Source organism: Xenopus laevis, chromosome 7L (genome assembly GCF_017654675.1).
Source record: "Xenopus laevis strain J_2021 chromosome 7L, Xenopus_laevis_v10.1, whole genome shotgun sequence".
NCBI classification, from domain to species: Eukaryota; Metazoa; Chordata; class Amphibia; order Anura; family Pipidae; genus Xenopus; species Xenopus laevis.
In genome coordinates this window covers 101,006,637-101,150,815 of record NC_054383.1, presented here as the reverse complement: position 1 = coordinate 101,150,815, position 144,179 = coordinate 101,006,637, and the positions used below count along the sequence as shown (strand labels likewise).

The 144,179-nt window shown below is 38.8% G+C and overlaps 4 protein-coding genes, 4 long non-coding RNA genes and 1 pseudogene across 8 annotated transcripts in view; all 9 read left to right on the top strand.

The window, feature by feature from the left end:
* The window catches only part of LOC121395484 (traf2 and NCK-interacting protein kinase-like), a 54,549-nt gene extending 36,490 nt beyond the window's left edge, over window positions 1–18,059 (top strand). The window contains exons 11-14 of the mRNA XM_041569055.1: window positions 16,222–16,276; window positions 16,584–16,662; window positions 17,356–17,507; window positions 17,873–18,059. Of these exons, the coding sequence (XP_041424989.1) occupies window positions 16,222–16,276; window positions 16,584–16,662; window positions 17,356–17,507; window positions 17,873–17,886 (300 nt within the window). The 3' untranslated portion in view covers window positions 17,887–18,059. The remainder of the gene's footprint in view (window positions 1–16,221; window positions 16,277–16,583; window positions 16,663–17,355; window positions 17,508–17,872) is intronic.
* Window positions 110–4,387, top strand: LOC121395586. The gene is made up of 3 exons (XR_005962572.1): window positions 110–248; window positions 2,943–3,080; window positions 4,218–4,387. It is a non-coding gene; the product is annotated as an uncharacterized LOC121395586 (long non-coding RNA).
* LOC121395585 (serine/threonine-protein kinase mig-15-like) lies at window positions 14,173–15,538 on the top strand. The gene is made up of 4 exons (XM_041569398.1): window positions 14,173–14,436; window positions 14,658–14,714; window positions 15,025–15,264; window positions 15,362–15,538. Exons 2-4 carry the CDS (start codon window positions 14,700–14,702, stop codon window positions 15,458–15,460), a joined length of 354 nt encoding a protein of 117 aa, XP_041425332.1. The 5' UTR covers window positions 14,173–14,436; window positions 14,658–14,699; the 3' UTR covers window positions 15,461–15,538.
* A 9,225-nt stretch (window positions 18,060–27,284) lies between the features above and the next one.
* LOC121395583 lies at window positions 27,285–34,175 on the top strand. Its single transcript, XR_005962571.1, has 3 exons — window positions 27,285–27,808; window positions 30,465–30,586; window positions 34,121–34,175. It is a non-coding gene; the product is annotated as an uncharacterized LOC121395583 (long non-coding RNA).
* Window positions 34,176–43,391: 9,216 nt separating this feature from the next.
* Window positions 43,392–53,960, top strand: LOC121395581 (UPF0688 protein C1orf174 homolog). Its single transcript, XM_041569393.1, has 2 exons — window positions 43,392–44,347; window positions 53,607–53,960. Exons 1-2 carry the CDS (start codon window positions 44,153–44,155, stop codon window positions 53,958–53,960), a joined length of 549 nt encoding a protein of 182 aa, XP_041425327.1. The 5' UTR covers window positions 43,392–44,152.
* A 2,639-nt stretch (window positions 53,961–56,599) lies between these two features.
* LOC121395582 lies at window positions 56,600–58,801 on the top strand. Its single transcript, XR_005962570.1, has 2 exons — window positions 56,600–56,679; window positions 57,915–58,801. It is a non-coding gene; the product is annotated as an uncharacterized LOC121395582 (long non-coding RNA).
* A 7,286-nt stretch (window positions 58,802–66,087) lies between these two features.
* Window positions 66,088–75,413, top strand: LOC121395483 (traf2 and NCK-interacting protein kinase-like). Its single transcript, XM_041569054.1, has 16 exons — window positions 66,088–66,293; window positions 67,235–67,273; window positions 68,746–68,829; window positions 69,242–69,388; window positions 69,682–69,795; window positions 70,433–70,516; window positions 71,164–71,196; window positions 71,422–71,487; window positions 71,709–71,765; window positions 72,075–72,314; window positions 72,412–72,502; window positions 72,610–72,728; window positions 73,271–73,325; window positions 73,633–73,711; window positions 74,419–74,570; window positions 74,943–75,413. Exons 1-16 carry the CDS (start codon window positions 66,255–66,257, stop codon window positions 74,954–74,956), a joined length of 1,413 nt encoding a protein of 470 aa, XP_041424988.1. The 5' UTR covers window positions 66,088–66,254; the 3' UTR covers window positions 74,957–75,413.
* A 9,168-nt stretch (window positions 75,414–84,581) lies between these two features.
* Window positions 84,582–95,165, top strand: LOC121395580. Its single transcript, XR_005962569.1, has 3 exons — window positions 84,582–85,555; window positions 88,299–88,420; window positions 94,813–95,165. It is a non-coding gene; the product is annotated as an uncharacterized LOC121395580 (long non-coding RNA).
* A 36,807-nt stretch (window positions 95,166–131,972) lies between these two features.
* LOC121395482 overlaps window positions 131,973–144,179 on the top strand; it is a 12,630-nt pseudogene continuing 423 nt past the window's right edge.

The following is a 144,179-nucleotide window of genomic DNA, read 5'->3' as shown; positions in this document are numbered from 1 at the left end:
GTCTAATGAAAGCAATGCTGGAAACGTTAATACATGTCCTTCTGCATCCCCCTTTTCTGATTTGAATGAGGTTTCACGTAATGGCCTTAACAGATGACAGTGAGGATGGAGTAGGGTTTAGTCACAAAACGTCCTCTGAGCCCTCTAAAGTAAGAGAGGTTTATCTGAATGGCAGTCCATTTGTAGATGAAGACAGCAATCAGCCGATGCCTCTGGGACTCTGTTTTGAAAATGCAGATCTAATGCAGGTGAGTTTTCCTTGATGTCTATCAAACTTAATTTATCATCCATCCTAATATATATTAATATTGCATTAGCACACTTGTGTAGTTATCTGTGGAGGTTCTGAGCATTATCAAATGTCATATGAACCACCAAGCTAATTGACAGGGTCATACGTGTGCAGTTCTACATAAACACACAGATTGACACACTTGATAAACGCACGCACTTGCACATCTTATCCCGAAAGAAGCTCACCTGCAAGTATGGCGTAGTACTGATGCTTTAAAGGGGTCGTTCACCTTTGAGTTAAAGGGGAAGAAAACCTAGTCGCGCAAACCCCCACCCCCCCTCCCGTTTGTTGCTCCCTCCTCCCTCCCTGGCCTACCCATCCCGCTGGGCAAATGCCCCTAACTTGTTACTTACCCTTCTGCGCAGGTCCAGTCCAGGGAGTTCACCGACGACATCTTCTTCCACCCGATCTTCTTCCTGCTGTGAACAGCGGCATGCGCAGTAGGATCAGTTCGCCGGCACGATCTACTGCGCATGCGCGTGACTTTTGGCGCAATGCGCAGTAGATCCGTTACCGACGAAATGCTCCTACTGCGCATGCGCCAAAACGCAGTTCACAGCAGGAAGAAGATCGCGTGGAAGAAGATGTCGTCGGTGAACTCCCTGGACTGGACCTGCGCAGAAGGGTAAGTAACAAGTTACGGGCATTTGCCCAGCGGGACGGGTAGGCCAGGGGGGAGGAGTCAGGGTGGGCAACAAAGGGGGGTGGGGTGTTTGTGCCGACTAGGTTTCCTTCCCCTTTAACTTTTAGCATGATGTAGAGAGTGATATTCTGTGACAATTTGCAATTGGTATTCTTGTTTATTATTTGTGGGTTTCTTTGGAGTTATTTAGCTTTTTATTTAGCAGCTCTCCTGTTTGCAATTTCAGCAATCTGGTTGCTATTGGCCAAATTTCCCTAGCAACCGTGCATTGATTTGAATAAGAGACTGCAATATGAATGGAGGTCTGAATAGAAAGATGAGGAATAGTGGAGAAAAGCAAATAAGACATAAGGAAACAAGAAAACAAAAGCAGAGAGCATGGAACAAAAAGAGGTTAGAAGTATTTTGCACTTCACATTTTATATACACCTGCAATGTATATGGATGTGGGCCTGTGCCCTGAGGCACTTGTGTAATTTAGCAACAGCCTTGTACACATATCCCAATGCTCATGCAAATAATGGTGGAACACATGCACACTAACCCTCTATGGAGGATTCTAATCTGCTCTATCATTGTGTGCTAAGCCGTACATAATGCATGTACTGACTCAGTTTTAATATATGTAGAGAAGTGTTATTATACAATTTATTTAAATAACATAGGGCACTGCCTTTCCCGATAGTTATTTTAGATTAGTGTTTAATGTTCTCCTGCAAGCTGTGCTAACGGAAGGCATTCGAATTGTGCTGCTGTTCTTCCCACAGCCAACAGCCCCATGGTATATAAGATAGAGGCTTCTGAGTAGTCCTCCTCTTGGTCCTAATCCTGAATTTAGACTTGATGCACACCTTAAGTGTAAGTTGTTTAGGGGCTTAGTTTGAAGTGGCTTAGGAAAGTTGGGTGTTAGAAGTAACACAGAAGGACGTTTTTAGTAAGAGTAAATTATTTTCCAACTTTAAATGAGGTGTCCAAATAAGATTTTATCTCCGACCTAAAAAGGTATTTCTGTAGAACCAACATGAAAGTAAACACAAAATGTCATTGTCCCTTGTATCTGGGGGTGGTTCTAGTATGTTCTAGAATGGCCAATTGGTCTTCATTATTTATTTTTAATAGTTTATTCATTATTTGCCTTTTTCTTCTGACTCTTTCCAGCTTTCAAAAGGGGGTCACTGACCACATCTAAAAACATATGCTCTGCAAGGCTACAATTGTATTGTTATTGCTATTTTTGTATATGGATTTTTATTATTCATCTATCTATTCGGGCCTCTCCTGTTCATATTCCAGTCTCTTATTCAAATCAATGCATGGTTGCTAAGGTTATTTGGACCCTAGTAAAACCCTAGCAACCAGATTCCGGGAAGAGAAAACTGGAAAGCTGCTGAATAAAAAGCTAAAAACTCAAAAACCACAAATAATAAAAAATCAAAACCAAATGCAAATTGTCTCAGAATATCACTCTCTCTATTCAAAAATGAACAACCCCTTTAAAGTTGGAAAATCCCCCGAAACTGGTGGCTCAAATGTATTGGTTTATTGTTACACAAGCCAGGCTATATTCCTCATAATTGGTGTTCTGCCACTTTTGACAATAAAACCAGGTATAATGTTAATGAATGAGTTGCTGTAATAGCAAACCAATAAGACTCCTTGTTTAAATAAAAAAAAAAAAAAGCATGCAGTCCTAGCGGCTTCTGTAAATTGTGTTCTATGATGGCAAGTGAGGTTGGGGTTGGCACAGAGCCAAAAAAAAAAGCTAGAAGATGAGCCTGGCCAAAATGGACTTGAAAGAACACTGCATGACTGGATCCATTTTTGCCATGTCCTGCGAAGTTTTAAAATCCGTACACATACTAAGGGCTACTTTGGATTCCATATCCATTTAAATGCAATAATATATTATTATATATATTTTTTTAATATTTTTCCCAGTAGTCACTATTTCTTTCCACATTTCATGCACATTCATATGATTAAAATGTTTGTGGTTTCTGTTAGGACCTGCCACCTGCTGTGCCTTGTTGTGCTTCGATGAGCAGAAGAGTTCAGAAACCTGCATTTTAGAGCAAAGGAAGAGGAGGAAGATGATGATGACTATGCTGACAGCTTGGTTAATGAAGGAAATATTTAAATAAGGTATGGGTTTTGTTACATATTTTTGTTGGGCAGCTGGCACTGCAGGCACTTCTTATTCATGTAAATGGGAGAGGTGTTTCCTATAGCTGCCACTGGTGTGTTGGTTGGTATCAACCTGAAACACACCTGAAATGAGTGGAAAGTGACTGCAGGAGTCCAGAGCATTTGACGTGATCACAGTGGTGCATTGGGCCACACATTTTTATTTATAGGTCACAAACAAAGATGTGAAAAACACTGCCCCTGATACATATACAGTATTAATTTGCAGTACACATGTGTTAGGATGACACACAAAGCACTAAGTTCAAAAGGAGGGGGGTCCTTGCTGCAGGGGGCTACTTGAAAGCCTCCATACTTGCTATAAATAAATCCAAAAAAACACTCCTTAAAAAAGTCAAAATGTATTCATAGCACTTAAAAGAACAGGTTCTTTTTATAAGTCATATGAATACATGAAGTACCTTTTTTTTTTTTATTGGATTTGCATATATTAATTTGAGCAGGACAGGGGAAGCAGGTGGGCTATTCTTGTTCACCTACCTTGGGGCTTGAGCTGAGATTTAATTGATGTATATACTGGACTGCAGGGCCAGACTTCCAATCTGTGAGTTCTGGCAGGCTGCTGTAAGATGCTGGAGACAGTCCATTGTTTCTTGGGCAGGTGGAAAGCTGTATGGGCTTCTCTGTACTGGGAATGCCAGGGCATGTTCTGAATCCCAGTCTGGATTTGCTGGCCTGTAGCAAGAAAGGCAGCATTACTGTACTTTGTATGTACCAGATGTATTCACCAGATATGAAATCAAGCTGCCCATTAGCTGCCGACCTGCCAACTCCAGATTGAGTCGGTAGCTTATTGGCCTATGTATGAGCCATAACCGGTCTGCCCAGGACCCTTATTGTGATCTGACTGTTGGCCCAGAGGTTAGATGTTTGACTGATTTGGCTTCCCAAGTAGTAGGCCAAATTAGGTTGATCCAACACAAACACCCACTTGTTTGGCAACCTAACCAATCAAAGCAAATCATCTAATGCCTGGTTAACTTAATTGGTGTGAAAGTGCTTGTGAAATTGTGTTAAACCACACGTCAAACATATTAATGCAATTAAAATGATCATTTTCTTTTTCTGTTCTAGGATTCTGCAGAGCCAAGCTTGAATGTGTGTGTCCGGGGGAAACCAGAAGTATAAATATTATACTATAATAATATTATAGTACATTTCATTTCTTGTAGAGGCCCAAAGGGCACATGTAATTTATGTTGACAACACGCTTTGTGACCAAAATAAATATTGATTGTTCTGTACATGTTTGTTACGTTATTTTAATACTTGGCTCATAATCAAATTCTGAATGTAACCAACTTTAAAACATTCATTCAGGTTCTCTAGGATAGCAGCTGCCATATTAGCTTGGTGTGACATCAATTCCTGCCTGAGTCTCTCCCTGCTTGCTCTGAGTTCAGATTACAGCAGGGAGGGAGGGGGAGAGGAGCAAACTGAGCATGCTCAAGCCCAAGCCCTGGAGGTTTAAAGTTGAAAACAGGAAGTCTGATACAGAAGCCCATGTAAACACGATATAAGGAAAGAAATGCAGTGTTTCTTTTGACAGAGGACTCAGAGCAGCATTAATTTAAGGGTTTGCTAGTGTATTTATATAGACCTGTCTGATAAAGCTTATTTAGTTTTTACCTTTCCTTCTCCTTTAACTGATAGGTCTGCTGTATTCAGAGCAGATTCAAAAGTCTGCTTGTTTCGAAGGGATAAGCCTCGGTTGTGGACTATGCTTACTGCGCTTTGCATTTCCAAGTCCAGAAACCGATGGCTTTCCCCTTTGATATAGGGTTGCCTGCATTGGGCAGCACTTTATATAAGATGGAAGGGCAGGGGTGGCATGTAGGCTTACACTCACCTCCTAACTTGTGTGTCATTCAGACGTGAAAATTAAGAAGCGCGAGGAGGAGGAGCCTACTGCCTGCTCTGAGGCAAGCGGTAAGTACAGGGCTCTGCGGGCTCCTCCTGGCACAGCTTCTGATACAGTAGTTATACGTAAAATATCACTAACAGCATATATGTAACGGGCAAAGATCTATACCATGTTGCAAAAAATCCACGGGTAGATTCATTTTAGATATTTGAAAAAGAAAAACACAAAAAGGAGAATGTAATTAAAGGGGTTGTTCACCTTTTGAGAACTTTTAGTATGATGTAGAGAGTGATATTCTGAGATAATTTGCCATTTGTTTTAATTTTTATTATTTGTGGTTTTTGAGTTATTTAGCTTTTTATTCTACAGCTCTTCAATTTGCATTTTAAGCAATCTGGTTGCTAGGGTTCAAATTACCCTAGCAACCATGCATTGATTTGAATAGGCTAGAATATGAATAGGAGGGGCCTGAGTAGAAGAATTAGTAATAAAAAGTAGCAATAACAATACATTTGTAGCCTTACAGACCATTTGCTTTTTAGAAGGGGGTCAGCGACGCCCATTTGAAAGCTGCAAAGTGTCTAAAGAAAAAGGCAAATAACTATAAAAAAAATAATGAAAACCAATTAAAAAGTTAATTCGAATTGGCCATTCTATAACATAAAAAAAGTTACCTTAAAGGTGAACTACTCCTTTGATGAGCTTTTCTGGCTTCATGATGGTTTTATAGAGAGGCACTTTGCAGCATTAACCTAGAAATTTGTTATTTTTTTCCATGGTCAACTATCAGCCATATGTGCTAAATTCAAGAGCAACTGGAAAAATTTGCCTCTGAATTAAAAGGAAAAAATTTTGTCAATGTGCATTTGATGAAATTAAAACCATAAATATAGTGTGCTATTTCTGTATGTATTCAAGGCCAGACTTCACTCAATTGTTGTGGGATAGGAATTCATTAAATACTCCCAAGCAGTTACTGTCTTGTGTTTCTGCTTATAAATATATAAAGCCCAGTACCTATTGGAATGTAGGTGACCCTGCATTTTGTCACCTGTGTCACCTACAGCATGCCAATGGCACCCAGCACAAAAGGAAGACCTCGGCCTTCAGCCCTGTGCCGTTATATGGTCATTGAACTCCTTGGTGACTTTTAAATATCCTGTTTTACTATAGGGGAGTAGATGATTCCCTATATAAACAATGTATCGCCACCAAGGCACCTTCTTTTAAAAGACAGCTCAAAAGTTTCATGACCAGTATAAAACAACTCGGTCGGCTGAGGCATAATTTCGGGGACTCTTCCTGTATTTTTGGCACACGACAGCAGATCTGTCTCATACTGCAAAAATGAATGTCAGGGAATTGAAATGTTGTTTTTATTTATAATACATACAAATATTATTTCATAATAAAGCACCATTTTTTGTGTTATTTTCCTTTCAGAAACTCCCAGCTGTAATTGAGCACTTTGCACTAGATCGACTAGTGACAATGATCAAGGTACAATTCGTAATTCGATGAACTACTTTAAATTAGGGATGCACCGAATCCACTATTTTGAACCCCCGAATCCTTCAAGAAAGCTTCGGCAGAATACTGAACCGAATCCTAATTTACATCTACAAATTAGGAATGGGACAAAAAGTCACTAGATTTACTTCCCATTCCCTAATTTGCATATGCAAATTAAGATTCGGTTTGGCCTGGCAGAGGGATTCGGCTGAATCCGAATCCTGCTGAAAGAGGCCGATCCCTAGATTTGGTGCATCCCTAATGTTTCCATAGTAGACAGAAATTAATATTTTTTATAAATAAATATTTAAATATTTTGAATCATTTAAAAAACACAATTAATAATTGAACAGGGTCGGCCTGGGACACAGAGAAAAAACCCGACGGACCCCGGTTCTTGTGGGCCCCGTCGGCCCAGACCCGCTCTCTGGATCATCAGCAACCAAAAAAAAATGCACATTAAAAAACCTGCTCATGTGCATAAAAAGAAACCGTCAGACCCTGTATTTGAATACCAATCCAGCTTACACTGTTACAATAAGGTTGTAGTTATGGTAGCGTGGCAAAATACATAAAAGGAACAACCTTGTGATGTGCATTTAAATGAAAGAAGTGCATTTAAATGAAAGCATTGTATGAAAAATAAAATTTAGACTTTTGTTTGCTAAATACATAACATGAATTTATTAACATGATTAAATCTAAGGCCAAAAAGCTCTTTGCACTGATATCCAGTTGTGACAAGATGCGCTATGCTGCCCCAGTTCAATAAAATACATTTAAACACTAAAAAATGACAGGACTGTTTTGCAATTTCAGGTACAAGCCAACACTGCGTTCCCTATGCTCATATACATTATATATAATAATGGGGCAGTCTTTGTAATATATTAATTGTACCATTTCTTATACAAATAATACACAATAATATACATGTTGTAATGGTATCATTCCCTATATTGAGAATGGCTACTGAATAAACAGGCTCTCATCATGGCAACAAAACCCACTGCACTTTATTCTTCAACTTAATTGAATTTAACTGAACTCCGCAACCATGATTTAACTTGCTGTTATAACTGCCCTGCCTGGGCTGCATGCGTGATGTCACAATGCTCTGAATCTCACAGCTGTTCAAACAAACAGTTGTCATTATGATGTCATAATGGACAAAGTCAAGGTGTACAGCTGCAGCCCAGAGATTTCTCATTCTTGATCAGGAGACTGAGGTGAGTAGATCTCTGTATATTTGGGAGAAAACTTTATTAAAAATAACCGTTTTACTGGTACAGTGGGAGCTTTCAGACTACTAGTGGTATCATGAATATGGTAGAATTTTAATTAATTGACTAAAATGGAGTCTGTGGGTGATAGCCTTCCTGTATTATGGAGCATTCTCAAAAACAGGTTTCTGGGTAATGGATCCCATAGCTGTAAATGTATCTATACACACACACTCACAGACATATATACAGTATATATATATATATATATATATATATATATATATATATATATATATATATATATATATATATATCACAGTCCAGTGAGTATCCTCATTCCAAGGCAAACTCTATTGTGGCCTATATAGCCGGGGTGCATGGTTAAAATATATATAACCTTCAATTCAAGAAAACCGGCACTCCCATGTAAAAATTCTCAATCATTTATTCCGTTGTACCATTATCCAACGTCCTTGTTAGGACCTTTCTCAAGGATGATACAAAAATACATTGACCAATCTTAAATAGTCTAACACATTCAAATTCTCCAATGGGTGCTTGTTATCCAAACCTGTTAATGAAGTGATTTAACCCTTGTGACCATCTTCATATATGTGACATAAAAATAATTTTTACCCAGATAGTGTTATCATCATGAACACTCATCGCATATACATCATAAATACCATAAATTAGTGTATAAAAACGTGTAAAAAAATTGACAAAACATTTCGTGATATCAAACAGTGTATAAGTTATGTGTACTTGTAAAATTCATTTTGTCCACAAGATGTCACCGGTGTGTTTCATAAGCTCGTGTTACAGTGCTCAATTAAAATCCATATGTTACTAAAGTGTCCTAAAAGGAAAAGAGAAACAAAGTTGTAGCTAAATTGTATCCATAATTTATAAAACATTTCCTTTCACTGTAAAAGCCACAGAATAAATAGAAAGTTTGTAAAAGAACTACCAGACTCTATTTATCCATTTAGATCAACTCTACAACTTACAACTTGATCTGCCCATTCATACCTTTTGGTGAGACGCAATTGAGTTCATAAATCCAAAAGGCTTCCCTTTTCAAAAGCGCTTTTCCTACATCACCACCTCCTGGATGCATTTGTATCTGCTCTATCGGCAGGTATCTAAAGGAGGAGGCACTATGTTTGGCCTCCGCCCAATGCTTGGCCACCGGCTGTTGGGCTTTGTCCTGTTTCAGGTCGTCTTTATTCTTATTTTTGACTCTCTCTGGGTCTAACGCTGCCCTAATACTCGCTCGATGCCTATCCTTTCCTTTAGCTGCCTCACCTTCTTGCCACAGTACAATAAACCACAAGGGCATTTGATTATATATACCACTAGTGTGGAGGTGGGGGCTGTTTGGGCCTCATATATATATATATATATATATATATATATATATATATATATATATATATATATATATATATATATATCGGGATATTACATAGAACAAAGTATTGGGATTACTAAACTGTTTCTTTACTAAATGGTTTTCTTTTTTTCTCTCCACAGAAGAATATTTTATCGTATCAAAACAACAAAAAAAAAATCTAACATCTAACAAAAAAACAACTAACATCAAAATGTGGAAAACTATTTTCAAATGTTTTTGTTTTCGCAAGGTAAGGACGTTGTTTTTTCTACTATAACATGACATAATTCATTTAGTGAATAACTTCATGGGGGAGAAACTTGTCCTCAAACTCTGTTACTGGATTATCTCTGAACATTGTTCTGTTTGTGACAGTTGCTAATACTATAACTAGTGATGAGCGAATTTGCGCCGTTTCGCTTCGCCGGAAAATTTGCGAAACGGCGATAAATTGGCGAAACGGCACCGGCGTCTTTTTGACGCCGGCGTCCGTTTTTTCCCGACGCTGTGAAATTTTTTTTTTGACGCCGGCGAATTTTTGCGGGCGTTTTGCATTTTTCAATTATTCACTGGCGGCGAATAGCGCAAATTCGCCTCAAATTCGTGCCTGGCAAATAAATTCGCCCATCACTACTAATAACATGATGATGAGATAGAGACAGACTGACTGTTCCTCAATATATCTGTATTGTGCTACAGTCACTAGTGCTGTTTCCATTCATTTTTGTTATATGATTTGGCTTTAGTATAGGGGATACAATACGTTCTACTTGTGTTTGCACCAACTATGTCATTTACAGGGATGGGCGAATTTTTTCGCCTTGTTTCGCCACGGAAATTACGCCCATAGACTTGCATGGTGGGAAAAAAACAAATGACGCCCATAGACTGTAATGGGAGTCGTGACATTTCGCCGGCGGCAAATTTTTGGCGAAACTAAACGGGTCAAATTTGCCCATCCCTAGTCATTTAATACCAAATCAGTCACTACAGATTACTGACCCAATAATCAAATCCTTATTACCATATTTAGATTGCTGATAACTCCCAATATCTTGTGATTTGAATTCAGCTTCACCAAATCCAAAAACTGAAATTGTATTTAATATGTGATTTTATTACAATCAAATACATTTATGTGTTTTCTATTAACTAAGGGAAGTTGGATTTATATCATTTATATAATTATAGTTTTCCTATTTGCTCATTTCTTTTTTTGTAATAATTCTTTTTTGTCTTCTTAGAAAAGAAAAGTTAATCATCCAACCAAAGAATCTGTTGTGGTAAGTGATGAAGAATTGGACAACATTAAAAGAAGTGACACAATTTTCCTATTAGTACTATCAAAACCAGATTATTTCCTTTCTATAGATTTATACCTTGATGAAGCTGCACCATCAATTCTTACTGGTCCAAAAGAAAAACACTGGGTAAACTGGATTTAGCCCGTTTATTCACAATTGGCAACATTTCCCAATTATTTCTCATCTGAATAATAATGTCCATGACTTGATAAACATGGGCACCTTCCTTACTTTTAATGTCATTTAATAGTGACATTCAGCTACAGAATAATCCATTACCATTTCCATAGATGGCACATTTCATAACGGCATGGACTTTATTGTTAAAACCGTTTTCTTTGTTGATGAAACCTCATTCTCTCCTGTCAAAAGGAAAATACATTGATTTTATATTATTATCAAAATAAATCCCTATACTGACCATGCATTTATTTAGACATTATTATTATATCATATTTACTCATATTAGTTATATCTAATTAAAAGCATATTTTTCCAAAACAAGCCACACTCCTTTAGTCATAACTAAGCATATATGATAGGCCTTTAATTGCATAAAGTAACACCACCATTTTTTCACTCAACTGTTTTTATATGTTGTGCTTACTATTATTAGTATCATTACCAAAGTTCATTTTTCTGATTAGATTCCTGGGTCTGCCCCCTCCCCAGCCAAGTTCCAAGCCTTTTCTAGTGGGCCCAGCTCCAAAAGTTTAACCACATTTTGACATGAGAGCTGTTAGCTCAGTGCTCCCCATTGGAACATCACAATATTCCTAGAGGAGAACACTGATCTAACAGTCTCATATCATTGCTCTTAACCAGGGTAACCTGGTGATACTCTGCAGGAAAGCAGAAAAGAAGTGGTATAAAGCCATGGGGCTGACCTCGGCATAGTTGATTGGGCAAAATGGTTGCTATTAATGTAAACAGAAGAATTTACCATTTAATATGATGTTTTTTGAACAGCTAACTATAACTAATGAACTCCAAATATGTGATATAAATAAGACTAGCATCTACGTTTGGATCATTACATGTACTAAACTCCGAATGCAATACCCCAAAGTTTACAGAGTTTTCAGGAGAAAATTTCAGAAAAATCTTAAAATTAGTGAAATTCTGACTTTTTAGCGCAAAGCAAATTTTCGAGTAAATGTAAAAATAAATAAGCATAAAATAACCCGAGCGGACTTTGATAAATAACCCCCTTATACACCTGCCCCCCAACACATACCAGAGATGTGTGGCTCTAATCTACTTTCCTCTCTTAATTATGTACAACCTGTTGGCAATGCCACTTGTCAAGTAAATTGTACAGAAACATAAAATTGATTGATTTTATGAAGTTGAGTGAATGCTTTATACAAATAACATGCTAGATATTGAACTACAGCATTATAAGAAGTTCATCAGCTAACTAACTTTATTCCTCTTAGGAATTAAAACCAGAGGAAGAACTGGAGCCGGCTATAACCATCTGCCAGGTGGCTCCAGAAACCCCTGATATTGACATCTGTCAGGTAAGAAAAAATGATATGGTTGTAATATATAAAATATGTAATATATAAAATATAAAAATATTTTAAAGGAATATTAAACCCAGATTCACTCTGGGGAGCAAATTTGTTAGGCACCACCAAGTTTGGGACAGGGGAGCCTGTCCCACCTCCCATTCTGAATTGGCTGCAAGTGCAATTTACTTGTGGCCTCATATATAGGGGTTTGGGTGTTGCAATTCTTCTTTAATCAAGTGGGTTCAGTTCACATATCTACAAATTTTATCTACAGGAGACAACACAGAAATCAGGCAATGACACCTGCCAGCCTGAACTCGAAAACCAGCAAGAGAGTGCTGAAATAAACGAGGAAAACCAGCAAGAGAGTGCTGAAATAAATGAGGAAAAACAGCAAGAGAGTGCTGAAATAATTGAGGAAAACCAGCAAGAGAGTGCTGAAATAAATGAGGAAAAACAGCAAGAGAGTGCTGAAATAATTGAGGAAAAACAGCAAGAGAGTGCTGAAATAATTGAGGAAAACCAGCAAGAGAGTGCTGAAATAAACGAGGAAAACCAGCAAGAGAGTGCTGAAATAAATGAGGAAAAACAGCAAGAGAGTGCTGAAATAATTGAGGAAAACCAGCAAGAGAGTGCTGAAACAAACGAGGAAAACCAGCAAGAGAGTGCTGAAATAAATGAGGAAAACCAGCAAGAGAGTGCTGAAATAATTGAGGAAAACCAGCAAGAGAGTGCTGAAATAAATGAGGAAAACCAGCAAGAGAGTGCTGAAACAAACGAGGAAAACCTCAGAATCATCGATGAGGTATGAGCAGAAAGATCTAATTAAACCTTTATATTCATTTGTTAATGATATCTCCTGAGACAATATTTTCACACCGAGACTTGTAGGATAAAAATCCCACATTCAAAATAAAAACACAGGGCATGTATTACACAATGCATTAACATTATCTCACCCCTACGGGGTAGGGTCCTCCATCCTTTTGTCTCCTTGTCACTGAGCATTTCATTTGTATTGTAATTATATTTTATATTTATGTGAATTGTATTTCTAATACTGCACTTACTGTCACTTATTATTGCAGTGACCACTTGTTTGTTACTACTAATTTATTGTTTTGCTGTACAGTGCTTTGCCCTCAAGGAGTGGTATACAAATAAAAATATACATACATACATCTCACTTGCTTATATATAAGGCTTGATTCAGAATATTCATTAAGCTGAATTGATACAATAAGAGAAATTATGGTTTTTAAAAAAGGACACAGCCAAACATAACAATCATTCACCCTGCACCACAACTCTGCTTTCTTTACTTATTTATGGACATGAAGTTTGGGTGTTGCAGTTCTTTTTTAAAATCAAGGGTTCAGATCAGTCATCTAAAAATACATTTTCTTTGTCCTAAATAGGAGATAGCAGAGGAATCAGGCACCAACACCTGCCAGCCTGAAATCTCCAAAATCTCTGAGGAGCAAGTGGGCGACAACAACCAGGTAAGTCTTAAAGCCTTTAAAAGGGTTTGAGCAGAATTATTTAATTAAATCTTTCATTAGTCTATATTTAAATGGTCTGCTCTTCTGTTTAATGAGCTGCTGCTCAGAGACTGATGTAGCTGCTTGTAATTTGAATTTAGACAAGTCTAAATGGCTTCTCAAAACCAATCACCAGTTAACTGAGAAGTCTTCTGTTTTAAAAAAAAAACAAAGCTCTTCTCAAAGCTAAGTATAGTTCAGCACAAACCCTGATTAATGAAATGATCTCGAAACAAAAAAAATGTAAACGAGAAAAATGTGCATTTTTATTTTTCAAAGTTTTTCTCAAGTTTTTAGAGAAAGCTACCCCTGAAAACCCAATTTTGGAAAAACACAACTCGATCTTTAATAATGTACCCCCATAATGTCCGTTGAAGCACCTGCACTCCAGGGTTCAGTTCGTCTAACAAAAATAAGTTCTCTCTTTGAACCAAGATGTACCAGTAAATATAAACCATAGTATACTTTATATGTGTGAGCCTAGCTATGTTACCGAACATATTGACAACCCCTCTCCAGTAAATAAACCTTTCCTTTTCCTTCAAATTATAATTTTAGCAGCTCCCCAAGAATAGTTGATCTAAAAATATGTTTTTTGTCTTCCCCAGGCATATCAACATCTACTTGCAACTAAATACCCGGTAAGCAGCTGTAGAACTGTATTTTGGAACGCTAAGTGACTCAAAAGCTCTACTTTAATGGTTTGACTTAAATATTCCAGTCCTCAGCCTTCTCCCCTAATACACTAGTTCCCAGTTCCCCCTACACCCCCTGTGCTTCTTTCATGTTGGAAAGGTTATTTGTCCAACTGCCTTAAATTCAGTTTTGTATTTATCATGTTTTTTTTATACAATGCTATTTTTTTAGAAGCCACGGAGTTATGTACAAGTCCTGGAGCCCATCGGAGAGGACAGCTACGGTGTCATTTATAATGTAAGATATTTCAGTTAGTGGGTTATTTTTGTCATATTTTGGGTGATTCTGTAAATACAGCCAATTAGTTGTACCCTCTAGAGTTTTGTCCCTTCTTTGTTTTCTTGTGCTTCTGAAGCTGCCAATAAACCTTCCCATATCCACACAATATATGCGTTTGCTTTTCCATAATGTTCCAAACAGTAATGATCACAGAGATTCTTTTGCTTCTTTTGTTGTAGGGATGGCACCGTAAAGAACAAAAGGAAGTGGCAGTTACCATCATGAAAGATGAAGAGGTAATGTGTCTTGATACGATTACTATAATTAAGGACTAATAAGCTTTTTTGTAACACCTACATTATGATTTGTAGTAGTAGGGTAATTTGCTAAACTAATAACTATGTAACTGTAAAAATAAGTGAATACCATTTGAAAAATGTATGGGATTTAAGAAATAAAAGAACTGAGAGTGTTAATCATATTATGCAATTCTCGTGTAGAGATATTACAATGTTGATGTTTTTTTAGAACTACAAGTTAGGTCGGGGTATTTGAAATAGTCATTTTATTGTATTGACTTTACTTTTTTTTTTTTTTTTAAACTAGAAGCAGAAAGAAGTCCTCAATGAACTGCAGGTTCTAGAAACCATTTCTGGCCATGGAAACATCATTGGCTATTACGGGGCATATTTCCAACCTGCCTCTGTAAAAATGCCAGAATATGAGGGACTGTGGATTTCAATGGAGCGTTACAGTGGGACATCGGTAAAACAGCTCTTTAACAGCAACATATCCCACTCCTTGAAAGAGGGCTGGATTGCTTATACCTGCAAGGAGGTATTAAAGGTATGTCTCAAGTGAAACTCCTTGGTACTATTCTGGATAAATCGAATTCATTAAACGGCAAGAAAAATATTTATATTTTCACTTTTCCTTTATTCAGGGCCTGTGCCACCTTGATAAGCACAAGGTGATTCATCATGACTTAAGGCCAAACAACATCATGATAACATCTGATGCAGAAGTGAAGATCAGTAAGTGATACCAAAAACCTGAACAAACGGATATTTATTTCTATCGTCATGGTGGGTTGCATTTATAAATGAAAATTAAAATTCCTGCTTTTGTTATACAATTTCAGGTGATGTCAGTTATGCCACCATTGGTGAAAGAAGTAATAGTACTGCAGGTGCACTTCCATACATGGCACCAGAAGTACTGGCCAACACTGACTATAAGGTCATAGAATACACCTCTAAGGTATTGTGATGTCTTCTCTCTCGTTTTATATATAATGTATGTAACTTGTACAAGGTGCACTGTGTGATCTTTTTAACTCACTTCACATACCCCTCTCATAACAGTGAATACAAAGCTGTAATATGGTTTCTGTGATATGAGAGGGAGAATATGAAGTGAAGGAGAGAACTGCAGGGCACAGGAATGTTAGAAACCAACTTCACTTGACTCTTTACGGGATTTTCCAACTCTGTGTGACACACTCAGCCTGGGGTGTTTGGGGTCATTTTTTAAAGATCGCATCACTTCAATACTTGGAATTAAAATTTTACATCCTCTGATTTTACATTTGGTCCCACCAATATATCATGCTGAATGAATTTTCCTGATTTTCCAACACATAATATGGGGGTTTTACTATATTTTCTTACAAAATAGAATTATTGTGAGGTTGCAGATGCATAGATAACAAAAGAATCTGAATGATCTGTAATTGTTTTTTTCATGTGACCTGTGTATATTCTTTTCTAATAGTTGCCTTTTCTTCCATATTTCAATATGTAGGCTGATGTATGGTCACTGGGAATCTCCGCCCTTGAAATGGCAGAAGGATACTACCGTAAGTAAACCCCAGTGTGTGTGCTATAGTGCATAAAGAACTGTTTGTAAAAAAGTTAGAGGACATTTAGGTGTCACGCTTTAACACAGGATATTATTAAATATTGAAAACTATGGGGCTGGTTAGTAAGGGGCTGATTTACTAAAATTTGAATTTGCCAGTTCCAATACCGTTATTTTGTCAGTATGCTGGCAATCAAGTAACAAATATACAATTAAGTTAATTAGATTTTTTCAAGATTTGTTGTTTTTCAAGTAATGTTGTGATTGTCAATCATATTCTCATCTTCTATTTTCTTCCAACCTAGCATTCAGCAGATTTCCCAGCCATGCACGCATCAAAAGAATAATGCATGGTCCCGCTCCAGTATTGCTATGGGACTCATGGTGAGTGATTTCCACTGAAACAGGAAAAGAGGGTGTGGTGGAGAGGGTGGGGAATGAAAAGGAAATGAGGAGAATGTAGGGATATTGATAATGTGGTAAAGGGGTGTACAAATGTGAGAGTCAAGGAAACATTTGGGGAAATAGGCAAGGGAGAAGTTATGGCAAGGGGGACATTGGGAATTGGGGTGAAGTAAGGATGGGGAAGAGATAAATGGGAAAGAAGTGAGGGTGAAGATAAAGTGTTATATATGTGTAGCTCTTGAATGCTCAGGTGCAGGAGCTCATGCTTAGCTTAAGATCTTGGGGTTATTATCTGGCAGCCAATACAAGCCAGGCCAAGATGTTGGCAAAACCAGAGACATCATATTATGGTAGAAGGTAAATGTACTCTAATAATTTAGGGTTAGAAAGAAAGCAAAATAGACCCCCCTAATCAGGCAGATCAGTTGAACCATTGGAAGGGAAGGGTCTCGCTGTCTACTACCTTCTTGAACAGCTTTTGTCTTGTTATGCTTTGTCTGTGTTGTTTATTAGGCACAGAGTAACATGATCAAGATCACAATGTTTAACAAAAGGACTTTCCATAAAATAGAAGCTTATGGGGTATATAGGGCACATGGGAATTTAGCTCTGGGACTTTAGTTTTTATACAACATGAACAATTATAATTTTGCATCTGTTTCTTTTTTCCAGGAGTGACAACTTCCATGATTTTATAAAGAAATGCCTCCAGAAAAATCCGGATTGGAGGCCATCTGCAGAGCAGCTACTGTCACACCCCTTCGTTCGTAACATCTGGAATGAAAGGGGTGTGAAAAGTAATATCAAGTGGCACCTGCAGAGAGGTAAGGGAACTGTTAATTCTCATTATAGTTCACTTGATGTATAGACCATATCCATCTACTGCTCTTATTCATACAATATTCTCTGGCTTTCATAAATATACTATAATTCTGTAACTAAAGCGCCCATAATAAAGGGTGAGATTGTACTAGGGCAGAGGTCACTGAACTAGGCCAAATCTATGAGAGAGATAAATATGATGAGATGGGAGAAAATGTTATTAGTTGTAGTAGTTATAGTTGACCTTTAAATTAGCAGCAAAGGGAATGAGATATAAATAATAGTAAATAAATATTTAAAAAAATAACAAATTTCAGAATTATACACATACCGTCTCCATGGCTAACACTGAGCAATCTCTCCTTAGAAATGAAGCACTGAAGTAAGAAAACATCATGGCAGCCATCGGGGGAGGGACGGGGGCACATGTACAGGGGCCCTATGTCATCTTTGGGCCCCGCAGAAAAACTTGGTCCCGATGGCAGCTAGAAGATTGACAACAGCGATTCACAAGATTGACATCAATATGATATTTTAAATAATAAACATCTTAATAATACATTGGCCCCTATTGTATTTTTTTAATTGGGAGACATTGTTAATAACCTCCAAGCCCCCTCATATCCATCTTCCTTTTAATATTAGTTCTAATGACCTGGACAAAATCCCATAAACAGTCTTATGTGCTTGTTTTATCCACCCTGGTCCTGCTGGTAATTCCTGTGTTCTATTAATGGGTTCCATCAATATCTTTTCTTGCAGCAAGTGAGATGGCTAGTGCCATTTTTAACATGGTGCAGTGTGCCAGGGAAAATGTCTGCAATATTGTATTCCCTCTAGTGCTCCAGAAGAGCTGTTCATTTCAATATAGATCTTAATAATAATAAATCATAATAATAATAAATCATACTAATAAGAAATAATAATAGTAAGAAATAGTAACATAATAGATAAGGTTGACAAAAGTACATTGAATTCAACCTTTTATAAAAAAAAAACCAATTGAACCTCTCCAATATACCTTGATGGAAAGTAAGCCCAGTCTCTGGATCAATTTTGTACTAAGAGTTCATTTTAGGAACTTATTTTCTCACTTTCCCACCCAACCCTTTCTTGAAGCTTTCTAGTGTATCTGCCAGTAGAACTGATTCAGGGAGAAAAATCCAAAACTCTTCCTGTAATAAAAATAGTTTTTGCAGCTAAGATGAAACCTCCTAATTCAAATAGATATTCTCATGCTTATCATGTCTCTGTGGAAAGGATATATTGGAGTGGCATTTGGTTCACTGTGGCTAGTACGGTATGAGTTATTTTAAGGAAATATAATTGTGCCAGTGTCCTAATTGAAGCAAGAAACCCTTGAACTGTGAGGATGGACTCAGGATCTCTAACAGTCCTACTACATTCCTGGGCCACCCAGCAGTTGGAGATCCTGTTGTTACACCCGTTTGCTTTGAATGCCTATTACTTCTGAAACTATAGCATGGCACTATGATAGGATTGCCAGGTTGTCCGTATTATACCTCCTAGTAAAAGTGATTATTTATATCTAAAGTTATTAGATGAAAAACAATAATAGGATGGCTGGCAGCTTTTACTAAACTGTTTCTTATGACCGTTGTGGTTTTTCCAATTTGGCTATTGAGTTTCTACATCTGACAGTCTTTTTTTTCCCTTCTACTCCTGTTTTCCCATTGATTCCTTTAAAAATAAACTGTCAATTGATTGACTGGACCAAATCGTTTTATAACCTGATACAAATTTCTTAGAGAATATCTTTAATATCTCCAGTTCAACTGTATGAAAAGAATATACTGGAATTTGTTGTACTTAGTTGTTCATGTCATAATTGTGACATTCCCCATGCTGGTATTTTATACATGTAATAGTGGAGCTTTGTCTTTGCAGATTTAATATGCATGCTATAATGGCAGAAATTCCATTATTTACATAAATGACAGCACATTCCCTATGCTAACTTTAGATGGGTATTTGCGGTTACTAAATTTATGAGTAATTTCAGTCAAATTATTTCTTGCACTTGTTTATACTATTCTGGTATTAATAGCCATTAATGGGCCTTTTAATATTCAAATGCAATGAGAAATCATGGCCTGGAATAAGTCCATGATTAATCAGAGATTTCACTTTCAACCCCTGTTACAGGGCAACCCTTTTGGTATATATACAACATTCAGCTCATAGGTCAAAGGACCAACAAAAAGGAATATCAATCTATGTGTAAGGTGTCAGTCATTTACGAGGGGACCTGCAGATAAGGTACAAGATAATGTGGGTCAAAGAGGCAGAGTATAAATTAGGGCTGAATTATTGGAGTGTAGAATCAAAGGAATTCCATATGATCTCTTAGTCCATATCTAGGCATGTTGGTATTTCGAACCTGGTGCAGTCCTGATAAGTTTCTAATAAATAACTATTGTATGTGATGATGTACTAGTTGCCCTTTAGAACTGTCCACTTTAAAATCTTAATCCAGTTATGATTTACCGCTTGCAAATTTTCCAAGACCCTTGGGGCATATTTAAATACAAAGCTTCTTGGTCCAAAAATGTATTCATCTAGCCAAAGAGTCGTTTAGATACTGTACATTGAATAGCATATACTGTTTCCAGTTATTTTAGCTACATGAATTACTATATTAGCTGTTACATTTGCTCCATAACTACAAATCAGATCACTATGAGTAGGGATGTCGCGGACTGTTCGCCTGCGAACTTGTTCGCGCGAACATCGACTGTTCGCGTTCGCCGAATGTTCGCGAACGTCGCGCGACGTTCGCCAATTTGGGTTCGCCTTAGCTGGCGCTTTTTTTTGCCATTTCTCCCCCAGACCAGCAGATACATGGCAGCCAATCAGGAAGCTCTCCCTCCTGGACCACCCCCACACCCCCTGGACCACTCCCCTTCCATATATAAACTGAAGCCCTGCAGCGTTTTTTCATTCTGCCTGTGTGTGCTTGGAAGAGCTAGTGTAGGGAGAGAGCTGTTTAGTGATTTGAGGGACAGTTGATAATAAGTTTGCTGGCTAGTAATCTACTTGATACTGCTCTGTATTGTAGGGACAGAACTCTGCAGGGATTTGAGGGACATTTTAGGTTAGGTAGCTTTGCTGGCTAGTAATCTACCTTCTACTGCAGTGCTCTGTATGTAGCTGCTGTGGGCAGCTGTCCTGCTGCTGATCTCTCATCTGCTGACTGCTGCCTGTAACCCAATAGTCCTTGTAAGGACTGCTTTTATTTTATTTTTTGTTGTTTTTTACTTTGCTACTGTAAGAGCCCAGTGCTATTAGTCTAGCTGTGTTGGGGAGTGGGACTGGTGTGCTGCTCCTCCTAGTAGTTCACCACTACCAGCACCAACCAGAGTCAAAATTGTTACAAAGTATCTTATTTGCACCTGTTAGCTGTTCTGAGCTCTCTGCCAAAAGCTAATTAAGTTAGAAACTGTTTTTTTTCTGGCTGTTCAGTGCAGAGAAAAGAGGGACTGGTGTGCTGCTCCTCCTAGTAGTTCACCACCACCAGCACCAACCAGAGTCAAAATTGTTACAAAGTATCTTATTTGCACCTGTTAGCTGTTCTGAGCTCTCTGCCAAAAGCCAATTAAGTTAGAAACTGTTTTTTTTCTGGCTGTTCAGTGCAGAGAAAAGATGGACTTTCCAGCACAAAAGAGGGACAGGGGGTTGAGTGTTCAAAAGAGGGACAGTTGGGAGGTATGCAAGTGCCACCTAGCTGTGTGAGCTTTTTCACATTCTGTCTAAATAACAATAATAATTCCGTGTCCGTAAACATCACCTGAGTGATGTTTTTACAGCAGCAATAATATATTCCGTATCCACTACTGTATACGTTGCCCTTGCAGGCATTGTTTGCCCAGTCTTTAACCAAGTGCCACCTAGCTGTGTGAGCTTTTCACATTCCGTGTCCAGAAACATCACCTGAGTGACGTAGTGTGATTTCTGCCCTTTACAGCACAAAACGCAGCGCTGTGTCAACAATGTATTTTTCAGATACATTTTTGCCCTTGATCCCCCTCTGGCATGCCACTGTCCAGGTCGTTGCACCCTTTAAACAACTTTAAAATCATTTTTCTGGCCAGAAATGTCTTTTCTAGCTTTTAAAATTCGCCTTCCCATTGAAGTCTATGGGGTTCGCGAAGTTCGCGAACCGTTCGCATTTTTGACGCAAGTTCGCGAATATGTTCGCGAACTTTATTTCCGACGTTCGCTACATCCCTAACTATGAGCTATAAGCAGGCCCAGTGCATGAAAAAAAGAGAGAGAAAATCCAGTATTTTAGACCGTGCAGAAGTATACAGGGAGCCTGGTTTGGTTAATTGCTGCAGGTCAGTGCTGACCAACTTCTGTGGTACCGAGGGCCGAAATTGTTCTGGCCTGCATGGTAAAGAGTCGATAATGGAAGTCAGTGTTGACCACTCCCCCTTTTAAAGCACATCCACTGTAAACCACACCCACATTACCACAAGAACTTTTAAGATCATATCCACATTAATGGTGATAGCACACCAAAAAAACAGATGGTTGGTGCTGACTATAGGGATATCCCTCATCATTCATATGTGAAAAATGTAAGTTGTGTTAAATCCATATGCCTCCTCCTCTTCCCCTGTGGATTATACAACCCAGTCCCAATCACTTGCACAAAACCAGTGCAGTGCAACTTTTCACATAGTAGGGGAAAAAAATCTAATATAAGGTTTAAGTGTCCATATTACTGCATACTACAACTGTACAATGATGACACCATAAAAGGGACTACAGATTTATCGGTATGCCGGGGGGGGGGCATAAAAACATTTGGAGAGTTATCAGAAATGTCTGTAATCTGGACATGATACCTTAAGTGAGCAAACATTTAAGTTGTCAGTCCATAAGAAGGGGCAGGCTGAGCCCAATACTCTCATTAGGTTGTTTTCATTAGGTTGGATTTTATCCCGTTAGGAAACTCTAACTTAACTAACTATACCCCCCAGACAATGTAGGTCTCTATAAAAAGATATTGCATAAAACAGCCCATATGTAAAAACCTGCTTTATGTAAATAAACCATTTTCATAATAATATACTTTTTTAGTAGTATGTGCTATTGGGTAATCATAAATAGAAAATTGCCATTTTAAAAAATAAGGGCCGCCCCCTGGGATCATAGGATTCACGGTGCACTCAAACAAAGCAAACAACCCATATATGTTCGGTCACATGAGCCAATTAAAAAACAGAGTTCAGTCTTTTGCTTCCCACACTTCTTTCTGTTACACTTAGAGCTGCGGTATTTCTTGTCTGGTGATCTCTGAGGCAGCACAGAGACCATCATAAAATGGGGGTTCAAGGTACGAGATGTAAAAGGGCAATATTTACTTTAATATATACAGTAGAACCCCCATTTTACATCCCCTGATTTTAAGTTTACCCTCATTTTACATTGTTGTTTTGTGGTCCCACCTATATTTATGCATAATACGTTTCCCTGATTTTACATTTTCCTGGATTTTATATAATTTTTTTCTGGTCCCCTGAAAAACGTATAATGGGGGTTCTACTGTATACCAGTTTGGTAAGATTCTTTAATATGCCACTTAATATGATATAAACTATCTGTTGCTTAAATATTCATTTTGGGGGTAAAGTTTTCCTTTGTGAGTTGTAGCTCGACATCCCAGTCAAAAATACTAAATATCAAGTAAGTACAGAATGTGCATTTTCTGGCATTACAACCTAGGCATCCCAGACAAAAATACTAAATATCAAATAAGTACAGGATGTTAATCTTCTGATATTAGAGCACCTCCTCTAAAGGAAACCGCTCAATATTCACTGGCATAGTTATTAAAAGGGTGCTAATAGATTTGATAGAAATTTGATAAATATCCCTATTAGATTAGGCAATCTACACCCACCTGGCCCCACTCCCTATACAAACAAACTCAGCCGACCAACTGCTGCCAAAACCCCACCACTTTTTGCAGCAGCTTAGCCCACTCTCCATCAATGTGGCTCCAGATGGGAGTCCTGTTAGTACAAGAACAAAAGAATCACCAGACACTCGACAGCAGGTGAAGCGGGGCGAACCCCTGAGTGTTTAATTCAAGTCTTGTGATGTAACGTTTTGGGGGTGGACCCCTTCGTCAGACATGCAAAGTAGCGTGCACACGCCTCATAAATAGCCCTCATAATTAAGAACAATTACAACATGTTAACAATTCAGATTTCCTGATGCAAAGCACAACATGCTTGCCAAAAACAATAATTTACTAGTAACCACTTGTGTATTACATAATATGATAAAAGATAGCATTATGAATAAAAAAAATTGTGAAAAGACATTATGAATAAAAAACGGTGGATAAAACCATCCTGTGATCCGCATATATGTGAAAGTATCCAGTGTTTTCTTCTTTTCCATTATCAGTTAATCCAACATGTAAATGCAAGATACAATATTGCCTAAAAACCAGTGATAATAAAGTTAAAAACATTTACACATATCAAAAAGAGTACAAAGTTTAAGAACAACAATACTAATAATAAAGGAAAAGGAACTACTTCACCCTGAGTGAAAACTTTCCCTGGTCTTAGTCTCGTTCACTGAAGGGGATAAATGAAACATTGTAACTACAACAAATTAGGTACAGGAACATAATAGATACAAATAGATTTATAAGTAACAATTCAAGTTAATCTCCTCGTTTAACCCTTGTGGCTGTTTTGCCTGTAGCAGCCATATCCAGAAGCACTCCTTTTGTAATAGTCTCTTTTTTATTTCCTTCTGGTTGCTGCCATTTACTTTTTCTAAGATTTGCCATCTCAATTGATAAACCCTGTGTCCCTGTTGGTGAAAATGTCGTGCCAGAGTAGTTTCTTTTCTTTTTTTTTTCCCTCTGACCCTGTTCTTTCCTCCTCTTTGGGGGGTACATGGTTGCGAATAACTGATTTGTGTTCGTTTAAATGTATTTTTATACTTCTGGCCTGTCTGCCCTATATCCGCCAACCCACACGGGCAATTAATACAGTACACAATGTTAGTACTGTCACAAGTAAAAAAAACTTTGACGTTATGTTTCTTTCTTGTTACAGTGTAAAATATGAGTGTTCACAAATGAATCCATAAATGCATTGGCATATGCCGGTGCTTTGCATCAGAAAATCTGAATTGTTAACATGTTGTAATTGTTCTTAATTATGAGGGCTATTTCTGAGGCGTGTGCACGCTACTTTGCATGTCTGATGAAGGGGTCCGCCCCCAAAACATTACATCACAAGACTTTAATTAAACATGCAGGGGTTCGCCCCGCTTCACCTGCTGTCGAGTGTCTGGTGATTCTTTGGTTCTTATACATATTGGAGAGGTGCCGACCTCTCTTCCGGACACCAATCTTAGAAATTGGAGAGGCTGGGGAATCAGGAATCTTTGTTGTAAGCTACAAGACCTGCCAGTACCCCACTGTTGGAGGCTTGGAACTGGGGGCCACCAAAAGTGTATGGTTTGCCTTGTGTAATACAAAACATAAGTTAGCGGAGAGTTAAAACTGAACACTTATGGGTGAGAGTTGGGGTCCCTGAGCTTTGCAAAGGTGTAAAATTATGTATAAAAATAAAGAAAAACAAAACTATGGATTGAGATGTATATATTTGGATCTATAGCTGTAATGGGACAGTTTGGCTGAAGACGCTGTGTACAAAGCACCAATACAAAGTGACACTTGCATGTGGTCCAGGTTCCAGGTACTGAAATAATTCGGCTTTCTCTATTACTGTAATCATTGATGGAATGTTTAGAAGTGCAGGCATCTGCATCAAAGGAAAGTATTTAGTATTGTTGAAAAGGAGGAATAGTAGGGAGCCTATGCAGTATCTAGTAGAGTGAAGTCTAAGGGTCTGGCCACACAGGCAGATTCGGGGAGATTAGTCGCCAGGCGACAAATCTCTTCTTCGTGGCGACTAATCTCCTCGATCTGCCTTCCGCCAGCTAAAATGTAAATTGCCTGGGGGCAGGCACATGGAGCGCTTTGTTTTCCGAAGTCGCCCAAAGTTTCCTCGTGAGGCAATTACGGACAACTTCGGAAAACAAAGCGATCCGTGTGCCTGCTCCCAGGAGTTTAGTAAATAACCCCCTTAATGTCATGTAACAAAGGTGGGTGTGGTTTATGACATGACCAACGTGGATTTTGCTTCTCTTCCAATAAATATGTCTGACAGGGGGGGGGGGATATTATGGGGTTTTTTCCAATGAAGGTTCCCAGATGACTGAGGGGCAGATTCATGAAGGATCAAGTTGTTTTTTTCCACAATAATTCATGTTTTCAAGGTTAATTTTTTGGTCAAAAATCCATTGTTCCGGTGAAAAAACACAACAACAAATTTTTCACGTTTTTAAAAAACATAAAAAAAAAATCAAATTTTTCGAGATTTATTATAACCCTACCCTAAAAATAGCTAGAATGACAGAGGTCCTTAAATCAGTTTTAAATAGTTTTCATGATGTCGAGTTTTTTCAGAGGGTATTGCCCGAAAGTTCAAGGTTTTTTCCGCCAAAAACTCGATCAATTAGAGTTTTTGGGTCGTCAACCCCCGACCTTGCTGATTCATATTTTTCCATTCAAGTTCTTAAAGGGATACTGTCATGAAAAAACAAGTTTTTTTTCTAAAACACATCAGTTAATAGTGCTGCTTCAGCAGAATTCTGCACTGACATTCATTTCTCAAAAGAGCAAACAGATTTTTTTATATTCAATTTTGAAATCAGACATGGGGTAAGATATATTGTCAGTTTCCCAGCTGCCCCAGTCATGTGACTTGTGCCTGCACTTTAGGATAGAACTACTTTCTGGCAGGCTGTTATTTCTCCTACTTAATGTAACTGGAGCAGTCTCAGTGGGAGCTGTTATCTTGTTTTAGGGAGCTGCTATCTGGTTACCTTCCCATTGTTCTGTTGTTAGGCTGCTGGGGGGAAAGGGAGGGGGTGATATCACTCCAACTTGCAGTACAGCAGTAAAGAGTGGCTGAAGTCCATCAGAGCACAAGTCACATGACTGGGGGCAGCTGGGAAATTGACAATATGCCTAGCCCCATCTCAGATTTCAAAATTGAATATAACCAAATTTGTTTGCCCTTTTGAAAAATGGATTTCAGTGCAGAATTCTGCTGGAGCAGCACTATTAACTGATGTGTTTTGAGAAAAAAAACATGTTTTCCCATGACAGTATCCCTTTAGATAAGAAACCATTTAAGGTATAAAAAAAACTCTAAAATTCATGACATCTATATATAAAGGTAAATATAAAGGTAAAGAAACTTAGTGTTGTAGTGGTTTTTAAAGTTATAACTAAATGCAATTGTCACTGAAAGCAGTTTATATTGTCTACATTGCTTGTTCTGAGTGTAAGTAGCACAATAGCAGCTGATGAACAAACGTGGAGGAAACTGATGTGTTCTACATTGTTTCACCAGTCACAACCAGGGAAAAGAAATAATAACTCATTCTGCTTTCCAGTGCAAATACAGTTACAAATGTATAAATGCTGCTTCCATTGCGCAATAAAAATGTTTTGGGGTAAGATTCCCTTTAAGCAGCTAAACTGGAGCAGAATAAGCAGCACAGCAAAAGTAGTCCCTTAGCAACGAACCGCTATGGTAACATGGCACAACGGCAAAGCTACTTGTACCCTCAGAGCGAGTGTTCGGGCAGCTGAGCTCATATCCCAGTCCCTTCTATCTTCTACTACACACAGACACACGTGACATTTCCTGCATGCCTTCTGCTTCAGTTCCGCCAGGTTCTTGCAGGCAATCCTTCTGCTCGCTGAGTAATGTCCTGGTTTGTAACACCGGATCTTTTTTCTCGGCGGAGGTTCAGCTACTATACCATTCTTATCTCCTGACACGCATGCTCACTCCTTCCCTGCGCTCTGCCGCATAACCAAGCGCTCCGGTTCGCAGCCGAACTCCATCTCCCAGAATGCTTTGCTTCAAGTCATTTCGCGCTTGCGCAGTACTTGGGTTTTTGTCAAGCGGTGGTTATGGAGATGGGAGAGAAGGAGCGGTGGAACGGGGGCCGGTTCTGTGTATCGCCTCTGGGACTCGGCCGCTGATATTTTGTGCAGCGATTAAAACTCAGGCCTTGCGACAGAAAGTTCGTCAGGCCTTAGGAGCGGTGAGGTTTGTTTTCTGCTGTGAATAACTCTGCTTGAACCGGGGGGATTATTGCGTGACCTGAAGGAGTTCCCGGCATTCGCCGCTTCCTGTCTCGTAGCGTCAAGGGCTTTAGAGTCCGGGTAAGTGATTTGGGCTGAGGGCGCGCACAGTTGCCTTTATGTCGGTTCCAGCAGGTTCCATGGGGCTGTGGGGCGTTACCTGCTGCTGCTGCTGCCCATCACTTTTCATGCCTTAATACATAGCGAACAGTTCCCTTTGCCGGAACACTGGGCTCCTCCACTTCCACACAGGCCATTGATAGGGGAACTAGCGGTACATGAACATTTTATAGAAGCTTCAACATCACACAAATAAGATGTTTTTAAAAAAAATATCATCAATTAGAAATTCTAAACCATTTCTGAAATATTCGAATTCCTTTTCAGTCTCCTCAGCATCTGCCTCTTCATTGTTTCTTCATGCAGGAGTTGTGAGTGTGAGTGTGAAGGACATCTCAATCCAACATCTCTTATAGGAGGCTCCTTTTGTCTAGAACATGTGTTACAGCTCACACTATTTGTTTGAAGTGGAATTAGTGATTTGAATCAATTCTAACACATCTGATCACAAAGGGAACCCCCCTATAAGATCTATTGGATGTAACTGTCAGTGATTATCTGACACCCAACTGCTGCACGAAGAGAGAATGAAGAGAAACAGATGCTGAGAGAGGGATAGTGAGGATAAACTTTATTTCAGAAATGATATAGAATTTTTAATTGATTGTATTTACAAAGTTTCAGTACGATGAAGCTTATATTAATATTCATTTTCGCGATAGTTCCCCTTTAAGATCTTCATTCTCTTTATTTGTACGTGACAATGTTAATTTTTCATGTTCATTTTGATAAAACCTGAATACCCCTGCCTCTATATATATATAGTATATATATATATATATATATATATATATTAGGAATGCACCAAATCCACTATTTGGGATTCGTCACAAACTAAGTTTTTTTTTCCTTGGAAAAAAAAACTTCTTTTGTGATGAAAAGTCACATGATTTCCCTACCCACCCCTAATTTACATATGCAAATTTGCTAGGCCCAAGGATTTTGGGGAATCCAAATCCTGCTGAAAAAGGCTGAATCACAAACCGAATCCTGGATTCGGTGCATCCCTAACATATATATACAATACTCGTAAGCCATCAATGTCCTGCAAACTTTGACTTTATAAAGTGAGCTGTGTGATGTCATCAGTGTCGGACTGGCCCGGCGGGAAACCGGGAAAAAACCCGGTGGGCCCCGACCCTCATGGGCCCTGCCGGGCCAGACCCATCTTCTGATATAGGAATTCTAAAAAAAAAAAAGTTTTCTTTCGGCGCCGTCTGCGCATGTGCCCGCTGTTCCCGCATGCGCGCTGTGTGCGCATTCATGCGTGTGGCCCGATCGGCACCTCACAGTAGGGGGGCCAGAGGGGGCCCTGGACAGAGGTCCCGGTGGGCCCAGGGCCCCTCAGTCCAAGCCTGGATGTCATCAGTCATGCTTAGTGAAGTCATTTGCATCAAGTGACTCTCCATAACTTGTTTATTAAGAAATAATTCTGCCTTCAGCCTCATACTTTTGTAAAGTGGTGGAATTATTCTGTGACTTCCAGTACCCTAATTGTGTTTAATAGGGATGCACCGAATCCAGGATTTGGTCAGGATTGGGCCTTTTTTAGCAGGATTCGGTCAAAATCCTTGTGCATGGCGCAACCAAATCCTAATTTGCATATGTAAATTAGATGTGGGAAGGGAAATCATGTGAATTTTTGTCACAAAACAAGGAAGTAAAAAAACATTTCCCCCACCTTTTCCTTACCCTCCCCTAATTTGAATATGCAGATTCGGTTCAGTATTCGGCCAAATCTTTCATGAAGGATTCCGGGTGGATTCGGTGCATCCCTAGTGTTTAGTGATGTCACCCCTAATAAAATAGGATCAGTACAGTTTTCTGCTGATAGGAGCACCGGCCCGGGGTGTCAGGTAAGTAAATATAACCACTTGGTCGATGCCTAACTTGTGGCACCCCCAAGGTAAAATGACTTTACTTCTCCTTTAAGTAGTGACTGTCTATGCCTGTCCTCTTTCAGCAGCCCTACAATATAGCTAATAGTTTAACTCCTAGTCACTTGAGTAGTTTAATCCATAGGACAATTTCATATGCTTCGATTCGTCAGTTACATTTTCATTTATACACAGACAGCGGCCCTGTAGTAAGTGATAAATACCAGTGTACCATCTCCATTGCACATTTTAATACATATCTGGTTTGGCGCATCAGTGTAAACTGCAGTCGTTTCTATATCTGGCACTGCTACTGCATTTACCCACCTCTGCCTTTAAGCACTAGCATGACCGGTGCTTATATGATGGGAATGGCAGGTAATTTTAGACATTTTGGGACAACCTTCTGAACTAATAAAAGTTGCATCGCCAAACGGCAATAAAACAGAAGAGATTTAGGTCTAATACCCCAACAAAGATTATGATAGACTAGTGGTACAGTACCCTCTGTTTTTTGCTGACCAGTGAAAGCCGATTAAGATAAGAAAAGATATGGAGCCGTTAAGGTCATGTTTGAGGGCAGTGATATTAATGAGCCCATTATATGGCTACTGTTCTACTGAGGTAACACAGTAAACCATAGGCATATAGTACATTTCTAGATTTATCTGTTTTCAAGCTTTAGCTGAGATGGTTTAAATGCTGTGCTTTGAGTGACATGTGATTGTTTTTACCTACAGACCTGCATAATGCCCCACAAGCTTGGATTTGTTGTTGTAAATTCATCTGGGCATAAAGATGGATTTAGTGCCAAAGAGTTGATGGTCCATGCTCCCACTGTCCGTGGCTGGAGATCTCCAAGGTACAGTCATGTCGTTTTTGCAGTAACTCTTTTCTGTATCCTATTTTTAGTAGGGATGCGCTGAATCCAGGATTTGGTTCGGTTTTCGGCCAGGAGATTTCCTTTTTCAGCAGGATTCGCCCAAATCCTCGTACCTGGATGAACCAAATCCTTAAAGGAGACATGCGATATATGAAACCCCCCTAATTTTGTAGGCAATAATGTATACTATATGGGTAAGGATGCACCGAATCCAGGATTCGGTTCGGGATTCGTCCAGGATTTGCCTTTTTCAGCAGGATTCGGATTCTGCTGAATCCTTCTGCCCGGCCGAACTGAATCCGGACCTTAATTTGCTGCAAATTAGGAGTAGGGAGGGAAATCGCGTGACTTTTTGTCACAAAACAAGGAAGTAAATTCTTTCCACCCTTAATTTGCATATGCAAATTAGGGTTCGGTATTGGCCGATTCTTTCACAATAGGGACTTTGGTGCATCCCTATATATGGGTCTGGTTTTACTTTTAGTTGTAAATTCATATTGTCTTCAAAATTAGCCCCTTTATTTGAAATCCCCATAGATGTTCTCCTTTTTCAAATAAAGGGTGGGTGTGTCTGTGTCCTAAAGGTCCCTGCCAGAGGCACAGTAGAAGTAGGAGTGGGATAGCCAATCACAGCCCTGCAGTCACACAAGCAAAGGCATGCTTCAGTTCCCTATCAGGTCAGCCTAGCTGCTGATTGGTTCCTATCCTACAGTGCAGTGTACAGAGTGCCGCAGGCTCCCCTGCACAGCCTGGGAAAGGAGGCAGCAGGAAGTGGAACAGATGGGCAGGACTAGGAGGGTTATTGCAGAAGTAACCAAAAACACAACTTTTTAAAGAACATTCCTTCTATATCTAAAAGAGTTTAATACACTGGTACATTCTTGTTTTTTACATAATATGTTTCCTTTAAAATCATGTGACTTTTCGTCACAAAACAAGGAAGTAAAAACATTTTTAAGTGAACTCGCCGATCCTGATTTTTATATGCAAATTAGGATTTGGATTTGGTTCTGTATTCAGCCGAATCTATCACAAAGGATTCGGGGGTTTGGCCGAATCCCAAAGTAGTAGATTCAGTGCATCCTTAATTTTTAGCTGCCAGAAAAACACTTATTTCCCTCTACCCTTAGCATATCTGTAAGTGCTCTTCAGCATCTTGTTTTACTTGCTTATTCTGTATAAGTATCTGGAAAAACAGTCCTTGCAGCGCCATTCATAGTTTAGTTGCAATCAGTTCAAATGAATGCAAATTTATAAATGATTATAGTCCTGACTTTTGCTCACACACATATATCTGTTTGCATATTGTACAGTGTGGCTGAAACTGAGGCAAACATCCCATTGTACTAGGGTACATTGAAAATCTACTTATAGTTGCTTAGGCAGCATCAATCTGAAAACAGAATTACGTATGGATTAACCTCATCTGATACAGAGTGTCATCAAAATGTATTAATTCTGTTGTGAGATGATTCCATTGGTTAACTGGATGACCCTGCACCCCCCCCAATACACATGATCAGATCTGTCTAGATGTCTCCTATTTCTTCTAATAAATGGTTATGGCCTTCATATAGCTGCTTCAAGGCCATATGTATCTATATATATTTCAAGAGGACTAATTGCAAGTAAAAACATCCACCAAGGAGATTTAAAGGGAAGTCAACCGAAAAAATTATTTTGCATACTAAAAGAAAACATAATTCTAAGCAACTTTACAATATACATTCATGACATTTTTTCGATGGTTTTTAAGTTCTTTGTATATGTATTGCTACTGAAAGCAGTGTTTGTCCCTTTCTATTCTCTGCCCTGATGGCTCAGACTGTTGATACAATGTAAGACAAGGCAGCTGATTAGCAGACCTGTCTTTGATGGGGATCCAAGACTTTTGCAACATTATTTTAAAAGTAACACCCAGGAGTTATGCAAATGCTGCTTTCAATAACCATTATTTTTACAAATAGCTTTAAAAGCACTGAACATTTTTGATATATATATATTGGAAAGTTGCTTAGAATCATGTTTTCTTTTATTAGGCAAATTTTTATTTTGGGGTTGACTTGTCCTTTACCTATATAGCTGTGACTTGAATAGTTGGATTGGCAGCTGATGGTGCTCATGTGGGTATTGGTTCTCTCTTTACTCTGTCACAGCAGGCACCTATCTTATCGAGCAGATATTAATGTGATTCTGTAAATCACATTAATCAGGGGTTGCCTTCACCTTTGAAGTTAAACTATGGTATGATGTAGAAGAGTGATATTCTGAGACAAAATTTGCAATTTGTTTTTCATTTTCTAATGTAGTTTTTCAGTCATTTAGCTTTTTGTTCGGCCAGCTTCCAGATTGCAATTTCAGCAAACTGGTTTGCTACGGGTCCAAATTTACCCTAGCAACCATGCATTGATTTCGGAATAGTAGACAGGCATATGAAAAGGAGCAGCGGCCCTGAATTGACGAGCATTTCTCTTTTAGTTACACCCATTTTGAAAACTGGAAAGAGACAGTAAAAAGGTCAAATGAAATTAAACAAACATACTATTAAAAAAAAACTGTGAAGACCAATTAAAAAGTTGCTTAGAATTAAAGCCCAGTCTATACATACTGAAAAGTGGTAGAATTAAAGGTGATGACCCTTTAGTAAGCATATGGGAACTGTGGGTTTAATAAGAGTAGCAGCAGACTTAGGGGTGATGGGTGCCTTAGTAAGAGACCTGCATTTGGTCAAAGCACTGTCTTGCTGGCGTTGCACTTTGTTGCCAACGCATGGTGCATAAGTTGAGGGTCTGGCGATACTTAGAACATGGCAGGTGTTCATACTGGGTCTGCTAATTGTTCCATGCAGGGTCTGTCCTTTTTTCTGGCTTGCTTGTTGCCTACTCTTGTGTTGTGTTAGCATTTAATGTGCCTGACTATTGGTAATGGGAGGGTAGCATAAGCCAGTCGCAGTAGAGTGTTTTGAACAACGGGGTTCATCACCTTTTAAAATTATCTTTTAGTATGAATGTAGAGAGGGATATTCTGAGACAATTTGCAATCTGGTTTTCATTTTATATTATTAGTGGTTTTTGATTTATTTAGCTTTTTATTTTGCAATTTTTGCCATCTGGTTGTTAGGGTCCAAATTACCCTAGCAACCATGCACTGATTTGAATAAGAGACTGGAATAGGAGAGGTCTTGAATAGAAAGATGAGTAATAAAAAGTAGCAATAACAATACAATTTGTAGCCTTACAGGGCATTTGTTTTTTTAGATGGGGTCAGTGACCCCCATTTGAAACTGAATAGAGTCAAAGAAGGCAAATAATAAAAAAATGCGGGAAAAAAGGCCAAATGAAAAGATGCTTAGAATAAGCCCATGCTATAACTTGCTAAAAGTTAGCTTTAAAGGGGTGGTTCACCTTTTAGTATGTAATAGAATGACCAATTCCAAGCAAACTTTTCCATTGGTTTTCATTATTTATTTTTATAGTTTTATAATTATTTGCCTTTTTCTCCTTCTCTTTTCAGCTTTGAAATGATCGTCGCTGACCCCATCTATAAAGCAAATGTTCTGTAAGGCTACCAAATGTATTGTTACTGCTAATTTTTATTTCTCCTATTTCTAGTAAGGTCCTCTCCTCTCACATGTGCAGTTGCATAGAAAAAATGTCACAAACAAATAAAGCATAAGAATTCCAATCACCACTTTAGTTAATGTAAATAAAACTATTCTGTAAGTGTTCCTTACAAATGTAAGCGCCTATTTTGTACATAAGTTGGTTTGCAGCCACCCAATCGCGGGATACTTGGAGGCGAGGCAGTGATTAAAGACCTGTCTTGCTGGGGGGATCAAGACTTTTGCAACATTATTTTAAAAGTAACAACAGGAGTTATTCAAATGCTGCTTTCGATAACGCATTAATTTTTTCAAATAGCTTTAAAAAAGCACTGAACATTTTTTATATGGTATAAGTCGGAAGAGTGTCTTAAGAATCATGTTTTCCTTTACTTGGACAAATGTATTATTTTGGGAGTTTGAACTTGTCCTTTAACTATATAGCTGTGATTGATAGTTGGATTGGCCAGCTGTTGGTGCTCATGGCGGGTATTGGTTCTCTTTACCTGTCACAGCAGGGCACCTATTATCGAGCAGAATATTAATGTGATTCTGTAAATCACAATTAAAGGGGGTTGTTGACCTTTGGGTTAATCATGGTATGATGTTGAGAGTGATAGTTGCTGAGACCAATTTGCAATTGTTTTTTTCATTTTCTAATAGTTTTTCAGTCATTGAGGCTTTTGTTCGGACAGTCCAGGATTGCAAATTTCAAGCAGCTGGTTGCTAGGTGTTAACAAAGTTACGGTCTAGGCAACCATCATTGATTGAATAGGAGGAACCAGGGGACATTGAAAGAAGAGGGCCTGAATTGAGAGCATTTATTTTTAGATAAACATCAGTTACCGAGCCATTTTGAAAACTGGAAAAGAGACAGAAGAAAAAGGCAAATAAATTCAAAAACTATACAAAAAAAATAACGTGTGAAGAACCAATTAATAAGGTTACTATAGTTACCATTCTAAGTCGCCATACTGAAAATTAATTTAAGAGGTGATGACCCTTTGTAAAGCATAATGGGACACTGGTGTTTAATAAGAGTACAGCAGCACGCAATGTGACGTAAGGTGGCTAGTAAGGGTACCTGCTTTGTCCAGCACTTCCTTGTGCCTGCACTTGTGCCAACATCGAGCATAATGAGGGTCGCCTCTGGCGAGTAACGCAATTGACATGGGCAGGGTTCTACTGCCTGCTATTGTTCATTTGAAGGGGCGGTCCTCCTTTTTTTCTGCTGCTTTGCCCTACTCTTTGTGTTTTGTAACATTGGTAGAAATGTGTCCTGACTAGGTTGGGAAGGGTTGATAATCCAATGCGTATGGTTTTATAAGGGGTGTGCTCACCTTTAAATGAACTTATTAGGTTGATGTAGAAGAGATATTGGTGGAGGTACTAATTTGCAATTGGTTTTGCCTTTTTTTATTGGTGGTGATTGAGTTAAATTTAGCTTTTTATTTGCAAATTTTTTGGCGATCTGGTTGTTAGGGGGTTCAAATACCGCTAGCAACATGCACTGAGTGTTGACGAAATAGAGGAGACTGGATAAGAAGAGTGCTGAATAGAAAGAGTAGTAAAAAAAGTAGCAAACAATTAATTTGTGACCTTACGGGCATTTGGTTTTTTTTTTTAGATGGGTCAGTGACACCATGGTTGAAACTAAATAGAGTCAGAAGAAGAAGGCAATTTAATAAAAGAGATAAGAGATGCTTAGGAATTAGCCATTCTATATACTTGTAAAAGTTAGCTTAAAGGGGGTGGTTCACCTTTAGTATGTAATCAGAATGACCAATTCTAAGCAACTTTCCATTGGTTTTCATATTTATTTTTATTAGTTTATAATATGATTTGCCTTTTTCATTCTTTCTCTTCCGAGCTGGGTCAAATTGGGCATACGGGTGCACCCATCTATATAGCAAATTTCGTCCATATTTTCTAGTAAGGTACCCTCAGGGCTGAACTAGGGTTAGGTAGAGTAGGCACGTGCGGTGGGCGCAAAGCTGGGAGGGCGCCAGGCAGTACCTAATCTGTCGACTAAGTTCGTTCCCTTCTTTGGCCGCGACTCTATGCTTTTTCGCGCTGTGTGCGCACAAGGGGTAGATTCGCACATGCGCCGTGCACACTACACAGGCGCGCTGGAGCTGCTAGGGTCTGCCGCGTGGCCTGGCACTGGGTCGTCTCCTATTAAATTCCGGTTTCCTTATTCAAATAAAGTGCATGTGCTACAGAAATTTGGATCCTAGTTACCAGATTATTATAAGAATGAGAATGTGGAGAATAAAGAGCTGCTAAGTAAAAAAGCTAAATAATCAAAAAACAAATATAAAAAAATGAAAACAATTGCAAATTTGTCCTTCTGAATATCACTCTCTACATCATAATAAAGTTCACTCAAAGGTGAACAACCCTTTAAAGTTTGAATCACCATGTGCACAGTTGAAACAGATGCCATTCATATTCAAGCTAAAGTGACAGGAATTGCATTAGTGTATATAATGTTTTTTCGTGCCACTGTAAACAATGCTTCTCTGGTGTTCGCCTCAATTCCATCTTTAAAGGAGAACAAACCCCTTATACCATAAAGTCCACCTGGCCCCCTCCTGCCTACCCCTGCACAGTCTTACGCAGAATTGTGTCCTCTAGAAATACTGGACGCACATGCGCAAGTCTTCGGTCTTCTCCCTCAGCAATTTCCGTTACTGGGTCGGCGCATGCGCAGTTGCCGAGAACGGAAGATTTTCTCCATGCGCATAGGCCACTATGGCACGACATTATGAATAGTGCAGAAGAGCACAGATGTTGCTGTGAAGCTCCATGCTAATGACTCTGATATGTCTGTCAGTATTCTAGGGGCACACAATTCGGGTAAGACTGTGTAAGGGCAGGCAGGGAGTGGGGCAGCGGGAACGGGGCCAGTGGGACTTTGGCTAAAGGGGGTTTATTTCTCTATTTTTTTTATTTTTTTTTTATTTTTGAATTTTTTTTTTTTTTTTTTTTTTTTTTATTCTCGTTATCCTTGTTTCATTGCTTATCAGTAAACAGATCATCATGCAGCAATGTGATAAATGTTTATGAGGAAAGGTGAAAGCAGATGGACACTCTAATACCTTCACAGAGAACGAGCCTTGGTGCACAGGGGTAGAGTGTACGGCAACGCCCCAATATATAGTAGAATAAGAAAGAGACTCGGGCACTCGAGGCAAAGTTAAATCAGGGTTTCCCTTGCTTTATTTCTGTGCAGACGTGCAACGTTTCGGGGTGACCCCCTTCAAGCATAACATACTACCATAGTGGCAAACAATATAAAGAGTGACCACTAAATTAATTAGCATACACAATTACAACATTCAGTTTGAAAGGCAAAGTCTCGACAATCACTTAATAGCATGTGAGGAAAAGTTGTTTTTTAAAAAAAAACTTTAAAAAACATTTCACAACAATATACATAAACAACAGTTTGTTTGAACAGCAAAAATTCTGTGAAAAAGTCCACTCTTTATCTTGGTTGCACTATGGTCAGGCTATGTATGCTGGATAAAGGGGTCCCCCGAAACGATTGCCAAACGTAATCTAGAGAGAAATACTACACAGAGGGGAACTTGTTTATACTATTCTGGTATTAATAGCCATTAATGGGCCTTTTAATATTCAAATGCAATGAGAAATCATGACCTGGAATAAGTCCATGATTAATCAGAGATTTCACTTTCAACCCCTGTTACAGGGCAACCCTTTTGGTATATATACAACATTCAGCTCATAAAAAAGGCAACAAAAAGGAATATCAATCTATGTGTCAGTCATTTACCAGGGGATCTGCAGATAAGGTACAAGATAATGTGGGTCAAAGAGGCAGAGTATAAATTAGGGCTGAATTATTGGAGTGTAGAATCAAAGGAATTCCTTATGATCTCTTAGTCCATATCTAGGCATGTTGGTATTTCAAACCTGGTGCAGTCCTGATAAGTTTCTAATAAATAACTATTGTATGTGATGATGTACTAGTTGCCCTTTAGAACTGTCCACTTTAAAATCTTAATCCAGTTATGATTTACCGCTTGCAAATTTTCCAAGGCCCTTGGGGCATATTTAAATACAAAGCTTCTTGGTCCAAACATGTATTCATCTAGCCAAAGAGTCGTTTAGATACTGTACATTGAATAGCATATACTGTTTCCAGTTATTTTAGCTACATGAATTACTATATTAGCTGTTAAATTTCCTCCATAACTACAAATCAGATCACTATGAGCTATAAGCAGGCCCAGTGCATGAAAATAGAGAGAGAAAATCCAGTATTTTAGACCGTGCAGAAGTATACAGGGAGCCTGGTTTGGTTAATTGCTGCAGGTCAGTGCTGACCAACTTCTGTGGTACCGAGGGCCGAAATTGTTCTGGCCTACGTGGTAAAGAGTCGATAATGGAAGTCAGTGTTGACCACTCCCCCCTTTTAAAGCACATCCACTGTAAACCACACCCGCACATTACCACAAGAACTTTTAAGATCATATCCACATTAATGGTGATAGCACACCAAAAAACAGATGGTTGGTGCTGACTATAGGATATCCCTCATCATTCCATATGTGAAAAAATGTAAGTTGTGTTAAATCCCATATGCCCTCCTCCTCTTCCCCTGTGGATTATACAACCCAGTCCCAATCACTTGCACAAAACCAGTGCAGTGAACTTTTCACATAGTAGGGGAAAAAAATCTAATATAAGTTTAAGTGTCCATATTACTGCATATCAACTGTACAATGATGACACCATAAAAGGGACTACAGATTATCGGTATGCCGGGGGGGGGGCATAAACAACACTTTGAGAGTTATCAGAAATGTCTGTAATCTGGACATGATACTTTTAAGTGAGGCAAAACATTTTAAGTTGTCAGTCCATAAGAAGGGCAGGCTGAGCCCCATTACTCTCATTAGGTTATTTTCATTAGGTTGGATTTTATCCCTGTTAGGAACTCTAACTTAACTAACTATACCCCCCAGACAATGTAGTCTCTATAAAAAGATATTGCATAAAACAGCCCATATGTAAAAACCTGCTTCATGTAAATAAACCATTTTCATAATAATATACTTTTTTAGTAGTATGTGCTATTGGGTAACCATAAATAGAAAATTGCCATTTTAAAAAAATAAGGGGCCGCCCCTGGGATCATAGGATTCACGGTGCACACAAACAAAGCAAACAACCCATATATGTTCGGTCACATGAGCCAATTAAAAAACAGAGTTCAGTCTTTTGCTTCCCACACTTCTTTCTGTTACACTTAGAGCTGCGGTATTTCTTGTCTGGTGATCTCTGAGGCAGCCACAGAGACCATCATAAAATGGGGGGTTCAAGGTACGAGATGTAAAAGGGCAATATTTACTTTAATATATACAGTAGAACCCCCATTTTACATCCCCTGATTTTAAGTTTCCCCTCATTTTACATTGTTGTTTTGTGGTCCCACCTATATTTATGCATAATACGTTTCCCTGATTTTACATTTTCCTGGATTTTATATTAATTTTTTCTGGTCCCCTGAAAAACGTATAATGGGGGTTCTACTGTATACCAGTTTGGTAAGATTCTTTAATATGCCACTTAATATGATATAAACTATCTCTTGCTTAAATATTCATTTTGGGGGCAAAGTTTTCCTTTGTGAGTTTGTAGCTCGACATCCCAGTCAAAAAATACTAATATCAAGTAAGTACAGAATGTGCATTTTTCTGGCATTACAACCTAGGCATTCCCAGACAAAAATACTAAAATATCAAAATAAGTACAGGATGTTAATCTTCTGATATTAGAGCAACCTCCTCTAAAGGAAACCGCTCAATATTCACTGGCATAGTTATTAAAAGGGTGCTAATAGATTTGATAGAAATTTGATAAATATCCTATTAGATTAGGCAATCTACACCCACCTGGCTCCACTCCCTATACAAACAAACCTCAGCCGACCAAACTGCTGCCAAAACCCCACCACTTTTTTGGCAGCAGCTTAGCCCACTCTCCATGAATGTGGCTCCGGGTGGGAGTCCTGCTAGTACAAGAACAAAAGAATCACCAGACACTCGACAGCAGGTGAAGCGGGGCGAACCCCTGAGTGTTTATTTCAAGTCTTGTGATGTAACGTTTTGGGGGTGGACCCCTTCGTCAGACATGCAAAGTAGCGTGCACACGCCTCATAAATAGCCCTCATAATTAAGAACAATTACAACATGTTAACAATTCAGATTTCCTGATGCAAAGCCACAACATGCTTGCCAAAAACAATAATTTACTAGTAACCACTTGTGTATTACATAATATGATAAAAGATAGCATTATGAATAAAAAAAATTGTGAAAAGACATTATGAATAAAAATCGGTGGATAAAACCATCCTGTGATCCGCATATATGTGAAAGTATCCAGTGTTTTCTTCTGTTCCATTAATCAGTTTATCCAACATGTTAATGCAAGATACAATATTGCCTAAAAACCAGTGATAATAAAGTTAAAAACATTTACACATATCAAAAAGAGTACAAAGTTTAAGAACAACAATACTAATAATAAAGGAAAAGGAACTACTTCACCCTGAGTGAAAACTTTCCTGGTCTTAGTCTCGTTCACTGAGGGGATAAATGAAACATTGTAACTACAACAAATTAGGTACAGGAACATAATAGATACAAATAGATTTATAAGTAACAATTCAAGTTAATCTCCTCGTTTAAACCCTTGTGGCTGTTTTGCCTGTAGCAGCCATATCCAGAAGCACTCCTTTTGTAATAGTCTCTTTTTTATTTCCTTCTGGTTGCTGCCATTTACTTTTTCTAAGATTTGCCATCTCAATTGACAAGCCTACGTCCCTGTTGGTGAAAATGTCGTGCCAGATTAGTTTCTTTTCTTTTTTTTCCTCTGACCCTGTTCTTTCCTCCTCTTTGGGGGTACATGGTTGCGGATAACTGATTTGTGTTCGTTTAAATGTATTTTTATACTTCTGCCTGTCTGCCCTATATCCGCCAACCCACACGGGCATTTAATACAGTACACAATGTTAGTACTGTCACAAGTAAAAAAAACTTTGACGTTATGTTTCTTTCTTGTTGTAAAATATGAGTGTTCACAAATGAATCCATAAATGCATTGGCATATGCCGGTGCTTTGCATCAGGAAATCTGAATTGTTAACATGTTGTAATTGTTCTTAATTATGAGGGCTATTTCTGAGGCGTGTGCACGCTACTTTGCATGTCTGATGAAGGGGTCCGCCCCCAAAACATTACATCACAAGACTTTAATTAAACACTCAGGGGTTCGCCCCGCTTCACCTGCTGTCGAGTGTCTGGTGATTCTTTTGTTCTTATCCATATTGGAGAGGTGCCGACCTCTCTTCCGGACACCAAGCTTAGAAATTGGAGAGGCTGGGGAATCAGGAATCTTTGTTGTAAGCTACAAGACCTGCCAGTACCCCACTGTTGGAGGCTTGGAACTGGGGGCCACCAAAAGTGTATGGTTTGCCTTGTGTAATACAAAACATAAGTTAGCGGAGAGTTAAAACTGAACACTTATGGGTGAGAGTTGGGGTCCCTAAGCTTTGCATAGGTGTAAAATTATGTATAAAAATAAAGAAAAACAAAACTATGGATTGAGATGTATATATTTGGATCTATAGCTGTAATGGGACAGTTTGGCTGAAGACGCTGTGTACAAAGCACCAATACAAAGTGACACTTGCATGTGGTCCAGGTTCTGAAATAATTCTGCTTTCTCTATTACTGTAATGATTGATGGAATGTTTAGAAGTGCAGGCATCTGCATCAAAGGAAAGTATTTAGTATTGTTGAAAAGGAGGAATAGTAGGGAGCCTATGCAGTATCTAGTAGAGTGAAGTCTAAGGGTCTGGCCACACAGGCAGATTCGGGGAGATTAGTCGCCAGGCGACAAATCTCTTCTTCGTGGCGACTAATCTCCTCGATCTGCCTTCCGCCAGCTAAAATGTAAATTGCCTGGGGGCAGGCACATGGAGCGCTTTGTTTTCCGAAGTCGCCCAAAGTTTCCTCGTGAGGAAACTACGGACAACTTCGGAAAACAAAGCGATCCGTGTGCCTGCTCCCAGGAGTTTAGTAAATAACCCCCTTAACGTCATGTAACAAAGATGGGTGTGGTTATGACATGACCAACGTGGATTTTGCTTCTCTTCCAATAAATATGTCTGACAGGGGGGGGGGATATTGTGGGGTTTTTTCCAATGAAGGTTCCCAGATGACTGAGGGGCAGATTCATGAAGGATCAAGTTGTTTTTTTCCACAATAATTCATGTTTTCAAGGTTAATTTTTTGGTCAAAAATCCATTGTTCCGGTGAAAAAACACAACAAATTTTTCACGTTTTTAAAAAAAAAAGAGATTTATTATAACCCTACTCTAAAAATAGCTAGAATGACAGAGGTCCCTTAAATCAGTTTTAAATAGTTTTCATGATGTCGAGTTTTTTCAGAGGGTATTGCCCGAAAGTTCAAGGTTTTTTCCGCCAAAAACTCGATCAATTAGAGTTTTTGGGTCGTCAACCCCCGACCTTGCTGATTCATATTTTTCCATTCAAGTTCTTAAAGGGATACTGTCATGAAAAAACAAGTTTTTTTCTAAAACACATCAGTTAATAGTGCTGCTTCAGCAGAATTCTGCACTGACATTCATTTCTCAAAAGAGCAAACAGATTTTTTTATATTCAATTTTGAAATCAGACATGGGGTAAGATATATTGTCAGTTTCCCAGCTGCCCCAGTCATGTGACATGTGCCTGCACTTTAGGATAGAACTACTTTCTGGCAGGCTGTTATTTCTCCTACTTAATGTAACTGGAGCAGTCTCAGTGGGAGCTGTTATCTTGTTTTAGGGAGCTGCTATCTGGTTACCTTCCCATTGTTCTGTTGTTAGGCTGCTGGGGGGAAAGGGAGGGGGTGATATCACTCCAACTTGCAGTACAGCAGTAACGAGTGGCTGAAGTTCATCAGAGCACAAGTCACATGACTGGGGGCAGCTGGGAAATTGACAATATGCCTAGCCCCATCTCAGATTTCAAAACTGAATATAACAAAATTTGTTTGCCCTTTTGAAAAATGGATTTCAGTGCAGAATTCTGCTGGAGCAGCACTATAAACTGATGTGTTTTGAGAAAAAAAACATGTTTTCCCATGACAGTATCCCTTTAGATAAGAAACCATTTAAGGTATAAAAAAAACTCTAAAATTCATGACATCTATATATAAAGGTAAATATAAAGGTAAAGAAACTTACAGTGTTGTAGTGGTTTTTAAAGTTATAACTAAATGCAATTGTCACTGAAAGCAGCTTATATTGTCTACATTGCTTGTTCTGAGTGTAAGTAGCACAATAGCAGCTGATGAACAAACGTGGAGGAAACTGATGTTGTGCTACATTGTTTCACCAGTCACAACCAGGGAAAAGAAATAATAACTCATTCTGCTTTCCAGTGCAAATACAGTTACAAATGTATAAATGCTGCTTCCATTGCGCAATAAAAATGTTTTGGGGTAAGATTCCCTTTAAGCAGCTAAACTGGAGCAGAATAAGTAGCCAAAGTAGTCCCTTATCAACGAACCGCTATGGTAACATGGCACAATGGCAAAGCTACTTGTACCCTCAGAGCGAGTGTTCGGGCAGCTGAACTCATATCCCAGTCCCTTCTATCTACACACAGACACACGTGACATTTCCTGCATGCCTTCTGCTTCAGTTCCGCCAGGTTCTTGCAGGCAATCCCGTACTTCTGCTCGATGTGTAATGTCCTGGTTTGTAACACCGGATCTTTTTTCTCGGCGGAGGTACAGCTACTATACCATTCTTATCTCCTGACACGCATGCTCACTCCTTCCCTGCGCTCTGCCGCATAACCAAGCGCTCCGGTTCGCAGCCGAACTCCATCTCCCAGAATGCTTTGCTTCAAGTCATTTCGCGCTTGCGCAGTACTTGGGTTGTTGTCAAGCGGTGGTTATGGAGATGGGAGAGAAGGAGCGGTGGAACGCGGGCCGGTTCTGTGTATCGCCCCTGGGACTCGGCTACTGATATTTTGTGCAGCGATTAAAACTCAGGCCTTGCGACAGAAAGTCCGTCAGGCCTTAGGAGCGGTGAAGTTTGTTTTGTGCTGTGAATAATTCTGCTTGAATCGGGGGGATTATTGCGTGACCTGAAGGAGTTCCCGGCATTCGCCGCTTCCTGTCTCGTAGCGTCAAGGGCTTTAGAGTCCGGGTAAGTGATTTGGGCTGAGGGCGCGCACAGTTGCCTTTATGTCGGTTCCAGCAGGTTCCATGGGGCTGTGGGGCGTTACCTGCTGCTGCTGCTGCTGCCCATCACTTTTCATGCCTTAATACATAGCGAACAGTTCCCTTTGCCGGAACACTGGGCTCCTCCACTTCCACACAGGCCATTGATAGGGGAACTAGCGGTACATGAACATTTCATAGAAGCTTCATCATCACACAAATAAGATGTTATTTTAATATCAATTAAAAATTCGAAACCATTTCTGAAATATTCGAATTCCTTTTGTCTCCTCCTCTCAGCATCTGCCTCTTCATTGTTTCTTCATGCAGGAGTTGTGAGTGTGAGTGTGAAGGACATCTCAATCCAACATCTCTTATAGGAGGCTCCTTTTGTCTAGAACATGTGTTACAGCTCACACTATTTGTTTGAAGTGGAATTAGTGATTTGAATCAATTCTAATACATCTGATCACAAAGGGAACCCCCCTATAAGATCTATTGGATGTAACTGTCAGTGATTATCTGACACCCAACTGCTGCATGAAGAGAGAATGAAGAGAAACAGATGCTGAGAGAGGGATAGTGAGGATAAACTTTATTTCAGAAACGATATAGAATTTTTAATTGATTGTATTTACCAAGTTTCAGTACGATGAAGCTTATATTAATAATTAATTTATATTCATTTTCGCGATAGTTCCCCTTTAAGATCTTCATTGTCTTTATTTGTACGTGACAATGTTAAGATTGGAGAAACGTCTTCATTTTGATAAAACCTGAATACCCCTGCCTATATATATATATATATATATATATATATATATATATATATATATATATATATATATATATATATATTAGGAATGCACCAAATCCACTATTTGGGATTCGTCACAAACTAAGTTTTTTTTTCCTTGGAAATGAAAAGTCACGTGATATCCCTACCCGCCCCTAATTTACATATGCAAATTTGGTTCGGCTAGGCCCAAGGATTTTGGGGAATCCAAATCCTGCTGAAAAAGGCTGAATGACAAACCGCATCCTGGATTCGGTGCATCCCTAATATATATATACAATACTCGTAAGCCATCAATGTCCTGTAAACTTTGACTTTATAAAGTGAGCTGTGTGATGTCATCAGTGTCGGACTGGCCCCGCGGGAAACCGGGAAAAAACCCCGTGGGCCCCGACCCTCATGGGCCCTGCCGGGCCAGACCCCTCTTCTGATATAGGAATTCTAAAAAAAAAAAAAAGTTTTCTTTCGGCGCAGCGCATGTGCCTGCTGTTCGCGCATGCGCGCTGTGTGCGCATTCATGCGTGTGGCCCGATCGGCACCTCACAGTAGGGGGGCCAGAGGGGGCCCTGGACAGAGGTCCCGGTGGCCCCAGGGCCCCCCAGTCCGACCCTGGATGTCATCAGTCATGCTTAGTGAAGTCATTTGCATCAAGTGACTCTCCATAACTTGTTTATTAAGAAATAATTCTGCCTTCAGCCTCATACTTTTGTAAAGTGGTGGAATTATTCTGTGACTTCCAGTACCCTAATTGTGTTTAGTAGGGATGCACCGAATCCGGATTTGGTCAGGATTGGGCCTTTTTAAGCAGGATTCGGATTCGGTCGAAATCCTTGTGCATGGCCCAACCAAATCCTAATTTGCATATGTAAATTAGATGTGGGAAGGGAAATCACGTGAATTTTTGTCACAAAACAAGGAAGTAAAAAAACATTTCCCCCACCTTTTCCTTACCCTCCCCTAATTTGAATATGCAGATTCGGTTCAGTATTCGGCCGAATCTTTCATGAAGGATTCAGGGATTCGGCCGAATCCCAAAAAGTGGATTCGGTGCATCCCTAGTGTTTAGTGATGTCACCCCTAATAAAATAGGATCAGTACAGTTTTCTGCTGATAGGAGCACCGGCTCGGGGTGTCAGGTAAGCAAATATAACCACTTGGTCGATGCCTAACTTGTTGCACCCCAAGGTAAAATGACTTTACTTCTCCTTGAAGTAGTGACTGTCTATGCCTGTCATCTTTCAGCAGCCCTACAATATAGCTAATAGTTTAACTCCTAGTGACTTAAGTAGTTTAATCCATAGGACAATTTCATTTGCTTTGATTCGTCGGTTACATTTTCATTTATACACAGACAGCGGCCCTGTAGTAAGTGGTAAATACCAGTGTACCATCTCCATTGCACATTTTAATACATATCTGGTTTGGCGCATCAGTATAAAGTACATTCGTTTCTATATCTGGCACTGCTACTGCATTTACCCACCTCTGCCTTTAAGCACTAGCATGACAGGTGCTTATATGATGGGAATGGCAGGCAATTTTAGACATTTTGGGACAACCTTCTAAACTAATAAAGTTGTATCGCCAAACTGCAATAAAACAGAAGAGATTTAGGTCTAATACCCCAACAAAGATTATGATAGACTAGTGGTACAGTACCCTCTGTTTTTTGCTGACCAGTGAAAGCCGCTTAAGATAAGAAAAGATATGGAGCCGTTAAGGTCATGTTTGAGGGCAGTGATATTAATGAGCCCATTATATGGCTACTGCTCTACTGAGGTAACACAGTAAACCATAGGCATATAGTACATTTCTAGATTTATCTGTTTTCAAGCTTTAGCTGAGATGGTTTAAATGCTGTGCTTTGAGTGACATGTGATTGTTTTACCTATAGACCTGCATAATGCCCCACAAGCTTGGATTTGTTGTTGTAAGTTCATCTGGGCATGAAGATGGATTTAGTGCCAAAGAGTTGATGGTCCATGCTCCCACTGTCAGTGGCTGGAGATCTCCAAGGTACAGTCATGTCGTTTTTGCAGTAACTCTTTTCTGTATCCTATTTTTAGTAGGGATGCGCTGAATCCAGGATTTGGTTCGGTTTTCGGCCCGGATATTTCCTTTTTCACCAGGATTCGCCCAAATCCTCGTGCCTGGATGAACCAAATCCTTAAAGGAGACATGCGATATATGAAACCCCTCTAATTTTGTAGGCAATAATGTATACTATATGGGTAAGGATGCACCGAATCCAGGATTCGGTTCGGGATTCGTCCAGGATTTGCCTTTTTCAGCAGGATTCGGATTCTGCTGAATCCTTCTGCCCGGCCGAACTGAATCCGGACCTTAATTTGCTGCAAATTAGGAGTGGGGAGGGAAATCACGTGACTTTTTGTCACAAAACAAGGAAGTAAATTCTTTCCACCCTTAATTTGCATATGCAAATTAGGGTTCGGTTCGGTATTCGGCCGATTCTTTCACAATAGGGACTTTGGTGCATCCCTATATATGGGGCTGGTTTTACTTTTAGTTGTAAATTAATATTGTCTTCAAAATTAGCCCCTTTATTTGAAATCCCCATAGATGTTCTCCTTTTTCAAATAAAGGGTGGGTGTGTCTGTGTCCTAAAGGTCCCTGCCAGAGGCACAGTAAAAGTAGGAGTGGGATAACCAATCACAGCCCTGCAGTCACACAAGCAAAGGCATGCTTCAGTTCCCTATCAGGTCAGCCTAGCTGCTGATTGGTTCCTATCCTACAGTGCAGTGTACAGAGTGCCACAAGCTCCCCTGCACAGCCTGGGAAAGGAGGCAGCAGGAAGTAGAACAGATGGGCAGGACTAGGAGGGTTATTGCAGAATTTTTCAATAAAGTAACCAAAAAACACAACTTTTTAAAGAACATTCCTTCTATATCTAAAAGAGTTTAATACACTGGTACATTCTTGTTTTTTTACATAATATGTTTCCTTTAAAATCATGTGACTTTTCGTCACAAAACAAGGAAGTAAAAACATTTTTAAGTGAACTCGCCGATCCTGATTTTTATATGCAAATTAGGATTTGGTTCTGTATTCAGCCGAATCTATCACAAAGGATTCAGGGGGTTTGGCCGAATCCCAAAGTAGTAGATTCAGTGCATCCCTAATTTTTAGCTTCCAGAAAAACACTTATTTCCCTCTACCCTTAGCATATCTGTAAGTGCTCTTCAGCACCTTGTTTTACTTGCTTATTCTGTATAAGTATCTGGAAAAACATTCCTTGCAGCGCCATTCATAGTTTAGTTGCAATCAGTTCAAATGAATGCAAATTTATAAATGATTATAGCCCTGACTTTTGCTCACACACATATATCTGTACCATATTGTACAGTGTGGCTGAAACTGAGGCAAACATCCCATTGTACTAGGGTACATTGAAAATCTACTTATAGTTGCTTAGGCAGCATCAATCTGAAAACAGAATTACGTATGGATTAACCTCATCTGATACAGAGTGTCATCAAAATGTATTAATTCTGTTGTGAGATGATTCCATTGGTTAACTGGATGACCTTGCACCCCCCCCCCCAAATACACATGATCAGATCTGTCTAGATGTCTCCTATTTCTTCTAATAAATGGTTATGCCCTTCATATAGCTGCTTCAAGGCCATATGTATCTATATATATTTCAAGAGGACTAACTGCAAGTAAAATCTGTGGTTAGCCACATCACCCAAGGAGATTTAAAGGGAATGTCAACCAAAACAATTATTTTGCATACTAAAAGAAAACATAATTCTAAGCAACTTTGCAATATACATTCTTGACATTTTTTCTATGGTTTTTAAGTTCTTTGTATATGTATTGCTACTGAAAGCAGTGTTTGTCCCTTTCTATTCTCTGCCCTGATGGCTCAGACTGTTGATACAATGTAAGACAAGACAATCGGAAAGTTGCTTAGAATCATGTTTTCTTTTATTAGGCAAATATTTATTTTGGGTTGACTTGTCCTTTAACTATATAGCTGTGACTTGAATAGTTGGATTGGCAGCTGATGGTGCTCATGGGGGTATTGGTTCTCTCTTTACTCTGTCACAGCAGGCACCTATCTTATCGAGCAGATATTAATGTGATTCTGTAAATCGCATTAAAGGGGTTGTTGACCTTTAAGTTAACTCATGGTATGATGTAGAGATTGATATTCTGAGACAATTTGCAATTGGTTTTCATTTTCTATTAGTTGTTGTTTTTCAGTCATTTAGCTTTTTGTTCGGCAGCTTCCACATTGTAATTTCAGCAAACTGGTTGCTAGGGTCCAAATAACCCTAGCAACCATGCATTGATTTGAATAGGAGACAGGCATATGAAAAGGAGAGGGCCTGAATTGAGAACATTTCTTTTTAGATAACATCAGTTACCCCATTTGAAAACTGGAAAGAGACAGAAGAAAAAGGCAAATAATTCAAAAACTATAAAAAAAAATAAACTGTGAAGACCAATTAAAAAGTTGCTTAGAATTAGCCATTCTATACCATACTGAAAATAAATTTAAAGGTGAACGACCCCTTTAGTAAAGCATAATGGGAAACTGTGGTTTAATAAGAGTACAGCAGACCATGTGACTAAGGGTGCCTAGTAAGGACCTGCATTTGTCCAGCACTGTCCTTGCTGCCTGCACTTGTGCCAACCATCTGCATAATGAGGGCTCTGGCGAGTAACATTGACATGGCCAGGTTCATACTGTCTGCTATTGTTCCATACAGGGCTCCTCCTTTTTCTGCTTGCTTTGCCTACTCTTGTGTTTTGTAACATTTAATGTGCCCTGACTATTGGTACTGGAAGGGTTGATAATCCAATCGCAGTATGTTTTAAAGGGGTTCTTCGCCTTTAAATTAACTTTTAGTATGATGTAGAGAGAGAGAGAGAGATATTCTGAGACAATTTGCAATTGGTTTTCATTTTTTATTATTGGTGGTTTTTGAGTTATTTAGCTTTTTATTTTGCAATTTTTGCCATCTGGTTGTTAGGGTCCAAATTACCCTAGCAACCATGCACTGATTTGAATAAGAGACTGGAATAGAAGAGGCCTCAATAGAAAGAGGAGTAATAAAAAGTAGCAATAACAATACATTTGTAGCCTTACAGGGCATTTGTTTTTTTTGATGGGGTCAGTGACCCCCATTTGAAAACTAAATAGAGTCAGAAGAAGAAGGCAAATAATAAAAGAGATAAAAGATGCCTAGAATTTGCCATTCTATAACTTGCTAAAAGTTAGCTTAAAGGGGTGGTTCACCTTTTAGTAAACTTTTAGTATGTAATAGAATGACCAATTCTAAGCAACTTTTCCATTGGGTTTCATTCTTTATTTTTTATACTTTCATAATTATTTGCCTTTTTCTCCTTCTCTTTCCAGCTTTCAAATGGGCGCCGCTGACCCCATCTATAAAGCAAATTTCTCATATTTTCTAGTAAGGTCCCCTCAGGTCTGGAACTAGGGGTAGGTAGAGTAGGCACGTGCCTAGAGCGCAAAGCTGGGAGGGCGCCAGGCACGTACCTCCTCTGTTGACTAAGTCCGTTTCCCTTACTTGCCCGACTCTATGCCTTTTTCGCGCTTTGTGCGCACGCGAGCGTAGATTCGCACATGCGCGCGCACACTACACAGGTGCCGAGCCTGCCTAGGGCGTCTGCCCAGCGTGGCCCGGCACTGGGTCCTCTCCTATTAACATTCCCGTTTCTTATTCAAATAAATGCATGGTTGCTACAGAAATTTGGATCCTAGTTACCAGATTATTTATAAGAATGAGAATGATGGAGAATGAAGAGCTGCTAAGTAAAAAAGCTAAATAACTCAAAAACTACAAATAATAAAAAATGAAAACCAATTGCAAATTGTCTCTGAATATCACTCTCTACATCATACTAAAAGTTAACTCAAAGGTGAACAACCCCTTTAAGTTGAAATCCACCCATGTGCACAGTGACAGATGCCATTCATATCCAAGCTAAGAGTGACAGGAATTGCATTAAGTATTATCATTGTTTTTCTGCCACTGTAGAAAATGCTTCCTCTGGTGTTCGCCTCATTCCATCTTTAAAGGAGAACTAAACCCCCTTTAGCCAAAAGTCCCCACTGGCCCCCCTCCCTGCCTACCCTCTGCACAGTCTTACCCCCGAATTGTGTCCCCTCTAGAAATACTGACCGCACATGCAGAGTCTTCGGGTTTCTTCCCTTCAGCAATTTCCGTTACTGTCGGCGCATGCACAGTTGTCGAGAACCGGAAGATTGCTCCATTTGCGCATGCGCCACTATGGCACTGACATTATGAATAGTGCAGAAGAGCCAAAGATGTTGCCCGTGAGCTCCGCTGCTCTGACTCTGTATGTGCTGTCAGTATTTCTAGAGGGGACACAATTCGGGTAAGACTGTGTAAGGGGCAGGCAGGGAGGGGGGCCAGCGAACGGGGGCCAGTGGGGACTTTTGGCTAAAGGGGGGTTGAGTTCTCCTTATCTCTTGTTTTCATTGCTTATCAATAAACAGATCTTCCATGCAGCAATGTGATAAATGTTTATGAGGAACAAGGTGAAGCAGAGCACACTCTAATATCTTCACAGAGAACGCCTGGTGCACAGGGTAGAGGTACGGCAACCCCCAATATAGTAGAATAAGAAAAACTCTGGCACTCAAGGCAAGTGAAATGCAGGGTTTTCTCTTGCTTTTATTTCTTGTGCAGACGTGCAACGTTTCGGGGTGACCCCCCTTCAAGCATACATACTGACCATAGTGCAAACAATATAAAGAGTGACCAATTAAATTAATTAGCATACACAATTACCAACATCAGTTTGAAAGGCAAAGCTCTCGACCTTATAGCATGTGACAAAGTTGTTTTTTTAAAAAAAACTTTAAAAAACATCACACAATATTACATAAAAACATGTTGTTTAAAACAGCAAAATTCTGTGAAAAAGTCCCACTCTTTATATTGTTTGCACTATGGTCAGTATGTATGCTTGATAAAGGGGGTCACCCCGAAACGTTGCACGTAATTCTGGAGAAAAATACTTCACAGGGGACAGTTCTCCAGCTTCTCCTCAAAAAATATTGAAACTCAGAAACACCTATTTTCCTTCCTTTCACCCTCCCCTAATGAATGTTGATACATAAATGTGAACACTTTGGGGCATATGTATAAAGGTGAAAAAACATCAGCCATCACCACTTTAATGCCATCAATACTCAGTGTAAAATCACATGTATTTATCAATCTATGTAATGAGTTACATGAATGTATAGCAGAGGATAGAATTCTAATGTGAAACAAGTTATTATTTTGCAGACGAAAAAAAAGCTTAGCAGTGCAGCTTTTCATATAATCTTTTACACTGCTTTTAGTAGCGGTATAGGATTCGTTATCACAAAACCCATTATCCAGAATGCTCCTAATTACGAAAAAAGGCTGTCTCCCATAGACTCCATTTTATCCAAATAATCCAAGTTTTTAAAAATGATTTCCTTTTTCTCTGTAATAATAATACAGTACCTTGTACTTGATCCAAACGAAGATCCTTATTGGAAGCAAAATCAACCTATTGGGTTTATTCAATGTTTTACATGATTTTATAGTAGACTTAAGGTATAAAGTTCCAAATTACGGAAAGATCTGTTATCCAGAAAACCCCATATCCTTAGTATTCTGGATAATAGGTCCATACCTATACCATACATTCTTTTCCCCCTGGAATTTGTCCTGTTATGACAGGTGTGTTGAGAGGTACAATGAAATGGCATCATTTTCAGCGCTAGTGTTTTTATTTTGTGTTCTATTTACACACTGATATAAAAGTACTCTTAGACATCTATGCTCAAATTCTGATGAATTATTCATTACAGTGATGCTCATGTCACCCTATAGCTGTAGTAGAATAACAATGGATACACTGGGTGCTGTGGGATTGCAAAGTTCTTAACCTCCTGGTCTTGCCTCAGGTTTGAACCTGATTAATTATTCCTCCATTCACTAAAGTTGGTTCTATAAAAATGAATATCATCTGATCCTTACAGCAGAAAAGGCCAGATGTAATTGTGAATATTGGTTGCAGGGCAGTTATCAAATGGAGTGGTATTACAAACAGATTATGTTTAATTAATTACCTGGTATGTTAGATTTGCATGCACTTGATTGCAGGTTGAACCGAAACATGTATTAGTGCAAGTAACTTTGTGAACTAACATGTAAATGTATACAATTTTGCACCTGTGTAAATGACCTCTATTCTCTTTAACTGTGTGTGTGTATGTACATACACATATGCATATGACTAACTCTAAATTTCCACCCTTTTTCTTTGCAGGCAGTTTCTAGCAAAAACACAGACAAAAAGTCTCCAAAGAAGTTGGAAAATGATGAAAAGGGTCTGATGGAATCTGATGAACAGGAACTCATAAGCAAAACCGACAACATAGCGTCTAATGAAAGCAATGCTGGAAACGTTAATACATGTCCTTCTGCATCCCCCTTTTCTGATTTGAATGAGGTTTCACGTAATGGCTTAACAGATGACCGTGAGGATGGAGTAGGGTTTAGTCACAAAACATCCTCTGAGCCCTCTAAAGTAAGAGAGGTTTATCTGAATGGCAGTCCATTTGTAGATGAAGACAGCAATCAACCGATGCCTCTGGGGCTCTTTTTGAAAATGCAGATCTAATGCAGGTGAGTTTTCCTTGATGTCTATCAAACATAATTTTATCATCCATCCTAATATATATTAATATTGCATCAGCACATTTGTGTAGTTATCTGTGGAGGTTGAGCATTACCAAATGTCCTATGAACCACCAAGCAAATTGACTGGGTCGTACGTGTGCAGTTCTACATAAACACACAGACTGACACACTTAATATGCACTTGCACATCTTATCCAGAAAGAAGCTCACCTGCAAGTATGGCATAGTGCTGATGCTTTAAAGGGGTCGTTCACTTTTGAGTTAACTTTTAGCATGATGTAGAGAGTGATATTCTGAGTCAATTTGCAATTGGTTTTCATGTTTTATTATTTGTGGGTTTCTTTGGAGTTATTTAGCAGCTCTCCTGTTTGCAATTTCAGCAATCTGGTTGCTATGGTCCAAATTACCCTAGCAACCATGCATTGATTTGAATAAGAGACTGGAATATGAATAGAGGTCTGAACAGAAAGATGAGGAATACAAAGTAGCAATAGCAATAAATGTGTAGCCTTATGGAACATTTGTTTGGATGGGATGGGGTCAATGCCCCCCCATTTGAAAGCTGGAAAGAGTCAGAAGAAAAAGGCAAATAATTAAAAAACTATAAGAAATAAATAATAAAGACAAATTGTGTTGTCCAATTGTCCATCCTATAGCATACTAAAAGTTAACTTCAAGGTGAACAACAAGATAATCAGTGCCACTGCAAAAAGAAACCAGAAGATAGTAATAAGAAGTATATAGGGACAGAAGTGAGACTATGGTGAGTAGCAGAATGTATAAATGGGAAGAAAAGCAAAATGATTAAAACAAAAGGAGGCTGCAGAAGCTGGAGATTTAGAGAACCACAAGGTGAACCACAGGAAGAGGTAAGAGGTATAGAAATATGGGGGGAAAATGTAAAAATGCATGAAAGGAAAGGATATCTGGGATGAAAAATGATGTAAGAGAAGCACATAATAGAAATGCTGGAATTGCAAAGGGATAGTGGAGTGTAGGACAATTGGTCGGAACTCACCCAGACCTTTAGAACTCTCAAGTAGCAGGTGCACGTGCAAAGTTGTCCACTCCAACTGGCTTGAATACTTAAAGTGATACTGACAAAATGTTCTACATTAAAAGTTACCTATAGGTCATGTTGATCATTTTTTGCTGATAGTTCTGCTTAATTGTCACTTGAAGTTTCTAAACCTGACTGTTTTGGCAACCTGACTGTCCACTTAAAGGACATGTCAACCCTTAAAACGAGATTTTATTCAGTAAAAAGCCTAATTGAATTAGTCACATACCTAGCATTCCAGTCCTCTTTACGTTAACAACAAAGGAGCTTTGTTGATTTAAGTGTCCTGCAGGTTTCCTCCACGATCTGCCACTCTCCCCCCTTCCTTCAGAATCAGCGCTCTTGCTTGGCATTCTGAACATGCGCAGTTCCTCATTCACAATCTAGCACATGCGCAGTGCAGGGGAATCAGCGTCGGAAAAAAACTTTGTGCCGCGGAGCAACACTGAGCTCTGATGACACGCCTATCCATGCTATCCACCAATCTCGCAATAGCATTGGTGGTTGCTATGGCAACTTTAGAATTGTCAGCGTTAACTCTGTTCCCCCAGCTCCTTGCTCATATTTCTGCTGCTGACTGCAGGGAGCTTGGAAGAGAGCCAAAGTCTTTAACTACTTCACTGCTTCAGAGGGATAAAAGATCACTGATCTTCAGAGGGATAAAAATCTATTGGTGTACAGAACGCATGCGCATGCGCAATAAATCAAGGAAGTGAATAGCATGGACAAAATGGCCGCGGGGTAAAAGCTTAGATCTATGAAGATAGAACGCGATGGTGCAGGGAACAGGAGCAGAATTTCCGTGCGCTAACAATGCGGTTCGGGTTGGGCAGAGTAAACGTTTGCATTCGTACAAAAAAGTATAAAAATGGTTGACATGTCCTTTAACCTGTCAGTTTCTAATGCTAACGGACTCCTACTGCACAATTATAGCAGCCCCCTCATAGAAGAACAGGGTATATGGATTTTTATTATTATTCTATCTATTCAGGCCTCTCCTGTTCATATTCCAGTCTCTTATTTCAAATCAATGCATTGTTGCTAAGGTATTTGGTACCCTAGCATAAACCCTAGCAACCAGGAAAGCTTGGCTGAATAAAAAGCTAAATAACTCAAAACCACAATAATAAAAAATCAAACCAATTTTCTCAGAATATCACTCTCGATATCATACTAAAGTAGCATGCAGTCCTAGCGGCTTCTGTAAATTGTGTTCTATGATGGCAAGTGAGGTTGGGGTTGGCACAGAGCCAATAAAAAAAGCTACAAGATGAGCCTGGCCAAAATGGACTTGAAAGAACGCTGCATGACTGGATCCATTTTTGCCGTGTCCTGTGAAGTTTTAAAATTCGTACAGATGCCAAGGGCTACTTTGGATTCCTTATCCATTTAAATGCAATAATCTATTATTATATATTTTTTTAATTATTTTTCCCAGTAGTCACTATTTATTTTCACATTTCATGCACATTCATATGATTAAAATGTTTGTGGTTTCTGTTAGGACCTGCTGTGCCTTGTTGTGCTTCGATGCGCAGAAGAGAGTTCAGAAACCTGCATTTAGAGCAAAGGAAGAGGAGGAAGATGATGATGATGACTATGCTGACGGCTTGGTTAATGAAGGAAATATTTAAATAAGGTATGGGTTTTGTTTCATATTTTTGTTGAGGCAGCTGGCACTGCAGGCACCTTCTTAATTCATGTAAATGGGAAGGTGTTTCCTATAGCTGCCACTGGTGTGTTGGTTGGGATCAACCTGAAACACACCTGAAATGAGTGGAAAGTGACTGGCAGGAGTCCAGAGCATTTGACGTGATCACAGTGGTGCATTGGGCCACACATTTTTATTTATAGGTCACAAACAAAGATGTGAAAACACTGTGCTCCTGATACATATACAGTATTAATTTGCAGTACACATGTGTTAGGATGACACACAAAGCACTAAGTTCAAAAGGAGGGGGGTCCTTGCTGCAGGGGGCTACTTGAAAGCCTCCATATTTTGCTATAAATGAATCCAAAAAAACACTCCTTAAAAAAAGTAAAAAATGAATACATGAAGTGCCCATTTTTTCTATATGATATATATATATATATATATATATAATATATATATATATATATATAATATTATATATATTATATATATTAATATATATGCAAATCCAAAAAAAAAAAAAATATATATATTATATATATATATAATATATATATATTTTTTTTTTTTTTGGATTTGCATATATTAATTTGAGCAGGACAGGGGAAACAGGTGGACTATTCTTGTTCACCTACCTTGAGGCTTGAGCTGAGATTTAATTGATGTATATACTGGACTGCAGGACCCAGACTTCCAATCTGTGAGTTCTGGCAGGCTGCTGTAAGATGCTGGAGACAGGTGCAGGTGGGATGCTGTATGGGCTTCTCTGTACTGGGAATTCCAGGGCCTGTTCTGAATCCCAGTCTGGATTTGCTGGCCTGTAGCAAGAAAGACAGCATTACTGTACTTTGTATGTATCAGATGTATTCACCAGACATGAAATCAAGCTGGCCATTGGCTGACGACCTGGCCACTCCAGATTGAGTTGGTAGCTTATTGACCTATGTATGGGCCATAACCGATCTGCCCAGGACCCTTATTGTGATCTGACTAAGGGCCCAGAGGTAAGATGTTTGATTGATTTGGCCTCCCAATTAGTAGGCCAAATTAGGTTGATCCAACACAAACACCCACTTGTTTGGCAACCTAACCAATCAAAGCAAATCATCTAGTGCCTGGTTAACTTAATTGGTGTGAAAGTGCTTGTGTAATTGTGTTTAACCATACATCAAACATATTAAGGCAATTAAAATGATCATTTTCTTTTTCTGTTCTAGGATTCTGCAGAGCCAAGCTTGAATGTGTGTGTCCGGGGGAATCCAGAAGTATAAATATTTGTCCCAATCTAAATGTTTTAACTTCAGCATCATGTAATAAGACATGAAGAACAATGTTGATTCATTAGAGTCTTTATTAACGTAATATTTTATATTAAACTCAAAATGAAGTAGGCTGTTTAAGCCTATTCCACCCCCCCCTTAGACTCAATACACTCCCTAGCTAAACCTGACAACTTGCAATGGTTTGTTTCCACAAGGTATTTAGCTGTAAATGTAAGTTGTACAAATCAAAAAAAAGTTTCTGGAGCTGGGAATGGATTTGTGGTATTTTGATATATAGTAATTTACATTTAATAGGATACATCTAGATCTTCTACAAGTGGTTCATATGCAGTAGATCCTAAACATATCTTAGTGCAGCTTTTTTTCTCTCCTTCGATTGCTTGTGTAAATTGTTTTTATTAAATAATTTGAATTTTAAAAAGCTTTATTCTGAACTGACACCAAATAAAACGGTAAGGCATAGATGTAAAATTAAATTTTAAGACAGCACTGTAGAAACACTGGTGCCAAATGAGGTTACATCTAAACGGTTTATTAGTGCATCAAACATGAACTCTCACGTTCCCCTGGACTCACAAGTAACGTAGCAGCTGCATGGACAATGTTTGTATAGAATCTCTTTTCTTCTGAGTATGTTTATAAAACACCAGAAAATATAAGTGCAATTATTCTTACTTGTATCATAACCAAAGATATACAAACTGTTAAGCAAGGAATAAGAGATAAAATTTGAATTTCCCAAAACTTCAGCATTTCTAAAAGAAATCGTACACTTCTAAAAAAAATGGCAATGACAAAATCCAGGAACTCAAGACAGTTCTTAATATCTAAAATGTCAAATATTATAACGCCAGAAATGAATGTGTTAATTTGTAATAGTTTGAAAGTGCCTGAAAATCATTTGTATGTCACTGGCCCTGACAAAAATCAATTACTTAAAGGGGTTGTTCACCTTTAAATTTACTTCTAGTATGATGATATTCTGATACAATTTACTCTTGGTTTACTTTTTTTTTATTATGTTTATAATTTTTAAGTTATTTAGCTTTTTATTCAGCAGTTCTCTATTTTCTGTTTCAGCAATCTGGTTGCTATTGTCTCAATTACCCTAACAACCATTCATTGATTTGAACATGAGACTGCAGTATGAATTGGAGAAGGCCTGCATAGAAAGATGAGTAATAAAAGTAGCAATGACAATAAATGTGTAGCCTTACAGAGCATTTGATTTTTACATGGGGTCAGTGACCCCCATTTGAAAATTGTAAAGAGTTAGAGGAAGAGGCCATAATCAAAAAAATACAGAAAAATAACCCAGAAAAAATGAAGGCCAATTCAAATGTTGCTTAGAATTCACCATTCTATACAATACTAAAATATGATTTAAAGATAATTCACCTTTAAGTTAAGACCCCTCCCAAACGTCACTGCTGTCTCCAGTACAGTCCTGTTTGCTCTACCTGTTCCCAAATAGCAGAGTAGCACAGCAGGGGTTGAGGGTGTAGGCAATCATTTGAAGAGAAGATTGAGTGATGCAAGATGGAGCCAACAACCCCTGCTGTATTCCTCTGTCGTTTGGAAACAGGTAGGGCACAATAGGTAGGGTCCTTACCTAATGAAATGACATTCATATTCCATTCATATTTCCATTTTTCTTTTTAATGGGATATTTTACACACATTTATTTACATGCTTGGTTCATAAACCAGTTTATATACAGGTCCTTTTCAACTTAGGCCTCCAGTTTTGCTTTCTGTAATAATATAAACTATTCTATTATCTACTTACACAATTAGAATATTCTGATTAATGCAAACAGAATGGGGGACTCCTTTCCCAGTCTTGAGATACACTGGAATATAAGGGAAGCGATTAGAAAGATTTATAACAAATCTTTAATGTTGAGTTTATTTGCTGATCAGAATTATAAATATGCACAAAATCTGTTAAGGATCCGTCCTGTGTATTGACAAATAACGTCAGGTAACTTGTAATTGGTATATAAGGGTGTTTTTTGTTAAAGACTGTACTAGTGATTTGGGCTTGTCCTGCATTTCTGGTACATTTCATTTCTTGTAGAGGCCCAAAGGGCACATGTAATTTATGTTGACAACACGCTTTATGACCAAAATAAATATTGATTGTTCTGTACATGTTTCTTACGTTATTTTGATACTTGGCTCATAATCAAATTCTGAATGTAACCGACTTTAAAACATTCATTCAGGAGTGTGTGTGTTTGTGTTTGTGTGCGCGCAGTACTGCATAGCCACATGGATTAAAGGAGAAGGAAAGCTACAAAGGCAGTTTATTACCAATAGATTAGCCACAACAGTGCAAGCTAGAACACCATTTTTATTCTTTAGAATGATTTTCCATACCTGAGTAAACAGCTCTAGACACTCTGTTCTCTAGGATAGCAGCTGCCAAATTAGCTTGGTGTGACATCACTTCCTGCCTGAGTCTCTCCCTGCTTGCTCTGAGTTCAGATTACAGCAGGGAGGGAGGGGGAGAGGAGCAAACTGAGCATGCTCAAGCCCTGGAGGTTTAAGTTGAAAACAGGAAGTCTGATACAGAAGTCCATGTAAACACGATATAAGGAAAGAAATGCAGTGTTTCTTTTGACAGAGGACTCAGAGCAGCATTACTTTAAGAGTTTGCTAGTGTATTTATATAGACCTTTCTGATAAAGCTTACTTAGTTTTTACCTTTCCTTCTCCTTTAACTGATAGGTCTGCTGTATTTAGAGCAGATTCAAAAGTCTGCTTGTTTCGAAGTGATAAGCCTCGGTTTTGGACTATGCTCACTGCGTTTTGCATTTCCAAGTCCAGAAACCGATGGCTTTCCCTTCGATATAGGGTTGCCTGCATTGGGCAGCACTTTATATAAGATGGAAGGGCAGGGGTGGCATGTAGGCATACACTCACCTCCTAACTTGTGTGTCATTCAGACGTGAAAATTAAGAAGCGCGAGGAGGAGCAGCCTACTGCCTGCTCTGAGGCAAGCGGTAAGTACAGGGCTCTGCGGGCTCCTCCTGGCACAGCTTCTGGTACAGTAACTATACGTAAAATATCTCAACAGCATATAGGTAACACAAAAAACTTCACGGGTAGATTCATTTTAGATATTTGAAAAAGAAACACAAAAAGGAGAATGTAATTAAAGGGGTTGTGATATTCTGAGACAATTTGCCATATGTTTAAATTTTTTATTATTTGTGGTTTTTGAGTTATTTAGCTTTTTATTCAACAGCTCTTCAATTTGCATTTTAAGCAATCTGGTAACTAGGGTTCAAATTACCCTGGCAACCATGCATTGATTTGAATAGGAGGCTAGAATATGAATAGGAGAGGCCTGGCTTGAAGAATTAGTAATAAAAAGTAGCAATAACAATACATTTGTAGCTTTACAGAGCTTTTGCTTTTTAGAAGGGGTCAGCGACGCCCATTTGAAAGCTGCAAAGTGTCTAAAGAAAAAGGCAAATAACTGTAAAAAAATTAATAAAAACCAATTAAAAAGTTAATTCAAATTGGCTGTTCTATAACATAATAAAAGTTACATTAAAGGTGAACCACCCCTTTAAATTATCTTAGAGTGCCATTGATTTGATCAAAGTGACTTTTCCCTTTGCACTTTGCTCCTGGCTATTCTCCATTCACCGCAGCCTCTCACTTCTCTATTCTGAGAACTTTTGATGAGCTTTTGAAAATTCGTTTTTTTCCATGGTCAACTATCAGCCATATGTGCTCCGTTCAAGAGCAACTGGAAAAATTTGCCTCTGAATTAAAAGATAAAAATATTGTCAATGTGCATTTGATAAAATTAAAACAATAAATATAGTGTGCTATTTCAGTATGTATTCAAGGCCAGACTTCAGACTCAATTGATGTGGGATAGGAATTCATAAAATACTCCCAAGCAGTTACTGTCTTGTGTAACTGCTTATAAATATATAAAGCCCAGTACCTATTGGAATATAGGTGACCCTGCATTTTGTCACCTGTGTCACCTACAGCATGCCAATGGCACCCAGCACAAAAGGAAGACCTCGGCCTTCAGCCCTGTGCCGTTATATGGTCATTGAACTCCTTGGTGACTTATAATATCCCTTTTTACAATAGGGGAGTAGATGATTCCCTATATAAACAATGTATCACCACCAAGGCACCTTCTTTTAAAAGACAGCTCAAAAGTTTCATGACCAGTATAAAACCACTCGGTCGGCTGAGGCATAATTTCGGGGACTCTTCCTGTATTTTTGACACACGACAGCAGATCTGTCTCATACTGCAAAAATGAATGTCAGGGAATTGAAATGTTGTTTATTTTTATAATACATACAAATATTATTTCATAATAAAGCACCATTTTTTGTGTTATTTCCCTTTCAGAAACTCCCAGCTGTAATTGAGCACTTTGCACTAGATCAACTAGTGACAATGATCAAGGTACAATTCGTAATTCGACAAACTACTTTAAATTAGGGATGCACCGAATCCATTATTTTGGATTCGGCCGAACCCCCGAATCCTTCAAGAAAGCTTTGGCCGAATACCGATCCGAATCCTAATTTGCATCTACAAATTCGGGATGGGAAGGGGAAAACATTTTTTACTTCCTTGTTTTGTGACAAAAAGTCACACGATTTCCTTCCCATTCCCTAATTTGCATATGCAAATTTAGATTTGGTTCGGCCTGGCAGAAGGATTCGGCTGAATCCAAATCCTGCTGAAAAAGGCCGAACCCTAGATTCGGTGCATCCCTAATGTTTCCATAGTAGACAGAAATTAATAATTTTTATAAATAAATATTTAAATATTTTGAATAATTTAAAAAAAAAAAAAACAATTAATAATTGAACAGGGTCGGCCTGGGACACGGAGAAAAAACCCGACGGACCCCAGTTCTTGTCGGCCCCGTCGGCCCAGACCGGCTCTCTGGATCATCAGCAAAAAAAACGCATGTTAAAAAACCTGCTCATGTGCATAAAAAGAAACAGTCAGACCCTGTATTTAAATACCATTCCAGCTGACACTGTTAAAATAAGGTTGTAGTTATGGTAGTGTGGCAAAATACATAAAAGGAACAACCTTGTGATGTGCATTTAAATGAAAGAAGTGCATTTAAATGAAAGCATAGTATGAAAAATAAAATTTAGACTTTTGTTTGCTAAATACATAACATGAATTTATTAACATGATTAAATCTAAGGCCAAAAAGCTCTTTGCACTGATATCCAGTTGTGTCAAGATGCGCTATGCTGCCCCAGTTCAATAAAATACATTTAAACACTAAAAAAAGCACAGGACTGTTTTGCAATTTCAGGTACAAGACAACACTGCGTTCCCTATACTCATTATATATAATAATGGGGCAGTCTTTGTAATATATTAATTGTACCATTTCTTATACAAATAATACACAATAATATACATGTTGTAATGGTATCATTCCCTATATTGAGAATGGCTACTGAATAAACACGCTCTCATCATGGCAACAAAACCCACTGCACTTTATTCTTCAACTTAATTGAATTTAACTGAACTCAGCAACCATGATTTAACTTGCTGTTATAACTGCCCTGCCTGGGCTGCATGCGTGATGTCACAATGCTCTGAATCTCACAGCTGTTCAAACAAACAGTTGTCATTATGATGTCATAATGGACAAAGTCAAGGTGTACAGCTGCAGCCCAGAGATTTCTCATTCTTGATCAGGAGACTGAGGTGAGTAGATCTCTGTATATTTGGGAGAAAACTTTATTAAAAATAACCGTTTTACTGGTACAGTTTGAGCTTTGAGACCACTAGTGGTATCATGAATATGGTAGAATTTTAATTCATTGACTAAAATGGAGTCTGTGGGTGATAGCCTTCCTGTATTATGGAGCATTCTCAAAACAGGTTTCTTGGTAATGGATCCCATAGCTGTAAATGTATATATACGCACACACTCACACACACATATATACATACAGTATATATATATATATATATATCACAGTCCAGTGAGTATCCTCACTCCAAGGCAAACTCTATTACGGCCTATTTAGCCGGGGTGCATGGTTAAAATAACCTTCAATTCAAGAAAACCGGCACTCCCATGTAAAATTCTCAATCATTTATTCCGTTGTACCATTATCCAACGTCCTTGTTAGGACCTTTCTCAAGGATGATACAAAAATACATTGACCAATCTTTAATAGTCTAACACATTCAAATTCTCCAATGGGTGCTTGTTATCTAAACCTGTTAATGAAGTGATTTAACCCTTGTGACCATCTTCATATATGTAACAAACAGGGGAAAGTTGTGCTCACCACTAGTTTTAAATCATTAGGCGGGGGTGCAATGAGGGTGTGACCACAAAAAACATATAGACAAATACAAGAGTCCTCTGCACTCAACCCATTATCAATATATTTAAGACAGCGACATTTTGTGCATACTGCTACTGAAAAATGCCTTACCCTTTAAACAAAACAGGGATTGTTTGTCCATATATTGCAATATATTTAAACTGGCCAACTACGTCAAAGTCATCCCATATCTGACCAGTCCTATGCTAAATTTTCATCTGATTCATTAAGAATTCTATGGTTTAATTATACATTTTATAACAAATTTTATAACCCCTCCAACTATAGTCAGGTGATCCCACTGGTGTCTAATAAAAGGGCAGCCAAGTTTGGGAGTTTTACTTTGAAAGCAGCTAGTAAGTTGCAGGAAAAACGTATTCGTCCCTTTTATAAAATGTATAATTAAACCATAGAATTCTTAATGAATCAGATGAAAATTTAGCATAGGACTGGCCAGATATGGGATGACTTTGACGTAGTTGGCCAGCTTAAATATATTGCAATATATGGACAAACAATCCCTGTTTTGTTTAAAGGGTAAGGCATTTTTCAGTAGCAGTATGCACAAAATGTCGCTGTCTTAAATATATTGATAATGGGTTGAGTGCAGAGGAATCTTGTATTTGTCTACATCTTCATATATGTGACATAAAAATATTTTTTACCCAGATATAGTGATGGGCGAATTTGCGCGTTTAGCTTCGCCGAAAAATGTGCGAATTTCGTGCGAAACTGCGAAAAATTTGCGAAACTGCGCCGGCGTCTCGTCCCGTTTTTGACGCCGGCGTCCGTTTTTTCGGAAATTTTTTTGACGCCGCCGAATTTTTGCTGCGAATTTTCGCGGGCGTTTCGCAAATTTATTCGCTGCCGGCGAATCACGCAAATTCGCCGCGAATTCGCGCCTGGCGAATAAATTCGCCCATCACTACCCAGATAGTGTTATCATCATGAACACTCATCGCATATACATCATAAATACCATAAATATCTAAATTAGTGTATAAAAACGTGTAAAAAAATTTACAAAACATTTTGTGATATCAAACAGTGTATAATTTTGTGTACTTGTAAAATTCATTTTGTCCACAAGATGTCACCGGTGTGTTTCATAAGCTCGTGTTACAGTGCTCAATTAAATTCCATATGTTACTAAAGTGTCCTAAAAGGAAAAGAGAAACAAAGTTGTAGCTAAATTGTATCCATAATTTATACAACATTTCCTTTCACTGTAAAAGCCACAGAATAAATAGAAAGTTTGTAAAGGAACTACCAAACTCTATTTATCCATTTAGATCAACTCTACAACTTACAACTTGATCTGCCCATTCATACCTTTTGGTGAGACGCAATTGAGTTCATAAATCCAAAAGGCTTCCCTTTTCAAAAGCGCTTTTCCTACATCACCACCTCCTGGATGCATTTGTATGTGCTCTATCGGCAGGTATCTAAAGGAGGAGGCACTATGTTTGGCCTCCGCCCAATGCTTGGCCACCGGCTGTTGGGCTTTGTCCTGTTTCAGGTCGTCTTTATTCTTATTTTTGACTCTCTCTGGGTCTAACGCTGCCCTAATACTCGCTCGATGCCTATCCTTTCCTTTAGCTGCCTCACCGTCTTGCCACAGTACAATAAACCACAAGGGCATTTGATTATATAAACCACTAGTGTGGAGGTGGGGGCTGTTTGGGCCTCATATATATATATATATATATATATATATATATATATATATATATATATATATATATATATATATATATATATATCGGGATATTACATAGAACAAAGTATTGGGATTACTAAACTGTTTCTTTACTAAATGGTTTTCTTTTTTTCTCTCCACAGAAGAATATTTTATCGTATCAAAACAACAAAAAAAAATCTAACATCTAACAAAAAACACAACTAACATCAAAATGTGGAAAACTATTTTCAAATGTTTTTGTTTTCGCAAGGTAAGGATGTTGTTTTTTCTACTTGTCCTCAAACTCTGTTACTGGATTATCTCTGAACATTGTTCTGTTTGTGACAGTTGCTAATACTATAACTAGTGATGAGCGAATTTGCGCCGTTTCGCTTCGCCAGAAAATTTGCGAAACGGCGAAAAATTGGCGAAACGGCACCGGCGTCTTTTGACGCCGGCGTCCGTTTTTTCCCGACGCTGCGAAATTTTTTTTGACGCGGCGAATTTTTGCGGGCGTTTTGCATTTTTCAATTATTCACTGGCGGCGAATAGCGCAAATTCGCCTCAAATTCGTGCCTGGCAAATAAATTACCCATCACTACTAATAACATGATGATGAGATAGAGACAGACTGACTGCTCCTCAATATATCTGTATTGTGCTACAGTCACTAGTGCTGTTTCCATTCATTTTTGTTATATGATTTGGCTTTAGTATAGGGGATACAATACGTTCTACTTGTGTTTGCACCAACTATGTCATTTACAGGGATGGGCGAATTTTTTCGCCTTGTTTCGCCACGGAAATTACGCCCATAGACTTGCATGGTGGGAAAAAAACAAATGACGCCCATAGACTGTAATGGGAGTCGTGACATTTCGCCGGCGGCAAATTTTTGGCGAAACTAAACGGGTCAAATTCGCCCATCCCTAGTCATTTAATACCAAATCAGTCACTACAGATTACTGACCCAATAATCAAATCCTTATTACCATATTTAGATTGCTGATAACTCCCAATATCTTGTGATTTGAATTCAGCTTCACCAAATCCAAAAACTGAAATTGTATTTAATATGTGCTTTTATTACAATCAAATACATTTATGTGTTTTCTATTAACTAAGGGAAGTTGGATTTATATCATTTATATAATTATAGTTTTCCTATTTGCTCATTTCTTTTTTTGTAATAATTCTTTTTTGTCTTCTTAGAAAAGAAAAGTTAATCATCCAACCAAAGAATCTGTTGTGGTAAGTGATGAAGAATTGGACAACATTAAAAGAAGTGACACAATTTTCCTATTAGTACTATCAAAACCAGATTATTTCCTTGCCTATAGATTTATACCTTGATGAAGCTGCACCATCAATTCTTACTGGTCCAAAAGAAAAACACTGGGTAAACTGGATTTAGCCCGTTTATTCACAATTGGCAACATTTCCCAATTATTTCTCATCTGAATAATAATGTCCATGACTTGATAAACATGGGCACCTTCCTTACTTTTAATGTCATTTAATAGTGACATTCAGCTACAGAATAATCCATTACCATTTCCATAGATGGCACATTTCATAACGGCATGGACTTTATTGTTAAAACCGTTTTCTTTGTTGATGAAAACTCATTCTCTCCTGTCAAAAGGAAAATACATTGATTTTATATTTATCAAAATAAATCCCTATACTGACCGTGCATTTATTTAGACATTATTATTATATCATATTTACTCATATTAGTTATATCTAATTAAAAGCATATTTTTCCAAAACAAGCCACACTCCTTTAGTCATAACTAAGCATATATGATAGGCCTTTAATTGCATAAAGTAACACCACCATTTTTTCGCTCAACTGTTTTTATATGTGGTGATTACTATTATTAGTATCATTACCAAAGTTCATTTTTCTGATTAGATTCCTGGGTCTGCCCCCTCCCCAGCCAAGTTCCAAGCCTTTTCTAGTGGGCCCAGCTCCAAAAGTTTAACCACATTTTGACATGAGAGCTGTTAGCTCAGTGCTCCCCATTGGAACATCACAATATTCCTAGAGGAGAACACTGATCTAACAGTCTCATATCATTGCTCTTAACCAGGATAACCTGGTGATACTCTGCAGGAAAGCAGAAAAGAAGTGGTATAAAGCCATGGGGCTGACCTCGGCATAGTTGATTGGGCAAAATGGTTACTATTAATGGAAACAGAAGAATTTACCATTTAATATGAGGTTTTTTGAACAGCTAACTATAACTAATGAACTCCAAATATGTGATATAAATAAGACTTGCATCTATGTTTGGATCATTAATACTTTGGGGGTTATTTACTAAACTCCGAATGCAATACCCCAAAGTTTACAGAGTTTTCAGGAGAAAATTTCAGAAAAATCTTAAAATTAGTGAAAATCTGACTTTTTACCGCAAAGCAAATTTTCGGGTAAATGTAAAAATAAATAAGCATAAAAAAACCTGAGCGGACTTTGATAAATAACCCCCTTATACCCTTGCCCCCCAACACATACCAGAGATGTGTGGCTCTAATCTACTTTCCTCTCTTAATCATGTACAACCTGTTGGCAATGCCACTTGTCAAGTAAGTTGTACAGAAACATAAAATTGATTGATTTTATGAAGTTGAGTGAATGCTTTATGCAAAGAACATGCTAGATATTGAACTACAGCATTATAAGAAGTTCATCAACTAACTAACTTTATTCCTTTTAGGAATTAAAACCAGAGGAAGAACTGGAGCCGGCCACAACCATCTGCCAGGTGGCTCCAGAAACCCCTGATATTGACATCTGTCAGGTAAGAAAAATGATATGGTTGTAATATAAAAAATATTTTAAAGAAATATTAAACCCATATTCACTCTGGGGAGCAAATTTGTTAGGCACCACCAACTTTGGCACTGGTGAGCAGGCCCGGACTAGCAATCTGTGGGTTCTGGCAAATGCCAGAGGGGCTGCTATAAGTTACCATAGCAAGTCAGTATTTAGTGGCTGGTGGGGGCTGTTTGGGCCTCTGTTTAACTGAAATGCCAGGGCTTATTTTAATTCTCAGTCCGGATCTGCTGGTGAGCCTGTCCCACCTCCCATTCTGAATTGCCTGCAAGTGCAATTTGCTTATGGCCTCATATAGAGGGGTTTGGGTGTTGCAGTTCTTCTTTATTCAAGTGGGTTCAGTTCACATATCTACAAATTCTATCTCCTCTAAACAGGAGACAACGCAGAAATCAGGCAATGACACCTGCCAGCCTGAACTCGAAAACCAGCAAGAGAGTGCTGAAGTAAGCGAGGAAAACCAGCAAGAGAGTGCTGAAGTTAACCAGGAAAACCAGCAAGAGAGTGCTGAAATAAACGAGGAAAACCAGCAAGAGAGTGCTGAAGTAAACCAGGAAAACCAGCAAGAGAGTGCTGAAGTAAACCAGGAAAACCAGCAAGAGAGTGCTGAAGTAAACAAGGAAACCAGCAAGAGAGTGCTGAAATAAACCAGGAAAACCAGCAAGAGAGTGCTGAAGTAAACCAGGAAAACCAGCAAGAGAGTGCTGAAGTAAACAAGGAAAACCAGCAAGAGAGTGCTGAAGTAAACAAGGAAAACCAGCAAGAGAGTGCTGAAGTAAACAAGGAAAACCAGCAAGAGAGTGCTGAAATAAACCAGGAAAACCAGCAAGAGAGGACTGAAGTAAACAAGGAAAACCAGCAAGAGAGGACTGAAGTAAACAAGGAAAACCAGCAAGAGAACGCTGAAACAAACGAGGAAGTCATCAATGAGGTATGAGCAGAAAGATCTAATTAAACCTTTATATTAATTTATTAATGATATCTCCCGAAACACATATGGACTTGTGCCTTGAGACAATATTTTCACACCGAGACTTGTAGGATAAAAATCCCACATTCAAAATAAAAACACAGGGCATGTATTACACAATGCATTAACATTATCTCACCCCTACGGGGTAGGGTCCTCCATCCTTTTGTCTCCTTGTCACTGAGCATTTCATTTGTATTGTAATTATATTTTATATTTATGTGAATTGTATTTCTAATAATGCACTTACTGTCACTTATTATTGCAGTGACCACTTGTTTGTTACTACTAATTTATTGTTTTGCTGTACAGTGCTTTGCCCTCAAGGAGTGGTATACAAATAAAAATATACATACATACATCTCACTTGCTTATATATAAGGCTTGATTCAGAATATTCATTAAGCTGAATTGATACAATAAGAGAAATTATGGTTTTTAAAAAAGGACACAGCCAAACATAACAATCATTCACCCTGCACCACAACTCTGCTTTCTTTACTTATTTATGGACATGAAGTTTGGGTGTTGCAGTTCTTTTTTAAAATCAAGGGTTCAGATCAGTCATCTAAAAATACATTTTCTTTGTCCTAAATAGGAGATAGCAGAGGAATCAGGCACCAACACCTGCCAGCCTGAAATCTCCAAAATCTCTGAGGAGCAAGTGGGCGACAACAACCAGGTAAGTCTTAAAGCCTTTAAAAGGGTTTGAGCAGAATTATTTAATTAAATCTTTCATTAGTCTATATTTAAATGGTCTGCTCTTCTGTTTAATGAGCTGCTGCTCAGAGACTGATGTAGCTGCTTGTAATTTGAATTTAGACATGTCTAAATGGCTTCTCAAAACCAATCACCAGTTAACTGAGAAGTCTTCTATTTTTAAAAAAAAACAAAGCTCTTCTCAAAGCTAAGTATAGTTCAGCACGAACCCTGATTAATGAAATGATCTCGAAACAAAAAAATGTAAACGAGAAAAATGTGCATTTTTTTTTTTCAAAGTTTTTCTCAAGTTTTTACTGAAAGCTACCCCTGAAAACCCAATTTTTGGAAAAACACAACTCGATCTTTAATAATGTACCCCCATAATGTCCGTTGAAGCACCTGCACTCCAGGGTTCAGTTCGTCTAACAAAAATAAGTTCTCTCTTTGAACCAAGATGTACCAGTAAATATAAACCATAGTATACTTTATATGTGTGAGCCTAGCTATGTTACCGAACATATTGACAACCCCTCTCCAGTAAATAAACCTTTCCTTTTCCTTCAAATTATAATTTTAGCAGCTCCCCAAGAATAGTTGATCTAAAAATATGTTTTTTGTCTTCCCCAGGCATATCAACATCTACTTGCAACTAAATACCCGGTAAGCAGCTGTAGAACTGTATTTTGGAACACTAAGTGACGCAAAAGCTCTACTTTAATGGTTTGACTTAAATATTCCAGTCCTCAGCCTTCTCCCCTAATACACTAGTTCCCAGTTCCCCCTACACCCCCTGTGCTTCTTTCATGTTGGAAAGGTTATTTGTCCAACTGCCTTAAATTCAGTTTTGTATTTATCATGTTTTTTTATACAATGCTATTTTTTTAGAAGCCACGGAGTTATGTACAAGTCCTGGAGCCCATCGGAGAGGACAGCTACGGTGTCATTTATAATGTAAGATATTTCAGTTAGTGGGTTATTTTTGTCATATTTTGGGTGATTCTGTAAATACAGCCAATTAGTTGTACCCTCTAGAGTTTTGTCCCTTCTTTGTTTTCTTGTGCTTCTGAAGCTGCCAATAAACCTTCCCATATCCACACAATATATGCGTTTGCTTTTCCATAATGTTCCAAACAGTAATGATCACAGAGATTCTTTTGCTTCTTTTGTTGTAGGGATGGCACCGTAAAGAACAAAAGGAAGTGGCAGTTACCATCATGAAAGATGAAGAGGTAATGTGTCTTGATACGATTACTATAATTAAGGACTAATAAGCTTTTTTGTAACACCTACATTATGATTTGTAGTAGTAGGGTAATTTGCTAAACTAATAACTATGTAACTGTAAAAATAAGTGAATACCATTTGAAAAATGTATGGGATTTAAGAAATAAAAGAACTGAGAGTGTTAATCATATTATGCAATTCTCGTGTAGAGATATTACAATGTTGATGTTTTTTTAGAACTACAAGTTAGGTCGGGGTATTTGAAATAGTCATTTTATTGTATTGACTTTACTTTTTTTTTTTTTTTAAACTAGAAGCAGAAAGAAGTCCTCAATGAACTGCAGGTTCTAGAAACCATTTCTGGCCATGGAAACATCATTGGCTATTACGGGGCATATTTCCAACCTGCCTCTGTAAAAATGCCAGAATATGAGGGACTGTGGATTTCAATGGAGCGTTACAGTGGGACATCAGTAAAACAGCTCTTTAACAGCAACATATCCCACTCCTTGAAAGAGGGCTGGATTGCTTATACCTGCAAGGAGGTATTAAAGGTATGTCTCAAGTGAAACTCCTTGGTACTGTTCTGGATAAATCTAATTCATTAAACGGCAAGAAAAATATTTATATTTTCACTTTTCCTTTATTCAGGGCCTGTGCCACCTTGATAAGCACAAGGTGATTCATCATGACTTAAGGCCAAACAACATCATGATAACATCTGATGCAGAAGTGAAGATCAGTAAGTGATACCAAAAACCTGAACAAACGGATATTTATTTCTATCGTCATGGTGGGTTGCATTTATAAATGAAAATTAAAATTCCTGCTTTTGTTATACAATTTCAGGTGATGTCAGTTATGCCACCATTGGTGAAAGAAGTAATAGTACTGCAGGTGCTCTTCCATACATGGCACCAGAAGTACTGGCCAACACTAACTATAAGGTCATAGAATACACCTCTAAGGTATTGTGATGTCTTCTCTCTCGTTTTATATATAATGTATGAACTTATACAAGGTGCACTGTGTGATCTTTTTAACTCACTTCACATACCCCTCTCATAACAGTGAATACAAAGCTGTAATATGGTTTCTGTGATATGAGAGGGAGAATATGAAGTGAAGGAGAGAACTGCAGGGCACAGGAATGTTAGAAACCAACTTCACTTGACTCTTTATGGGATTTTCCAACTCTGTGTGACACACTCAGCCTGGGGTGTTTGGGGTCATTTTTTAAAGATCGCATCACTTCAATACTTGGAATTAAAATTTTACATCCTCTGATTTTACATTTGGTCCCACCAATATATCATGCTGAATGAATTTTCCTGATTTTCCAACACATAATATGGGGGTTTTACTATATTTTCTTACAAAATAGAATTATTGTGAGGTTGCAGATGCATAGATAACAAAAGAATCTGAATGATCTGTAATTGTTTTTTTCATGTGACCTGTGTATATTCTTTTCTAATAGTTGCCTTTTCTTCCATATTTCAATATGTAGGCTGATGTATGGTCACTGGGAATCTCCGCCCTTGAAATGGCAGAAGGATACTACCGTAAGTAAACCCCAGTGTGTGTGCTATAGTGCATAAAGAACTGTTTGTAAAAAGGTTAGAGGACATTTAGGTGTCACGCTTTAACACAGGATATTATTAAATATTGAAAACTATGGGGCTGGTTAGTAAGGGGCTGATTTACTAAAATTTGAATTTGCCAGTTCCAATACCGTTATTTTGTCAGTATGCTGGCAATCAAGTAACAAATATACAATTAAGTTAATTAGATTTTTTCAAGATTTGTTGTTTTTCAAGTAATGTTGTGATTGTCAATCATATTCTCATCTTGTATTTTCTTCCAACCTAGCATTCAGCAGATTTCCCAGCCATGCACGCATCAAAAGAATAATGCATGGTCCCGCTCCAGTATTGCTATGGGACTCATGGTGAGTGATTTCCACTGAAACAGGAAAAGAGGGTGTGGTGGAGAGGGTGGGGAATGAAAAGGAAATGAGGAGAATGTAGGGATATTGATAATGTGGTAAAGGGGTGTACAAATGTGAGAGTCAAGGAAACATTTGGGGAAATAGGCAAGGGAGAAGTTATGGCAAGGGGGACATTGGGGTGAAGTAAGGATAGGGAAGAGATAAATGGGAAAGAAGTAAGGGGGAAGATAAAGTGTTATATGTGTAAATGCTCAGGTGCAGGAGCTCATGCTTAGCTTAAGATCTTGGGGTTATTATCTGGCAGCCAATAAAAGCCAGGCCAAGATGTTGGCAAAACCAGAGACATCATATTATGGTAGAAGGTAAATGTACTCTAATAATTTAGGGTTAGTAAGTAAGCAAAATAGACCCCCCTAATCAAGCAGATCAGTTGAACCATTAGAAGGGAAGGATCTCACTGTCTATTACCTTCTTGAACAGCTTTTGTCTTGTTATGCTTTGTCTGTGTTGTTAATTAGGCACAGAGTAACATGATCAAGATCACAATGTTTAACAAAAGGACTTTACATAAAATAGAAGCTTATGGGGTATATAGGGCACATGGCTGTGCTGGTTCTATTTCCAGTCTTTTAAATGCATGAGCTCTGGGAATTTAGTTATTATACAACATGAACAATTATAATTTTGCATTTGTTTCTTTTTTCCAGGAGTGACAACTTCCATGATTTTATAAAGAAATGCCTCCAGAAAAATCCGGATTGGAGGCCATCTGCAGAGCAGCTACTGTCACACCCCTTCGTTCGCAACATCTGGAATGAAAGGGGTGTGAAAAGTAATATCAAGTGGCACCTGCAGAGAGGTAAGGGAACTGTTGATTCTCATTATAGTTCACTTGATGTATAGACCATATCCATCTACTGCTCTTATTCATACAATATTCTCTGGCTTTCATAAATATACTATAATTCTGTAACTAAAGCCCATAAAGCCCATAATAAAGGGTGAGATTGTATTAGAGCAGAGGTCACTGAACTAGGCCAAATCTATGAGAGAGATAAATATGATGAGATGGGAGAAAATGTTATTAGTTGTAGTAGTTATAGTTGACCTTTAAATTAGCAGCAAAGGGAATGAGATATAAATAATAGTAAATAAATATTTAAAAAAGTAACAAATTTCAGAATTATACACATACCGTCTCCATGGCTAACACTGAGCAATCTCTCCTTAGAAATGAAGCACTGAAGTAAGAAAACATCATGGCAGCCATCGGGGGAGGGACGGGGGCACATGTACAGGGGCCCTATGTCATCTTTGGGCCCCGCAGAAAAACTTGGTCCCGATGGCAGCTAGAAGATTGACAACAGCGATTCACAAGATTTACATCAATATTATATTTTAAATAATAAACATATTAAAAATACATTGGCCCCTATTGTATGTTTTTTAATTGGGAGACATTGTTAATAACCTCCAAGCCCCCTCATATCCATCTTCCTTTTAATATTAGTTTTAATGACCTGGACAAAATCCCATAAACAGTCTTATGTGCTTGTTTTATCCACCCTGGTCCTGCTGGTAATTCCTGTGTTCTATTAATGGGTTCCATCAATATCTTTTCTTGCAGCAAGTGAGATGGCTAGTGCCATTTTTAACATGGTGCAGTGTGCCAGGGAAAATGTCTGCAATATTGTCTTCCCTCTAGCGCTCCAGAAGAGCTGTTCATTTCAATATAGATCTTAATAATAATAAATCATAATAATAATAAATCATACTAATAAGAAATACTAATAGTAAGAAATAGTAACAAAATAGATAAGGTTGACAAAAGTACATTGAATTCAACCTTTTTTAAAAAAAAAAACAATTGAACCTCTCCAATATACCTTGATGGAAAGTAAGCCCAGTCTCTGGATCAATTTTGTACTAAGAGTTCATTTTAGGAACTTATTTTCTCACTTTCCCACCCAACCCTTTCTTGAAGCTTTCTAATGTATCTGCCAGTAGAACTGATTCAGGGAGAAAAATCCACAACTCTTCCTGTAATAAAAATATTTTTTGCAGCTAAGATGAAACCTCCTAATTCAAATAGATGTTCTCATGCTTATCATGTCATAGAGGATTGCCTCTTTTTGAACCCTGAGGGGTTAAAATGGTTGTTCTTTAAAAATGGTGTAGGGCCCCATAGGTTTAATGGCCCCCATGGCTTCAATTAATTAAAACCCCATGTACCATTTCTACTTATTTTGCATACCAAGTTCATTGGCCCTTAGGTTGATAACCATTTCTTGCATTACTGTAACATGGTGATTTGCAAGGGGTGGCCCTTCCATTGAGCCTGGAGTCAACAAGGCCCCAGAAATGTTAGGCCCTGAAGTGACAACCCCTTTAAAGAAGTCAGGGAACAGGGACCCTGAGAACAAGGTTAGCTAGTGTGCAGGATAGCCACTGTTGTAGCACTCTCTAGAAGGAGTGAGTCAGTGAGTTTAGTTATCAAAAGCAGCTTCAAGCTTCACCAAGTATAGGATAGATGGGAATAGGTCTCCTGTAGGCTCTGCTTGCTTGTAGTGAAGGTACCAAATACTGACAAGGGAAACAGGCTGTTTTTCTATCCTTGTTCAACGTCTATTGTAGGGATCCAGACCACATGAAGTACTGTAAACCTGGAAGGTGAGCCCTGAAAGTTGCACTTCTGCGTTTAAAACTTTGCAAGGGTTTCCCTGCATCTACATGTCTGGTGTGCCAGTGTGCTTCTTTTACATATATATTAGGAGGTTGCCGTATTGTCCATCATTGAGCACCAAACTTACTATGTAATATACAATAAGGGTGTCTGAGAGCCCCTGAGCATCCCATTATTAAATAAATACACATTCATCAAAATATAACAGTAAATAGACACTTGTTCCTGAACAGCAATTATATATATATATATATATATATATATATATATATATATATATATTATATATATATATATATATATTACAATATATATGTATATTACAATAGACAGTGATGCAACTCAATGTTCTCTGCAGGAGATTCGTAACACCAATACTGTAACAAAGCATTGTTATCATATGGAACAAGGGACACAGAATGTATGATGCAAGTCCATGGATCGAATGTTCTCCCGGATCCATAAGGTTATATACGGGATTGGGGTATTGGGTTACAATCAATATTCCCAGTTAGCACAGGTCCTGTAGTTCCATAATTAGAATAAATGCATCAATGATCTATCACCCTGCCTCTATACCACTTATCCATTTAGCTTTTTTAAATAGAAAATGAGAAATAATTTTGCAATAAAAAGACATGACAAAATCAAGAGTTGGGAACCAGATACTTTAGCTTCTATATATGATACTTGCAAAGGCAGCAAATGGCCAAGGAAACTCTAAAAGACAAAACACTGGGGGTTATTTATTAAAACTCAAATTAATCAAATTTTCTATTAAAATAAAGTCGACCTAACTCATTCACGAATTTAACTCATTTATAAATAATTGTTCTTGTAAAAGTTGGAGCAAAATCATGTTGGGATAAAATTGAGCGTCAATTCGAATTGTGTTTGAAGGTCTGAAAACTCGAGTTTATTGGATTATGGGACGAAAATCCCAGTGCAGATCACGATGTCAAGAAACAACTTAAGGGGCATCTGCCATGGACTTCTTCATGACCTCCACTGGTTTGAGATTAAGTATTTAGCAGCTTTGGGATATAATAAATCTCTAAAAATTCGGTGAGTTTTCCCCTTCAAAAACCCAACCAGATAAATTTGAGGTTTAATAAATGGGCTCCTATAAGTTGAAGGCCCTTGGATGAGATTCGGTCAAGGAATAAGAACAGCCCAATTTTTGCACACCAAAGGGCAATAGATACATTTGACCACCTGACTAAACAACTGGATCTTTCAGTATGTTAACATTTGTTTTTTTAATAAATATACATACAAATGGTTGTTACAGTACATGTATAAAGGAAGTTACTAGTTGGTGTAGACAATAAAATTGCTTTTCATACTCAAGCATGGCCTTTTGTTAGATATAAAGTTGTCAGACCAGAATCCTTGGCCTCCTTCTGGGGGCTTTCTATTGCTTAATTGTACAAGAATGTAAGATTATTGTGGGAAGAAGTGACTAGCAAATGCCAATCAGTGATCTGTCTGTACTTAAAGCTGCATACAATAAATTTGATACATTAACTTACCTTAGTTAATTGTTACTGAATGTTCAAGCATATTATTGGCCAGATGGTGAATCAAATTATACTGACCTGATTTTATTGCCCCCTGTAAAATATTAGGGTCCTGGGCACACAAGTGGGGATAGTTGTATCAATTACTTCATGTGATTTATCAGCAAGCTGGCATATTGTTAATGGTCTCTGTGGAAAGGATATATTGGAGTGGCCTTTGGTCCTCTGTGGTTAGTATGGTATGAGTTATTTTAAGGAAATATAATTGTGCCAGTGTCCTAATTGAAGCAAGAAACCCTTGAACTGTGAGGATGGACTCAGGATCTCTAACAGTCCTACTACATTCCTGGGCCACCCAGCAGTTGGAGATGCTGTTGTTACACCCCTGTTTGCTTTGAATGCCTATTACTTCTGAAACTATAGCATGGCACTATAATAGGATTGGCAGTTTGTCAGTATTATACCTCCTAGTAAAAGTGATTATTTATATCTAAAGTTATTAGATGAAAAACAATAATAGGATGGCTGGCAGCTTTTACTAAACTGTTTCTTATGACCGTTGTGGTTTTTCCAATTTGGCTATTGAGTTTCTACATCTGACAGTCTTTTTTTTCCCTTCTACTCCTGTTTTCCCATTGATTCCTTTAAAAATAAACTGTCAATTGATTGGCTGGACCAAATCGTTTTATAACCTGATACAAATTTCTTAGAGAATATCTTTAATATCTCCAGTTCAACTGTATGAAAAGAATATACTGGAATTTGTTGTACTTAGTTGTTCATGTCATAATTGTGACATTCCCCATGCTGGTATTTTATACATGTAATAGTGGAGCTTTGTCTTTGCAGATTTAATATGCATGCTATAATGGCAGAAATTCCATTATTTACATAAATGACAGCACATTCCCTATGCTAACTTTAGATGGGTATTTGCGGTTACTAAATTTATGAGTAATTTCAGTCAAATTATTTCTTGCACTGTTTATACTATTCTGTTATTAATAGCCATTAATGGGCCTTTTAATATTCAAATGCAATGAGAAATCATGACCTGGAATAAGTCCATGATTAATCAGAGATTTCACTTTCAACCCCTGTTACAGGGCAACCCTTTTGGTATATATACAACATTCAGCTCATAAAAAAGGCAACAAAAAGGAATATCAATCTATGTGTCAGTCATTTACCAGGGGATCTGCAGATAAGGTACAAGATAATGTGGGTCAAAGAGGCAGAGTATAAATTAGGGCTGAATTATTGGAGTGTAGAATCAAAGGAATTCCTTATGATCTCTTAGTCCATATCTAGGCATGTTGGTATTTCAAACCTGGTGCAGTCCTGATAAGTTTCTAATAAATAACTATTGTATGTGATGATGTACTAGTTGCCCTTTAGAACTGTCCACTTTAAAATCTTAATCCAGTTATGATTTACCGCTTGCAAATTTTCCCAGACCCTTGGGGCATATTTAAATACAAAGCTTCTTGGTCCAAACATGTATTCATCTAGCCAAAGAGTCGTTTAGATACTGTACATTGAATAGCATATACTGTTTCCAGTTATTTTAGCTACATGAATTACTATATTAGCTGTTAAATTTCCTCCATAACTACAAATCAGATCACTATGAGCTATAAGCAGGCCCAGTGCATGAAAATAGAGAGAGAAAATCCAGTATTTTAGACCGTGCAGAAGTATACAGGGAGCCTGGTTTGGTTAATTGCTGCAGGTCAGTGCTGACCAACTTCTGTGGTACCGAGGGCCGAAATTGTTCTGGCCTACGTGGTAAAGAGTCGATAATGGAAGTCAGTGTTGACCACTCCCCCTTTTAAAGCACATCCACTGTAAACCACACCCACATTACCACAAGAACTTTTAAGATCATATCCACATTAATGGTGATAGCACACCAAAAAAACAGATGGTTGGTGCTGACTATACGGATATCCCTCATCATTCATATGTGAAAAATGTAAGTTGTGTTAAATCCATATGCCTCCTCCTCTTCCCCTGTGGATTATACAACCCAGTCCCAATCACTTGCACAAAACCAGTGCAGTGCAACTTTTCACATAGTGGGAGGAAAAAAATCTAATATAAGGTTTAAGTGTCCATATTACTGCATACTACAACTGTACAATGATGACACCATAAAAGGGACTACAGATTTATCGGTATGCCGGGGGGGGGGCATAAAAACACTTTGAGAGTTATCAGAAATGTCTGTAATCTGGACATGATACTTTAAGTGAGCAAACATTTAAGTTGTCAGTCCATAAGAAGGGGCAGGCTGAGCCCATTACTCTCATTAGGTTGTTTTCATTAGGTTGGATTTTATCCTGTTAGGAAACTCTAACTTAACTAACTATACCCCCCAGACAATGTAGGTCTCTATAAAAAGATATTGCATAAAACAGCCCATATGTAAAAACCTGCTTCATGTAAATAAACCATTTTCATAATAATATACTTTTTTAGTAGTATGTGCTATTGGGTAACCATAAATAGAAAATTGCCATTTTAAAAAAATAAGGGCCGCCCCCTGGGATCATAGGATTCACGGTGCACACAAACAAAGCAAACAACCCATATATGTTCGGTCACATGAGCCACTTAAAAAACAGAGTTCAGTCTTTTGCTTCCCACACTTCTTTCTGTTACACTTAGAGCTGCGGTATTTCTTGTCTGGTGATCTCTGAGGCAGCACAGAGACCATCATAAAATGGGGGTTCAAGGTACGAGATGTAAAAGGGCAATATTTACTTTAATATATACAGTAGAACCCCCATTTTACATCCCCTGATTTTAAGTTTCCCCTCATTTTACATTGTTGTTTTGTGGTCCCACCTATATTTATGCATAATACGTTTCCCTGATTTTACATTTTCCTGGATTTTATATAATTTTTTTCTGGTCCCCTGAAAAACGTATAATGGGGGTTCTACTGTATACCAGTTTGGTAAGATTCTTTAATATGCCACTTAATATGATATAAACTATCTCTTGCTTAAATATTCATTTTGGGGGCAAAGTTTTCCTTTGTGAGTTGTAGCTCGACATCCCAGTCAAAAATACTAAATATCAAGTAAGTACAGAATGTGCATTTTCTGGCATTACAACCTAGGCATCCCAGACAAAAATACTAAATATCAAATAAGTACAGAATGTTAATCTTCTGATATTAGGGGACCTCCTCTAAAGGAAACCGCTCAATATTCACTGGCATAGTTATTAAAAGGGTGCTAATAGATTTGATAGAAATTTGATAAATATCCCTATTAGATTAGGCAATCTACACCCACCTGGCCCCACTCCCTATACAAACAAACTCAGCCGACCAACTGCTGCCAAAACCCCACCACTTTTTGCAGCAGCTTAGCCCACTCTCCATCAATGTGGCTCCAGATGGGAGTCCTGTTAGTACAAGAACAAAAGAATCACCAGACACTCGACAGCAGGTGAAGCGGGGCGAACCCCTGAGTGTTTAATTCAAGTCTTGTGATGTAACGTTTTGGGGGTGGACCCCTTCGTCAGACATGCAAAGTAGCGTGCACACGCCTCATAAATAGCCCTCATAATTAAGAACAATTACAACATGTTAACAATTCAGATTTCCTGATGCAAAGCACAACATGCTTGCCAAAAACAATAATTTACTAGTAACCACTTGTGTATTACATAATATGATAAAAGATAGCATTATGAATAAAAAAAATTGTGAAAAGACATTATGAATAAAAAACTGTGGAGAAAACCATCCTGTGATCCGCATATATGTGAAAGTATCCAGTGTTTTCTTCTTTTCCATTATCAGTTTATCCAACATGTTAATGCAAGATACAATATTGCCTAAAAACCAGTGATAATAAAGTTAAAAACATTTACACATATCAAAAAGAGTACAAAGTTTAAGAACAACAATACTAATAATAAAGGAAAAGGAACTACTTTACCCTGAGTGAAAACTTTCCCTGGTCTTAGTCTCGTTCACTGAAGGGGATAAATGAAACATTGTAACTACAACAAATTAGGTACAGGAACATAATAGATACAAATAGATTTATAAGTAACAATTCAAGTTAATCTCCTCGTTTAACCCTTGTGGCTGTTTTGCCTGTAGCAGCCATATCCAGAAGCACTCCTTTTGTAATAGTCTCTTTTTTATTTCCTTCTGGTTGCTGCCATTTACTTTTTCTAAGATTTGCCATCTCAATTGATAAACCCTATGTCCCTGTTGGTGAAAATGTCGTGCCAGATTAGTTTCTTTTCTTTTTTTTCCTCTGACCCTGTTCTTTCCTCCTCTTTGGGGGGTACATGGTTGCGGATAACTGATTTGTGTTCGTTTAAATGTATTTTTATACTTCTGCCTGTCTGCCCTATATCCGCCAACCCACACGGGCAATTAATACAGTACACAATGTTAGTACTGTCACAAGTAAAAAAAACTTTGACGTTATGTTTCTTTCTTGTTACAGTGTAAAATATGAGTGTTCACAAATGAATCCATAAATGCATTGGCACATGCCGGTGCTTTGCATCAGGAAATCTGAATTGTTAACATGTTGTAATTGTTCTTAATTATGAGGGCTATTTCTGAGGCGTGTGCACGCTACTTTGCATGTCTGATGAAGGGGTCCGCCCCCAAAACATTACATCACAAGACTTTAATTAAACATGCAGGGGTTCGCCCCGCTTCACCTGCTGTCGAGTGTCTGGTGATTCTTTGGTTCTTATACATATTGGAGAGGTGCCGACCTCTCTTCCGGACACCAAGCTTAGAAATTGGAGAGGCTGGGGAATCAGGAATCTTTGTTGTAAGCTACAAGACCTGCCAGTACCCCACTGTTGGAGGCTTGGAACTGGGGGCCACCAAAAGTGTATGGTTTGCCTTGTGTAATACAAAACATAAGTTAGCGGAGAGTTAAAACTGAACACTTATGGGTGAGAGTTGGGGCCCCTGAGCTTTGCATAGGTGTAAAATTATGTATAAAAATAAAGAAAAACAAAACTATGGATTGAGATGTATATATTTGGATCTATAGCTGTAATGGGACAGTTTGGCTGAAGACGCTGTGTACAAAGCACCAATACAAAGTGACACTTGCATGTGGTCCAGGTTCCAGGTACTGAAATAATTCTGCTTTCTCTATTACTGTAATGATTGATGGAATGTTTAGAAGTGCAGGCATCTGCATCAAAGGAAAGTATTTAGTATTGTTGAAAAGGAGGAATAGTAGGGAGCCTATGCAGTATCTAGTAGAGTGAAGTCTAAGGGTCTGGCCACACAGGCAGATTCGGGGAGATTAGTCGCCAGGCGACAAATCTCTTCTTCGTGGCGACTAATCTCCTCGATCTGCCTTCCGCCAGCTAAAATGTAAATTGCCTGGGGGCAGGCACATGGAGCGCTTTGTTTTCCGAAGTCGCCCAAAGTTTCCTCGTGAGGAAACTACGGACAACTTCGGAAAACAAAGCGATCCGTGTGCCTGCTCCCAGGAGTTTAGTAAATAACCCCCTTAACGTCATGTAACAAAGGTGGGTGTGGTTATGACATGACCAACGTGGATTTTGCTTCTCTTCCAATAAATATGTCTGACAGGGGGGGGGGGATATTATGGGGTTTTTTCCAATGAAGGTTCCCAGATGACTGAGGGGCAGATTCATGAAGGATCAAGTTGTTTTTTTCCACAATAATTCATGTTTTCAAGGTTAATTTTTTGGTCAAAAATCCATTGTTCCGGTGAAAAAACACAACAAATTTTTCACGTTTTTAAAAAAAAAAAAAAAAAAAAATTCGAGATTTATTATAACCCTACTCTAAAAATAGCTAGAATGACAGAGGTCCCTTAAATCAGTTTTAAATAGTTTTCATGATGTCGAGTTTTTTCAGAGGGTATTGCCCGAAAGTTCAAGGTTTTTTCCGCCAAAAACTCGATCAATTAGAGTTTTTGGGTCGTCAACCCCCGACCTTGCTGATTCATATTTTTCCATTCAAGTTCTTAAAGGGATACTGTCATGAAAAAACAAGTTTTTTTCTAAAACACATCAGTTAATAGTGCTGCTTCAGCAGAATTCTGCACTGACATTCATTTCTCAAAAGAGCAAACAGATTTTTTTATATTCAATTTTGAAATCAGACATGGGGTAAGATATATTGTCAGTTTCCCAGCTGCCCCAGTCATGTGACATGTGCCTGCACTTTAGGATAGAACTACTTTCTGGCAGGCTGTTATTTCTCCTACTTAATGTAACTGGAGCAGTCTCAGTGGGAGCTGTTATCTGGTTACCTTCCCATTGTTCTGTTGTTAGGCTGCTGGGGGGAAAGGGAGGGGGTGATATCACTCCAACTTGCAGTACAGCAGTAACGAGTGGCTGAAGTTCATCAGAGCACAAGTCACATGACTGGGGGCAGCTGGGAAATTGACAATATGCCTAGCCCCATCTCAGATTTCAAAACTGAATATAACAAAATTTGTTTGCCCTTTTGAAAAATGGATTTCAGTGCAGAATTCTGCTGGAGCAGCACTATAAACTGATGTGTTTTGAGAAAAAAAACATGTTTTCCCATGACAGTATCCCTTTAGATAAGAAACCATTTAAGGTATAAAAAAAACTCTAAAATTCATGACATCTATATATAAAGGTAAATATAAAGGTAAAGAAACTTACAGTGTTGTAGTGGTTTTTAAAGTTATAACTAAATGCAATTGTCACTGAAAGCAGTTTATATTGTCTACATTGCTTGTTCTGAATGTAAGTAGCACAATAGCAGCTGATGAACAAACGTGGAGGAAACTGATGTGTTCTACATTGTTTCACCAGTCACAACCAGGGAAAAGAAATAATAACTCATTCTGCTTTCCAGTGCAAATACAGTTACAAATGTATAAATGCTGCTTACATTGCGCAATAAAAATGTTTTGGGGTAAGATTCCCTTTAAGCAGCTAAACTGGAGCAGAATAAGCAGCACAAAGTAGTCCCTTATCAACGAACCGCTATGGTAACATGGCACAATGGCAAAGCTACTTGTACAATCAGAGCGAGTGTTCGGGCAGCTGAGCTCATATCCCAGTCCCTTCTATCTACACACAGACACACGTGACATTTCCTGCATGCCTTCTGCTTCAGTTCCGCCAGGTTCTTGCAGGCAATCCCGTACTTCTGCTCGATGTGTAATGTCCTGGTTTGTAACACCGGATCTTTTTTCTCGGCGGAGGTACAGCTACTATACCATTCTTATCTCCTGACACGCATGCTCACTCCTTCCCTGCGCTCTGCCGCATAACCAAGCGCTCCGGTTCGCAGCCGAACTCCATCTCCCAGAATGCTTTGCTTCAAGTCATTTCGCGCTTGCGCAGTACTTGGGTTTTTGTCAAGCGGTGGTTATGGAGATGGGAGAGAAGGAGCGGTGGAACGGGGGCCGGTTCTGTGTATCGCCTCTGGGACTCGGCCGCTGATATTTTGTGCAGCGATTAAAACTCAGGCCTTGCGACAGAAAGTCCGTCAGGCCTTAGGAGCGGTGAAGTTTGTTTTGTGCTGTGAATAACTCTGCTTGAACCGGGGGGATTATTGCGTGACCTGAAGGAGTTCCCGGCATTCGCCGCTTCCTGTCTCGTAGCGTCAAGGGCTTTAGAGTCTGGGTAAGTGATTTGGGCTGAGGGCGCGCACAGTTGCCTTTATGTCGGTTCCAGCAGGTTCCATGGGGCTGTGGGGCGTTACCTGCTGCTGCTGCTGCTGCCCATCACTTTTCATGCCTTAATACATAGCGAACAGTTCCCTTTGCCGGAACACTGGGCTCCTCCACTTCCACACAGGCCATTGATAGGGGAACTAGCGGTACATGAACATTTCATAGAAGCTTCATCATCACACAAATAACATGTTATTTTAATATCAATTAAAAATTCTAAACCATTTCTGAAATATTCGAATTCCTTTTCAGTCTCCTCCTCCTCAGCATCTGCCTCTTCATTGTTTCTTCATGCAGGAGTTGTGAGTGTGAGTGTGAAGGACATCTCAATCCAACATCTCTTATAGGAGGCTCCTTTTGTCTAGAACATGTGTTACAGCTCACACTATTTGTTTGAAGTGGAATTAGTGATTTGAATCAATTCTAATACATCTGATCACAAAGGGAACCCCCCTATAAGATCTATTGGATGTAACTGTCAGTGATTATCTGACACCCAACTGCTGCATGAAGAGAGAATGAAGAGAAACAGATGCTGAGAGAGGGATAGTGAGGATAAACTTTATTTCAGAAACGATATAGAATTTTTAATTGATTGTATTTACCAAGTTTCAGTACGATGAAGCTTATATTAATAATTAATTTATATTCATTTTCGCGATAGTTCCCCTTTAAGATCTTCATTGTCTTTATTTGTACGTGACAATGTTAAGATTGGAGAAACGTCTTCATTTTGATAAAACCTGAATACCCCTGCCTATATATATATATATATATATATATATATATATATATATATATATATATATATATATATATATATATATATATATATTAGGAATGCACCAAATCCACTATTTGGGATTCGTCACAAACTAAGTTTTTTTTTTCTTGGAAAAAAAAACTTCTTTTGTGATGAAAAGTCACATGATATCCCTACCTGCCCCTAATTTACATATGCAAATTTGGTTCGGCTAGGCCCAAGGATTTTGGGGAATCCAAATCCTGCTGAAAAAGGCTGAATGACAAACCGCATCCTGGATTCGGTGCATCCCTAATATATATATACAATACTCGTAAGCCATCAATGTCCTGTAAACTTTGACTTTATAAAGTGAGCTGTGTGATGTCATCAGTGTCGGACTGGCCCGGCGGGAAACCGGGAAAAAACCCGGTGGGCCCCGACCCTCATGGGCCCTGCCGGGCCAGACCCCTCTTCTGATATAGGAATTCTAAAAAAAAAAAAAAAAGTTTTCTTTCGGCGCCGCGCAGCGCATGTGCCTGCTGTTCGCGCATGCGCGCTGTGTGCGCATTCATGCGTGTGGCCCGATCGGCACCTCACAGTAGGGGGGCCAGAGGGGGCCCTGGACAGAGGTCCCGGTGGCCCCAGGGCCCCCCAGTCCGACCCTGGATGTCATCAGTCATGCTTAGTGAAGTCATTTGCATCAAGTGACTCTCCATAACTTGTTTATTAAGAAATAATTCTGCCTTCAGCCTCATACTTTTGTAAAGTGGTGGAATTATTCTGTGACTTCCAGTACCCTAATTGTGTTTAGTAGGGATGCACCGAATCCGGATTTGGTCAGGATTGGGCCTTTTTAAGCAGGATTCGGATTCGGTCGAAATCCTTGTGCATGGCCCAACCAAATCCTAATTTGCATATGTAAATTAGATGTGGGAAGGGAAATCACGTGAATTTTTGTCACAAAACAAGGAAGTAAAAAAACATTTCCCCCACCTTTTCCTTACCCTCCCCTAATTTGAATATGCAGATTCGGTTCAGTATTCGGCCGAATCTTTCATGAAGGATTCAGGGATTCGGCCGAATCCCAAAAAGTGGATTCGGTGCATCCCTAGTGTTTAGTGATGTCACCCCTAATAAAATAGGATCAGTACAGTTTTCTGCTGATAGGAGCACCGGCTCGGGGTGTCAGGTAAGTAAATATAACCACTTGGTCGATGCCTAACTTGTTGCACCCCCAAGGTAAAATGACTTTACTTCTCCTTGAAGTAGTGACTGTCTATGCCTGTCATCTTTCAGCAGCCCTACAATATAGCTAATAGTTTAACTCCTAGTGACTTAAGTAGTTTAATCCATAGGACAATTTCATTTGCTTTGATTCGTCGGTTACATTTTCATTTATACACAGACAGCGGCCCTGTAGTAAGTGATAAATACCAGTGTACCATCTCCATTGCACATTTTAATACATATCTGGTTTGGCGCATCAGTATAAAGTACATTCGTTTCTATATCTGGCACTGCTACTGCATTTACCCACCTCTGCCTTTAAGCACTAGCATGACAGGTGCTTATATGATGGGAATGGCAGGCAATTTTAGACATTTTGGGACAACCTTCTAAACTAATAAAGTTGTATCGCCAAACTGCAATAAAACAGAAGAGATTTAGGTCTAATACCCCAACAAAGATTATGATAGACTAGTGGTACAGTACCCTCTGTTTTTTGCTGACCAGTGAAAGCCGATTAAGATAAGAAAAGATATGGAGCCGTTAAGGTCATGTTTGAGGGCAGTGATATTAATGAGCCCATTATATGGCTACTGCTCTACTGAGGTAACACAGTAAACCATAGGCATATAGTACATTTCTAGATTTATCTGTTTTCAAGCTTTAGCTGAGATGGTTTAAATGCTGTGCTTTGAGTGACATGTGATTGTTTTACCTATAGACCTGCATAATGCCCCACAAGCTTGGATTTGTTGTTGTAAGTTCATCTGGGCATGAAGATGGATTTAGTGCCAAAGAGTTGATGGTCCATGCTCCCACTGTCAGTGGCTGGAGATCTCCAAGGTACAGTCATGTCGTTTTTGCAGGAACTCTTTTCTGTATCCTATTTTTAGTAGGGATGCGCTGAATCCAGGATTTGGTTCGGTTTTCGGCCCGGATATTTCCTTTTTCACCAGGATTTGCCCAAATCCTCGTGCCTGGATGAACCAAATCCTTAAAGGAGACATGCGATATATGAAACCCCTCTAATTTTGTAGGCAATAATGTATACTATATGGGTAAGGATGCACCGAATCCAGGATTCGGTTCGGGATTCGTCCAGGATTTGCCTTTTTCAGCAGGATTCGGATTCTGCTGAATCCTTCTGCCCGGCCGAACTGAATCCGGACCTTAATTTGCTGCAAATTAGGAGTGGGGAGGGAAATCACGTGACTTTTTGTCACAAAACAAGGAAGTAAATTCTTTCCACCCTTAATTTGCATATGCAAATTAGGGTTCGGTTCGGTATTCGGCCGATTCTTTCACAATAGGGACTTTGGTGCATCCCTATATATGGGGCTGGTTTTACTTTTAGTTGTAAATTAATATTGTCTTCAAAATTAGCCCCTTTATTTGAAATCCCCATAGATGTTCTCCTTTTTCAAATAAAGGGTGGGTGTGTCTGTGTCCTAAAGGTCCCTGCCAGAGGCACAGTAAAAGTAGGAGTGGGATAACCAATCACAGCCCTGCAGTCACACAAGCAAAGGCATGCTTCAGTTCCCTATCAGGTCAGCCTAGCTGCTGATTGGTTCCTATCCTACAGTGCAGTGTACAGAGTGCCACAAGCTCCCCTGCACAGCCTGGGAAAGGAGGCAGCAGGAAGTGGAACAGATGGGCAGGACTAGGAGGGTTATTGCAGAATTTTTCAATAAAGTAACCAAAAACACAACTTTTTAAAGAACATTCCTTCTATATCTAAAAGAGTTTAATACACTGGTACATTCTTGTTTTTTTACATAATATGTTTCCTTTAAAATCATGTGACTTTTCGTCACAAAACAAGGAAGTAAAAACATTTTTAAGTGAACTCGCCGATCCTGATTTTTATATGCAAATTAGGATTTGGTTCTGTATTCAGCCGAATCTATCACAAAGGATTCAGGGGGTTTGGCCGAATCCCAAAGTAGTAGATTCAGTGCATCCCTAATTTTTAGCTTCCAGAAAAACACTTATTTCCCTCTACCCTTAGCATATCTGTAAGTGCTCTTCAGCACCTTGTTTTACTTGCTTATTCTGTATAAGTATCTGGAAAAACATTCCTTGCAGCGCCATTCATAGTTTAGTTGCAATCAGTTCAAATGAATGCAAATTTATAAATGATTATAGTCCTGACTTCTGCTCACACACATATATCTGTTTGCATATTGTACAGTGTGGCTGAAACTGAGGCAAACATCCCATTGTACTAGGGTACATTGAAAATCTACTTATAGTTGCTTAGGCAGCATCAATCTGAAAACAGAATTACGTATGGATTAACCTCATCTGATACAGAGTGTCATCAAAATGTATTAATTCTGTTGTGAGATGATTCCATTGGTTAACTGGATGACCTTGCACCCCCCCCCAAATACACATGATCAGATCTGTCTAGATGTCTCCTATTTCTTCTAATAAATGGTTATGCCCTTCATATAGCTGCTTCAAGGCCATATGTATCTATATATATTTCAAGAGGACTAACTGCAAGTAAAATCTGTGGTTAGCCACATCACCCAAGGAGATTTAAAGGGAATGTCAACCAAAACAATTATTTTGCATACTAAAAGAAAACATAATTCTAAGCAACTTTGCAATATACATTCTTGACATTTTTTCTATGGTTTTTAAGTTCTTTGTATATGTATTGCTACTGAAAGCAGTGTTTGTCCCTTTCTATTCTCTGCCCTGATGGCTCAGCCTGTTGATACAATGTAAGACAATCGGAAAGTTGCTTAGAATCATGTTTTCTTTTATTAGGCAAATATTTATTTTGGGTTGACTTGTCCTTTAACTATATAGCTGTGACTTGAATAGTTGGATTGGCAGCTGATGGTGCTCATGGGGGTATTGGTTCTCTCTTTACTCTGTCACAGCAGGCACCTATCTTATCGAGCAGATATTAATGTGATTCTGTAAATCGCATTAAAGGGGTTGTTGACCTTTAAGTTAACTCATGGTATGATGTAGAGATTGATATTCTGAGACAATTTGCAATTGTTTTTCATTTTCTATTAGTTGTTGTTTTTCAGTCATTTAGCTTTTGTTCGGCAGCTTCCACATTGTAATTTCAGCAAACTGGTTGCTAGGGTCCAAATAACCCTAGCAACCATGCATTGATTTGAATAGGAGACAGGCATATGAAAAGGAGAGGGCCTGAATTGAGAACATTTCTTTTAGATAACATCAGTTACCCCATTTGAAAACTGGAAAGAGACAGAAGAAAAAGGCAAATAATTCAAAAACTATAAAAAAAAAATAAACTGTGAAGACCAATTAAAAAGTTGCTTAGAATTAGCCATTCTATACCATACTGAAAATAAATTTAAAGGTGAACGACCCCTTTAGTAAAGCATAATGGGAAACTGTGGTTTAATAAGAGTACAGCAGACCATGTGACTAAGGGTGCCTAGTAAGGACCTGCATTTGTCCAGCACTGTCCTTGCTGCCTGCACTTGTGCCAACCATCTGCATAATGAGGGCTCTGGCGAGTAACATTGACATGGCCAGGTTCATACTGTCTGCTATTGTTCCATACAGGGCTCCTCCTTTTTCTGCTTGCTTTGCCTACTCTTCTGTTTTGTAGCATTTAATGTGTCCTGACTATTGGTACTGGAAGGGTTGATAATCCAATCGCAGTATTTTCTACAGTGGCAGAAAAACAATGATAATACTTAATGCAATTCCTGTCACTCTTAGCTTGGATATGAATGGCATCTGTCACTGTGCACATGGGTGGATTTCAACTTAAAGGGGTTGTTCACCTTTGAGTTAACTTTTAGTATGATGTAGAGAGTGATATTCAGAGACAATTTGCAATTGGTTTTCATTTTTTATTATTGGTGGTTTTTGAGTTATTTAGCTTTTATTTTGCAATTTTTGCCATCTGGTTGTTAGGGTCCAAATTACCCTAGCAACCATGCACTGATTTGAATAAGAGACTGGAATAGAAGAGGCCTCAATAGAAAGAGGAGTAATAAAAAGTAGCAATAACAATACATTTGTAGCCTTACAGGGCATTTGTTTTTTTTGATGGGGTCAGTGACCCCCATTTGAAAACTAAATAGAGTCAGAAGAAGAAGGCAAATAATAAAAGAGATAAAAGATGCCTAGAATTAGCCATTCTATAACTTGCTAAAAGTTAGCTTAAAGGGGTGGTTCACCTTTTAGTAAACTTTTAGTATGTAATAGAATGACCAATTCTAAGCAACTTTTCCATTGGGTTTCATTCTTTATTTTTATACTTTCATAATTATTTGCCTTTTTCTCCTTCTCTTTCCAGCTTTCAAATGGGCGCCGCTGACCCCATCTATAAAGCAAATTTCTCATATTTTCTAGTAAGGTCCCCTCAGGGCTGGAACTAGGGGTAGGTAGAGTAGGCACGTGCCTAGAGCGCAAAGCTGGGAGGGCGCCAGGCACGTACCTCCTCTGTTGACTAAGTCCGTTTCCCTTACTTGCCCGACTCTATGCCTTTTTCGCGCTTTGTGCGCACGCGAGCGTAGATTCGCACATGCGCGCGCACACTACACAGGTGCCGAGCCTGCCTAGGGCGTCTTCCCAGCGTGGCCCGGCACTGGGTCCTCTCCTATTAACATTCCCCTTTCTTATTCAAATAAATGCATGGTTGCTACAGAAATTTGGATCCTAGTTACCAGATTATTTATAAGAATGAGAATGATGGAGAATGAAGAGCTGCTAAGTAAAAAAGCTAAATAACTCAAAAACTACAAATAATAAAAAATGAAACCAATTGCAAATTGTCTCTGAATATCACTCTCTACATCATACTAAAAGTTAACTCAAAGGTGAACAACCCCTTTAAGTTGAAATCCACCCATGTGCACAGTGACAGATGCCATTCATATCCAAGCTAAGAGTGACAGGAATTGCATTAAGTATTATCATTGTTTTTCTGCCACTGTAGAAATGCTTCCTCTGGTGTTCGCCTCATTCCATCTTTAAAGGAGAACTAAACCCCCTTTAGCCAAAAGTCCCCACTGGCTCCCCTCCCTGCCTACCCTCTGCACAGTCTTACCCCCGAATTGTGTCCCTCTAGAAATACTGACCGCACATGCAGAGTCTTCGGGTTTCTTCCCTTCAGCAATTTCCGTTACTGTCGGCGCATGCACAGTTGTCGAGAAACCGGAAGATTGCTCCATTTGCGCATGCGCCACTATGGCACTGACATTATGAATAGTGCAGAAGAGCCAAAGATGTTGCCCGTGAGCTCCGCTGCTCTGACTCTGCATGTGCTGTCAGTATTTCTAGAGGGGACACAATTCGGGTAAGACTGTGTAAGGGGCAGGCAGGGAGGGGGGCCAGCGAACGGGGGCCAGTGGGGACTTTTGGCTAAAGGGGGGTTGAGTTCTCCTTATCTCTTGTTTCATTGCTTATCAATAAACAGATCTTCCATGCAGCAATGTGATAAATGTTTATGAGGAACAAGGTGAAGCAGAGCACACTCTAATATCTTCACAGAGAACGCCTGGTGCACAGGGTAGAGGTACGGCAACCCCCAATATAGTAGAATAAGAAAACTCTGGCACTCAAGGCAAGTGAAATGCAGGGTTTTCTCTTGCTTTTATTTCTTGTGCAGACGTGCAACGTTTCGGGGTGACCCCCCTTCAAGCATACATACTGACCATAGTGCAAACAATATAAAGAGTGGACCAATTAAATTAATTAGCATACACAATTACCAACATTCAGTTTGAAAGGCAAAGCTCTCGACCTTATAGCATGTGACAAAAGTTGTTTTTTAAAAAAAACTTTAAAAAACATCACACAATATTACATAAAAACATGTTGTTTAAAACAGCAAAAATTCTGTGAAAAAGTCCACTCTTTATATTGTTTGCACTATGGTCAGTATGTATGCTTGATAAAGGGGGTCACCCGCGAAACGTTGCACGTAATTCTGGAGAAAAATACTTCACAGGGACAGTTCTCCAGCTTCTCCTCAAAAAATATTGAAACTCAGAAACAACCTATTTTCCTTCCTTTCACCCTCCCCTAATGAATGTTGATACATAAATGTGAACACTTTGGGGCATATGTATAAAGGTGAAAAAACATCAGCCATCACCACTTTAATGCCATCATACTCAGTGTAAAATCACATGTATTTATCAATCTATGTAATGAGTTATATGAATGTATAGCAGAGGATAGAATTCTAATGTGAAACAAGTTATTATTTTGCAGACGAAAAAAAAGCTTAGCAGTGCAGCTTTTCATATAATCTTTTACACTGCTTTTAGTAGCGGTATAGGATTCGTTATCACAAAACCCATTATCCAGAATGCTCCTAATTACGAAAAAAGGCTGTCTCCCATAGACTCCATTTTATCCAAATAATCCAAGTTTTTAAAAATGATTTCCTTTTTCTCTGTAATAATAATACAGTACCTTGTACTTGATCCAAAACGAAGATCCTTATTGGAAGCAAAATCAACCTATTGGCGTTTATTCAATGTTTACATGATTTTATAGTAGACTTAAGGTATAAAGTTCCAAATTACGGAAAGATCTGTTATCCAGAAAACCCCATATCCTTAGTATTCTGGATAATAGGTCCCATACCTATACCATAAATTCTTTTCCCCCTGGAATTTGTCCTGTTATGACAGTGTGTTGAGAGGTACAATGAAATGGCATCATTTTCAGCGCTAGTGTTTTTATTTTGTGTTCTATTTTACACACTGATATAAAAGTACCTCTTAGACATCTATGCTCAAATTCTGATGAATTATTCATTACAGTGATGCCTCATGTCACCCTATAGCTGTAGTAGAATAACAATGGATACACTGGGTGTGTGGGGATTGCAAAGTTCTTAACCTCCTGTCTTGCCTCAGGTTTGAACCTGATTAATTATTTCCTCCATTCACTAAAGTTGGTTCTATAAAATGAATATCATCTGATCCTACAGCCGAAAAGGCCAGATGTAATTGTGAATATTGGTTGCAGGGCAGTTATCAAATGGAGTGGTATTACAAACAGATATGTTTAATTAATTACCTGGTATGTTAGATTTGCATGCACTTGATTGCAGGTTGAACCGAAACATGTATAGTGCAAGTAACTTTGTGACTAACATGTAAATGTACACAATTTTGCACCTGTGTAAATGACCTCTATTCTCTTTAACTGTGTGTGTGTATGTACATACACATATGCATATGACTAACTCTAAATTTCCACCCTTTTCTTTGCAGGCAGTTTCTAGCAAAAACACAGACAAAAAGTCTCCAAAGAAGTTGGAAAATGATGAAAAGGGTCTGATGGAATCTGATGAACAGGAACTCATAAACAAAACCGACAACATAGCGTCTAATGAAAGCAATGCTGAACACGTTAATACATGTCCTTCTGCATCCCCCTTTTCTGATTTGAATGAGGTTTCACGTAATGGCTTAACAGATGACCGTGAGGGTGGAGTAGGGTTTAGTCACAAAACGTCCTCTGAGCCCTCTAAAGTAAGAGAGGTTTATCTGAATGGCAGTCCATTTGTAGATGAAGACAGCAATCAACCGATGCCTCTGGGGCTCTTTTTGAAAATGCAGATCTAATGCAGGTGAGTTTTCCTTGATGTCTATCAACATAATTTTATCATCCATCCTAATATATATTAATATTGCATTTAGCACACTTGTGTAGTTATCTGTGGAGGTTCTGAGCATTATTCAAATGTCCTATGAACCACCAAGCTAAATGACTGGGTCATACGTGTGCAGTTCTACATAAACACACAGACTGACACACTTGAAAAACGCACCGCACGTTGCACATCTTATCCAGAAAAGAAGCTCACCTGCAGATTATGGCGTAGTGCTGATGCTTTAAAAGGGGTCGTTCACCTTTGAGTTAACTTTTAGCATGATGTTAGAGAGTGATATTCTGAGACAATTTGCAATTGGTTTTCATGTTTTATTATTTGTGGGTTTCCTATGGAGTTATTTAGCAGCTCTCCTGTTTGCAATTTCAGCAATCTGGTTGCTATGGTCCAAATTACCCTAGCAACCATGCATTGATTTGAATAAGAGACTGGAATATGAATAGAGGTCTGAACAGAAAGATGAGGAATAAAAAAGTAGCAATAGCAATAAATGTGTAGATGGGATGGGGTCAATGTCCCCCATTTGAAAAGCTGGAAAGAGTCCAGAAGAAAAAGGCAAATAATTAAAAAACTATAAGAAATAAATAATAAAGACAAATTGTGTTGTCCAATTGTCCATCCTATAGCATACTAAAAGTTAGCTTCAAGGTGAACAACAAGATAATCAGTGGCACTGCAAAAAAGAAACCAGAAGATAGTAAATAAGAAGTATATAGGGACAGAAGTCAGACTATGGTGAGTAGCAGAATGTATAAATGGGAAGAAAAGCAAAATGATTAAAACAAAAGGAGGCTGCAGAAGCTGGGGATTTAGAGAACCACAAGGTGAACCACAGGAAGACGGTAAGAGCTATAGAAATATGGGGGAAAATGTAAAATACATGAAGGAAAGGATATCTGGGATGAAAAATGATGTAAGAGAAGCACATAATAGAAATGGCTGGAATTGCAAATGGATAGTGGAGTGTAGGGACAATTGGTCGGTACTCACCCAGACCTTTAGAACTCTCAAGTAGCAGGTGCACGTGCAAAGTTGTCCACTCCAACTGGCTTGAATAAGTGATACTGGACACTAAAAATGTTCTACATTAATAGTTACCTATAGGTCACGTTGATCATTTTTTGCTGATAGTTCTCCTTAATTGTCACTTGAAGTTTCTAAACCTGACTGTTTTGGCAACCTGACTGTCCCTTCTTAAAGGGACATGTCAACCCTTAAAACGAGATTTTATTCAGTAAAAAGCCTAATTGAATTAGTCACATACCTAGCATTCCAGTCCTCTTACGTTAACAACAAAGGAAGCTTTGTTGATTTAAGTGTCCTGCAGGTTTCCTCCACGATCTGCCACTCTCCCCCCTTCCTTCAGAATCAGCGCTCTTGCTTGGCATTCTGAACATGCGCAGTCCTCATTCACAATCTAGCACATGCGCAGTGCAGGGGAATCAGCGTCGGAAAAAACTTTGTGCCGCGGAGCAACACTGAGCTCTGATGACACGCCTATCCATGCTATCCACCAATCTCGCAATAGCATGGTGGTTGCTATGGCAACTTTAGAATTGTCAGCGTTAACTCTGTTCCCCCAGCTCCTTGCTCATATTTCTGCTGCTGACTGCAGGGAGCTTGGAAGAGAGCCAAAGTCTTTAACTACTTCACTGCTCAGAGGGATAAAAGATCACTGATCTTCAGAGGATAAAACATCTATTGGTGTACAGAAACGCAATGCGCATTGCCGCAATAAATCAAGGAAGATGAATAGCATGGGACAAAATGGCGGCGGGTAGAAAAGCTTAGATCTATGAAAGATAGAATGGCGATGGTGAGGAGGAACGGACGCAGAATTTAGTGCGCGAACAAGATGCGACGGTTCGGGTGGGCAGTAGTGTACGTTTGCAAGTTCATAAAAGAAAAGTGATCAAAAATGGTTACATGTCTTTAAACCTAGTCAGTTTAATAATGCTAGACGGACTCTACTGCAGCGAATATAGCAGCCACCTCATGAAGAACAGGGTCTAAGTGGATTTTTTATTATATATTCTATTGGCTATTCAGGCTTCTGTTCGATATTGCCAGGTCTCGTTATTCAACATCAATGCATTGTTGCTAAGGTTATCTTGTAACCTTAGCATAACCCTAGCAACCAGGAACAGCTGCTGAATAAAAGCTATATAACTCAAACACCACAATAATAAATATCAAAACCATTTTTTCAGAATATCGACTTTCTATATCATAACTAAAAGGTAGCATGCAGTCCGGGACGGCGCTTTGTAGAAGTTGTGTTCTACTGTGGCAAGTGAGGTTGGGGTTGGCATCACGAGCAATAAAAAGCTACAAGGATGAGCCCTGGCAAAATGGACTTGAAAGAACACTGCAATGATGGATGCCTCATTTTTGCCATGGTCTGTGAAGTTTTAATTCGTACACATACTAGAGGGCTAATTTGGAGTTCATATTATTTAAATGCAATATTAGTCTTTGATATTATTCATTATATATTATTGTTTTGCCTGGTAGTAGAGTCACTATTTCTTTCACATTTCATGGCACATTCATAACTGATTAAAATGTTTGTGGTTTCTGTTAGGACTGCCTCGCTTGCTGTGCTTGTTAGTGCTATCGATGAGCAGCAAGAGGTTCGCAACTGCATTTAAGGAGCAAGGAACGAGGAGGAAGATGATGAGTGTATGCTGACGGCTTGGTTAATGAAGGAAATATTTAAATAAGGTATGGGTTTTGTTACATATTTTTGTTGAGCCAGCTGGCACTGGCAGGCACTTCATTATTCTATGTAAATGGGAGGTTGTTTATATAGCTGACCATTGGTAGTGTTGGTCTGGGAGATACCTGAAAACCCCTAGAAGATGAGTGGAAAGTGAGCGTGCAGGAGTCCCAGGCCTTTGAGCGTGTAATCACAGTGGTGCATTGGGCAAACGCTCAGTTTTTATTTATAGTACAAACAGATGTGAGACACAGCTGTGCTCTCTGCTGAATATACAGTTGTAATTTTGGCAGTACACTTGTGTTAGGGATGACACAAAGCACTCAGTTCAAAAGGAGGGGGTTCCTTGCTGGCAGGGGGGTAAGCTTGAAACTCCTATTTTGCTATAAATGAAATCCAAAAAATCACTCTTAAAAAGTAAAAAAATGAATACATGAAGTGCCATTTTTTCTATATATATATATACTATATATTATATATATATATTATGTATATATATATATATATATATATTGTAATAGTATATATAATATGTATATATTATAATATATAGTTATATATATATATTATATACGGTGCAAATCCAAAAAAAAAAATATATATATATTATATATATATATATATATATATATATTTTTTTTTTTCTGTTTGAGTTTGCATATAATTGAAATATTTGAAGCAGGACAGGGGAAACAGGTGGACTGTTCTATGTTCACCTACTGAGGCTTGAGCTGAGATTTAATTGATGTATATACTGGACTGTAGGACCGACTTCCAATCTGTGAGTTCTGGCAGGCTGCTGTAGAGATAAGATGCATGAGACAGGGTATGCGGTGGGATGTGTCTGGGCTTCTTTGTACTGGGAATTCGCGGGCTCTGTTCTGATCCGTCTTGGATTTTGACTGGCCTGATAGCTAAGATGAACATGATTACTTGTACTTTGTATGTTATCGATGTATAGAAAGGTACAAATGGAATAAGCTGGCATTGGCTGACGACCTGGCACTCCAGATTGGTTGGTAGCTTAAGTTGACTATGTTGGGCCATAAGATGTCTGCCCGAGAGACCTTATTGTGATCTGACTAAGGCACAGAGGTAAGATGAGTTTTGATTGATTTGGCCTCCAATTAGTAGGTCTCAAATTAGGCTTGATCCAACACAAACAGACACTTGGTTTTGGCACCTATCACATCAAAAGCAATATCTAGCGATGCTGGTTTAACTTAATTGGTGTGAAAGTGCTATGTGCTAATTGTGTTTAACCATCACATCAAACATATTAAGGGTTAAAATGATCATTTTCTTTTTCTGTTCTAGGATTCTGCAGAGCCAAGCTTGATGTGTGTGGTCCGGGGGATATCCAGAAGTATAATATTTGTCCCATTAATGTTTTAACTTCAGCCATCAATAGTAATGAAGACATGCAGACCAATGTTTGATTCTTAGAGTCTTTAATTAACGTTATATTTTATATTAACTCAAATGAAGTGGCTGTTTCGCTTATTCACCCCCCTTAAGCTCTCAATACAATCCTTAGCTAAACTGACAACTTTGCAATGGTTGTTTCACAAGGTATTTAGCTGTAGAAATGTTTAAGGTGGTGTACAAATCAAAAAAAAGTTTCTGGAGCTGGGCATGGATTTGTGTATTTTTGATATATAGTGAATTTTTACCATTTAGTAGGATAACATTAGATCTTCTACAAAGTGGTTCATGATGCAGTAGATCCTTAAAAAAATTAAAATTTAAGGTTTGGCGGGGGGGGCCAAAAAAAGAAAAGGCGCCTTTTTTTTATCTCTCCTTCGAGTTTGCTTGTGAATTTGTTTTTATTAATAATCTTGAATTTTAAAAGCTTTGATTCTGAACTGACCAGCAAAAACTAAAACGGTAAGGCATAGATGTAAAGATTAGTTATTTATAAGACGCAGCATGTAAGAAACCTGGCTGCCAAAGTGAGGTTACATCTAAGAGCGGTTTTATTAGTGCATCAACATGGATAGAACTCAGCGTTCCTGGATCACAAGTAAGTAGCAGCTGCATGGACAAGTGTTTGTATAGAAGTTCTTTTCTTCTTGAGTATGTTGTATAAAACACCAGGAAAATATAGGAGTGCAATTATTCTTCTAGTCTTGTATATAACCAAGATATTACAATTTGAAGCAAGGATAAGAGATATATTTGAATTTCCCAAAAACTTCAGCATTCTAAGAAATGTACCTTCTAAAAAAATGGAATGACACAATCCAGGACTATGTCAGAGCAGTTCTAATAATATTAAAAATGTCAGATATTATTAATACGCCAGAATGAATGTGTTAGATTTGTAACTGTTTGAAGTGCCTGAAGAATCATTCTGTATGTCGACTGGCCTCTGCAAAAATGCGAATTACTTAAGGGGTTGGTTCAGGCGCTTTAATTTATTCTAGTATGCTAGTGATATGCTGATACAAATTCCTCTTGGTTTGTTACTTTTTTTTATATATGTTTTATAATTTTTTAATTTGTTAGCTTTTATTTACAGGCAGTTCTCTATTTTCTGTTTCAGCATCTGGTTGCTATTGTCATAATTACTAGACACGCATTCTGCTGATTTGAACTATGAGATGCAGTATGAATTGGAGAAGAGCCTGCATAGAGATGAGTAATGTTAAGAACGGTAGCAATGAAATATAATGTGATAGCCTTGAACAGGAAGCATTGTGATTTGACATAGGGGTCAGTTGGACCCCCATTGTGAAAAATTGTAACAGAAGTTAGAGGAAGAGGGATAAATCAAAAAATAACCGAAAATGATAACCAAGAAACAATGAAGGCATGTCAAATTTTGCTTAGAATTCACCGATTGCTATACAATTAAATGATGATTTAAAGATTAGATTCAACATTTAAGTTAGACCCTCCCAAACGTCACTTGGCTGTCTGCCAGTAACAGTCTGTTTGCTCTAACCTGTTCCATAGCGGTAGTAGACAGCAGGGGTTGAGGGTGTAGGCAATCGGATTTGAAGAGAAGATTGAGTGATCAGAAGATGTGAGCAACATCTTGCTGGTACTTCTCTGTCGTTTTGGAACAAGGTAGGGCACAATAGGTAGGGTTTACATAATGAAATGACTTCATATTCATTCATATTTTCCATTTTTCTTTGTTAATGGGATATGATTTGTAGCACACTTTTATTTTACATAGGCTTGGTTCATAACAGGTTGTATATCACAGGTTTGTTCAACTTAGGCTCCAGTTTTGGCTTTCTGTAATAATAAAACTATTTATTAATCTACTTCACAAATTAGAATATCTGATTAATGCAACAGAATGGGGCTCTTCTCGCCAGTCTTGAGATTACCTGGAAATATAGGGAAGCGATTTAGAAAGATTTATAAAAATTTTAGATGTTGAGTTTAATTTGCTGATAAAGAATTAAATAGTAACTATGCACGATGTGTTAAGGGACGTCTCTGTGTATTGACAAAATAGACGATAAGGATAACTTTGTATTGGTAGTAGATTAAGGGTGTTTTTATGTTTTAAAGACTGTACTAGTGATTTGGCTTGTCCTGCATTTCCTGGTAGCATTTCATTTCTTGTAGAGAGGCCAAAAGAGGGCACATGTAAGTTTATGTTGAGAACACGCTTTATGACCAAAGTAAATATTGATGTTCTGTACATATGTTTCTTACAGTTATTGTTGATACTTGGCTCATAAATCAAATTTCTGATGTAACGACTTTAACAAACATTCATTGCAGGAGTGTGTGTGTTGTGTTTGTGTGCGCCGGAGGTACTGGGCATAGCAAGTGGGTATTAAGGAGAAGGAAGCTACAAAGGCAATTTTTTAACGCATAGATTGCCCAACAGTGGGATCTGAACACCATTTTTTTATTCTTTTAGAATGATTTTCCATGACCTGAGTAACAAAGGCTCTAGACACTCCTGTTCTCATAGGATAGCAGCTGCACAAATTTAGCTTTGGTGTGACATCACTTCCTGCCGTGAGTCTCTCCCTGCTTGCTCTGAGTTCAGATTTAGCAGCAGGGGGGAGGGGGAGAGGAGCAAAGCTGAGCATCTGCAAGGCCCTGGAGGTTTTAAGTTGAAAAGCAGGAGTCTGATACAGAAGTCTATGTAAACACGATATATAAGGAAAGGAAATTGCAGTGTTTCTTTTTGGAGCAGAGGACTCAGAGAGCATTAACTTGGTTAAGAAAGTTTGGCTGTGTATTTATATAGACGCTTTCTGATAAAGCTTACTTAGTTTTAGCTTTCCTTCTCCTTTAACCTGATAAGGTCTGCTGTATTTAGAGCAGATTTCAAAAGTCTGCTTGTTTACGAAGTGATAAGCCTCGTTTTGGACTATGCTCACCTGCGTTTTGCGATTTCAAGTCCAGAACCGATGGCTTTCGCCCTCTCGATATAGGGTTTGCCTGCATTGGGTCAGCACTTTATATAAGATGGAAGGTTCAGGGGGTGGCATGTAGGCCATACACTCACCTCCTAACTTGTGTGTCATTTTCAGACGTGAAAAATTAAGACAGGCGCGAGGAGGAGCAAGCCTACTGGCCTGCTCTGAGGCAAAGCGGTAAGTTACATGGGCTCTGCGGCTCCTCCTGGGCACACGCTTCTTGGTACAGTAACTATAACGTAAAATATCTCTAACAGCATATAGTACCAAAAAACTTCCACGGGTAGATTCATTTTAGAATAATTTGAAAAGAAACACAAAAAGGAGAAATGTAATAAAGGGGGTTTGTGGAATTATTCTGAGACAATTTGTGCCATACTGGTTTAAATTTTTTATTATTTGTGGTTTTTGAGTTACTTTAAGCTTTTTATTCAACAGCTCTCAAATTTGCATTTTAAGCAATCTGGTAACTAGGGTTCAATTACCGCTGGCAACCATGCAGTCTGATTTGAATAGGAAGGCCTAGAATATGAATAGGAGAGGCCTGGCACTGGCTTGAAGAATTAGCTAATAAAAAGTTAGCAATAACAATACATTTGTAGTCTTACAGAGCTTTTTGCTTTTTAAGAAGGGGTGCCAGCGACGCCGCATTTGAAAGCTGCAAAGTGGTCTAAGAAAAAGGCAAATAACTGTAAAAAAATTAATAAAAAACAATTAAAGGTTAATTCAAATTGGTCTGTTCTATACAATAATAAAAGTTAACATTAAAACGGTGAACACTCCCTTTAATTATCTTTAGAGTGCCCATTGGATTTTGATCAAAGTGACTTTTCCCTTTGCTTCCTGGCTCATTCTACATTCACCGCAGCCTCTCACTTCTCTAGTTCTGAGAACTTTTGAAAATTCGTTTTTTTTCCATGGTCAACTATCAGCCATATTGCTGCCGTTCAAGAGCAACTGAAAGATTTGCCTCTGAATTAAAAGGTAAAAATATTGTCAATGTGCATTTGATAAAACATTAAAACAATAAATATAGTGTTGGGCTATTTTCATATGTATTCAAGGCCAGACTTCAGAACTCAAATTGATGTGGGATAGGATTCATAAAATACCTCCAAGCAGTTACTGTCTTGTGTAACTGCTTCAATAAATATATTAGAAGCCAGTACCTATTGGAATGTGGTGATCCCTGCATCTTTGTCACCTGTGTCACCTACAGCATGCCAATGGCACGCAGCACAAAAGGAAGACCATGTCGGCCTTCAGGCCTGTGCCGTTAATGGGTGCATTGATCTCCTTGGTGACTTATAAATCCTTTTTACAATAGGGGGTAGGATGGATTCCTAATATAAACAATGTTCACCACCAAAGGGCACCTTCTTTTAAAAGACAGCATTCAAAAGTTTCATGACCAGTATAAAAACCACTTCGGATCCGGCTGAGGCCATAATTTCGGGGACTCTTCCTGAGTACTTCTTTGACACCGACAGCAGATCTGTCTCATACTGGCAGAAATGAATGTCAGGGAATTGAAATGTTGTTTATTTTTATAATACACTAGGCAATATTATTTCATAATAAAGCACCATTTTTTTGTGTTATTTCGCCTTTCAGAACCCTCGCAGCTGGTAATTGGAGCACTTTGCACTAGATCAACTAGTGAGCACATGATGCAAGGTGACAATTCGTAATTCGACAGAACTACTTTTAAATTAGGCGATCCCGAATCCATTATTTTGGATTCGGTCCAACCCCCCTCGAATCCTTCAAGAAAGCTTTGGCCAATACGATCGCGAATCCTAATTTGCATGCTACAAATTCGGGATGGGAAGGGGAAAACATTTTTTACTTCGTTGTGTTTTTGACAAAAAGTCACACGATTTCCTTCCCATTCCTAATTTGCATATGCAAATTTTAGATTCGGTCGGCCTGCAGAAGGATTCGGTTGAATCCAAATCCTGCCTGAAAAAGTGCCGAACCCTAGAATTCGGTGCATCCCTAATGTTTCCCATAGTAGACAGAAATTAATAAGTTTTTTTATAATAATATTTTAATATTTTTGAATTATATTTAAAAAAAAAAAAAAGCAATTTAATTAATTGAACAGGGTCGGCCCTGGGACAACGGAGAAAAAACCCGACGGCCCCGGTTCTTGTGGCCCCAGTCGGCCCAGACCGGCTCTCTGGATCATCAGCAAAAAAAACGATGTTAAAAAACCCTGCTCATGTGCATAAAAAGAAAGCAGTCAGCCCATGTGATTTTAAATACCTAATCCAGCTGACACTGTTAAAATAAGGTTGTAGTGTTGGTGTGTGGGCAAAATAATAAAAGGAACACCTTGTTCCATGTGGCATTTAAATGAAAGAAGTGCATTTAATGAAAGGCATAGTAATGAAAAAATAAAAATTTAGACTTTTGTTTGCTAAATACATTAACAATGAATTTATTAAGCATGATAAAGTCTAAGGCGCAAAAAGCTTCTTTGCACTGATTATCCAGTTGTGTCAAGAATGCGCTATGGCTGCCCGCAGTTTCAATAAAATACATTTAAACCTAAAAAAAAGCAGCAGGACTAGGTTTTGCAATTTCAGGTACAGACAACACTGGCGTTCCCTATACTCATTTATATATAATAATGGGGCAGTCTTCTCGGTAATATAGTTAATTTCCGATTTTTATACATAATAATACGCACAATAATATACATGTTGTTAATGGTATCATTCCCTATATTGAGAATGGCTACTGAATAAACACGCTCTCATCATGGCAACAATAACACTGCACTATTTTTCTTCAACTTAATTGAATTTAACTGAACTGCAGCAAGCCATGATTTAACTTGCTGTTATAACTGGCCCTGCCGTGGGGTCTGCATGCGTGATGTCACGAATGCCTCTGCCATCTCAACAGCTGTTCAACAAAAGGTTGTTCTTATGATGTCATAATGGACAAAGTCAAGGTGTACAGCTGCAGCCCACAGAGAATTCTTTCTCATTCTTGATCAGGAGACTGAGGTGAGTAGATCTCTGTTATAGTTTGGGGAAAACTTTATTAAAAATAACCGTTTTTACTGGTACAGGTTTGAGGCTTTGAGACCACTAGCGGTATCATGAATATGGTAGGAGATTTTAATTCATTGAACTAAAATGGAGTCTGTGGGTAATGAGCCTTCCTGTATTATGGAGCATTCTCAAAAACAGGTTTCTTGGTAATGGATCGATAGCTTTGGTAAATGTATATATAGTCGCACACACTCACACTCACATATATGACATACAGTATATATATATAGTATATATATTCCAGACAGTCCAGTAGTATCCTCACTCCAAAAGGCAAACTCTATTGGCGGCCCTATTTGCCGTGGTGCGATGGTTAAATCGTATGATCACCTTCATTCAAGAAAACCGGACTCCGCCATTGTTAAAAAATTCTGCATCATGTTATTCCGTTTGTACCATGATCCAACGTCTTGGTTAGGGACCTTTCCTCGCAAGGATGATTACACAAAATACATTGATCCAATCTTTAATAGTTCTAACACATTGCATCTCCAATGGTTGCCTTGTTATCGGCAAGGACCTGTTAATGGAGTGATTTCCCAGTTGTGACATCTTCAATATATGTAACCGAAACAGGGGAAAGTTGTGGCTCCACCACCAGTTTTTTAAAATCATTAGCGGGGGTAGATGAGGGTGTGACCACAAAAAACTATAGACGAAATACAAGAGTCGCTCTGCAACTCACCATTATCAAATATATTTAAGTACAGCGACATTTTTGTGCATACTTGTCTGAAAATATGCCTTACCTTTTAAACAAAACGGGATTGTTTGTCCATATATTTGGCAATGATATTTGAAGCGTGGCCTAAGCTACGCTCAAAGTCATCCCATATCCTGGCAGGGTTCCTATGCTAAATTTTTCATCTGATTCATTAAGAATTCCTATGGTTTAATTAATAGCATTTTAATAAACAATTTTATAAGCCCCTGTTGTGGCCAACTATAGTCGAGGTGATTCCCACTGGTGTCTATATAAAAGGGCAAGCCAACGTTCTGGGAGTTTTTAGCTTTGAAAGCAGGCTAGTAAGTTGCAGGAAAAAACGTATTCGTCGGCCTTTTTATAAAATGTATAATTAAACCCATAGAATTCTAATGATCAGATGAAATTTAGCATAGGTACTGGTCCAGGATAGTGGGGATGACTTTGACGTAGTTGTCCGCTTAAATATAGGTTGCAATATATGGACAAACAATCCGCTGTCTTTTTAAAGGGTAAGGCATTTTTCAGTAGCAGTAATGCCACAAAATGTCGCTGTCTTAAATATATTGATAATGGGTTGGTGCAGAGGAATCTTTGTATTTGTCTATATCTTCAATATATGTGACATAATAAATATTTTTTAACCCAGATATAGCGATGGGACACGAATTTGCGCCGTTAAGCTTCGCCGAAAAATGTGCGAATTGTCGTCGAAACTTGGAAAAATTTGCGAAAGCTAGCGCCGGCGTCCGTCCGTTTTTTGACGCCGGCGTTCCGTTTTTTGTCGAATTTTTTTTTGACGAGTAAGCCGCCGAATTTTTGCTGCGAATTTTTCGGCGAGCGTTTCGCAAATTTTATTCGGCTGCCGCTGAAATCACGCAAATTTCGCCGTGAATTCGCGCCTGCAGAATAAATTTCGCCCTCTTAACATCACTACCCAGATAGTGTTTATCATCCAATGAACAGCTGGGCATCGCATATACATCATAAATACCATAAATATCTTAAATTAGTGTATAAAAACGTGTAAAAAAATTTACAAAAGCATTTTGTGATATCAAACAGTGTATAATTTTTCTACTTGTAAAATTCATTTTGTCGCACAAGATGTCACCGGTGTGTTTCATAAGCTTCGTGGTTAGCAGTGCTCATTAAATTCGCATATGTTACTTAAAGTGTCCTAAAACAGGAAAAGAGAAACAAAGTTGAAGCTAAATTGGTATCCATATTTATAGCAACATTTCCTTTCACTGTAAAAGCGCACAGAATAAATAGAAAGTTTGTAAAGGAACTACCAAACTCTATTATCCACTTTAGATCAACTCTACAACTTACAACTTGATCTGCCATTCAATACTATTTGGTGAAGACGCAATTGAGTTCATAAATCCAAAAGGCTTCCCCTTTTCCAAAAGCGCTTTTCCTTACATCACCACCGTCCTGGATGCCATTTGTATCTGCTTCTATCGGCAGGTATCTAAAGGAGGAGGCACTATGTGTTGGTCTCCCGCCCAATGCTTGGCACCGGCTGTTGTGGCCTTTGGTCCTGTTTAGGTCGTCTTTATTCTTTTTTTGACTCTCTCTGGTCTAACGCTGCCCTAACATACTCGCTCTGATGCCTAATGCCTTGTCCCTTTTAGCTGCCTCACTTATTGCCACAGTACAATAAACCACAAGGGCATTTGATTATATTATGTACACTAGTGTGGGAGGTGGGGCTGTTGTGGCTCATATATATTGTAAATTCTATATTTACATAGCACAAAGTAAATTGGGATTAACTAAAACTGTTTCAGCTACTAAATGGTTTTCTTTTTTTCTCTGCCAGCAGAAGAATATTTTTATCGTATCAAACAACAAAAACAAAATCTAACATCTAACAAAGAAAAAAAACTAACATCACAATGGTGGAAAAACTATTTTTCAAATGTTTTTTGTTTTCGCAGGTAAGGACGTTGTTTTTCTACTATTAACATGACATATTTCATTTAGTGATGACTTCATGGGAAGAAACTTGTCCTCAGGAGAGGCGTAAAACTCTGTTTTACTGGATTATCTCTTGAACATTGTTCTGTATGTGACAGTTGCTAATACTATATACTAGTGATGAGCGGAAATTTTGCGCCGTGTCGCTTCGCCGGAAAATTGTTGCGAAACGGCGAAAAATTTGTTCCGAAAGCGGCAGCGGCGTATTTTTGACGCGGGCGTCCGTTTTTTTTCCCGACGCTGCGAAATTTTTTTTTGACGCCGGCCGCATTTTTGGGCGTTTTGCGCGTTTTTCAATTAATTCCACTGGCGGCGAATAGCCGTAAATTCGGCGCGCGAATTCGTGCCTGGCAAATTAAAATTCGCCCATCACTACTAATAACATCGATGATGAAGATAGATGACAGACTGACTGCTCCTCATATATCTGTTTGGTGCTACAGTCACTAGTGCTGTTTTCCCATTCATGTTTTTGTTAATAGTGATTTTGGCTTTTAGTAATGAGGGATATCAATACGTTTCTACTTGTGTTTGCAACGCAATATGTCATTTATCAGGGATGGGCAATTTTTTTTCGCCTTGTTTCGCCACGGAAATTACGCCATTATCTTGCCATGGTGGGAAAAAAAACAAATGAGCCCATAGACTGTAATGGGAGTCGTGACAGTTTTCGCTCGCGGCAAAATTTTTGGGCGAACTGACACGGGTCCATTCCGCACTGCATCCCTAGTATTTTAATACCTAAATCAGTCGCCAGCTACAGATTAACTGACCAATAATCAATTCCTTATTACCATATTAGATTGCTGATGAACTCCGCAATATCTTGTTTGATTCTGAATTCAGCTTCACGCAAATCCAAAAATGAAATTGTATTTAATATGTGACTTTGATTAACAGGATGGTGGCAAATGTCTATCAGTCTAGTGGGTAACCATGATGGTCTCTCATATATGGAAGCCTAGCGGAAAGGGTTGGATTATAATGATATTGTCTGACTTGTTATAATAGAGCATTATCAGTGTATATTCTCTATTCGCGCTAATTGTTGCTTGTCTCTGTTAGTAGAGAAGTGAAGGTTTCTTCATATAGTATATCTTTATGAAGGATGAAGATTATAGATGGTATAAATTTTCTTACCACCACCAGAATCATGGATCCTGTTGCGGTCAAGTATGAGGCTGTACAGTGAGTAGATCGTGACAGCATTAGCATAGAAGGGTGAATACAAATTCATATATACCTAATTATGTGGATCAAAACAACGTGCAATCAAAGTCAAATAACAGTGAATCTTCTCACAGATATCACGCTTGCCTTATATACTAAAAGTTTATACTGATTACTCTATTGATCAGAAGATGTCAATGCTCAACATCAGACAGTTTCTGGGGGTTCCTCGTCTTATTTAGAGAGGAAAGGAGACGCTGGGTTAAGGAGTTTACTGCCCATGATTGGCTTACATTTTATATTACTATGTTGTGGAAAGAGAACGATGATAATAGGGTGTGCACTCGCTCCAAGTTGTATCTAAAATTATACTCTTCATCAATACCAAATCTCTCATGACATAAAGGTCATAACGTACTGCTGCTATACCATCAGGGATATCCATAAAACAAAGTGCTGGCGGTCTGAGTTTGTCACTCGGTTATCTGGGTAGTATGAATGCGACAGTTGTAGGCTCCTCCAGTCGACGATTGTTCTCAGATCGCTCACTAGATTATAATTGCGATGTAGTCACTCTCTGCTCAGTTCCCAGCGTCTAGTAGGTACGATGGCACATTCAGTAACGGCCGAAATAGGCACTTTTTACTCTTATCGCTCATGAATAAATGAGAGGAGAATTATTTCTTCATCTTGGGAATATAGTCCAGGTTTCTAATACAAGAAGTAACCTACCATATTTTTCTCTCATATTGATATCATGGTATAAAAGAAAATGCGCAAGATATATGATTTTCTTTTTGTGAATATTTAATCAGAAAAGTAAATACATAGATGGTATAAAGCATTGTTCTTTTTTGCCTTTAACATGCCTTTAAGGGGGGGTTGCAAAAACCAGGGGTGAATTTTACATGGTCCCGTTGTCTATTATCCATTATATGACATTATTATTATCATATTTACTGCTGCTCTCATACTCTAGTTTATATCTTTAATTTAAAAGGAAAAGTATTCCTCTGACATTGTATATAAAACAAGCACACACTCGCTACCCTCGACTGTCTTATTCGCTCATAATAACTACTAGCCTGTCATATGCTGATACTGTGTGCGCAGATTTCTAAAACTTTAATTTGGCTTATGGTCAAGAGAGATGACCACCCGACCATACCAATTTTTTTGTGGTCGCAGCTACATCTTAGATACACTTGGTTTTATATATTGTGCGTAGCTATTACTTTAATTAAGATATAAGAATAGACACATAGATGCTAGATCTTATTACAGAAAGATCTCACACACTCTATAGTTCTGTATTTAGTTGGGAAGACTCGGATCATGCTCCTCCCCAGGCCGCATGTTGCAGCCTAGGCGTGTTGCTAAAGTTGTGAGCGCTCTCATAGGACATAACTCGAAATGATATCTATTAACCACTGACATCTCTCTCTAGACATGCAGCCAGAGAAGATATAAGTGGTTGTGTGTGTCTCACTCACTTGTGCACTTACATCCCAGTGCAAACCAGGTACTGGTCCTCCAAATAGATGTGTGAAACTGGGTAAAACATGGCTCATTTACAATTTGGCGGTGGTGTGAGTGCTCGGGGCAATAAACTTGGTGATGTGGTCGGTAGCGCTCCTTGCAAGAAGTAGATTATGGCTACGACACTCAGTTGTGTGAGGTTTATTATTAAGCCATGGGGCCTTCTCTTGATACAATGTTCGGGGGCATAAGGTTGAATTGCGCCGCACACAATAAGCTGTGTGCAGTCTTATGTCAAAATGGATCAACACGACATATAAAGTAATGACTATGTCACCTAATCCTTATACATACTCGCAGTGTGTTTATTTTTTGTGAGTAGACAGCTAGAAATCGATAAGAATAATCAAATTACAATTAGAATGAACGTCAAGAATAGACTGGTATAGGATAAGAAATAATTAAAGAAAGTGGTCAAGCACTAACTAACATGTTATTGAAATCATTAATACTTTGGGGGTTATCAATTTTGGGTATGGTCTAGTATAACGCAACTCGTCATAGGCCTTTCCCTGCTGGCTGGTTCAAAGATCATAGAACTCAATAGCAGTGTGGGTTCTTTCTGAGGCTTTCCCAAAGTTCTATTTACAGGCAGGTCTAGTCCATAGATAGTGAGGAAAAATGTCAATGAAGTATAGTGTTCTGTTGATGATATGTCTTTGATGAAGGTTTCCGCACATCTTCTCTTATATGTGTATACCCCCACTGGCCTCTATAAATTGGACATACAATTTTTCGGTGTGAGAATGTAAAATTGCATCTTAATGTAGTAAGCATAAAAAAACAGGACTTTGAAGTCACTGGCAGTAAATAAACGGCATTTTTCGATTGATACTGACAGACCAGCGATCTCATCATTATTAATCTTAAATTCCCCTTTTTACATGTTGATATCCCTTAGCTTCTGGAAACACATATTTACATTACTAGAGATGTGTATTAGATATGTGATGGGCTCTAGATACTTACTGTTTCTTTTCTAGAATGCTTTGGATTGAATATTTACTATAGGTTTTATGAGGTTCTGATACTTTCTGGCGAGACTCCCTCGTCGAAGTTGAGCATCTCGCCTTCACTGCTAGAAAGACATATTTCACTTTGAGTATGTATTTCTAATGAACGTTGATAGTCTTCTCATTGTAGACTGGGCGTTGAGCACAAAAGGATGTGCCTCACGCACTATCTGCACTATTAGCTCATTCTAATAAATATAGAGAGATTGGGTCACAACTATGAGACTTATTAATTACTCTTGAATTATTTCTTATTATGGGGTAATATGTATACCAGGAGTAGGTAGGAGAACAGGGGAGCCGCTGTCGAACAACAAACACTCCCCCTCATCGCGTTGACGCAAGTGTGCGTCATCCAGGAATGATTGCCCACCTGATATTGCACCACTCTGCTGTCGCGTAAGAAACACCATATTCCCTCGCGATGATGTGTGTGTAATACTGTTTAACAATAATATATTGTTTAATATGGAATGAGCTCTAAACCCGCTCGTTAGTATTCACTCTATTCGGTGTGCTTCTCCTTTTGTGTTGGCCCTATCTCTCGACTTTGAGTTGTGCCAGCGCGCACGGACATAAAATATCTTATGGCACCATGGATACGAAAAGGCAAGGCGCCACGCGAGAGTAATATCAAATAGGGAACTGTTGGCTGTGTGTGTGCATAATATGCGCAGAGAGCGGTGAGCTTGTCTCTGGATAAGTGTACCGCAGGTGATATACTCATCAGGTGCTAGGTTTAGTAATATGATAAGGTAGTGTGACTCGGTGGGCACATCGCTTTGTGGGCGCTTCTGTTAGTAACTTAGATTGTACTGCCAGCCGCTGCCCTTCTTATCTTTACACCTCTACTCTTTTAGTTCTGCGGACAATCGTGTCTGGGTGAAGAGGGCACGACTCTTGTCATCTCGGCCTTGTGTTCGCAAAGGTAGAGGGGGATCAGTCTATATACGGAAAGTATAGTCCTGACGATAGGTTGACATCACCTTTTGAAGCTTTTATGGCCCAGTCTGATGATAGATGTAAGAGATGCCAGTTGGTTTTGGTCTGGGCATTTGTGTCCGTTACAGTTTCTTCTCTTTCATTATCAAGTAGTGGGCTCTCATGATTTTCTTACATTGGTCCTAGTCATCGATGAGTCTTCTATTAATACACATCGATCTAAACAAGAGAAGACTCAGTACAAGGGAAGAGCAAAATCAAAGCTATGCGCACTGGACCTTAGCTCTATGGGCGGGACTTGAATCTCTAGCGAATACTACGCCAAAGTAGTATAGGTAAGGGTTGTGCTCGAGCAGTGTGGTATACGCCGTCGTGATACACAAACCAGCCCCACAAGAGACAGGTGGTGATCCGAAAGTAAACCCAGGAAACCCCCACGCCAAGTCAGTTTTTAAGCTATGTTGGGGTGAGACGTGCAGACTAGATAGAACCAGATGAAAAACAAGAGCAGAGAGCAGATGCTAGATAGGTACACTAGGAATACCAGCAGAGAGTGTGCATGCTGCTAAGGTTGATGCGCTGGAATAAGATTACAGCAGCAATGAGAGTCGCTGATATAGTTGAACCAGTGAAGAAGGAATAGTATGGGTGAGGGAGGACTGAAGTAAAGCAAGGAAAACCTAGCCGATAATGATCAGCTTGAGTACAGGCAACATTCGCGCGGGAGCTCCACTACGGAACTGAGGTTACTGACCAAAGGCATAGATAGATCTTAACATTAAAGGCTCGCGTGGTTTTATACTTCCATCTCTTACTTAATCGATCATAATGCCTTCCCGGAACATGCACACACAGAGTTGGTTGCAACTTTGTGGCTGTAATACTCGTCGAAATCGGGTGAAGAGTGGTTCTAGAGTATATTTTGGCACAGCAAGGGCACCTTGTAGGACTTGTAGAGTCTTGCGTTATCAAGTTCGAAAGGAGAAAACAGTGGGGTCCATTGGTGGTAGAGAGTGAGCATTAAACATTATCCTCACCCTTGGGGTGGCGAGGTCACTGCGCGCTTCCTTTGCTCTTGCCTTGCCTCCATCGAGGCTGAGGTTGATGCCCTTATGATTTGTAGCTAGTTTACATTATTCATACATATACCTTGTTTTATAATTTCTAGATAGAATTTAAGTATTGTCGTGATAATACTTGGCAGTGACTGCGATCAATCTTATCTATTGCAGTGCACACTGCACGCTTTAAGGGTTTGTTACTTACTTGTAAGGATTATTGGTTGCTGTCCACGGTGGTGCTTTGCCCTCAGGAGTGGTTGATATTTGGGAGAGAAGATGTGCACAATAAGAGAATGAAGAAGGGGATTTTGGAGTCTCATACAGTACATAGCGGTGTTCATATATACATTAAGGTTTGTTTCAGAATATGTATTTATTTCATTAAGCTGTATAGTAATGTATACAACTATTTCATATGTTGTTCCATATATGTCATGTATAGATGAACAAAGAAAGACTAGACATGTTGTCAATGCATAAAACCCACATAGACATAATAGACCTTTCCTAACACATCTCTTATATGTTGGCTCACCATAATCATCTGCACCTCTTACCTTAGCTCTTTACTTCATGCGCACCATCTGGTCAGTTTGGGCTGTTGTTGCACAGCTTTGCTTATGATAATGCCTAAACTCACAATGGGCGCTTCTTAGCCATAGTCAGATGCTAATTAGATAAAATATATAACTTATTTATATATTTGCTACCAGCATAAGCTTGTGACTATAAAAGAAAAAGGAGTTGGTAGATAGCACAGGAAGTCATGTTCAGAAAGCCTTGGCCAAATGGTTGTCGCCTAAATAAGAGACCTTTCGATAGTGCTGCCATAAGTTCTAGGAGAGGAAGCGCCGAATGAGTCAGGGGCGACGCAAGAACTACATGCAGCGTAAAACGTTCGTTGGAGAAAGAAGCTTGTTAATATCAGCGCAACTTTTTTGCGCACATGATGTAAATATTATTTATTATGAATGAGGACTTTTTCACTATAGAATGTTACTAATTTTTATCATATGCGATCTGGGTACACTGTAGTATTTAGGGATGCTGCTGCTCAGGCAGGGCGAAGTTCATTTCAGATTCAGATAGACTTAGTGAATGTGGGAAATGTTACGGGCACATGGCTCTCAATAGAGAAAATGCTCTCATCATATAACTCGCTAAATATCGGTTTTTTCTAGTTAGATGACTGGAGAAATATAATGTACTTGAACTCTCTCAATTACTAGTCTTTAAATGTTTGTAAGAAAGTTCGCTATTAGTGTTGCTCCCTTCTCGAGAAAGGCGTGAAAGATATATGAAGAAGAAGGGCGCTCCGAGTTGATATGTAGTGTTACCCACTGAACCCTGACTGTATATATGAAATGGTTAACTGTACAACTAGGACAGGATTAGATATGCTGAGGAACGCAGAATAAAAACGGCAATACCATGTGTCAGCTAATTCTACTTATACATTTATAATTTTCTTTCAAAATTTTGTCCTATCTCGATACCTCATATAATCTAGCGATGGCTGAGACCCTTGAACATCTAGTTTTTTTGGGAAGATGGTGTTGAAACACTGAAGAGGTGCTGAGTTCTTAAATATCGCTCCTTTGGACCCCATAAGTAAGTAGGGATTCGGTTTATAGGCGCAGACAAAATGCATACTCTCCAGGAGATCACTTAGACACTTGTTGTACACTATACAAAGAAAATGTGGTTCTCGGACGATGTCACTTTAATGATAGAAGTAGTATTCTGTCTGCGCCTAAATAATGTAATACCATAGTCAATTTGATATCATATAATACTATGTGTGAGCCTAAGATAATTGTCTGCTATACCCTAAAAATGTTTATTGCGCCTTAAGGACATCATTTTGTGGTACAATCTAATCTTCGAACGCGATATCGAGCTCCCTAATAATGAATGCAGCCTCTATCCTTTTCCTTGACAAAGAATGATTATATACTTGAGTGAAATAATGGTTTAGGCTACGCACGTGTAGTCTTCAGAAAGACATACATGTGTCTGATCCAAACATAGTGGGTTATCACCTTATGCACATAATAGTGTGTTTTTGGTCTTATCTCGATTCAGCGACGTCTAAATGCGCGAGATATGATGAGTAGCGAAACTGAAACTTGATAGAACTGCCTCTAAAATCCACTTGAAGTCAATTCACGGGGCTAAGCATTTGCGGCGGTGAACAGACATGTATTATTTGGCATGCTGTTATTTTGATAATCTACTCTAAGAACCGATCGCTACTCACTCTCACAGTGATAAGAGGAGCACGATACGCTTCGTCATTTTAAATGAATATATGATCCTTGTAAACTTAATAATAAATTGTACCAGGTCATTCAGCAGCATTACTCCCTCCGATGACACATAGATGTCTAAGACAAGATTCGAATCGAAGCAGCTATACTCAATTTGCAGGCGGCGTGTGGCTTGGTTGTACATGTATGGCACAAGGTTTTATTTGATCCAGCTCTAGCAATTAGTTATATTTAAAATTAGATTATTTTGTATTGATATACAAAATGATGGCATGTTGTTTTTTGAAGTAACGTAGTTTAGTCTAGCCTATTTTTTTAGAACGCATCATAAGGATGTATATTGGTTACTGTACAAGATGTACTGGAGGCCTCGCTGATCAGAGAAGAGATGAAAGAGCAGATACACGGGCTAATTGTGATTAATGTAATCAGAGTATATTCTCATGTTACTTCGAGTGTAAGTGACTAGATAGGAGTTCTTTGGGTCATTACACTTAGTGTGGACGGTAGATATATCTCGCTGAGCGAATAGGTATTCAGCTCCGCATTCTTAAGGTCAGTTTGTGTAGCTGACTCCCGGATATTCGCATTATAAAGAATTAGTGTTCTCACTACCAATTACTATGTATACTATATGGCTTACTTATGCTCTGTGTAGATGTGCATTAGACAGCCCGGCCGTTAACCTCATATAGACGAGACTTAGTTCCAGTATCATATATAGATACCAGTGCCTGTATTTGCTTTTCCAGATTATGTCTGTATTTCACACAGATAACAGTGAATAGATGAGTGCTCCACTAGAGATGGGAATATAGCTCTGTTGGTGCTTATTTTCTTTTGTTGTAGGGGATCGCGACAGATTCCTAGAAAGGGATTACGTATCACTCACCTGAAAATAGGAGAGTGGCGTTACCACGGATCCATAGAAGTAGAGACTTGTGGACGAGTCTGTGGATTGGGTGTCTTAAGAATATGATTTGAAGGCTTGTATTAAGGGACTTACAATTCTAAATAATTTTTCACCTAATGAATGGCATTATTGTAGCAAAACAAGTGACTACAAGTACAAGATCGCGCTTTATTTGTAGGGTATAGGCATCACCTGTAGTAGAATCTTGATTTGATTTTGAGATTAGATGTGAGTAAGTGAAGATGTAGATGTTGGTGAAGGGCAGTATAAGATGGTAGATCTATTATGAGATTCTTTAGACCTAGAATAAAGCTCGTTGAATAAACTATAGGGAATACCCATCAAACTGACTGAGTATATCTAGATAACTCTGGAGGAGTTTAAGATGTAGAGCTTTAATATAGAACTTGTTGTGAGCAGCAATGGATTAATTCATGGTAATGAGCCTACAGGGTCGAGGTATCAGTACCGTCGCGGGTTAGTAGGGGAATATTACAATATTCTCTCGTGATCTGTTGTTGTTTAAGATATACTCATTAGTCAAGTTAGTTCGGTCCGCCGATGTAGTGCTCAGTATTGGGTACTTACAGTCTTCTATTTTATTATAATCTCGTTTAGTTTTCGACTTTAATCGGATTTAGTTGGTGTATTGGGTTTGTTTGTTGTATATTGTATTAGTGTTGTCAAGATAACACAAAATTATTAGCCACCACCCAATGATATACCATCGAGGATGTGGGTCCCATCTCAATTGTAGACCATAGAGGTCTCTAGAGACGTATGCACATACTTGTGCTAGGCCACTTGGGCAGTCTAAGTGGCAATGAGATTCAATGTTTGATAAAGTAAGATAAATCGTTATTGGCTATCTTAGGAGATGCGGGGTCAAATATATATCGTCCAACACGGCACTCTGTAATACCCTTTTGGGTAAATAAATGCCAGAATATGAGGGGACTGTGCAGGCATGGTTCAAATACATGACTCGGATGTCATGGAATATAGAGACCTTGAGAGTTCTTGTGTAGAGATGACTAAAACTTGGCTGTTGCAAGCAAGATGACACAGTCAGGAGCGACGAGCCTACTCTACGGGCAATAATAGTCGAGGGTCGTACGTGATGCCTGCCTCAACTTTCAACTTAGAAAGGGGGCACGTGGATCTTGCGCGTAAGCGAAACGGGGTCACGGATTATATTTTAACACGGATATCGCTGTTCAAAGTGAAACTGAGCTGTAGGTAGACTTTGTAGGCCCCATCTGAATAATGCCGGTTAGCAGTTTTTGGTCTCGCATCACTTCTCAGAGAAGCTAGAGAATCATTTATTCGTTTCTTAGATATAGGCAGCGCGGTACGGGAAGAAGAGGGAACCATCCATACTTAATAGTCTTTGTGCTCAAATTTTCGCTTGGTATCAGGAACTAGATTGTCCCAGACTAGCTATGAGGCGAAGACTGTTGATCAGAACATCTGGGGAGAGGTTGCAATCTGTAGTTCACTGGAATGAAGAGTGTGGAGCAGTGCAGAGAGTCGACGACTAGTACTAATATTGGTAATAAACATCTGATAAGTAATGAATTGTATAGGGATGAATATCATTGTCAGCTGATATATCCTTATTTAAAATACGCTGTTAGATTATACAACACGTGATATTATAGTAAGTTTTGTATTCATCGAGCGCATCAATAGGGCTGGCGTTGCCATATATAATAAACCGAATTAGAATATGAAAGAAGAGTTCCGCTAAATATTGGGCTAGGGGTGTATTATCACAAGTGAGGAGGCTGTTGTCAAGGATCGTGGCATCTCCTCATACTTCTCGCTGGGAGAAATGAGATAGTATTGTAGTACGTCGGGCTGATACATTAGATTAGCTTTAAGAGAAGGGGTTGTGATGTTGTTTTAGCAGTGAGGGAAGAGATAGGTGGGATGCTATTAGCTCAATAGATACAATGAGGCTTACGATCCAGGGACTGAGTACACGATAGCCTATGGCGATCGTGAGGGAGAGATAGAATTTTTCCAGCGTGCACTTAAGGAATAGCACAAATTGGATCGAGAGATAGTGTAACTAGATAGTGGATGTGCTTTTTCTTCTCTTTTGTTTTGATACCTTTCAATCGTATAATGTAACTTATACATGAAGGAGTTGCATAGTGTGCGAGTTGCTAATGTATCTCACGCGTTATCGCTTCCATAATATCACATCACCACAAAACAACTCCTCATAACAGAGTGTGAATAATCACGATGGAGTGTTAGATTGTATGTTTTTCTTCTCGCATAGATACCTGAGATGTGTGGGTACTATGTTAGCTAAGTGAAGATGGATTGAAACTGAAGAGGTGCGTTACAGGAATGTTAGAAAACTTCATCTGAGTTTGACTCTTGTGGGGGCTCTTTTACAAGGATATTGCTTTACGGGTGGGCCGACTCTAGAACTCAAAGCATGGTGTGGTAAATAGTGTTTTGCTAGTTGGGATCCGATCCATCATTATGATTTCAAAGATCCGAATAGAAAAGAGATTTTGATAGAACTGTAACTATGGCACTTTAAGATAATTTTTATCGCTCTGGATTTCTCAGAAAGTCGGTCTTCAGAATGGTAATAGGTGCGCATACCATATAATATAGATCATCTGGCGGTGTAACCATTGCTCATTTGCCTTAGAATTGATTTAGATTAATTCCTCTGATTATTTTCGTTAATCATAGGTATCTGGGGGGTTCTGACTTGATCAATGGGTTTCGTATTTTCATTTATTATTTTTGAAAGTTAGTGTGGCTGGACCCGCGATAAATGTCCTACGATAGACCAACTTCACTGTATTGAAAATAGTAGTGACTAGATATTATGCACTTGTTAGTTGTTCTTGGATCTCTATAACTGTTTCATATCGAACACTATTGTATACTTTTTCTTCTTCACTCTTGAATAGTACCAGAGATTGCTTGGAATCCTTATAGACCTGTATTTTCTTCTCGAGGTGAGTTATGTAGGGGCTGCAATTGTAATGCTACCGCATACAAATTGGAGTTTGCACGACCATCTTTTATATGACGCTCATGTTGTCAGCGACTCTTATCTCCGTGCAAGGTCAGAACCAGATTGCCACAAGGTCTTTGAGCACACATGGGGAACGACCTGGACACCAATGCTTTTTAGCATATAGTAGCACAATTGCGTGAGCTCGTGATCGTGCTATATGTTGCACTAAGGAAGCAACTGAAATATACCTGTAAAAAAGTTCATGAGAGACATTTCGGTTAGTTCACTCTGATGTCTTTTTAATTCTGTTTTTTGTGAGAATATTGGGTATCTGCATATACTAATGAGAATAAGAGACTAATTAGATGGGCTGGTTAGTACAGGTGGATATGATGCGGTCTAACCATAATTAACTTTAGAATATATAGATCCGAGAGAGGGTCCGCACACCTCCGTGATTCAATATACAGCCTTTGTCATAGATTAGATAGGGCAATAGTCAAATTAAAATAAATATACTCACATTAAATTAGTTACTAATATAAGCTATTCACTCTTTCCGATAGAGAAGATCAGTGAATTTGTTGTGGGAGTGTTTCACAAGAAAATTGGTTCCGCTATGTTGATATATTCTGTCGACTATTCATAGTGCTCTGCTTCTTGTATTAGGGCATTGCGCTTCCAATACAATAGCAGTTTCGAAAGAACAATAAACTCAGAAGTATCTATACCCAGTTCATCTTACGCATTCTTCTAGAATTGAAACAGAAAAACGCACATTATCATGCCAATATAGTTTGTGTACACATGCTAACTGATGTTTGCAGCAGGGCATAGATTATTATTGGCATTAAGATAGGGTGAACTACATGGTGAATTGGTAGGAGGTGATTTCACTGAAACACGGGAGCATAGGAAGTGTGCTGACTGTGCTGAGCACGAGAGAGTGGCTGAGAGAATAATAATATCTGTTAAATAGAAAGAGGAAGGAGAGCTCATAGATGGCATCATATATGAACCTTTATAATTTTAGAGATAAAAGTGGGGTTGTGATACTTAGAGGGGATAGGAAAGAATGTCGCCGTGGCAGTAATAGCATGTGGAAATTCGCTGTCACACTGGGATGTATATTGGTTTGAGTTGGGATAGGAAGTTGTCGAGAGTTGTGGGGTGGGCATATTGCTGAGACAGTTGGGGTGGGACAAGTAATACACTTATTGAAACAGCAGGGGGTGAGGGGGCCGGCCTTGTTCACCCAGCCATGAGGGGCTAGGGAACTCAAATAGGCAGGATAATTGGTTATGAGCTGTCACGTGGTGAGAGGATCTGAAAAGCTTGTGGTTTTAAGAAGATTTGAACTGTGGATTGGTTAGTCTTTCTGGTCTTTGACATTGCTCCCAGTTGTTATGTTGTTGCAGCGTAGCTCACATTGCGACTTGTGAGCACAATGTAAAAGAGAGCTATGGGGCCAGATTTCAAGAGATAGGTAATTAAAACTCTTGGCAGGGGGCATTATCAGATTTGAGCAAGATGTTAATTGTTGCCTGGACAGGATCGCTTTGGGGGTATAATAGCCACGACGTATGGAGACAGCAGGTAATGTTATTGTCTGGTTTTAGAAAGGCTCACAATAGTAACTCATAAATAACAGATATATTAAGATGCCGTACGATTTAGATATGTCACATAGAAAATACAGAATGCAGCGTAGATCCAAGTGCACGCAGTAGCTCGATGATTATGAACCATTTATGTACTAGAGTGATAGAGGTACTTCAGAGAAGCTCTAGATCTATTAGTCGGCTGTCTCTGGCAGTATACTATTGTAATCACTTTTATCGCTCTGTTGTTGTCATGTTTTCGATAGTCTCTATTTGTCTGATGTTGTATTGCGTAGCGATGCTCTAGATATACAGGGCACTGAGCATGCGTGCCAGAGTGATACCTGATTGATGCGATACGAGATATCAGCAAAGTGTTTAAACAAAGTTTACTCAAGATGCGTGACCGCCCTGTAGCCACTTTTGATAAGATATAATTATTGTTGTTAGTATGAATATAAAGGGCACTTGTTGTGCTCATGCAGTATAAGATTAGGCATTGGTATGGGTATTTAGTAAAGTTAATATAGGGGCATATGGGAAATTTAGGCAATTCTGGGACACGTCATTTCTAGAGTCTATTATTACTACTTATCAATACAATGGACATTTTTATATTACTCCTTTTGACATCGTCTTCTCTGTCTATATTCACACTAGTTGTACGCTGAGACAACACTAACTCCATGGTCGAGTTTATAAACGAACATAAGACCTTTCTTGGGGGTCTCAGATAGACAAGATAATAGACCTAGTGTATTGTGTGAGAGACCATCGATCAGCGGGCAGGCGTCCTTTGTGCTATCTGTCACACCCCTAGTTCGAATTGCCTTAAACTCGGGTTGCAGGTATCGCAGGCAAAGGGCGCGCTATCTTGTAAATAGTAGAAATAGTGGATGTGTATGATAGATGTGACTATGCAAGTGCGGCACTCTAATAGCAATAAATTGAAGTATGGTTAGAGATAAGAGGGATATAGGTTGCAAGAACTCTATGCTCCATAATCAGCGTTCCAGCATCGTATGTAATGGGATATTGGAGGAGACTCTTAGCCTATCCAATGTGGCTAACTTAAGCTCTATTCACATTAGGAACTCAATTTCACCTTTCCTTCCGTGCTTTCCTGGCGTTTTGATATATAACTATAAGCAATATGTTGAATAGTACTCATGATCAATAGATACTGTAAATTGCGCTTCAGATGCCACATAAATGATACGCGGTACGTAATATGTGTTCATATTAGGAATCTGTAAAACACAGAGGGCGGCGAGGGGTCATCAATCTTCTGGGGTACTTCCCATAAGGTCATTGCTCAAGAGGTCAATAGGAACAATACGAGAGCCAAGACGAACTTCTGTAGGTATAAACAGATTACGAGCCATGTGAGCTGTGTTGATTGTTTACTAATTGAATGTAGCGCAAAGGATGGGAAACGTGAAATACATCAGATTGAATGAATAGATAATATACTTGAGTATGATAAGTGTCATTAGAGCTTAATGTAGTTGCACTAGGGTTGTGTAAAGTTAGCTAGGATCAAAAGTGGCATATCGATAGGGTATTTGAAGTAGATAAATGAGTTATAGATTATATATATTTTTGATAGTAAATGCAAAACATGATGTCAAGATTTTATTGGGTTGTACAAAACCATACAGTCAGTCCAACACGAATATTGCACGTTTACTACTATGGGCAGCATAATCTATCGTCCTGTTTAGAGATAGCTGAAGCGCAACATCTACGAGAAGTAATAGGATAAGCACTCATATGGCAGACCATAGGGGGGAATGCCGGATCGTGCGGGCACCAATAGATATACAGGGGCGCTATGTCCATCTTTATAGCGGTCGAACGCTGCCAAGAAGAACACACTATAGTGGTGTGTCCCAGATACGTTGTCAGTCTGGTACAGAATTGACGTTTTTTACACTGGGATTTCGCGCTTCATCAGTATCTCGAGTCATCCATAGTATATGATATTTTAAATAATAAAACATCTTAAAAATACATTTGCCCCTGTTGTATTTTTTTAATAGGGAGACATTGCTAATAACCTCCAAGCCCCCTCATATCCATCTTTCTTTTAATATTAGTTCTAATGACCTGGACAAATTCCCATAAACAGTCTTATGTGGCTTGTTTATTCCATCCTGGTCCTGCTGGTAATTCCTGTGTTCTATTAATGGGTTCCATCAATATCTTTTCTTGCAGCAAGTGAGATGGTAGCTAGTGCCATTTTTAACATGGTGCAGTGGCCAGGGTAAATGTCTGCAATATTGCATTCCTCTAGCGCTCCAGAAGAGCTGTTCATTTCAAATATAGATCTTAATAATAATAAATCATAATAATAAGAAATAATAATAGTAAGAAATAGTAACATAATAGATGAGGTTGACAAAAGTACATTGAATTCAACCTTTTATTTAAAAAAACCCCAATTGAAGCCTCTCCAATTTACCTTGATGGAAAGTAGGCCCAGTCCCTGGATCAACTTTGTACTAAGAGTTAATTTTAGGAACTTATTTTCTCACTTTCCCACCCAACCCCTTCTTGAAGCTTTCTAATGTATCTGCCAGTAGAACTGATTCAGGGAGAAAAATCCACAACGCTTCCTGTAATAAAAAATATTTTTTGCAGCCTAAGATGAAACCTGCTTATTTAAATAGATGTCCTCATTCTTATCATGTCATAGAGGATTGCCTCTTTTTGAACCCTGAGGGGTTAAAATCTTTGAAATGGGTGATTTAAAAAATGGTGTAGGGCCCCATAGGTTTAATGGCCCCTATGGCTTCAATTCCCAGTGCCTCATTTCCTTGTTGCTGGGTTAAAACCCATGTACCATTTCTACTTATTTTGCATACCAAGTTCATTGGCCCTTAGGTTGATGACCATTTCTTGCATTACTGTAAAATAGGGATTTGCAAGGGGTTGCCCTTCCTCTTTGCCTGCAGCAGTTAATCTGGTGGATGTCTATTGAGCCTGGAGTCAACAAGGCCCCAGAAGTGTTAGGCCCTGAAGGGACAACCCCTTTAGAGAAGTGGGGGAACAGGGACCCCGTGAACAAGGTTAGCTAGTGTGCAGGATAGCCACTGTTGTAGCACTCTCTAGAAGCAGTGAATCAGTGAGTTTAGTTATCAAGAGCAGCTTCAAGCTTTACCAAGTAGGATAGATGGGAGTAGGTCTCCTGTAGGCTCTGCTTGCTTGTAGTGAAGGTACCAAGTACTGACAAGGGAAACAGGGTGTATTTCTATCCCTGTTCAACGTCTATCGTAGGGATCCAGACCACATGAGGTACTGTCTACCTGTAAGGTGTATACTTTCAACTCCCCTTAACAAAGTGGCTGAGCCTAGAAAGTTGCGCTTCTGCGTTAAAAACTTTGCAAGGGTTTCCCTGCATCTACATGTCTTGTGTGCCAGTGTGCTTCTTTTATATATGTATTGGGAGGTTTCCGTATCATCCATCATTGAGCACCAAGCTTACTATGTAATAAACAATACAATACAATATACAAGGGTGTGTGAGAACCTTCCTGCTACGAGTATTCCATCAGTGGTGCCATTCTGTGCTGCATATGCTGCACCTGTGATTTACCTGGTATTTATTCTCCTACCTCATGTGCTGTGACCATTCTAAACCCTGTTGCGCTTTTGCTCAATTAAGCCTGCTGTTTTGTTTGCAAAGAACCCCTGGTGTCCCTTTTCTATTATTTTTACATCTTTGGTAGTATAGAGGGGTAGTTTAACAACAACCTCAGACTCTATTTCCACATAGTGAAAACCCATCCTGTGTGGCCCATGGTCTACTTCAATAGTTGGTATTTGTCTTTTTAAGCCAAATTAGGGTTACAGGGGTTTAGTAAAAGGTAAGTACACCCCCTTGTTCATCATGAGTGCATTGAATAGGGCTTGTACAGAACATATTTTTGTGCCTGAATCACAAAAAAATCTTTGATGCTTGCGAGTTAGATCATTAGATTTTTATACAACCCCATCCTTTCAGCCATCATCATAACTGATTTGTTAGCAAGAAGTTATTTGTTCACTACTAACCTAACTCTCAGGACTAAACACAGAGTAGCTTCAGTTGCCCTGTTTAGCTCAAGAAATGACAGTAATCTATAGGTTTATAACATGATTCATACCAAACCATAGCAGTGGCTGGTGCCAATTAATACAATGGCACTCGGACTTAGAAATAGTTTGTTGGGGAGTAGTTTTTACACTTTTTCGAGTTTCACCACAAAAATGATGCCCATAGACTCCAATGGGTAAAAAATAGTGACTCGCTGCATTATGCAGCAAAAAAACTGACGCCCTTAGACTTAAATACATTTTGGTGAACTTTCAACATTTCATGTATTTTTGGCAAAACGGGTCAGATTTGCCAATCACTAGTGGGGAGGCAATATGAGTCCCTGGATTCCATATTGTGGGGCATACAATAATTCTTTTTTACTTTTCAGCTTCAGCATCTGGCAAGGAGTTCAAGTCATTATGGCAAATATTGGGATGGGACCAATCACTTAACTACAAAAAATTTTTCTGGCAACACAACAGAACATCTTCACATTTCCCCTGTTTACTTTCAATTTGACTTTGACCTTGACTGAGCTTAGTATACAAACCAACTTTCAATGCAAGAAATGAATGTTGGAAGTAGGTGGCTACCCTCCTGAAATATAATAACCCCTGGGCATCCCATTATTAAACAAATCCACATTCATCAAAATATAACAGTAAATAGACACTTGTTCCTGCACAGCAAATATTACAATAGAAAGTGATGCAGCTCAATGCTGTCTGCAGGAGATTTGTAACATCAACACTGTAACAAAGCATTGTTATCATATGGAACAAGGGACACAGAATGTATGATGCAAGTCCATGGATCGAATGTTCTCCCAGATCCATAAGGTTATATACGGGATTGGGGTATTGGGTTACAATCAATATTCCCAGTTAGCACAGGCCCTGTAGTTCCATAATTAGAATTAATGCATCAATGATCTATCACCCTGCCTCTATACCACTTATCCATTTAGCTTTTTTAAATAAAAATAAGAAATCATTTTTTAAATAAAAAAAAGAAATAATCTAGACATGTTGGTATTTCGGACCTGGTGCAGTCCTGACAAGTTTCTAATAAATAACTATTGTATGTGATGATGTACTAGCACTGCATATCTTTCCTTCTATTGTGTACACATGGGCTTCTGTATCAGACTTCCTGCCTTCAGCCTAAACCTCATTGCCCTGGGCAAGAGCATGCTCAGTTTGCTCCTCTCCCCCCCCCCCTTCTCTACTGTAATCTGAGCCCAGAGCAGGGAGCGAATCAGGCAGGAAGTGATGTCACACCACATAAATACTGCAGCTCCTATCCTAAACAAACGGAGAGTTTCTAGAGCTTTTTACTCAGTTATGGTAAAACATTCTACAGAATAAATATAGCATTCTAGCTTGCACTATTGCAGCTAATCTATTGGCAATAAAATGCCTCCGTAGCTTTCCTTCTCCTTTAAAATATGAATCCAGTTATGATTTACTGCTTGCAAATGTTCCCAGATCCTTGGGGCATATTTAAATACAAAGCTTCTAGGGATGCCCCAAATGATAACTGGATAACAGATACTGAATTCTTTATTAGGGATGGGTGAATATTTTTGCCTTGTTTCGCTAAAAAGATCCTAGCAAACTTTTTGGAATTTGAAGAAGGGGGCAACCCCAAAATGTTTGCTGGGATCGCAAACTACACAGAGCTAAGCGACGTTTTTTTTTGTGTGTATGTATTTTTCTACGAGTAGTAGAAGTCCCAAATACAGCACCACATGAATTTGAAATGAGGATTGGCTCCATACATGGAATTTTGTTTTGTTCAGGACTGATTTTGCTGTTAACAGTTAAAATCACTTGCACAAAACTAGTGCAGTGCAACTTTTCACATAGTGGGGGAAAAAAATCTAATATAAGGTTTAAGTGTCCATATTACTGCATACTACAACTGTACAATGATGACACCATAAAAGGGACTACAGATTTATCGGTATGCCTGGGGGGGGCATAAAAACACTTGGAGAGTTATCAGAAATGTCTGTAATCTGGACATTTTTCCTGGATTTTAAATAAGTTTTTTTCTTGTCCCCTGAAAAACGTATAATGGGGGTTCTATTGTATACCAGTTTGGTAAGATTCTTTAATATGCCACTTAATATGATATAAACTATCTGTTGCTTAAATATTCATTTTGGGGGTAAAGTTTTCCTATAACGCCACCATGGGCTTCACAGTCTGAATAAGCAGTGCAGAAACAAATCTATTCCTTTAAGAGTCAGTTTTTGTCAGTTTTGTGAGTTGTAGCTCGACATCCCAGACAAAAATACTAAATATCAAATAAGTACAGAATGTTAATCTTCTGATATTAGGGGACCTCCTCTAAAGGAAACCACTCAATATTTACTGGCATAGTTATTAAAGGGTGCTAATAGATTTGATAGAAATTTGATAAATATCCCTATTAGATTAGGCAATCTACACTCACCTGGCCCCACTCCCTATACAAACAAACTCTGCTGATCAACTGCTGCCAAAACCCCACCACTTTTTGCAGCAGCTTAGCCCACTCTCCATCAATGTGGCTCCGGATGGGAGTCCTGCTAGTACTGTGGGGGATTTATAGCCACTGATGGAGGCTTGGAACTGGGGGACACCAAAAGTGTACGGTTTGCCTTGCGTAATACAAAACATAAGTTAGCGGAGAGTTAAAACTGAACACTTATGGGTGAGAGTTGGGGTCCCTGAGCTTTGCAAAGGTATAAAATTATATATGAAAACAAAACTATGGATTGAGAGCTATATATTTGGATCTATAGCTGTAATGGGGCAGTTTGGCTGAAGAAGCTGTGTACAAAGCACCAATACAAAGTGACACTTGCATGTGGTCCAGGTTCCAGGTACTGAAATAATTTGGCTTTCTCTATTACTGTAATGATTGATGGAATGTTTAGAAGTGCAGGCATCTGCATCAAAGGAAAGTATTTAGTATTGTGGAAAAGGAGGATTAGTTGGTAGGATGGTGGGCTATTTATCATTTTTATTATTATCAAATCTTGCCTTCAAAGGCTGACAATTCTAATAAGATGCTGGTGAAGTAGGGAGCCTATGTCTAGTAGAGTGAAGTCTAAGGGTCTGGCCACACAGGCAGATTCGGGGAGATTAGTCGCCAGGCGACAAATCTCCTCTTCTTCATGGCGACTAATCTCCTCGATCTACGAAAATAAGTTGGTGGAAGGCACAATAGAAAAACTTTTTTAAGGTATATGAGCTGCAAATAACCACAGGTAATCCCACAATCAATTACCCAAAACAATACATAGAAATGGTGATATACCAGTTTATCTGATGTAAAAAAATTATATTGCTATTTACTATAAAAGAAAAAATATTTAATACCACCTCTGTCTACTAAGTGTTATATTATTTTTATTGAGTATGCAACCCCTCACCATTTCTCTAATCTCCTCGATCTGCCTTCTGCTGGCTAAAATATAAATCGCCAGGGGGCAGGCACATGGAGCGCTTTGTTTTCCGAAGTCGCCCGAAGTTTCCATGTGAGGCAATTACGGACGACTTCGGAAAATGAAGCGATCTGTGTGCCTGCCTCCAGGCGATTTACATTTTAGCAGGTGGAAGGTAGATTGGGAAGATTAGTCGCCGCGAAGAAGAGGAGGTTTGTCGCCTGGTGGCTAATCTCCCAGAATCTGCCCGTGTGGCCAGACCCTAAAGCAACTGTATCTGTAGAAATAAGTCAGATCAACTGGACCGTCCGAGTTTTCTTGAAAACCTTTCACCACTCATCAAAGCGGCTTCTTCAGTTGGTTGATTAAAATTAATTTAGTGTTACATACAGTATAAAAAAGGAAGGGAATTGAACTATAGAAATGTATGGCATTATGAACATTTTCTTTCTATTTTATTTAAATCCCCCCCCCTTGGCAGAAATGTTATTATCAGTGCTGTAAACAGAGCACGATTCTTACTTGGCAATAAAACCATCCTTCTGAAGTACAAAGCCGATTAGGCTTCTGTTCCGTTCGAACAAAGTAACAGCCATTTCACAGCTCTCAACCCATCGCACATGGCATCAATGATACTCTTGTTTTTGTCTCTTGTCGCTGGATCTACACTATCAGTCTGGTTTTGCACTTAGAGAAAAAATAGAATACTTCAAAGGAACATTCATTACCTTGTTATTATGTTCTACCAGCTGTGAGGCCAAAGAAATGGCACCTTTATAAACTGTATGTTTTCATTTATTACTTCCCTTTGAAATGATATTAAAAGCCATTTATTAGTACACAGTCTGTTCTATCTTATTACTCAAGTCACTTCAGATCAAGATCGCAGCCTGTAGCCTGTGCTTCCAACAAGTTGTCCAACTGATATCTGACTGATAGTTGGTTAGATATCTTTTGGGGCAGGTCAGGCAATCCCATTGTATGAGGTGTGTATATGCTTGTTAATGAGGTCTTTTCCCGACAGGTCTGCATTAGGATCAGATTGCTGGCCCTTGGGCTAAATGATCATTTTGTTTTGGCCCTGCGGTCAAAATGGGTCAAAGATCTGCTCATGTAAACTAGAAATATTTGTGACCTACATATAATCAAACATTAACACTTAGGGGGTCATTTATCAAAGTCCGAATTTATCTCAATATTTTCTGCAACAAACTCTGATCAAATACACTCTGGTTTTTTACGTTTATTTATTATAATATTTTCCCGAAATTTGCTTTGGGGAAAAAAAAACAAATCAAATTTTCACAAATTTCACAATTTTTTTGGAATTTAAATCCGAAACCCAGCGCACATCAAAAAAACATTGACTTCTCCCAGTGACTTATATGCAACATCGACAGGTCTGAAATGCCGGATTTTCAGATTCAGACTTTTCCATCCTCAGGGTTTAATAAATTACGAAAAATTTATGATTTTTTAAAAGTCTGATTTTATAAAAAAAACTCATTAATTTTTCGTGATTTTTGCATAAGAAGTTTAGTAAATAACCCCCTTAATGTCATGTAACAAAGGTGGGTGTGGTTATGACATGACCAATGTGGATTTTCTTCCCTTCCAATAAATGTCTGACGGGGGGATATGATGGGGTTTTTTTCCGATGAAGGTTCCCAGGTGACTGAGGGGCAGATTTATAAAGGATTAAGTTGTTTTTTCCACAATAATTCACGTTTTCAAGGTTCATTTTTGGTCAGCAATCCATTTTTCCGGTTAAAAAAACACAACAAATTTTTCAAGTTTAAAAAAAAAAGAAAAAAAAATTTTTTTTTTTTAAAAATCCGATTTTTCGAGATTTATTATAACCCTACCTTAGAAATAGCTAGAATGGCAGAGGTCCCTTAAATCACTTCAATGGGACTTGGCTTTTACTATTGAGTGTTGTTCTTAGATCTTCCAGGCAGCTGTTATCTTGTGTTAGTGAGCCGCTATCTGGTTACCTTCCCATTGTTCTGTTGTTAGGCTGCTGGGGGGGGGGGTGATATCACTCCAACTTGCAGTACAGCAGTAAAGAGTGATTGAAGTTTATCAGAGCACAAGTCACATGACTTGGGGTAGCTGGGAAATTGACAATATGTCTAGCCCCATGTCCGATTTCAAAATTAAATATAAAAAAATCAGTTTGCTCTTTTGAGAAATAAATTTAAGTGCAGAATTCTGCTGGAGCAGCACTATTAACTGATGTGTTTTGAAAAAAAGCAGGTTTTTCCGCTTTAAATAAGAAACCATTCGAGGTATAAAAAAAAAACTAAAATTCATGACATCTATATACAAAGGTAAAGATTCTTACAGTGTTATAGTGGTTTTTAAAGGTATTACTAAATGCAATTGTCAATGAAAGCAGCTTATATTGTCTACATTGCTTGTTCTGAATGTAAGTAGCACAATAGCAGCTGATGAACAAACGTGGAGGAAACTGATGTTGTGCTACATTGTTTCACCAGTCACAACCAGGGAAAAGAAAGGCAAAATAATAACTCATTCTGCTTTCCAGTGCAAATACAGATAGAAATGTATGAATGCTGCTTCCATTGCGCAATAAAAATGTTTTGGGGTAAGATTCCCTTTAAGCAGCTAAACTGGAGCAGAATAAGCAGCACAGCAAAAGTAGTCCCTTAGCAACGAACCGCTATGGTAACATGGCACAATGGCAAAGCTACTTGTACCCGGATCTTTTTTCTTGGCGGAGGTACAGCTATTATACAATTCTTATCTCCTGACACGCATGCTCACTCCTTCCCTGCGCTCTGCCGCATAGCCAAGCGCCCCGGTTCGCTGCCGAACTCCATCTCCCACAATGCTTTTCTTCGTCATTTGGCGCTTGCGCAGTACTTGGGTTGTTGTCAAGCGGTGGTTATGGAGATGGGAGAGAAGGAGCGGTGGAACGGGGGTCGGTTCTGTGTATCGCCTCTGGGACTCGGCCGCTGATATTTTGTGCAGCGATTAAAACTCAGGCCTTGCGACAGAAAGTCCGTCAGGCCTTAGGAGCGGTGAAGTTTGTTTTGTGCTGTGAATAATTCTGCTTGAACCGGGGGGATTATTGCGTGACCTGAAGGAGTTCCCGGCATTCGCCGCTTCCTGTCTCGTAGCGTCAAGGGCTTTAGAGTCCGGGTAAGTGATTTGGGCTGAGGGCGCGCACAGTTGCCTTTATGTCGGTTCCAGCAGGTTCCATGGGGCTGTGGGGCGTTACCTGCTGCTGCTGCTGCCCATCACTTTTCATGCCTTAATACATAGCGAACAGTTCCCTTTGCCGGAACACTGGGCTCCTCCACTTCCACACAGGCCATTGATAGGGGAACTAGCGGTACATGAACATTTCATAGAAGCTTCATCATCACACAAATAAGATGTTATTTTAATATCAATTAAAAATTCGAAACCATTTCTGAAATATTCGAATTCCTTTTGTCTCCTCCTCTCAGCATCTGCCTCTTCATTGTTTCTTCATGCAGGAGTTGTGAGTGTGAGTGTGAAGGACATCTCAATCCAACATCTCTTATAGGAGGCTCCTTTGTCTAGAACATGTGTTACAGCTCACACTATTTGTTTGAAGTGGAATTAGTGATTTGAATCAATTCTAACACATCTGATCACAAAGGGACCCCCCATATAAGATCTATTGGATGTAACTGTCAGTGATTATCTGACACCCAACTGCTGCATGAAGAGAGAATGAAGAGAAACAGATGCTGAGAGAGGGATAGTGAGGATAAACTTTATTTCAGAAACGATATAGAATTTTTAATTGATTGTATTTACCAAGTTTCAGTACGATGAAGCTTATATTAATAATTAATTTATATTCATTTTCGCGATAGTTCCCCTTTAAGATCTTCATTGTCTTTATTTGTACGTGACAATGTTAAGATTGGAGAAACGTCTTCATTTTGATAAAACCTGAATACCCCTGCCTATATATATATATATATATATATATATATATATATATATATATATATAATATATATTATATATATATATATATATATTAGGAATGCACCAAATCCACTATTTGGGATTCGTCACAAACTAAGTTTTTTTCCTTGGAAATGAAAAGTCACGTGATATCCCTACCCGCCCCTAATTTACATATGCAAATTTGGTTCGGCTAGGCCCAAGGATTTTGGGGAATCCAAATCCTGCTGAAAAGGCTGAATGACAAACCGCATCCTGGATTCGGTGCATCCCTAATATATATATACAATACTCGTAAGCCATCAATGTCCTGTAAACTTTGACTTTATAAAGTGAGCTGTGTGATGTCATCAGTGTCGGACTGGCCCCGCGGGAAACCGGGAAAAAACCCCGTGGGCCCCGACCCTCATGGGCCCTGCCGGGCCAGACCCCTCTTCTGATATAGGAATTCTAAAAAAAAAAAAAAAGTTTTCTTTCGGCGCAGCGCATGTGCCTGCTGTTCGCGCATGCGCGCTGTGTGCGCATTCATGCGTGTGGCCCGATCGGCACCTCACAGTAGGGGGGCCAGAGGGGGCCCTGGACAGAGGTCCCGGTGGCCCCAGGGCCCCCCAGTCCGACCCTGGATGTCATCAGTCATGCTTAGTGAAGTCATTTGCATCAAGTGACTCTCCATAACTTGTTTATTAAGAAATAATTCTGCCTTCAGCCTCATACTTTTGTAAAGTGGTGGAATTATTCTGTGACTTCCAGTACCCTAATTGTGTTTAGTAGGGATGCACCGAATCCGGATTTGGTCAGGATTGGGCCTTTTTAAGCAGGATTCGGATTCGGTCGAAATCCTTGTGCATGGCCCAACCAAATCCTAATTTGCATATGTAAATTAGATGTGGGAAGGGAAATCACGTGAATTTTTGTCACAAAACAAGGAAGTAAAAAAACATTTCCCCCACCTTTTCCTTACCCTCCCTAATTTGAATATGCAGATTCGGTTCAGTATTCGGCCGAATCTTTCATGAAGGATTCAGGGATTCGGCCGAATCCCAAAAAGTGGATTCGGTGCATCCCTAGTGTTTAGTGATGTCACCCCTAATAAAATAGGATCAGTACAGTTTTCTGCTGATAGGAGCACCGGCTCGGGGTGTCAGGTAAGCAAATATAACCACTTGGTCGATGCCTAACTTGTTGCACCCCCAAGGTAAAATGACTTTACTTCTCCTTGAAGTAGTGACTGTCTATGCCTGTCATCTTTCAGCAGCCCTACAATATAGCTAATAGTTTAACTCCTAGTGACTTAAGTAGTTTAATCCATAGGACAATTTCATTTGCTTTGATTCGTCGGTTACATTTTCATTTATACACAGACAGCGGCCCTGTAGTAAGTGGTAAATACCAGTGTACCATCTCCATTGCACATTTTAATACATATCTGGTTTGGCGCATCAGTATAAAGTACATTCGTTTCTATATCTGGCACTGCTACTGCATTTACCCACCTCTGCCTTTAAGCACTAGCATGACAGGTGCTTATATGATGGGAATGGCAGGCAATTTTAGACATTTTGGGACAACCTTCTAAACTAATAAAGTTGTATCGCCAAACTGCAATAAAACAGAAGAGATTTAGGTCTAATACCCCAACAAAGATTATGATAGACTAGTGGTACAGTACCCTCTGTTTTTTGCTGACCAGTGAAAGCCGATTAAGATAAGAAAAGATATGGAGCCGTTAAGGTCATGTTTGAGGGCAGTGATATTAATGAGCCCATTATATGGCTACTGCTCTACTGAGGTAACACAGTAAACCATAGGCATATAGTACATTTCTAGATTTATCTGTTTTCAAGCTTTAGCTGAGATGGTTTAAATGCTGTGCTTTGAGTGACATGTGATTGTTTTACCTATAGACCTGCATAATGCCCCACAAGCTTGGATTTGTTGTTGTAAGTTCATCTGGGCATGAAGATGGATTTAGTGCCCAAAGAGTTGATGGTCCATGCTCCCACTGTCAGTGGCTGGAGATCTCCAAGGTACAGTCATGTCGTTTTGCAGTAACTCTTTTCTGTATCCTATCTTTAGTAGGGATGCGCTGAATCCAGGATTTGGTTCGGTTTTCGGCCCGGATATTTCCTTTTTCACCAGGATTCGCCCAAATCCTCGTGCCTGGATGAACCAAATCCTTAAAGGAGACATGCGATATATGAAACCCCTCTAATTTTGTAGGCAATAATGTATACTATATGGGTAAGGATGCACCGAATCCAGGATTCGGTTCGGGATTCGTCCAGGATTTGCCTTTTTCAGCAGGATTCGGATTCTGCTGAATCCTTCTGCCCCGGCCGAACTGAATCCGGACCTTAATTTGCTGCAAATTAGGAGTGGGGAGGGAAATCACGTGACTTTTTGTCACAAAACAAGGAAGTAAATTCTTTCCACCCTTAATTTGCATATGCAAATTAGGGTTCGGTTCGGTATTCGGCCGATTCTTTCACAATAGGGACTTTGGTGCATCCCTATATATGGGGCTGGTTTTTACTTTTAGTTGTAAATTAATATTGTCTTCAAAATTAGCCCCTTTATTTGAAATCCCCATAGATGTTCTCCTTTTTCAAATAAAGGGTGGGTGTGTCTGTGTCCTAAAGGTCCCTGCCAGAGGCACAGTAAAAGTAGGAGTGGGATAACCAATCACAGCCCTGCAGTCACACAAGCAAAGGCATGCTTCAGTTCCCTATCAGGTCAGCCTAGCTGCTGATTGGTTCCTATCCTACAGTGCAGTGTACAGAGTGCCACAAGCTCCCCTGCACAGCCTGGGAAAGGAGGCAGCAGGAAGTAGAACAGATGGGCAGGACTAGGAGGGTTATTGCAGAATTTTTCAATAAAGTAACCAAAAACACAACTTTTTAAAGAACATTCCTTCTATATCTAAAAGAGTTTAATACACTGGTACATTCTTGTTTTTTTACATAATATGTTTCCTTTAAAATCATGTGACTTTTCGTCACAAAACAAGGAAGTAAAAACATTTTTAAGTGAACTCGCCGATCCTGATTTTTATATGCAAATTAGGATTTGGTTCTGTATTCAGCCGAATCTATCACAAAGGATTCAGGGGGTTTGGCCGAATCCCAAAGTAGTAGATTCAGTGCATCCCTAATTTTTAGCTTCCAGAAAAACACTTATTTCCCTCTACCCTTAGCATATCTGTAAGTGCTCTTCAGCACCTTGTTTTACTTGCTTATTCTGTATAAGTATCTGGAAAAACATTCCTTGCAGCGCCATTCATAGTTTAGTTGCAATCAGTTCAAATGAATGCAAATTTATAAATGATTATAGTCCTGACTTCTGCTCACACACATATATCTGTTTGCATATTGTACAGTGTGGCTGAAACTGAGGCAAACATCCCATTGTACTAGGGTACATTGAAAATCTACTTATAGTTGCTTAGGCAGCATCAATCTGAAAACAGAATTACGTATGGATTAACCTCATCTGATACAGAGTGTCATCAAAATGTATTAATTCTGTTGTGAGATGATTCCATTGGTTAACTGGATGACCTTGCACCCCCCCCCCCAAATACACATGATCAGATCTGTCTAGATGTCTCCTATTTCTTCTAATAAATGGTTATGCCCTTCATATAGCTGCTTCAAGGCCATATGTATCTATATATATTTCAAGAGGACTAACTGCAAGTAAAATCTGTGGTTAGCCACATCACCCAAGGAGATTTAAAGGGAATGTCAACCAAAACAATTATTTTGCATACTAAAAGAAAACATAATTCTAAGCAACTTTGCAATATACATTCTTGACATTTTTTCTATGGTTTTTAAGTTCTTTGTATATGTATTGCTACTGAAAGCAGTGTTTGTCCCTTTCTATTCTCTGCCCTGATGGCTCAGACTGTTGATACAATGTAAGACAATCGGAAAGTTGCTTAGAATCATGTTTTCTTTTATTAGGCAAATATTTATTTTGGGTTGACTTGTCCTTTAACTATATAGCTGTGACTTGAATAGTTGGATTGGCAGCTGATGGTGCTCATGGGGGTATTGGTTCTCTCTTTACTCTGTCACAGCAGGCACCTATCTTATCGAGCAGATATTAATGTGATTCTGTAAATCGCATTAAAGGGGTTGTTGACCTTTAAGTTAACTCATGGTATGATGTAGAGATTGATATTCTGAGACAATTTGCAATTGGTTTTCATTTTCTATTAGTTGTTGTTTTTCAGTCATTTAGCTTTTTGTTCGGCAGCTTCCACATTGTAATTTCAGCAAACTGGTTGCTAGGGTCCAAATAACCCTAGCAACCATGCATTGATTTGAATAGGAGACAGGCATATGAAAAGGAGAGGGCCTGAATTGAGAACATTTCTTTTTAGATAACATCAGTTACCCCATTTGAAAACTGGAAAGAGACAGAAGAAAAAGGCAAATAATTCAAAAACTATAAAAAAAAAATAAACTGTGAAGACCAATTAAAAAGTTGCTTAGAATTAGCCATTCTATACCATACTGAAAATAAATTTAAAGGTGAACGACCCCTTTAGTAAAGCATAATGGGAAACTGTGGTTTAATAAGAGTACAGCAGACCATGTGACTAAGGGTGCCTAGTAAGGACCTGCATTTGTCCAGCACTGTCCTTGCTGCCTGCACTTGTGCCAACCATCTGCATAATGAGGGCTCTGGCGAGTAACATTGACATGGCCAGGTTCATACTGTCTGCTATTGTTCCATACAGGGTTCCTCCTTTTTCTGCTTGCTTTGCCTACTCTTCTGTTTTGTAGCATTTAATGTGTCCTGACTATTGGTACTGGAAGGGTTGATAATCCAATCGCAGTATTTTCTACAGTGGCAGAAAAACAATGATAATACTTAATGCAATTCCTGTCACTCTTAGCTTGGATATGAATGGCATCTGTCACTGTGCACATGGGTGGATTTCAACTTAAAGGGGTTGTTCACCTTTGAGTTAACTTTTAGTATGATGTAGAGAGTGATATTCAGAGACAATTTGCAATTGGTTTTCATTTTTTATTATTGGTGGTTTTTGAGTTATTTAGCTTTTTATTTTGCAATTTTTGCCATCTGGTTGTTAGGGTCCAAATTACCCTAGCAACCATGCACTGATTTGAATAAGAGACTGGAATAGAAGAGGCCTCAATAGAAAGAGGAGTAATAAAAAGTAGCAATAACAATACATTTGTAGCCTTACAGGGCATTTGTTTTTTTTGATGGGGTCAGTGACCCCCATTTGAAAACTAAATAGAGTCAGAAGAAGAAGGCAAATAATAAAAGAGATAAAAGATGCCTAGAATTAGCCATTCTATAACTTGCTAAAAGTTAGCTTAAAGGGGTGGTTCACCTTTTAGTAAACTTTTAGTATGTAATAGAATGACCAATTCTAAGCAACTTTTCCATTGGGTTTCATTCTTTATTTTTTATACTTTCATAATTATTTGCCTTTTTCTCCTTCTCTTTCCAGCTTTCAAATGGGCGCCGCTGACCCCATCTATAAAGCAAATTTCTCATATTTTCTAGTAAGGGTCCCCTCAGGGCTGGAACTAGGGGTAGGTAGAGTAGGCACGTGCCTAGAGCGCAAAGCTGGGAGGGCGCCAGGCACGTACCTCCTCTGTTGACTAAGTCCGTTTCCCTTACTTGCCCGACTCTATGCCTTTTTCGCGCTTTGTGCGCACGCGAGCGTAGATTCGCACATGCGCGCGCACACTACAAGGTGCCGAGCCTGCCTAGGGCGTCTGCCCAGCGTGGCCCGGCACTGGGTCCTCTCCTATTAACATTCCCCTTTCTTATTCAAATAAATGCATGGTTGCTACAGAAATTTGGATCCTAGTTACCAGATTATTTATAAGAATGAGAATGATGGAGAATGAAGAGCTGCTAAGTAAAAAGCTAAATAACTCAAAAACTACAAATAATAAAAAATGAAAACCAAATTGCAAATTGTCTCTGAATATCACTCTCTACATCATACTAAAAGTTAAGCTCAAAGGTGAACAACCCCTTTAAGTTGAAATCCACCCATGTGCACAGTGACAGATGCCATTCATATCCAAGCTAAGAGTGACAGGAATTGCATTAAGTATTATCATTGTTTTTCTGCCACTGTAGAAAATGCTTCCTCTGGTGTTCGCCTCATTCCATCTTTAAAGGAGAACTAAACCCCCCTTTAGCCAAAAGTCCCCACTGGCCCCCCTCCCTGCCTACCCTCTGCACAGTCTTACCCCCGAATTGTGTCCCCTCTAGAAATACTGACCGCACATGCAGAGTCTTCGGGTCTTCTTCCCTTCAGCAATTTCCGTTACTGTCGGCGCATGCACAGTTGTCGAGAACCGGAAGATTGCTCCATTTGCGCATGCGCCACTATGGCACTGACATTATGAATAGTGCAGAAGAGCCAAAGATGTTGCCCGTGAGCTCCGCTGCTCTGACTCTGTATGTGCTGTCAGTATTTCTAGAGGGGACACAATTCGGGTAAGACTGTGTAAGGGGCAGGCAGGGAGGGGGGGCCAGCGAACGGGGGCCAGTGGGGACTTTTGGCTAAAGGGGGGTTGAGTTCTCCTTATCTCTTGTTTTCATTGCTTATCAATAAACAGATCTTCCATGCAGCAATGTGATAAATGTTTATGAGGAACAAGGTGAAGCAGAGCACACCTCTAATATCTTCACAGAGAACGCTGGTGCACAGGGTAGAGGTACGGCAACCCCCAATATAGTAGAATAAGAAAAACTCTGGCACTCAAGGCAAGGTGAAATGCAGGGTTTTCTCTTGCTTTTATTTCTTGTGCAGACGTGGCAACGTTTCGGGGTGACCCCCTTCAAGCATACATACTGACCAATAGTGCAAACAATATAAAGAGTGACCAAATTAAATTAATTAGCATACACAATTACCAACATTCAGTTTGAAAGGCAAAGCTCTCGACGCTTATAGCATGTGACAAAGTTGTTTTTTAAAAAAAACTTTAAAAAACATCACAGCAATATTACATTAAAAACATGTTGTTTAAAACAGCAAAAATTCTGTGAAAAAAGTCCACTCTTTATATTGTTTGCACTATGGTCAGTATGTATGCTTGATAAAGGGGGTCACCCCGAAACGTTGCACGTAATTCTGGAGAAAAATACTTCACAGGGGACAGTTCTCCAGCTTCTCCTCAAAAAAATATTGAAACTCAGAAACACCTATTTTCCTTCCTTTCACCCTCCCCTAATGAATGTTGATACATAAATGTGAACACTTTGGGGCATATGTATAAAGGTGAAAAAACATCAGCCATCACACACTTTAATGCCATCCATACTCAGTGTAAAATCACATGTATTTATCAATCTATGTAATGAGTTATATGAATGTATAGCAGAGGATAGAATTCTAATGTGAAACAAGTTATTATTTTGCAGACGAAAAAAAAAGCTTAGCAGTGCAGCTTTCATATAATCTTCTTACACTGCTTTTAGTAGCGGTATAGGGATCCGTTATCACAAAACCCATTATCCAGATTGCTCCTAATTACGAAAAAAGGCTGTCTCCCCATAGACTCCATTTTATCCAAATAATCCAAGTTTTTTAAAAATGATTTCCTTTTTCTCTGTAATAATAATACAGTACCTTGTACTTGATCCAAACGAAGATCCTTATTGGAAGCAAAATCAACCTATTGGGTTTATTTCAATGTTTACAATGATTTTATAGTAGACTTAAGGTATAAAGTTCCAAATTACGGAAAGATCTGTTATCCAGAAAACCCGCATATCCTTAGTATTCTGGATAATAGGTCCCATACCTATACCAATAATTCTTTTCCCCCCTGGAATTTGTCTGTTTATGACAGGTGTGTTGAGAGGTAAAATGAATGGCATCATTTTCAGCGCTAGTGTTTTTATTTTGTGTTCTATTTTACACACTGATATAAAAGTACCTCTTAGACATCTTATGCTCAAATTCTGATGAATTATTCATTACAGTGATGCTCATGTCACCCTATAGCTGTAGTAGAATAACAATGGATACACTGGGTGCTGTGGGGATTGCAAAGTTCTTAACCTCCTGGTCTTGCCTCAGGTTGAACCTGAATTAATTATTTCCTCCATTCACTAAAGTTGGTTCTATAAAAATGAATATCATCTGATCCTTACAGCAGAAAGGCCAGATGTAATTGTGAATATTGGTTGCAGGGCAGTTATCAAATGGAGTGGTATTACTTAACAGATTATGTTTAATTAATTACCTGGTATGTTAGATTTGCATGCACTTGATTGCAGGTTGAACCGAAACATGTATTAGTGCAAGTAACTTTGTGACTAACATGTAAATGTATAACAATTTTGCACCTGTGTAAATGACCTCCATTCTCTTTAACTGTGTGTGTGTATGTACCCTACACATAGCATATGACTAACTCTAAATTTCCACCCCTTTTCTTTGCAGGCAGTTTCTAGCAAAAACACAGACAAAAAGTCTCCAAAGAAGTTGGAAAATGATGAAAAGGGTCTGATGGAATCTGATGAACAGGAATTCATAAACAAAACCGACAACACAGCGTCTAATGAAAGCAATGCTGGAAACGTTAATACATGTCCTTCTGCATCCCCCTTTTCTGATTTGAATGAGGTTTCACGTAATGGCTTAACAGATGACCGTCGAGGATGGAGTAGGGTTTAGTCACAAAACGTCCTCTGAGCCCTCTAAAGTAAGAGAGGTTTATCTGAATGGCAGTCCATTTGTAGATGAAGACAGCAATCAACCGATGCCTCTGGGGCTCTTTTTTGAAAAAATGCAGATCTAATGCAGGTGAGTTTCCTTGATGTCTATCAAACATAATTTTATCATCCATCTAATATATATAATATTGCAATTAGCACACTTGTGTAGTTATCTGTGGAGGTTCTGAGCATTATCAAATGTCCTATGAACCACCAAGCTAATTGACAGGGTCATACATGTGCAGTTCTACATAAACACACAGGACTGACACACTTGATAAACGCACACACTTGCACATCTTATCCAGAAGAAGCTCACCTGCAAATATGGCAGTAGTGCTGATGCTTTAAAGGGGTCGTTCACCTTTGAGTTAACTTTTAGCATGATGTAGAGAGTGATATTCTGAGACAATTTGCAATTGGTTTTCATGTTTTAATTATTTGTGGGTTTTTCTTTGGAGTTATTTAGCAGCTCTCCTGTTGCAATTTCAGCAATCTGGTTGCAACCATGCATTGATTTGTATAAGAGACTGGAATATGAATAGAGGTCTGAACAGAAAGATGAGGAATAAAAAGTAGCAATAGCAATAAATGTGTAGATGGGATGGGGTCAATGTCCCCACATTTGAAAGCTGGAAAGAGTCAGAGAAAAAGGCAAATAATTAAAAAACTATCAGAAATAAATAATAAAGACAAATTGTGTTGTCCAATTGTCCATCCTATAGCATACTCAAAAGTTAGCTTCAAGGTGAACAACAAGATAATCATGGCACTGGCAAAAAGAAACCAGAAGATAGTAATAAGAAGTATATAGGGACAGAAGTGAGACTATGGGGAAGTAGCAGAATGTATAAATGGAAGAAAAGCAAAATGATTAAAACAAAAGGAGGCTGCAGAAAGCCTGGGGATTAGAGAATCACAAGGTTGAACCACAGGAAGAGGTAAGAGGTATAGAAATATGGGGAAAATGTATAAAATAGCATGAAGGAAAGGATATCTGGGATGAAAAATGATGTAAGAGAAGCACATAATAGAAATGCTGGAATTGCAAATGGATAGTGGAGTGTAGGAAAATTGGTCGGGTACTACACCCAGACCTTTAGAACTCTCAGTAGCAGGGTGCACGGTGCAAAGTTGTCCACCTTCGCAACTGGCTTGAATAAGTGATACTGCCACTAAAAATGTTCTACATTAATAGTTACCTATAGGTCACGTTGATCATTTTTTGCTGATAGTCAAGTTAATTGTCAGCTTGAAGTCTTCTAAAGCCTGACTGTTTTGGCAACTGACTGTCCCTTCTTAAAGGACATGTCAACCCTTAAAACAAGATTTATTCAGTAAAAAGCCTAATTGAATTAGTCACATACCTAGCATTCCAGTCCTTTTTACGTTAACAACAAAGGAGCTTTGTTGATTTTAAGTGTCCTGCAGGTTTCCCTCCACGATCTGCCACTCTCCCCCCTTCCTTAAGAATCAGCGCTCTTGCTTGGCATTCTGAACATGCGCAGTTCCTCATTCACAATCTAGCACATGCGCAGTTGCAGGGGAATCCAGCGTCGGAAAAAAACTTTGTGCCGCGGAGCAACACTGAGCTCTGATGAGACGCCTATCCATGCTATCCACACAATCTCGCAATAGCATTGGTGGTTGCTATGGCAAAACTTTAGAATTGTCAGCGGTTAACTCTGTATCCCCTCAAGCTCCTTGCTCATATTTTCTGCTGCTGACTGCAGGGAGCTTGGAAGAGAGCCAAAGTCTTTAATGACTTCACTGCTTCAGAGGGATAAATTGATCACTGGATCTTGCAGAAGGATAAAACATCCTATTGGTGTAGAACAGAAAGCATGCGCATAGGCAATAAATCAAGGAAGTGAATAGCATGGACCAAAATGGCGCGCGGGGTAAAAGCTTAGACTATGGATGGATAGAACGCAGAACGCGATGGTGCAGGGGAACAGGAGCAGAATTTCGTGCGCTCACAATGCGGTTTCGTGGGTTGGGACTGAGGTAACCGTTTGCATTCATACAAAAAGTATAAAAATGGTTGACATGTCCTTTAACCTGTCAGTTTTCTAATGCTAAACGGGACTCCTACTGCCAACAATATAGCAGCCCCTCATAGAAGAACAGGGTATATGGATTTATTAATTATTTATCTATTCAGGCTCTCCTGTTCATATTCAGTCTCTTATTCAAATCAATGCATGTTGCTAAGGTTATTTGGACCCTAGCATAACCCTAGCAACAGGAAAGCTGCTGAATAAAAGCTAAATAACTCCCAAAAACCACAAATAATAAAAAATCAAAACCAAATTTTCTCAGAATATCACTCTCTATATCCATACTAAAGTAGCATGCAGTCCTAGCGGCTTCTGTAAATTG

Excerpts from the sequence above, each read along its gene's own strand:
- LOC121395585 (XM_041569398.1), top strand. Across the intron at positions 15,265-15,361 it reads CCTGCAAGGAGGTATTAAAG|GGCCTGTGCCACCTTGATAA; the intron begins GTATGTCTCAAG and ends TCCTTTATTCAG.
- LOC121395581 (XM_041569393.1), top strand. The coding sequence starts at position 44,153 with ATGCTTTGCTTCAAGTCATTTCGCGCTTGCGCAGTACTTGGGTTGTTG. Across the intron at positions 44,348-53,606 it reads TCCGTCAGGCCTTAGGAGCG|GCAGTTTCTAGCAAAAACAC; the intron begins GTGAAGTTTGTT and ends TTTTCTTTGCAG.
- LOC121395483 (XM_041569054.1), top strand. The coding sequence starts at position 66,255 with ATGTGGAAAACTATTTTCAAATGTTTTTGTTTTCGCAAG. Across the intron at positions 71,197-71,421 it reads TACTTGCAACTAAATACCCG|AAGCCACGGAGTTATGTACA; the intron begins GTAAGCAGCTGT and ends CTATTTTTTTAG. Across the intron at positions 72,503-72,609 it reads TGATGCAGAAGTGAAGATCA|GTGATGTCAGTTATGCCACC; the intron begins GTAAGTGATACC and ends ATACAATTTCAG.